The sequence below is a fragment of the Benincasa hispida genome, chromosome 2 (genome assembly GCF_027475165.1).
Source record: "Benincasa hispida cultivar pf3 chromosome 2, pf3_genome.v1.1, whole genome shotgun sequence".
Taxonomy (NCBI): domain Eukaryota; kingdom Viridiplantae; phylum Streptophyta; class Magnoliopsida; order Cucurbitales; family Cucurbitaceae; genus Benincasa; species Benincasa hispida.
This window is the reverse complement of record NC_143479.1, coordinates 52,254,481-52,398,659: the sequence shown is the minus strand read 5'-3', so window position 1 is coordinate 52,398,659 and position 144,179 is coordinate 52,254,481. Positions and strand designations below refer to the sequence as shown.

Below are 144,179 nucleotides of genomic sequence, written 5' to 3'. Positions count from 1 at the left end.
AAAAGGTAGGGAAAATGATCCTTCTTCGTCGTTGCGTTCAATTTTCTATAATCCATACAGATTCTCCACCCTGTAATAGTGCAGATGGGGATAAGTTTGTCGTTTTAGTTAGAGATTACAGTATTGTCGCCCTTCTTTGGAACACATTGTATAAGGCTTACACATTTGCTATCTGAAATGGGAAAAACCACCTATGCGTCCAACCATTTGATGATTTCTTTCTTAACAACCTCTTTCATCACTGATTTGAGCCTGCATTGATGCTCAATGGATCCTTCTTTTCCTTCTTCAAGTCTAATCTTATGCATGCAGTATGAGGGGTTGATTCCCCGGATGTCGACTAGAGTCCATTCAATCCCCATGATGCACTTCTTTAGGACTCTCAAAAGAGCATTCATATTTTCTAAAGGAAGTGTAGTTTAAATGATCACAGGCAGAGTGTCCTTCTTATCAACAAGTGCATATTTCAAATGGGCAGGAAGAGTCTTCAATTCCAAAACAAGTGGTTGTTCCAGTGAGGGTTTGACCTTGCTTTCTTGGTTGTCTGAGCTTAGAGGTTCAAAATTCCTTTGGATTTCCTTCATTGCATAACATGATTTAGGCAACTGTATGCTCAATTCGTCTTCTGTATTTTCCATGACATTCTCAAATTCAAACTCTAGATCACAAGGCCAATATTCTTCTAGATCAATCACAGGACACGTGTTGACTTCATTTGGGTATTCCAACGCTTTGAGGACGTTGAATTTCACTTTCTATCCATTCACTTGCATCGTGATTTCTCCTTTGTATACATGATAACGGGCAGAAATACACATTATCATAGTGCTAAGTTCTTAAACAATGTTGGCTTGCATTGATAAAATATGTTAAATTGCGTCCAAAAAGCATTAAGTTTATTATATTGCGGCCGCATGCGTTCATCGCATAGGAACAGTTGATTTTTGTGTATTTATGTATAATATGCGTTGACGCAAGGCGGAAATTGTGATCATAGGAAATCATTGGTCGAGTGCAGCATTACCGCAAGGCTTTACGGTGATCGTGTTCGCAAATATTCGCCCGAGAAGGATTGTCGCAACTTGCTCAACGCAACATGGTGGGCGCATCTGCATGAAAGGCTAATTAATCGCGATGGGACAGAAACTTATGACAGTCGAATCCGAATTAAGTTGACAGCCGCTAACGATACAAGTACATTCAGCTTTTCGGTGACAAATATTCGACGCATCAGTCAGGGGAATTAAAGTTATCCCATCTGTGCAATCACGAGAGAGAAGCCACCGTTCACTCTGGATGTTCTATAAATACCAAAGGCAACCTTCAGAAAAGGGGTTCACCAGTTCGAAATTTCATACGCTTGGTTCGCACGTCCTTGTTCATAGTTTCCTTTCGTTTTAAGGTAGACGCGAGAGAGGAGGTTGTACCGACAGATCATTCCAGTAAGCTTGGGAGAGCGCCGAAAGCCTCAAGGACAAAGAGAGGGTCGACGCTCGCAGAAGTAGGAACATCTTTGGAACCGAATAAAGATTTACAGTGCAAAAGCCTCGGTTAGCAAGGAATTGCTACCAGGCTCTCTACCTTTAACTTCCATTGTTATTTTGTACTCCACTCATTTATCAAAATGGAATCTACTTCTCTATATATGTTCACTCTTTGTTATTTACGCATGAGTAGCTAAATCAATTGAATGGGTTAAGAAGTATTTAGCTAGCACAACTAGGGAATCTTCATTCTATGCGATTATCTTGTATTATGTATGCTTCATTCATCCATTAGAGATACTCGGGAGGGTAGTCTAAGGACAGGATCTAGGCTTGGGAAGGTCAGGTTAGAATCTAGGCTCGGGAAAGTCAGATTAGAACGCATAATCAAAAGATAGAAGCTTAGGAATAAGCACTATTTTCTATTAACGCATCTCATGCATCCTAGAGATAGGATATGATTGTGTGCGGTCACCTTGCCCTTATGCATTTGCATCATCGCATAGGAAAAGAGTAGAAACTTAGGAATAAGCTCTATGGACACTTTTGAATTCAACATGTGCATCCTAGACTTAGGAGCATCGCATTTGCATTGGAAAATGACTTGTTGTGCATAGTTGTAGCATGATCGCATAGTTTGACACATTCCCAAGTAACGCCAGTTAAGACCTTCTCAACCCGTTCATCCGCTTACTCAGTGCATCTGTCACACAACTGACTTTTCTTAAATCCGCCGCATTTGTTTATTTTTTTCATTAACGCAATTAACAACAAACCAACAATTAATTGAGTTACCAGTTACCGCAAAGTTTTCATAAAAATTACCATCGCAATTTGTTTTCCCAAGTCTCTGAGTTCAACCCTGGACTTACCAGGAAACTCAGTGGAGTTTACACTTGGATTCTGCTGAGGAAACTTGAGTGCTCAACGCAATTTCACCATCGCATATCATCCATAATTTCACTTCACAAAAATAAGCATCAATATGTCAATTTGTGGTATTCTTGTAGATTGGAAAGGCCTGCCTAAGATAATGGGCACATATCTATCAGCCTCATAATCCAATATTATGAAATCATCAAGCAAGATTAAATTGTCAACTTTCACTAACACATCTTCTACTTTTTCTTCCGGATGCGCCAATGAATGATCTGCTAATTGCAAGGTTACTACTATTGGCGTACGCTCTTCTATTCCCAATCTTTTGAAGATTGATAGGGCATTAAAAAAATTTATGCTGGCCCCCAAATCATATAGTGCTTGCCTTATATAAATGCCTCCAATCAAACAAGGAATGGTGAAACTTCCCAAGAATTTCATCTTTGGTGGGATATTTTGATGGCACTACATTCTTGCATTAGTGCCACAGTTAAACATTCTCCTATCATTCTCTTCTTTGAGAGTATGTCTTTCAGGAATTTCACATATGATGACATTTGCTCCAACGCTTCGACTAATGGAATGTTTACGTGTAGCTATCTCAATACATCTAGGTGTTGGGTTTTATGCCCTAAAACTCGTAGATAGTAAATGTAAATAATTGACTGTCATCAATAAAGAGTTATCGATATTATTTCAATAAGTATTATTGATTGTGTTGTATGTGATTTATCTTGATAACCCTAAATCCAATAAACTAGCATCCTAGGTTTTCTTATGATTCTTGAACTGTATGTGGAGACATACATGGATCAATGTTCAAGATACAGCCTAAAGGGTCTACAGTATAAAGATAAGGTTAGGTACCTTATCCTGATGACACTGTGGATACGACCCACTTTGTGTTTGATACTAACATAATGATCCAACACGTTCGTATAGGTGATATATGAGTGGGGGTATCTTATGCAATGTGTTTACATAAGACCGGACCACGAGATAGTAACCACTAGATTTAACTCCGTTGACTAGTTAGGTTTTTATTTAATAGGATGACGAAGGAAACTTAGTCTTAGTTCTAAAATCCTGTTCATGAGGGATTGTCCTTTGATTCGTATAGGTGATAGTGGCTAGTTCAGCGACTCAACAAGCCTACCATTTTGGGGAAAAGACCGAGTGAGAAGCTAGGAACATAATAATATCACCCCCAAACTTAGAATCATGCTTGTCCTCAAGCATACCTTATACTTAAGAAATTCAAAATTCATCCTCTAGCTTTCCCTTTGCGATGACCCACTTTTCAAAATATAATTCACTCATACCTCTAACCTTGGCAGCAACACTCTCCTCAACTTTGGCTACTTCTTCAAAGAGATCTTTTCTAAGTTTAAATCTGGCAAGCCCCTGCTCCAAAAACTTTTTACTCATTTCAAGCGATCTTACTTTTAGCTTTTTACAATGCATTCATTTAAAAAAATTCAAAGCTTTGCGATACATATTAAAGTGGGGCGTTGAACCTGGATATGCTATTCATTTTGGCTTGCCCCTACGGGTGTCACGCGGACATCCAACTTCGGTTGCGTGCCATATTCAACTCAACTCTTGCCTTAGCTTAATTTGGGCTTTCGCCAGACAGAGGAGTTGTTCCTATGCGTTGATCTTGGCCACTTACTTTTGTTTTGGCTTACCTGCACGGGTGTCATGCGAAGTATCCAACTATGGGTAAGTTCCTTTTACAACTTTAACTCTTATCAGTTTGGGTTTCCCCTTTGCGCAGACAGTGGAGTTGTTATGATGATTTTTTTTTTTATTTGAACATCGCAATGTGATGGACGCATTTGCCCAAAGAACTACCAACCCCAAACTTAAAAAGTGGCAGTGCTCTTGCCGAAAAGCTAAAAACAAACTCATCGGGAATGTGGTAACAAATGTTGAGTAGAGGTTTACACATATAGAAACATAGACTGTCAAACCTTGAAGAAGCTATTAAAGTGACGTGAACATTGCGACGTTTAGTTAGCAGATGGAGTGGCTAATAAGTACATCATGGATGCTAATCTTTCGACACAAAGTTAGCAATTGGACAAAAGAGAATTTCAGAAGGATAATACATAAAAGATAACAAGAAAAGAACCTGAGCAGAATAACAATTTCGACCATACTTTAGAATTCATGCGATCATAGCCATGCGTTGAATGTTGGAGAGGATTCTTCTGCTGAAACTGTGCACCAAGAAGAATTACTATCGCATCCACAAGGAGCGAACGCACACCACATCCAAGAAAGCAGCCGCAAATCCAAAATGACTAATCAAATAAACTAAACTAGGAAAGCAAGATAAAGGTAGAGTAGAAGACGTCCCTGGAGAAATTGGAGTGAAGCCACCGCAAGGAGTCTTCCATGCAGGAGATTGATCTCAACTACTTAGGTCAAGAGACTCGTCTTGACCATCGGAACTTCCAGCAATTGTTGGTCACATGTTGATTGACACGCGCCTATAACTGCTTTCAGCTCATGCAACAGATAGCCTTTCTATCTCGGGGTCAATACTGGCTTTTGCCGCATCGCCTACACTTCAAATATTGTTTGCAACTTGGTCACACATGCTACAATACGCCCAAGATAAAAAGGGTGCCTGCGAAAACACAAAACTCAACAAACTATTAGCTCCAAGTCCCCAACAACGGCGCCAAAAACTTGATGCAAGGAAAATGGAGAGTAAATATGCATGCATCTTATGATATGCATTCGTTCTCCATGCGTCGATAGTCATGCATTGGACTAAGAAGTATGCAAAATGCACTTAAGAATATATGTGATGACCATGCGTTCCTGCCACAAGTTTTCTTGCTCTCTCGCCAAGTATAACGAGATCGCAAGTTTCTCGGAGTGATCCAAGGTCAAACTCAGGGACTTGTAACTGAATGTTGTGAAGTAATGTGTTTGCGGCGAAGAATAAAAGAACAATGAAGTTAAATGACTATGTGCTACTCCTACCCCTAACTAAACAGATTAAGCAATGGAAGTATGACTATGAGAGTTGGTAGGGACACGGCAACTATTAATGCGTAATAAGATGCATGAAAAAATAGATAAAATGGTGGAGGGGTTGAATTCATCGCATCATTAAGCTTGATCGCAAGGGTAATCCCAACCAGCACAAGTTATGCGATCATGCTATGCACAAATATACGCATGCGATGCATATGCAAAAATGTCGATAGATCTTATGTCTAAGTCCCTATTCTTGCTTATGCGATCTAACACACATAAGACAAGGTGACCACATACCACCATATCCTATTTCTAGGGCGTATGCGATGTGTAAATAGCAGATAAAACTTATTCCTAAGTTTCTTCTCTTACTTATGCGATCCAATCTGACTCTCTCAAACCTAGATTTGGTCTTTAGACTACTCTCCCAAGTATGTCTAAATGATGAATGATGCCTTTATAAGACAATATGATCACATAAAGCATGGTTGAACATGAGATTATTCCTATCTCTAGGAACACTGCTTACTTTGCTTAGTGAGTTCCACTACTTACCCTCTCAGGCAATTAGTCGCCGCTGATCAGCTCATAGACAAGCGTTGCTACAGTCTCACACTAAACAAAGAGGATTTACTCACTATACTCGTGCAACGCACACCTTTCGGTGGTTTGCTACACACTTCATATGTTTATGCCGCATGATTGAGTATGCGATACTCTTGCAGTCTTACTTAGTTCATTGCAATGAAAGTAAGAGATGATAAAGAAGAAGTTAATGAAGATGGAGTCAAAGGAAATAAAGAGATGCATTGATTACAAAATGTATTAATGTCTTAAGCCAAAATGTAGTACAATACAGAGATATAAGAGAGATGGAGGGCTAGATGTAGGCAATCTCTTGCTTCCATCAAATGTGTGTCAAGATTGCTAGTGGTGCCATGGAAGGGCGGTGGAGTAGTTTATCTCGAGATCTATCTTCGGCAAAGCTCCGATCGTCACTCGGAATGGGTGAAGGAATGAAAAACTCTCAAAGAATGTCTTCTCACGCTCTCATCTGTGATCACAAGGATATGCCTTAAGGCAGAAGCTCGGATACTTTGAATTTGGGCTCTAAGGCTCTATTTATAGAGCTCAATCACCGACAGCATTAGTGGTCCCACTCTGAATCTCTACCACTAACGGCATGATGATCCAGCTCTGAACCTCTGCCACTAACGACACAGTAGGTGAAATGTCAACATCATCTTTTCGGTACTCCCAAGGTATACGTTCATGCTCGTTTTTTTCGAAGTACCATCGCATTCCACCAACCTTGCGATCACCCTTCTATCATGGTTATTACTTTGTAGCCACAACATCCATGCGATTATTTTTGGAAAATCTTGTCTGTTGTATATTTTCATATCTTTTGCCTTTTTTGTGTGCAATTATTTTTGGAAGCTAGGGTTGCTCATCTGAGTATCCATTATGCATATTTAAAGTCTTTTAGTCTCTTGTGTCGGGTTGGCCGTTCTCATGAAAGATTTAGAGTGTCATTGTCTTGTGAAGAACTTCTGTCACAAGTGTTTTTTTGTTAATCTATGAAGGCATTGAAGATTGTATTGCTATAAGGTTGGAGACATACTCCACACCACCTGTGTGCTTCATTAGTAGACTTCTAGAGAAGGGTTTCTTAAGCTTAGCAGAAGCCTAAGTCAAAGGAGCGAAGTGGTCTTTGCTTGAGAGGGAAAGATAAAGTTCAAGTGAGAGGGAGTTTCACTACTTAAGGAGAGCTTAAGTCTAGCTGAGAGGGTGTCTCAATCTGAGGGGGAGTGTCACACCCCGCACCAGATTACCCTCCTAACCTGGACGGAATGGTGACTGCAACAGTTACCAACCTTTTTGCTGGTACTTACTGCCTAACTTACCTTAAAATAATATTCAAACCCTGAATACATACATGATAACATAGAGCTTAACACATTTATATTACAGGTTTCGCAACATTGTTTTTACATAGATAATACAACCTAGTGAGCCCTATCAAGAATACTAGTCACTAGACAGACACATGTGTAATAACTAATACAAGTCTTCGATTACACTTTTTTCAATCTGTTTCTTTGAGTGGTAGAGAAGCAGCAGAAAAGTCTTTTGGGAACTGACCGCTACCTGAAAGAAAACATTTGAAAATGTGAGCTAGAAGCCCAGTGAGTGACTTAATAAAATATAAATCTCATGCTCAAAACCGAAAGCTTGGAATCATAATACTGAAACTAAAGTATACCAAGCAAACGTGTACATAAAACCTTTAAAACCATTGCATTTGAAACCTGAATCTTAGTTGAGAATGAACATTCATTGCTCTAATTCCCAACGCCAAACCATGGCCGTATGAGACCTCTACTTCGACCTATTCACATTAAACTATGGGTAAGAGATATCCCTACGTCAATTTCTTTCAATATATCGATGGGCATCTCAAGCAATTTCCTTAAAACATTAGCATTGATAACCACTCTTAAACACCATTAAAGATCATTATTCTCTAGTTGAGAACGAGCATACATCGCTTTAGCTCCCAACGTCTGTTATCGGCCAAGAGACCCATATTTCAGCCTCCTTTTGCTGGTGTATGGCCTAGGAGATCCATACTTGGCCTCTCCTTCAAAACTACCCACGTGTACGGGGAGGTTTCTATGTACCGTCAACACCTTAGGTACATTTATTCATATACCTTTCTTACCTTTAGTACTCCTCTTCATTTTGTTTAGGAATATCAATACATGTACTTTAGCAATCTTAGGTATATAAACATAGCACACAAGCTTAGTTTTAACCCTAATGCATGCTCCATACTCTATAAAATAAGTTGGCTTAAATCGTGTTGAATTAGTCTGTAAAACTATTAGCATGTGTTAGATATGGAAAACATACTTGGAAAACTCATATATTACTAACATCATGCGTTGATAAACATTCATAAGTATTAGCAATTCCAAACTATCCTTCTAGTCTATGAGAAGATACGACTGCTTTAACCTTAGTTGAGAGTGAACTACTAAATCTAACCCTCAACATCAACCTTAGTCGGGGAGAACTCTTTTGTTCAATCCCTCGACGTCATATTACCTACGTGCACGTGGTTATAACCGAGTACCGTCGTACCTTATGTACTTGACTAGGATACCTTTTCATTGTCCTTCAGTATCCTCAGGTACTTGACTAGGATACCTTCTCATTGTCCTTCAGTATCCTTAGGTACTTGACTAGGATACTTTCTCATTGTCCTTCAGTATCCTTAGGTACTTCTGCTCAGATACCTTCTTAAATGTCCTACTGTATCAAGTTGGTCCGGTACCTTCTCTATTGTCCTTCGGTACCAAGTTGGTCAGATACCTTCTCAAATGTCCTTCGATATCTGGTTGGGCGGATACCTTCTCAAATGTCCTTCGGTATCGCGTTTTAAGTCAAACTAGTCATAAACATTTAGTTGAACACTAAGGCTTAGTGCTCAAATTATCATACTAGTTTATCATAAAAATGGAGTTACTTAAACATGCTGAAAGTATTTGGAAAAGATAACATATTTAAATCATATCAATTCCATGGAAGACATGCTTTACTTAGCATGAGAGACAGTTTCCCAAATACGTTGTTTGACAATTCATTTAAACACTTAGCATGAGAATAGCTTCAAAAAAATCATAGTTTCCAACACTTAGCATGAGAAATAACTTCAAGGAAACCATAGTTTCTAAATCATTAAAACATTAATTCATTGTATAATTCCCAGTTAAACTACTTAGAATTCTTAGCAAAATACCTCAAATAGTTCATTTACTAATGGAATTTTCTTCATCAAAGATTGCCTTACTAGCGAGATCCCCATGGGCGACACCAGCGAGATCCCCTAGAGCGACACCAGCAAGATCTCCATGAGCGACACCAACGATACTCATTACCAGCGATGCCAGCGATACCAGCCCAAATTCTAGTGAGATTTCCTTCATTGGCGAGATCCTCTTCACAAAATTAGCGAGATCTCCTTTATTAGCGAGATCCTTTTCACAAAATCTTGCTATAATCTCCACGGTGAGTTGTTTGCTTATTCTTCCCAAGCAGCTGTCTGCTTATGCACAGGTTCTCTGTTACAACTTTCAAAATTCATAACTCAAAATCCATACCTCTTTTGAAGAAACTTCCTTCTACAAACATGTTTAGAATTGAGTTAACTTTCTTACCTTAATTTCAGCCACAAATTCCCTATAGTTTGGCCGAGAGCTCCCAATCTTCACCTCAGGCCCTAATTAACCCGAGATTCTGTCTCTTCTTTAATTTCATCACTTTCCATTCTTCTTCTCTTGCCATCTTTCTCCGGCAAGACAACTTTGAAAACTAGATTTTCCCAGCTTTCAAATGGCACTGATTTCACTAAATTTGTTCATGTAAATTGCCAAACCAAACTTTTGAAGTTCCTTTTCCCTTTTAATCTTCCTACCGCCCCCAAAATTCAAGGATTAATCGCCACGTGTCAAACCAATAAGTGAGCTTCCTTATTTTGTGTTTTCCTTTTCCTTTCTCTACCACTTATTTAAATAGCATGGATTTTCACTTATATGATATTTAATATATATTCCTTTAGCCAAACATGCTTGTTTAGGATACTTTGAATTCGGGGTTTACACTTAGCTACACAAGAGCTTATTTCTCCTTGCTTCCAGCCTCTAACCCTTCTAAAACATGGCTTCATTTAACTCATTAGGAGACATCTCATTACTTACTCTTACTTAAAGTAATTAGGGTTCGGGCTTTACAGAGAGCCTAAGTCGTTCTTCACTTATTAATACTTAAGGAGGGGCCGAAGTCACCAAGACAGGGAATCTTACATATAGGGGGAGCCTAGTGAATGGTTGAGTGATTAAGCTTTACGAAGGTCATTGTAATCATGTTATAGTTATAGATAAGTACTACGTTGTAATTACTTATCGTATATTAGTGAAGTTATCTTTCTTAGGCACACTACTCGCAGATGTAAGTGGTATTCATCGAACTACGTTATCAATCTTTGGTGTTCCTTTTATTTTTTATTTATGTTTGTCTAATGTTTTATGTGAAGGAATTGAGTTCCTTAGCGGAAGCATGTGAACACATGTGTCATTGTTATTCATGTTAAGAACTCGAAAACCAGATAAAACAAAGAGATACATGGTAAACATATCTAACTTCGCATGCTTTAGGGACAAGGAAACTTACCTTCAAAGACCATCTTCAATGAAATTATTCTCTTTGTGTTGATCTCACCAACAGTTATGAACTCCTCGTACTACAAAGCTTCCTCCAAGAATACGAACGAGAAACTTCTTTAGACACCACAGCTTGAGCTTCCTTGTTATTTTCAGGCAAAAAATACAAGATTGTGGGATCCTTTTGGATGGGAAAGAGTTCTTGAAAGAGAGGAGATTTTGCTTGAAAGAGTTTTCTTTTTGCAGAGAGTTCTCTAGTGTGTTTATTAACAACACTTTCGCTCCTTTTTTTTTTTTTCCAAAAACTCTCTGCAAAAATTCTTATGTGAGAGTGGTGGAGGGAGAGGGAGTTAAAACTCCCCTCCTTTCAACCGTGGAGTTATTCTAAATTTAATTTATTTAATATATATTAAATCAAATTTAATATATTATTAAATGAATATTAATTAATTAATAAATTTAAATATCATATATTTGAACTTCATTTTAGTCATATTCAAATAATATCCTCTCACATAACCTATAGTTTTAATATGAATCACATTCATATTAATTTAAACTATAGTAATTATATGAATCTCATCCATACAATTAATATTTGAATCTCATTCAAATATGTTAATCTCATATAATAAAGTATAATTTTCAAACACATTCAAAATTAACTTTATATTATAATGCATCTATATATTTTATTTTAATTTGAATCTTATTCAAATATTTATCTCTCTTTTATATAGTAAATCATATTTATAATTAACTATCTATTAAAATGTACTAATATACGTTATATTTTATATTAATCACATTAATATAAATCACACCTCTATATCCCCTAAATAATTTGAACAACTTAAATTATTCCAAAAATATTTATTCCTTATTTTATCTTTAATGATCTAGCAAGTGGACCTAATGGACCTACAGATTTGAAGCTCTAATAATACGAGATTAATTAATTAAACTTTTTAATTAAATTAATCGACATTCATTAACTATAGGCCACTCCACTAAAGACTCATAGCTGCACTCTTTGAACTGTAGATATATTTCTGTCTTCATGGATATAACCAATCAACAGTCAGTCGACCCAGCTCGTATTGACAACTAGGTCAAATTATTGTTGTACCCCTATATTACATCTAACTCATTAAGTATCACTGATCTCTCTAATGAATAGATAGTTTATAGTCCAACTAGAAACTAATCCCTCTCGGGCTAATGAGAGGGTGAGACCTCATTGTTTAAAACTCGGAATCAGCCTTTAAGGGAGCAATTCATCTATTTACCCTAAAAATGGGAAGAAGTGAATTTCATATTATATAGCTATATTTTCAGCTCCCTATTCGAACAAATCCCCAAAATGGAAGGCTTAATGAGTGGGCAAATCTGGCCATTTTCACCTATACGGATCAAAGGATTGCCATCATAGGTAGGAGTTCATAACCCACTCAAGATTAAAGTCGAGTCATGTATGATCATCCTATGAAATGTTGATCTCTTCAATCAACGATATTATAAAGAGAGACTAATCATTTCGTGGTCTGATCTTATACAAACTCTTTGTATAGGATACCATCACTCGCATGTCTCCACACGAACGATTAGGATCACATCATTTGTAATACTTTACAACTCTTGTAGCAATTACAAAGTGAGTCGTATACGTAATGTCACCAAGATAAGGCACCCAATGTTATTCATATACTACAGACCATTTAGGTTATAACTTAAACATGAGCAACCTATATGTCAACCATATACAAGTTTAAGTTACATAAGATAACATCGGATCTTAGTTTATTGGATTGAGTTAATGCACAAATAAAATAACTATTTATTTTGTTAATAACAATTTATATAGAGTTTACAAATTATGAAAACCACAAGATTTAGAGTACTAATCCCAACAATCTCCCACTTGTCTTAAAGCTAGTTAGATGTACAATACAAAATACAATGCAAGCTAGTTTGGAGTTTGGTTGTGTATTTCTCTGGCTCTGGTTTTTGTTTCATTTTTTTAAGCATGTCTAAAAGGGGAGAAGTTATGGCTTGGTTTGGTTGGTGGTGCTTATGGTGGTGGTGGTGGTGGTTGTTTTTTTTTTTTTTTTTTCTTTTTTGGTTTGGTTGATAGTTATATCCCTTTTTTTTTATTATTTATTACTGATATTGTACATTCGTATGAATATATTTAAGTTGAATCCTGAAAGTTTCAACTATTCTTGTATTTGTTTCTTTATGCTTTTTGCCTATTTGTCATAACTTAAAAAAATATTGAAAGGGGGAGTTTGTTAGAAGTTGTGTGTTGGCAATATTTGTTTTAAGTCGACGGATGCCTCTTGGGTTGTCTCTGCATTCAACTTATCTGACAAAGAGATGTTTTCTAGAAATACTGTTTATGCAAATATTTCTTTATGTGGAAAATCTTGATATGAAATTATATCTATAGAAATACAAGCTTTTATATCTTTTTATTTACGAATAGTTAAGAAAAATTACAGGTAAAGACATTAACTTGATATGAAATTCATGCAGATAATCACACCTTAAGTTCATATGTTACAAAACTAATCAATCTTGGATATTATTAAATCTAACACCTTTGAACGCAGGATTTGAATGAAATGAAACAAAAATAAAGCAAAGAAACAAAAGTTGCAGTCATGGGTGCATGGAAAGTGATCAGATCAACATCGAATCTTGCACACAAAGGACTACACATTGAGCAAACAACATGACAGAAAACAACAAAATGTGTGGCCGAATGAAGTCAAATCAAGGTGCAAGTTGGTAGCTTATTCGAGACATTTAAGATAGAACCAATGAATTTGTGACGTGAATAATCAATGCAGCATCACTTGGAATCAAATGCAAAGGTGTCAGTGCATCAGTAGAAAGAGGCAAAAAAGCTTCCCACTTGATGTCTATAATAGCCCATTGAAATTGAAGTTAAAGGGTGTGATTTTCTTTCAAGAAATTGGCCGAAACTCTACCAAAAAATCTCCACATTTCCACCATCTTCAACCTCTTGAGCTTATCTTTGAAGTACCTTGCATGACAACTCAGTTTTCTTCTTTGAAAAGAGAGATAGCACCGTCATCCTCCATTGCAACTATCGTGAAGCAACCACCACACAAGCCAAAGGAAGCAAGAGATTGCGACCACCTGCTTGACATTTCCATTCTCTGTTATCTACTATATTTTTCTTTACATCTACGTTTTGTATTAAGTAATTGAGATTGGAAAACTCATACTCTTAATATAAATATGATGTCTTTCACATTTTATCCATTCATGTCTTCTATCTTTAATCATGTCCAACTAAATTTTACATGGGTTGAGAAAGATAAACTGACATTTTCCTTAAGTCTTGCATAAGCCAAAGTTCATCTTGTTTGATGTATGTGTACTACATTGCTTGAATCCAATTGAGAGATTGATTTAAATAGACATACTCAACTGCTAGAGATAGTAAGTGAACTAGATCTCATTAAACAAGGAAAAAAGTAGCTTTAGAAACAAAGTTAATCTTTTATCAGTATATAACTCAAACATGCATTCTAGAGATAGGGAGTTATGGCTTAAAATCACTCAGGGAGAAAAAACCGCGATAAATAAATTCTTATTAATTTGTTACATTTACAAAGCACCACAAACTCAGAATTAAATAGACTCAGAACAACCTTAAAATAGCAGAGAGAAGTAAAAGACTAAAATGCCCTTAGGGCAAATACACCATATTTCAACACCCCCTAAAGTTGGGGCGTAGATATCAATAAGACCCAACTTGCTCACACAAGCATCGAAGCTCTGCCTTGGCAATCCTTTAGTGAGGACATCAGCAACATGTTAGCTTGAAGGAATGTAAGGAATACAAATACTACCATTGTCTAGTTTTTCTTTAATAAAGTGTCTGTCAATCTCCACATGTTTTGTTCTATCATGTTGAAGGAAATCGGATTTGAGATTTCCATGAGTAGCGGAAAAAGAATATTCCAAATCACAATCATTAATGAACAATATATTTACAGTCGACTTCAAACAAGCGGTTATACAAATAATTACAGAAATTACAGCATGAAAAACTACGAATGCACAAAGGGAAAAACTGTACGAACATTTGCAGATGCGTCTCCACGCTCCTTTGCGCACAACCACTCGAACAACAACAACTTCGAACGCTCGATCTACACGACCGCAACACAGTACGAACTCTTCGCACTCGTCCTCAATGATTGCCTCGGTCACGAACTCCTCAGCAACACGAACGGCCTCCACAAAACCTTGACGGTGTTGAGTTGAGTATGACACCACCAATGAGGCTACCTTGGTATTCTCGGTGTGAGAATCCAGAGGGTGGGCTCGGTTTGGACTTAGTATGAGGTAGACAATGAAGGAAACACCGTCACATACACGACTGGGCAAATGGGAGACGACAGAGACCTATCGTATAAGTCGATGCCCAATCATTTAGATAAAGCTATGTGATCGTCTAGCAAAATCTATGCGATCGTTTAGTTCATCGTTTAGCTCGGTCTGTCGCCTACAGACACTATACGATCGTTTACTTTGGACAAGCAATCGTCTAGCAAAACTATGCAATCATTTGGTAAATACTGTATGATCGTTTAGCTCGCCACTGCACGATCGTTTAGCTTGCCCTAGCCGTCGTTTAGTAAATTCGTATTTACTTGATGACTATGTGAATTTCTTTTGCGCAAGAGAGAAACTCAAAAAATACTTTTTACAAAAACTTTTCAATAGTTTGTAAAATCATTCTAAAATTAGGAAAACCATTTTTCTTTTAAACTCACAGTTACCATGAATCCAATAACCACTCACTCATTTGATTATTAAAGAAAAATAATTAATTATCCAATAATTAATATTATTATAAAAATAAATGATAACCAACTTATCATACTATATTTATAACCTATAGTTTTAATATTTTATCTCATAAAACATATAAACCATAGTTCTTTTTCTATTCTATGGTACTTAATATAAATCTCATTTACATCAATCCTCCACTAGATATACCTTATCCATCATACCGATTATATCATATATAATCAAAATACCTCTTATCAATTTGAACATTTCAAAACAACACCAAGAACTAATTCTCAACTGAATCCATTGAGCTACCAAGGGGACGTTATGGACCTGTAGCTTGAAGCTATAACGATACGTGAATAACTGACTAAACTCTTTAGTCACGGGATCCACCATCCGTTAACTGCCAAATACTCCACTAAAGATTGATAGCTGAACTCTCCTTACCGCAGATATATTATGTGTCCATCTTAACCAATCAGCAGTATGACAACCCTACACAGCCCCGTTGTTATCACAATAAAGAGTGATAGGCAAATCCATATTTGGAACAACTTCCAAATCTGAAAGTAACTTTCTCAGCCAAACAGCCTCTTTAGTTGCTTCACAAGACGCTATGTATTTGGCTTCCATAGTGGAGTCTGCGATGCATCTTTTCTTGATGCTTCGCTAGACTACAGCTCCTCCATTTAGAGTAAACACTGACCCCAATGTCGATTTGCGAGAATCTCTATTGGTCTGAAATTTAGAATCCATGTATCCCGTAAGGATCAGATCCTTATCTCTATACACAAGCATGTAGTCCCTCGTTCTCGAAGATTCTTGAGGATCATCTTGACCGCTGTCCACTGATCAAATCCTAGATTTGACTGATACCGACTGACAATCCCTACTGCATAACAAATGTCAGGTCTGGTACACAACATTACATACATCAAGCTTCCTACAACAGAAGCATAGGGAATCCGTCTCATCTCCTCAACTTCTTGAGGTGTCTTAGGACATTGATCCTTAGACAGAACGATTCCATGCCTGAAAGGTAACAAACCCCTCTTGGAATCTTGCATCCCGTACCTTATTAACATTTGATCAATGTACGATGCCTGAGATAGGGCTAACCGTTTGTTCTTGAGTTCCCAAATAATCTGGATCCCGAGAACATACTATGCCTCACCAAATCTTTCATTTGGAACTGGGTAGCTAGCCAACTCTTAATGTCAGTCAGATACCCTACATCATTCCCAATGAGTAGGATATCATCCACATACAGTACCAGGAAAGCTACTGAGCTGTTGATGATCTTCTTGTAAACACAAGGCTCATCAACGTTCTGATCAAAGCCAAACGACTTGAAAACAATGTCAAATCTGATGTTCCAAGATCTAGATGTTTTTTTCAGTCCATATATGAACCTATTAAGCTTGCAAACTCTTTGCTTTTGATCTGCAACTACAGACCCCTCTGGTTGAGTCATATAGATGGTCTCTTCAAGATTACCATTAATAAAGGCAGTCTTGACGTCCATTTGCCATAGTTCATAATCATAAAATGTGGCTATGGACAGAAGAATTCTGATAGACTTAAGCATGACAACATGAGAGAAAGTTTCCTCATAGTCAACTCCCTCAACCTAGGTATAACCCTTTGCAATGAGTTTAGCCTTAAAGGTTTGCACCTTTCCATCTACACCTCTCTTTCGCTTATAGATCCACTTACACCCAATAGGTCTTACCCCATCAGGTGGATCAACAAGCTCCCAGACATTATTGAAGTACATAGACTCCATTTCCTAGTTCATGGCCTTAACCTATTCATCTTTGTCAGCATCCTTCATTGCTTTCTTAAAATACAACAGATCCTCGACTCCATCATTCGTAATGACGTTTTGGGCTTCAGTCAAACCCATGTAGCGATTCGGTGGGTTCATAACCCTCCCACTACGTCGAAGCAGTCTCAACTCTTGAGCTCGTTGACTAAACGTTCCGACCTCAACAACTCTTGTTGATCTGTCGGCTTGTTCAACAACTCTTGTTGAACCCTCAACAGTCTCAGTCTCACATGAGAACTCACGTAAAACGAGATTACTTTGTGGCTTATGATCCCTCATGTGATCTTCTTCCAAGAAGATAGCATTTGTGGAAACAAACATTTTGTTCTCACTCGGATCATAGAAGTATCCTCCTCTCATTTCCTTGGGGTAGCCTACAAAGAGACAAACCTTCGAACGCAGTTCCAACTTCTTTGGTTTAATCGCTAGCACATGTGCCGAATAGCCCCAAATCCTCAAGTGGCATAAAATACCTTTACGACCTCTCCATAACTCAAAAGGTGTTTCAGAAACACTTTTCGAGGGAACATTGTTCAAGATATAACATGAAATCTACACTGCAAAACTCCAAAACGAGTCTGGAAGATGAGCATAACTCATCATAGACTGAACCATATCCAACAAGGTTCTGTTTCTCCGTTCTGATACACCATTCTTCTGAGGTGTACCAGGGACCGAGAGTTGGGACACAATCTCATGTTCTATCATATAGTTCTAGAATTGGAGGTCTATATACTCTCCACCACGATCAGATCATAGTGTTTTTATCTTCTTACCTAACAAGTTTTCAACTTCAGCCTTATACTCATTGAACTTGTCAAAAGCTTCAAACTTATGTTGCATTAGGAAGAGATACCCAAACCTTGAATAATGATCTATGAAAAAGATGAAATATTCATACCCACCACGAGCTCTAACATTCATCAGACCACAGAGGTCTAAATGTACAAGCTCCAAGGCTTCCCTGGCTCTGTAACCTTTTCCAGTAAAAGGTCGTTTAGTCATCTTGCCTTCGAGGCATGATTCACATACCGACAAGGAGTTTTCTTCTAAACTCTTTAGAAGTCCACTTTTCACAAACTTCTCAATCCTATTGAGGATGATGTGACCTAACCTAAGATGCAAAAGATGGGCATTTTCCTTAGGGGAAACCTTTGGTCTTTTAGCTGTTGTTGCCGTACTGAACATTTCAGTGTTAAACAAGGCTTTTATACTAACAGCCTTAGTACATATAAGTTATTTTCCATTGAACCATAACAATCTCCATTCCATTCTTAAAAATAAACACTTTATTCTAAAAAAAAGAGACGGTGTAGCCTTGTTCAATGAGACAAGAAACCGAGATCAAGTTCCTCTTAACATGAGAAACTACAAAAACATTATCCAGTAACAGATAATGTTTCTTGTCAACAAATAACTTCAGCCTGCCTACAGCAATAGCCTAAACAACCTCACCAGTACCGACTCAAAGAGTCATCTCTCCCAGTGACAACATTTGCCAGGAACTAAATCCTTGGTAAGAGGAACTAACATGATGGATAGCACATGAATCGAGGATCCAGGCAGAATCATCATTCTCTACCAGACATGTCTCCAAAACCAATAAACCATATTTACTGTCTTATCTCCTCTTTTGGAGAGTAGTGGGATCGAGGACGTTTGCCACGAAATTCGTTTTACACGATTCTTTCCACTGTAATTAATCGGTCATTTTTAAAAGCTTTAGACAAAAATACTAACAAGTTGCTGAAAAGAAAAACACATTGACCTACGTTAGGTTTTAAGCAAATATTCATTGTAAAACAAAACGACATCCAATAAGGTTTTAGCAAAACTAACATGAACCTCGTGTGACATTTACTTTCGCAATGACACTTCAAAGGTTTAGGACAAAAGCCGCTAAAGGGAGGTCAGTTATCCCTCCTCTGAATTGAGAAGTTTTCAACCAGTCATTAATACCATAACAACTCTTGCTCCTATAATGACTAGCCATCATTGATTTGGCTAAGAGATCATTAACTTACTTATCTCTCGTAAGTGTGACCCGCCATTTTAAGCCCTAAAGGTCCATCCCAAAAGGCCAATCTGAAGGGAAAAAATCCGTTTTGGACAAAACCTAAAGCGACCCTATTCATTTATGGAGTTTACCTTGATATTGACCAACTGCACAAAACCCATCCGAAGGGGGACGCACCAAAGGAGACACGAGGGAGTACAGAATGATCTCACGGTGTAAACCAATGACAAAAACCATAGGGCGTGTTGACACACACCCTTCACCCACCTTGATATTGACTCATGCAAACACCATCCGAAGGGGGATGCATCCTGGGCACCACGAGGCCAAGCATGAATCTCACGACGTGAACATATAAGGAGAAACGTGAGTGAAATCATAGACATATCAGATACATCTCTTCCTCCCACTGAGTATTTTATAACCTAGGGTTTAGCTTACTTAGAAAAAATATGGCTAAGAATTTTAACTAAGTAACTTTTAGGTTTTCCTAAGAGTAACTTCTACCTTGGATAGTGAAACAACTTTTGATCATCATCCATTAAACTCTTAAACGGAATCTTTGACCAAATCGTCGCATGCTTGTTGAAAATCTATCTACTTCACCTTTCCAAGTAGGTTCCCAGGTAGGAGTGTTACATTTCCGTCAACTTAAGAATCCCAGCTTAGCCAGAACCCGCCTTAGACAAAAGGTCCCTTATAAATAGGTTTACAACAAATTTAATCATTTATTCAACCAATTTAATCCTATTAAACCGATTTTAAAAGATTAATCTAGGTTACTAAACTCTTTAGAACCATTTGAACTTAGGTCTATCTCAATCCAATTTTAAAACCCTTTTAAAAACTTGAGTTCACCCTAAGTCCACATGAAACTCTAAATTATTGATCTTAGGTCTAATTTTCTTTATAACACTTATAAACGGAACACAACCACAATGCTAAACTAACACATGCAAGACATTCATAATGCTGGTAAACAGCCTAAGTCTCATACTCAATGCATTATCCATTCATTGCTACTTCTTTTATATAACACTTATACAAAACAGCAATGAAACAAGCAAAACATGCTTCCATTCACCCTTAGACTATAACACTTATAATAAAAGGATGATGCATGATAATGCTCACTGCATGCAAAATATAACTCTTATAATTCATGATGCATGCGCATGCTTTCAAGTAATTTCTTCATGCAATATTATAACATTTATAATACATGATGCATGAATAATTGCACAACATAAGGTGGGTTTTTAACTATATGACAAACACTTTGGCATATAAGTACCATACATCACATGTATAAACAACCTATGCTAATGAACCGAGTAAAATTACCTTAAAAACACACAAAAAAGGCAACTATTACAAAGACAAGGAGTCTCTGGTTCAAACAGGTGAACCGGGTCTTGAACCGCTTGGGCAAAGCATCGCTTCTCCAACCATCGTGAACTAAGTACCCTGCGATTGTCTACACGGTAAAATAAACACTTTGCTCTATTGCTTACCAACACTCCCAGAGCTAAATGATCGTTTAACATTTACTATACGATCGACTAGAAAAATCTAAATGATCGTTTAGCTGTTATTACACGATTGTGTACCTTTATTAAGCGATGAAGCCTGAAGTACACGATCGCTTAGCGCGCTACGCTCAGTGCTCACCTTTCGCGATCGTCTAAACGACTACGATACCATGAAGTACCATCGCCTAAGCGATCACTTAACTAATGCCTCCGCATCGCATACGTGCGATCACATAGATAGTAACTAAGTGATGAAGCTTGCTAGCACATGATCATCTAACGTGCGCCTTCTACTAAACGACGAGCATCGCATGCTCCTTCTACGATCATCTACCTCTATCGCCTACGCGATCGCGCAACCAACGCCACGCGATATGGTAAATGATTTACCTCATCGCTTAGCAGTAGCTAAACAATCGATTAGAAAATACTACACGGTCGTTTAGAAAAATCTAAGTGATCGCTTAGTTAAATCCCAACGATCGTTTACCTAAAGGCTACACGATCCAACCAACGCTTGATCTTCTTCTTCGTTGAGAACCGCATCGTCATGCACCGAAGCTTCATCACGAACGACTCGACGAACTCAAACTTTTTGAATTAGAGATTCGATTTTGATGTTAATTTCGCCCAAAAACACAGGGGCCTTTACAATTAACACTTTGTAATACTGAAACCTTTAACAAAAAGGTAATTTAAACCTGAAACATTCATCGACGCAACCATAGATGCAGAAAACAGTTAACTACAAATGCAGAAACCCACCGTGACTGAAAAATGCGTTCAACTCAGATCTGTAATTTGGAATATCAGAGAACCTGGCTTTGATACCAATTGAAGGAAATCAGATTCGAGATTTTCATGAGCAGCGGAAAAAGATTATTCCAAATCACAATCATGAATGAACAATATATTTACAGTTGCAGATATAGAAATTACAGCATGAAAAACTACAAATATACAAAGGGAAAAACTGTACGAACATTTGCAGATGCGTCTCCACGCTCCTTTACGCACGGCCACTCGAACAACAGCAACTTCAAACGCTCGATCTACACGAACTCTTAACACTCGTCCTCAACGATCGCCTCAGTCACGAACTTCCAGCAACACGAACGGCCTCCCCAGCAACACGAACGACCTCCACAGAACTCGTCGGTGTTGAGTTGAGTATGACACCACCAATAAGGCTATCTTAGTATTCTCAGTGTGAGAATCCAGAGGGTGGACTTGGTTCGGACTTGGTATGAGGTAGACGAAGGAGGAAACACCGATCGCGTACACGACTGGGAAAGTGGGAAATGGTGGAGACCTATCGTATAGGTCGATGCCCAATCGTTTAGATAAAGCTATGCAATCGTCTAGTAAAAACTATGCGATCATTTAGCTCATCGTTTAGCTCGCTCTGTCGCCTATAGAAACTACACGATCGTTTACTTTAGGTAAGCAATCGTCTAGCAAAATTATACAGTCGTTTGATAAATACTGTACGATCGTTAAGCTCGAAACTACACGATAGTTTAGCTTGCCCTAGCCGTCATTTAGTAAATCCATATTTACTTGACAACTACGTGAGTTTCTTTTGGGCGAGAGAGAAAACTCAAAAAAAACTTTTTACGAAAACTTTTCAGCAGTTTGTAAAATCATTCTAAAATTAGGAAAACCATTTTCTTTTCAAACTCACGGTTACCATGAATCTAATAACCACCCACTCATTTGGTTATTAAAGAAAAATAATTAATTGTACAATAATTAATATTATTATAAATATAAATGATAACCAACTTATCATACTATATTTAAACCTATAGATTTAATATTTCATCTCATGAAATATATAAACCATAGTTCTTGTTCTATTCCATGGTACTTAATGTAAATCTCATTTACATCAATCCTCCACTAGATGTATCTTATACATCATATCGATTATATCATATATAATCAAAATACCTCTTGTCAATTTGAACATTTCAAATCAACACCAAGAACTGATCCTCAATTGAATCCATTGAGCTACCAAGGGGAACTTATGGACCTGTAGCTCGAAGCTCCAACAGTATGTGAATAACTAACTAAACTCTTCAGTCACGGGATCCACCATCCGTTAACTACCAAGCACTCCACTAAAGACCAACAGTTAAGCTCTCCTTACCACAGATATATTATGTGTCAATCTTAACCAATCAGCAGTGCGACAACCTTTCACAGATTGCTTGTAAGTACAATTGGGCCAATAACTATTATGCCCCTATAGTTACATCTGTCTCCTCAAGTACCACTGATCCCTCTAATGAACATAAGTCATAGTCCCACTATGACTGAGTCTTCTCTTCCAAAGAGAAGTTGTGGCCACTATGTTCAAGCCCCGAAATCAGCCCTTAAGGGAGCAATCTCTCTACTTATCCCTGCTTTCGAAAAGAAGTGAATTCCATCTTATGGATTGCGTTCCCAGCTCCCAGATCAAACAAGTCCCCAAAAAGGTAGGCATGTTGAGTTGGCAATCTGGCCACTCTCACCCATACTAATTAAAGGACCGCCCTCAAAGGCAAGAGTTCCCAAAACACTCAGGATTGAGGTCGTGTCACCTATGGTCGTTTAGGTGAGATGCAAGTCTCTAGTATCAACAACGTTATATATAGAATCTAGTAATCTCGTGGTCCAGGTCTTATACAAACTCTTTGTATAGGACACTCCTGCTCGCATGTCTCTACATGAATGGTCAGGATCTACCACCTGTAGTAGTTTACAACACTTGCAAACCTCTACAAAGCGGGTCGTATCTATAGTGTCTCCAGGATCATGTATACCACCTTAATCCTTATACTATAGACCTATTTAGGTTATCACTTAAGGCATGATCCACTTGTATATCACATATACATGCTTAAGTTCACATAAGATAACCAAGGAGCTTTGTTTATTGGATATGAATAAATACCAGAATTAAATAACACTTATTTTATTCATTAAACAATGTGTATCTTTACAAAACAACGAGACTCCAAGAGAATTAGGACACCAATCCCAATACATGTTATACTGGATTGTTGGCAATATTGATAGTTCCCTTGTTATCACAATAAAATTTCATAGGCTCATGACTGCCCTGGTAAAGATCAGACAAAACTTTCTTCAATCATATCTCTTCACATATTCCCAAACTCATAGCCCTGTATTCTACCTTAACACTACTGTTGGTAACTAACCCTTATTTCTTACTTTGCGAGGTAACAAGATTGTCCCACACAAAGGTACATTATCCAGAGGTTAACTTTCGATCTGTAACAGATCCTGCCCAATCTGAGTCAGTATAAGCCTCGATGGTTCTTTTGTCATGTTTTTTTAACATTGAGCCTTTCCCCGGAGCAGATTTCAGATACCTCAGAATTCGAGTACCAACCTCTATATGCTTCTCGTAGGGAGCTTGCATAAACTGACTGACCATACTGACAGCATAAGATCTATCTAATCTGGTATGAGACAAGTAAATCAATTTCCCTAAGAGACGCTGATACCTTTCTTTATTAATAGGAACTCCTTCAACAGAATCTCCTAGGCTGGTATGGACTTCAATAGGAGTATTAATGGGTTTACATCCAGTCATTTCTGTTTCCCTCAACAAATCTAGAGGAAATATCTTAGACTGCCAAGATCTTTGATTTCAAACTCATCTACTATTCTCCATTTTAATTTGACAATCTTTGTTGTATCGTCACTTAACAGAACAATGTCATCAACGTACACAATTAACAACGCAATCTTCCTGGATGCTAATTTCTTTGTGAACAAGGTATGATCAGAATGCACTTGAACAAAATCTTGGAACTTAACAAATGTGGTGAATCTGTCAAACCATGCTCTCGGAGACTGTTTTAAGCCATATAAGGATTTTCTGAGTTTACAAACCCGATTATCAAATTGTGCTTTAAACCTAAGAGGAGGGCTCATATATACCTCTTCTGCTAACTCACCATTTAGGAATGCATTCTTTATATCAAATTGATGGATATGCCACTTTTTGTTAATAGAAACTGAGAAAAAGTTTCTGAGTAATCGATCTCATATGTCTGAGTAAATCATTTAGCAACCAGTCTGGCCTTGTACCTATCAAGGGTCCCATCAGACTTATACTTAATTGTGAACACCCACTTGCACCCAATTTTTTTATGGCCCTTAGGGAGAGCAACCAAATCCTATGTTCCATTTGTTTTGAGAGCTTTCATCTCTTCTATAACAGCAACCCTCCACTCGAGAATTTCCATGGCTATATGCACGTTAGTAGGTATTGTCACAGTATCCAGGTTGGTAGCGAAGTCTCTAAACCCAGATGGCAAGTTACTATAAGACATGAAACTACATATAGAGCACATGGTACATGACCTAGTCTCTTTCCATAGTGCAATTGGTATATCAAGCGTGACATCGTAATCTCTTGGTTCATTTGACTTCTCATCAGTATAAGAATGGGAACCACACTTGCCCATTTATGGCAAGTCCTCACTCCTTTGAGTATCTCTTGGTACCTCATTACTACCTGCAGTTTTGACATTGTCTGGAACAATCTTATTAGTCTCACCATTCTCACTGACATCACCTCCAATGAAATCATTCTCACCCATGTCACCTCCAATGCAATCATTTTCACGTTTAGAACCATCATCAGAAACAGAAGTACCTTGAACTTGAGTTGATACCGATTCTGACTCTTGGGCAGTTTCCGTTGGAGCAATAGGAGGCACAATTTCCTTTCTAAGATTCTTCCTGTAGTATGTTACCTAGGGTACTTGTTTGGTAGGAAGGATAGGGTCATTCGAATCGAGAATAGGCACTGGAATGAAGTCCATAGGAATAGAATATGTAGATGGGTTAGTCTCTTTGCTAGTAGTCTTCCCCTGAAGAGGACTGACGCGAAAGAAGGGTTTATCCTCAAAGAACGTGACATCCTTAGTGACAAAGTACTTCCTTGAGATGAAATCACTTATAACCTCGCTGGTGAAGCGAATACCTGACAAAGACACACTTCTGAGCATGAGAAGCAAATTTACTTTGGTGAGGACCGTGGCTATGAACAAAGGTAATACAACCAAACACCTGAAGGGGAACATCTGGAATGAGATGCGTAGATGAGAAAGACTCTTTGAAACACTCAAGAGGTGTGTGGAATTTAAGAACATGGGAAGCATTCGATTAATAAGGTGTGCAACCGTTAAACCAACATCCTCCCATAAATATGAGGGAAGAGACGCAAGAAGCATGAGAGAACGGGAAACCTCGATAAGGTGGCGGTTTTTCCATTCGGCCATTCCATTTTGTTGTGGAGTATAAGCACACAAATTTTGATGAACGATGTCATTCAAAATTAAAAACTCACACAAGGTGTTATTAACAACTCCCGTCCATTGTCACTTCGAAGAATATAAATCTTCATATTAAACTGTGTTCTAACCGTAGAATAGAACGGTTGAAAAACAGACATAATTTCCGACTTATCAGTAAGAAAAAAGACCCGTGTAAGATAGATGTGATCATCGATAAAGTGACAAACCAACGCTAACTGGATAAGATAGTGATGTTTGAAGGACCCCAAACATCATTATGAACCAAACAGAAAGGTTGGGAAAGTTTGTAAGGTTGAGAGGATAAGGAAACTCTGGGTTGTTTTGAACGTAGACAGACATCATAAGATAATGAAGAAATATCCACACTACAAAACAAATGGAGAAACAAATACTTCATATATTGAAAATTTAGATGACCAAGGCAGAAATGGCACAACAAATAATTTTTTTTAGAAATTGTAAATGAAGATGATAAGCTAGTCTAAGACAAACTTCTAGAGGTAGCATCATTGGAAAGGAAATAGAGACCCCTATCATGTCGGGCAGTGCCAATTTTCGTCTTAGAGATCAAGTCCTGAAAGGAAACAACATCAAGTGAGAAAATAGCAAAGGACCCATCTGCAATCTGAATCCTCTCATTTCCAACACTTGAAGAATATAAAAGGAATCGATTAGATGAACCTATTAAGTGATCGGTTGCTTTTGAATCTAGTATCCATGATTCATGTCCCTCAATAAGTAGACTAAAAGATTGAGGGGTACCTGACTGGACAATCGCACTGACTCCAACAATACTTGGGTCATTTGGGTTGGTCACTTGAGACTGTGCAACAACATAAGTAGACTCACTCACGAATCCCTACCAGATTTTGATTTGTCATTCGGAGGGCGATGTTTGCCATTTGGGGGTCGACCATGTAGTTTCCAGCACTGATCCTTCGTGTGCCATAGTTTCTTGCAATGCTCATATACTGGAGGAGGTTTCCCATTCTGCTTGTCACTATCAGATCCAGATGATTTCACCTCGAATGATGGAACCTTTCATAGCACTTAACCTATCCTCCTCTAATTGGACCTCAGAGCAGACCTTCATAAGAGACGATATCAACCTTTGTCCCAGTATTCGATTTCGAACAGTATCAAATATTGAGTTCAAAACAACAAGGAAATCATAAACACGGTCAATTTCTTCACTCTTCGAATACTAAGCCCTGCCACATGAGTAATTCCAGATAATTTCGCGACACAAATCCATCCCCCACCACAGTAGAGATAATTTATTGAAGTAGAAGGTCAAATCCTAGTCCCTTGCTTGCATTCATGGACTTGTTTCCACAATGTATACAGACGTGAAGCGTTCTGCCTATTTGAATACAACATCTGGACCGCCTCCCAAATGTCCCGAGCAGTAGCAGAATAGAACATGAGTTTTCCTATCTGTGGTTCTATGCTGTTAATCAGTATCGAGCAGAGTAGAAAGTCCTCTCCCTTCCAAACACGCTCCTGAGGGTCCCCAAGGTTTGGTATCGGTATCTTATGGGTAAGATATCCGAACTTATGTCACCTCTCGAGGACCATTTTAATGGATTGAGACTATGAGAAATAATTCTGGCCATTCAGTTTCTTTCATATGGCTATCCTTGCAGGATTCCTCACAGAACCAGACAAAATATTTGCAATAGGTAAACTAGGGAAAGTTGTTACCGAATTTTTTTAGTACAACGGCAGGCCAAACGACAAGTCTAGTTTGGAGTTTATCTAAAAATTTACCATGGTGCCAAAAACCACCCCAAGCGCTGCAATCTAGTGTTGAAGACTTGCTAACTGTTGAATTCCAACGGAGCCGCCATAACCAATCGACCCATGCTGAAGGGAAATATATGTGGGATGTTTTTGCCCACATGAACCCGAAAACAAAATCTCAGTTGTGGGAAGGCTAGATTGTGCAGAATAGGGTTGCGACTGGGTTGATGGGGTTTACTGGACAGAATAAGGCTGGTGCTGTTGGGTTGGCTGCGGCCCAACTTAGAAGGATGTCCACGGTGCCGCAACAGGGAGCTCATTGGAAGATGCAACAGGATTTGCTACTCCCATGGCGATTGGTGCAGGATCGACTGGCGATGCACCCAGCACGACTGGGATGCTTTGAGCAGGGAGGCATCCAAATGGGTGAACGGCACTAAAGATGGCTGGATGCTGCACCCGATCGACTGCAGGAATGGCGCGATCGAAGCAGCTCTCAATTGGGTGGCAAGGTCTGGGTGAGATCCGACCAGCTCGACGTTTGGGTGAGATCCGACTGGCTAGCTCGTGCAATGAAGCTTGACTAGTTCCGATCAGCTGTTGTTTCTACACCAGGCTGAGGATAAACCAGAGGTATTGATCGACAGTAGCCTGAATCACAGCGACGGTTGTTACTTCTGTTGTAGTCCCATCACCTATTGGGGTTGACGATTGAATTTCTTCTATCCCAGCTAGAGTTTCATAACCTTATCTGTTACCATATTGAAAAATAAGGGAAGAAAAGATGAAGACAAGGTTTACGTAGAAAACCCTAGGTCAGGGAGAAAAAACCACGATAGATAAATTCTTATTAATTTGTTACATTTACAAAACACCATAAACTCGAATTAAATAGACTCAAAACCTTAAAATAACAAAGAGAAGTAGAAGACTAAAACACCCTTAGGGCAAATACACCATATTTCAACATAAACATTTTCCATGCATAATCGAAAAGCTCGTGTTAAAGATTGATCATTAATTTCAATGAATCTTAGTCCATAATCCCTATGTTCAACCAATGACTCACCAGAACTCTTCAAGCATACTCTTGGGTCTACATATATGAAACATTGTGTTTATATTTCCTTATTCATTCCATTAGATATTAATGTAGGACATAAGGCTATAATTCATTCATCACTTCCAAACAAAACGAATACGACATTGTTTTAAGATCATAAACAGAACTTAGTTTTAAGATCTCCTATTAAAGTTGGAAATCAATTAAATGCAATTTTGAAAGTATATAAACAGAACTTAGTTTTAAGATCTCCTATACTCCAATACATTTCGTTTAGGCATTTAAAAGCATGAAACTCTACTCAAGGTATTTTTTACCTAATGAAATAAAATTAAATGTCAATTTTCATTACAAAGCTTAGTTGTTTTAATTTATAGATTGTTACTTCAATAAAAATATAAAGACCAAAATGATATCTATTCCGAATCGTATTACAAATGAGTACATACACATCTTAAATGAAATGTAACTGAGTGATGTAGGATATTATTGCAAGTTATGAACTTCGGCAATCATTATGTGATTCACCATTGGTGCACATATTGACTATTGGTAACAATCAGAACTGTTAAATACAAGTCCACCGTGAATATTTCTACTATTAACAACCTTTTTTAGTTTGTTATTCTTAATCAATTCCCCATTCGGATGACAAACGAAAGTTCTGCTAAATCCTCAATTTGATTGCTCAATTATATGCAGTACAATACCTGCTACAAGCTACACAAAGGTTCGTACAAGAATGTCAATTTAATTGATAATAATACACAGGAAATTAACAATCCAAACCAGAACAAAAATGCTGAGTGAAAAAACAAATTAAATCAAGGAGGGCAACAACTGAAATTTAAAGGTGGCCGGTTAAGCAATCCAAACATCTGAAATGGGAAAGTACAACAGATTGGATCACCTATGCTACTTATCATGAAATTCAAAGGCACCCCTTTTGGTTGGAGAAAAAACCGACGAAGATAAGTTGCATCTAATTTACAAGGATACAAACTGGCAGACTTGCCACTCGTGAAATCATAGGGCAGTGTTGGGATTGTTTCCAGCAAGAATTAGCGAGATCTCGAGCCCTCGACTGAAAGCCTGGTTGAACATAAGACGAGTTTGGAATGTCGATACAAATGGAAACCATGAAAGGAATGCAATGGGGATAAAGACGAGCATCCCCATCCCGGCATCGTACAGCCGAGCAATTGAGCGAATAGATTTCCAGAGTCCTAGTTTCTTTATTAAAGGTTTCCAAGCTGCTGCAATCTGAAATAGTGAATATTCCAATGTCAGGAGAGTTAAAATTTTACAAAGCTGGAGGAAAAGTCGGTATCTTTTGATTCCATCCTAACCACCAGAATGAACATAGTAGTGTACATATATATATTTTCAAAAGAGTGCATGAAGCAGAAACACCACCAAGGGAATTGAGATCCGAGAAACTTGTGAGATGTAGGTTGTGTTTGAAATATTTTTAACAGGGTAAAAGGTACTTCCCTCAAAATCAACGTGTTTGGGAAATAACATAAAAGTGCTTATCACAAAAAAAAAAAAGTACTTTCAAAAGCTTCATTTAGAAATAATTTAGGGTGTGCGGCCATAGAATTTGACCCGCAATCACCAACAGAAATTTGAGATTACAGAGCCAAACATTAAGGGGGCATTCGGTAACTATTTCGTTTTTTGTTTTTGACAATTAAGCCTATTTCCTCCCCACTACTTACAATGATTTGCATATTTCTTGAGTACAATTGTTTAATTCTTAGCCAAATTCCAAATTCCAAATATATATATATATTAGTATTTATAGGCTTAATCTTCAAAATTAAAAGAAAAAAGAAAACCAAATGGTTACTAAATGGGGCCTAAGTGATTTGTTACCTAGTACTTTTTCCTAAAATGCTTAGGTACTTTTGTTAAAAGCATTCCCAAACACACCTCATAAGATCATTTTGTTTACTGACACACCTCGGATCATTTTGTTTACTGACAGCAAACAAAACTAAAAGAGTCTTGACCAAGGACGTGACCATTGAATGGCATTCACTATTTCAATTTTCGGAACCCAGATATACTCTCAAATCGACCAAGATAAATGGGTAGTAAAACAACAGGATAATTAGACTCGGGAACTCACAGAAAGAATGCCCCATCCCGTAGGGACAAATGCCAAGATGCAAGCAAATACATCAGGCAGTGACAAATCTGTAATAGCAACTGCAACTGCCAGGCCAGCCAGCGTCAAAAGGAAAGAAAGACCTTGGATAAACCGCAACAAAAGCTGAAAATTGACAGTCATCTTCTGGCTGAAGGTAAACACCTGCCGAACAGAGAGATGTGGATGATCAATGACTATCATACATATCGGTAAACATAGGGAAAACTAGAGGTGACTCTGATGTTGAAGTGGACATACCTTGAAAAGAACTATAAGCCCAGCTAACACAATCCAGGAGAACCCATAGACCTAAAGAGTTGCACATTTTGGAGTTGATAAGAAAGTATGGAAAGGCGATAAAAGAAACTGAAACTTGCCATTCTAAAAACTACTGGATGGCTAAAAATTATAATAACATCAAACTGCTGCTCATAAAAAATATTTAAATAAAGCTTCCATATTTTGAACTTTCTCATCCAACATTGGTTAATGTACGTGAAAAACAAAAAATAAAAAAGGACAGATAGACCATACCGACAATGATGTGTTTGATCCTTGCACATGGAGCTTATAAACAATTCCATATTGAAAGATAAAAAATCTTAGATTTAAAATAGTCTCTGCTATCCGCCCTTCGAGGGTTTTTATATGTGCCTGCAGATTGTAAAAGCAGTTTACATTTAGACTAGAAAAAAACGTGCATGTCTAATATATAGAGGTTTATCTAAGTCTAATTATCTAATGACCTAAGTTTAAGATTCTTTACACAGGAAACTTCTAATGGCAGCTATGAAGAAGTCTATTGCTAGAATGAGGTAAAAAAAAAAATCCATATCGGTAATTTTGTTTAGCCTTTTTACTGTATAGAGGTTTGAAAATAGAAACATGGGAGCTTACTGGGTGAACAATTATGCTACTGAATGATGATCATGTGGGAATCACCTCAAACAAAAAGTTGCATGCTAGTTTCCTGGCTGAAAAAACAATTTCAGCAATGTGCTTCTTGCCAGGCTTTATTGATTTTTTTTTTTCTCATTTTGTGTGTCATAATATTTTACAATATTTCCCAGTTGATTGACTTTTTCTGATCTAAACATTACAAAGGTATAAATCACAGAAATAAGCAATGTATAACAAATATATTACTCAATGGTCATACACTAGTATGGGTATATGGTTAGAGCTAGATTGATATTTAGGGCAGTTAATTTCAATAACAGAAGGATTTCATTTCTCATCCGGTATGAGGATTACACGTGCTCATTTATTTAAATAAAAAATTTACAACTTTTCCATGACTGAGTACAAAAATTAAAAAGAACTAGGACCGAAATTACTGCCTCCATACAACTAAATATATCTACTTATAACCACAGCAACGTTTCATTGTAGGAGAACTGATATTACTATTAAATACAGATTTAACGAGCCCTGCATTTAAAATTTATATAAGAGGAAAAAACAAAGAAAAGTAAGGAAAAAAGTGCACAGAAATTTGAATTACCAGTTCTGAGTCCCACCACGCTTCCCAACTTTCTTCACCCTTAACACCTATTCCACCACGGTAAAAAAGCCAATTGGTCCATTCCCTGAAATCCTCCACGGTCCTGAAAGGAAATATAACAAACTAAAAGTTATGATTTCGATTATCTAGTAGATCCAGGATAGAGCTTTTGTGACATCTTTCTATGCTAATAGGAAAATATCTTTAAGGAGCCAATTTTTTTGTTTTGTTGTAAATTATATTCACAATCATCAAAGAAAAAGATGTCATGGCAAAGATGACTTACTTCTGCCACTCAAACCCAGATGGATTGAACAGATAGGGAGCAAAAAGCCAAGATATTGCCATGAACCAACTGCTAAGGGTTACAAGGATGTATGCTAATGAACCACCTGAACTATATCCATAGGCCATGTATACAACCAACAGAAGCACAACTTCCAATCTGAAAACACAATAATGTAGATAAATTAACTATTTGTAATTAAGGATACTATAATGATATTTAAAACTGTATAATTTAGATTTTTTATTTAGTACTTATGGTTTTAGAACTATGATTTGAACATAATTTCAAATTGGTATTTAGGGTTATAAAAGTTCAATTTAGTCCCCTATGGTTGGTCAGATCTCATAGATTGTCCTTCCATTACCATATGAATACATGCCGCATTTTCTATTTGTGTGGCCACGAGAAAATAGTTTCTATTTGCCTAACTGTGTTCCTATATTATACCAGGGTTTCATACCGAGTAGAAAATAGGATAAAATAATTGAGTTTTTGGGTGAGGATTTGTGATGTTCAATTAAATCATAGGAATCGAATTGGAAAATTTTAGTTATTTAAACCAATGAAGCCAGATGGAAACACTTAAAAATCATAGGATCCAAACTGTAGTAAACCCAAAACCATAAGACATTTTAAGACAACAAGAACCAAGATCACATTGGTTTAAGAACGGTTTAAAGGGGAGACGCTGATGAGGTGTAGTTATGGTGTTTTGTAAACCAAATAAACTTGTATTTTACATGCTTTCTAAAACAATGAAGGTCCAAGCTAGTTTACACATGCCTCAACTCTATGGGACAAATTTCTCACCTTACAACATCTGAAAACTAGTAAAATACCCAACCCAATATCCCCAATAAACTATCATGATGTTAAACCCCATGATCTTTCTCAAACACATTTTGTTCGTAGCTAGTTGCATCCACAAATTAAATAAATTAAGAGTTCTTCTAGATCTTAATTTTGACCCTACATGAATGGAAAGTAAGTAAAGATGGTGCCAGTAGCACTGCCCATAAGCTTAAAAAGAAGTAATTTACGTAAACAGTAGAGTTCAAATAATACGTAAGAAAATTTTCATGTGAAATGGGAAGGAATGGCACAAACCCTTTAACAAAATGGCTGCGTGAGTACAATCTGTAGTTTTCAGAAAATTTGATATGGCGAACCACAAATCCCCTTCCAGTTGCATGATACTGTATAGAAGTAGAGCTGTTAAGATACTATAGGGTACTCATGGAGATCGACAAAGGAGCAACAAAGATAGCAGAACAAACCTTCGCACCACCATGAAGAATTGTTCGGCCAAAATAGTGAGTTTTTGTACCAAGGGAAAATGTGAAGAAGACAGAACAAAGCTGAAGCTGCATGGTTATGAAGCTGACAATGGCCTGCAACCAGGATTCAGAGTAATAACTTAGACGAACAAAAAGATACCCACAAAGAAGATAACTAAATACTCGTCCCATTGACAAGACTGGTTGCACTTGCTCTTGGATAATGACACCAAAAGGCATTTGCCGTTAATTTTGAAGCTAATCTTCAGATGTGTGTGTGTGTGAGAGAGAGAGAGAGAGGAACAATGATAACTGTCATGTTCAAGTTGTACAAGAGCAGTCAACTTTTTTTCATACAACAAACGATGTATTTGAATAGCATTTACCCTGAAGAAACCTTGCTCCAATATGAATCCCAAGATCATAGGCACAGCAGTGAAAATACCAATTTGAATGAGGAACTGTGTATTCAAAGCAGCTGACAATGCCGTATTATCGGTAATATTAGCTCTATCTTCAATGGTCTCACCAACTCCAGATAGTGCCTGGAACACAGCCACACATCAGTTCTAAAGAGGAAACATGTTCATAGAAATCTGTGCAAACTAGTAGTAGATAGGAGCGCAAGTTGAAACCCAAAACACCCACAAAACCTAATCCAATTTTCAAAAAATTGGTCCCAGCATTAGTTTGACCATAACTCAATCCCATCTCACCCACAGCCTTACTCAGAATTATGTCCAGCGTCAGAGAAAAAGAATACATCAGATAGGAAATAAACGAAAAATTATTAATTAAAGAAAATTAACCCGGTACACATTGCAGGCTGCTTGACTAACTCCACTCACCTTAACTATATCAATTGATTTCAGTGCCAACGAGAGCTCAAAAAAACTTAAAAACTTTTGATTCAAGAGCTACAGCTTATTTCCAAACAGCTTGCGAAGCTCAATGGGAGATGGGCCATCAAAATGATTTTAAATTTTCATCATACTACAAAGCAGGTAACTTCTAAAGGAGAAAACAACTTCATATCTTATATAAACATATTCACATAAGATAAAACTTACCAAATATGCTTTTCCATAGAGAAAAATGTACACAGTCAGCACCGTTAACTGCAGAAGATTATAAATAAAAAAATAGATGAAAATTTTCATAAATTATGAAAACAGAATTATGAGGCTGTACTTCAATTACTCATTAAAGTGACTAAAAATTAATACGAATTAGAAACAGTTGGTATCTAAACTGTAAGCAGGAATAATCAAGATATTTTGTACATCATTATTGGCCAAAGGTATTCAAGTTTAAAAATAAAAAGGAGAAAGAAAAACAAGGTTAAAACACATAATGGGCATTGGCTTTCCAGGGAAAGGCAAACAGTAACACTATTTAGCAAACATTAGTGCTTTTCTCTTACCAAATACACCAATCATAGATATCCCAAACTGACTGGGCAATGGACTCAAACTATTTCTCTCTTGTTAAACTGGTTCTAGTTACAAGTTCTCGAAAATGAGTAATCATTGCTTAATAATCTACATGTTTTACTGGCATACCATAGTACAAAAGTAGTAGCCAACGGTGGTGAAATAGAATGACATCATCCGGAAAAAATCAAACAGTTGGCCAAGCCTATATACATCACGGCTAAGAACTTGTTCTCCATTACCACCAGCAACCTTTCCTTCGAAAAGAGCAATCTGGTTAAGACCAACATCTCGTCCTTTACCGACCTGAAATAACTCAAAACAGTTTTGATAAGTTCACCATCAACTGGTACCACATTACTAGAAAATTAAATGATGACAAATTTCACCTGAATATACTCATGGTGAGTAACGTTCCCTTGCCTCAATGTTGTATTAAATCCTTCAATGATCAAGTACTCAGGTATATGAAATCTTATACCTCATAAAGCAGCAATGAAAAATTCACACCAGCAATGATCAAGAAAATGAAATATGCAAACGATAGTGAAACCGTGTTTATTTTTCTTTGTTATTAAGGAAGTTGATACAAGTGGAACACAGAAGTCAAGAAATAAACCGTGGTTGTTAAGGTCTTTAATTGGTGTTTCTTTGCATGACATCTTCATCTTATTGGGTCAATTAAGGTTGGCCATTTGTTTAGAGAGAAATCAACGGATTTTCAACAACAAGAATCATCTTTAGTAAGATCACTTTGTTTTGGCTTGTTTGAAGGCCTCTTCTTTGTATGCTATCTCCACCCTCTTTGCTGGACATTCCATTAAAGATTTTCACTCATTTGGCATGCTTGTGCTTTATTTTTTCCATTGTGATTTTTTGAGCATTAGTTTCTTTTCATTTCATCAATGAAAAGTTTTGTTTCTTATTCAAAAACTTTTTGAACATTTTGCCATGTTGCATGGAGTTAACAAAACCATTGAATGTTAGGGACTTGACTGTTCAATTTTGATACCAAAGGACTAATTTGACACAAATTCCAAATCTTAAGGACCAAAAATGTAATTTACCCAAGAAATTATAACATATAACAAAATAAATGTAGAAATTACATTAATGACATTTTGAAACTTAGAATTGAACCTCATTAGAAAAATAATACATAACATTAGAGTTCCATAAACTATATATATACCATTAAGCCGACATTTCTTTTTGAAGAAAAAAGACTAATGGAAGCAACTAGTGCCAATCAATTACAATTATCAGATTTAATTTCTTGTTCTTACTAGGGAAACAAATAGTATGTTTGACTTGTGAAAAAAATATAATTTAAAGTGCTTAGTAGCTTCTTCAATGATTTTAGATGATCAAAAATGTTTTTTTGTTGTGTAAGATCTTAATAAATAAAAAAGCACTTCAAGAAACTTGAATTAGCCATTATCGAAGAGACTCTAGAAAAATAGATTAACAAAAAAAAAAAGAACTTGAATTAATAAAATTTTATAAAAAATGCTTTATATTTATTAGGGAAAATAACTTTTAGGTCCTTAGGTTTTGGGTTTAGCTTTCACTTGGTCCCTAAGTTTCAAAAATGTTACACTTTTAGCCCTTAAGTTTTGAGTTTGATTTTAATCTAATACAACTTTTACCCTTGAGGATTAGTTTTGTTTCAATTTGGTCCCTAGGTTTCAAGATGTACACTTTTAACCTCAATTTTCACTACTCACTTTCAGCCTTTGAAGTCCATGTTTACTAATTAATTAAAAATAAGTATGAAGTGAAAATTTCAATAAAATTTTAATAGTGATGAAAAATAGTGAAATTTAATCCATTATAATTCTTTTAAGTTAATTAATAGACATTCATGCTAAAGACTGAAAGTGAATATTTAGTGAAAAATCAAGGTTAAAAACATAAACCCTGAAACCTAGGGACCAAGTTGAAACAAAACTCAAATCTGAAGAGTAAAATTGTAACATTTTGAAACTTAGAGAAAATTGAATTCAAGCTCAAAACTTAAGGACTAAAAATCTAATATTTTGAAACCCAAAGACTAAAGAAACTAGACCTAAAATCTAGGGACCAAAAATGTATTTTTTTTCCTATTTATTAAGGGTTTTTTAAAAAATTTTATTTTCTAAATCCCCTAAAGCCATTTAATGGAACACATTTTTAACTTACTTTTTCCTAGGATACTTGAACAAAAATTGATTTTGTTTAAAAAACATCTTTTTCCACAACAAACAAAAAATCTGATGTAGATGTTTTATTTAATATTTCGTAATGGCATTTGTCTTAATTTTTATGCTGGAAACTGTTATCCAATTTTATCGGATGTCCCCGAAGGGACATGCTGGAAACTGTTTTAAATAACAACTTTTCCTTTTACCGGCTGTTTAGGTTTCCATTTTAGTTATGAAGTCCAGCAGGTTAGTCTTTGTATAAAAAGGCTTCCAGCCTTTGATATTTCATTATTAATACAGATTTTTTCTTTGTGTTCTTGGAGCTTTATATCAATTCATATCAGAGCGTTCGATCCAAACGTGAATTCTTCTTTTAGATTATTAAGAAAATGGAAACCTATGCAGCCGGTAAAAGGTAAAAGGAAAAGCTGTTAATTAAAACAGTTTCCGGCCTAGAATTTAAGACAAATGCCTCTACAAAATTTTGAATAAAACATCTACATCAAAATCTCTTTGCAAATGATATATCAATCAAATCCTACTGGTACCAACCATTCAGCTAGCTCGTCGCTTCTCTATCTGCTTTTCTTCCTCTCAATTGTGAATGTTTTGTTTGACCGACAGATGCTTTGGTTTGGGTGATGTTTGTACTTTCCTTTTTAATTAGTTTACTTAGTTGAAATTTCTCTTGTATTATAATTACCCATTATTGGGTCCTTTTGAATAATAAGAAAAACCAATATTTTCCAAAAATTTCAGTTTCGCTTAGGGGATTTGCTTTGGTTTGATGTTCCTTGGATTATAGTTTTATTTGGTCTCTCCATATTTGTGGGTTTCTCGCATTGACAATCTATTTTACATTTTTGTCTTTATCATCGTTTTGTCATCCCCCTCCCCAACGGTCTGTATTTCTTCTTTTGATGGGGTCACTATTTGGTTCATCTTGTACTTGGGTATTTGTTGTAATCTTTGAATATTTCATTTATCAATGAAATGGTTTCTCATATCTTTTTTAAAAAATAGAGAAATAATAAATAATAAATAATAAATAATAAAAAAATCCTAGCAAGTGAGAGGATACCTGCAAAGATATCTTCACTAATGTTGATAACACGAGAGGCCTTGCTGATACCACCTCGTGTTAGATGAAAAACCCTATCAAAAACATCTGGATGGCCATAATGCATACGCACTCTGACCAAATTTATAAAAGAGTTAATCTCAAGAAGAAATTAGAAAGAAAAATCTGAAAATACTAATATATTTATTGAATGCTGGTAAGCACATACTTCAAAGGATTTGCCAGAACACGCTGACCGAGAGTCACAAAACTAGCTTCTTGATTCGACATGAACGAGGCAAGAGATGAAACACTGCACAGATGAATCAATTATTACGTCATTTAAAAGATAGTGGAGGAGAAAGGACTGGAATTATTAGCTACAAATGGAAAGTACCTCCCCGTAAATACATGCTCTCTGACACCCAGTATGGTAGGAGGACGAATACCATGATCACAACCAAATTCCTCAAGAAGATTTCTCATCTTCAATGCTTCTTCAAAGTAATTATCCTAGAATTGCGGAATCTCACATGTTAGCAATGGAGAAAAATTTAGATCTGACATAACGATACTATGTTTATGAGCTACAAACCTTATAATTATATATGGAAGAGTGTGGATCATTTATCATTCTGGTATCTTTACTTATATGTCCTAACATTAGCTTCACTAAAAATTATGCTACAAAACTACCACGAGTTACAATAGACAAGTGTTATCGTTTTTCTTTTCAATAAATTGTTATGAAGAACTATTAGCCACTATCTTTGTACCTGTATACAAATCACTTTTAAAAGATCAATCCTTAGATTATAGCAATATAGGTCTATCTTTTAAGAATTTACACTGCAAGATGTTTTTGGGTAGGAACTGTCATAAATGTGAAATTGTGACCCGATTGCTGACCCTCCATGGAATCCTCCCCATACACTCCATCTTCCTTATACCCTTGTCAACATAGTCACAAACAACAGCATGACCCACTGTTCTTCCTCTCCGCTTCCATCCTTCACCATTGATAGCAAGACTTCCTCTATTGATTTTGAGCATTGTTTGCGCATCACTGGTCTTCCCAAAATTGGTTGTTCACTCTTTCTTTGAAGAAAAAGTCCCGTCCATGGCTGACCACAAGCTTTGGTGCATTAGTTGACACCCCCCTCAACCAAAAACTCTTCTAGAAAAACTGTATTAATGAATACGACTTATGGGTTGAAAAGATCACCAGCTGAAGAGGGAATTGTGCAGAAGTAGTGATGTTTGGCGTTAATGGAAGCTTAAATAAAATCCTCCCTGTGGGAAAAGATAAGAAGGGATGGATAAATTTCGTCTCTCTTATTAGGGAAACCTACCAACCACCACCACCCGCTGTTAATACCAAGATTTCATACAAGGAAGCTCTAGAAATCTCTCTTTTGGCTCCAAACCTTCATCACACCATTCCAACAGGCCCAACAGAAGGATCCTCACACTATTCTAGAAGAATTCAACTCTGACAAAGCTGTTATTGATTGCAGAGAAAATTACAAGATGATTGGCTTGACATCCTCATTGCTATTTGAGGAGAGATCTAGTTTAGATTGATTAGTTCTTTGCAACCAAACCAAGTCATCCTTGTTGGGGATGTTTGGCTTACGAACATGAATTGAATTGAGTTGGTAAAATAAACCAACTCAATGTTTGGCCCACCAACTTTAAATGTTGGAGGAGTTAAGTTGATATATTTTATCAACTCACCCCAACTCACTTCAACTTTCCCTTCTTCCAATACTTTCAATGGCTCTACCCGTCGCCACGGTCGGCAACTACTGCTGCCACACTCCGGGCACTGGCAACCACCTTCAATGGCAACTCTGATGACCAACTCCAACGACCAATTTTGGACTCCAACAATCGCCTCTTACAACAAACTCCAATGACCAACTCCGACAACTACCTTCATGCGACAAATTCTTAGTTCTGACAACCACCTCCGACTACAAATTTCGATGAAAATCACATTTGATGATCAACTTCAACGACCACCTTCGGCCAAGCAACTCCGACGACAAACTCTAATGACCAACTCCAATACCACCGTCATGCGACCAACTTTGGCCTTCAACAACCGCTCCGACTACAAACTCCGATGAAATTCATCTTCGATGATCAACTTTGACGACCACCTTTGCGCGACCAATTTCGGGCTTTGACAACCATCTCCAACGACAAACTCCGACAACTAACTCCAGTACCAACTTTGCCTTTAGATGCCGATACAGAACATTATTTATCCAGCCCAATACTTACTCCACCCAATTCTCCTCACCCTTGAAGCACAATGGTATGATTTCATTCCTCCGCTGATAGTTGAACCATTCGATCCTGGTCTCACTTGATTGCTTTGGCTCCATGGTTCAAAGACAACGGGCTTTCTATAATGGCCATCCCCGTTAAGAAGAACAAGTATACAGTGAAACAAAGGAAATGCATTAGAGAAATCCGGAACCTAGAATGCTCTCTCTTGTGAGAAAAAGCTAAATCTATGCTTAGAGAGGGCTCATTGTCGAGTTGATATGGTTTGCTAAAGATTTGGTCATTTCCTTGCGTGTTGGTGGATCATCTGCTCTCTACCAACTCGACATTTTCTGTTCATCAAGAAGGTTGTTGTCCCAAATGTGATTGTTGTTATGATTGTTTTTTATATCACTTGTGGAGCAAATGTATCGGATTTTTACTTTATTGTTATGGGGTGCATCTGATTGATGATCTTTGGATTGTAGTTCTGTTTATGTCAGCCCCTACGTACAGTGTTGGGAGGCTTCTTGCATCATCAATCCAGCTTTCATCTTTCTGTTTCACTCACCTTTTTGTGTTCTCCTTTTTACAGTTCTGTTTATCCTTATTTTTAACCCCGTGTTTCTTCTATTACCGAATTTTAGTGCTCAAGGAAAATTAAAAGAAACAAGAAGAAGTAATTCTCACCTGATTCATATCAATAGTCTGAACAGCATTTCCACGAGTAAAAACAATAGCATGATTTTGATTCTCAGGCTTTCCTTCACCCAACTTCGGATCTCCAGGCAATTTGATTGAATATATCTCCTATACAGCGGGCAAAATAAAAAAAGACAAAACAATCAAGAGGTGGGAGGTAGAATAAAGAAAACAAAATATATTCTTTTCCATGCAATATAGAAAGCTAAAAGGAAAGAAATAAGACCTTATCCTTTCCATTGATATCAGCCTTTACAAGCTTCGAGTAAAATTCTTTGTGCACCTTACCATCCTTCAGGGTTTCAATATCATCGATGTAGGCAACACGAAGAGCTTCATTTCTATTTAGAAGTATATCAAAGTATAACACATTAAAACAAAAGAATAGGATTTCAAACACAAAAAAAAATGCTACTTAGCACAAAGACTGCTCCAGGATAGTTAAATAGTCATATTTCTTTAATGTGGGGGATTCAGTGGGGCAAAAATACCAAGCAACCCACCTTTGCATAAGCAATGCAATGTCAGAAGCCTCAGGTTTTTGTTGTTCTCTTTGTCTTCCATATATTTGACACGTCACCACATATGTAAATTTAAGATCTGCCTGTGCACGTGCCTCAGGAGATAAATCAAAACCTCGAGTATCAGTACTGTCAGTACTAGGAATGGCAGCTTCCAAATCTGCAATTCCTCGTATGGTTAGATAATGCAATTTCAGGAGAAGGAACTAGACAAAATTAAATGGTTGTTCTGACCTCCAAAAGTTCCTCTCTCTAAATACGTCTGCAGCATAAGAGCTTTCCTATAGTACATCATTCCACGAACTGCAAAAAAATGCATGCAGCTTTATTCATACATTTATATCTACCAGACAAACTAGAAGAATGGGCAATGGATAATGGATAAACTATCTTTTGACAACAATACCCTCATACTTCTTGCAGATTTCTAGACTGTATAGATTACTAGAGTTAAAAAAAAAAATCAAAGTCAAACTACAGGAAGTCAACATACGGGAAGGTTGACTTTCTCGTAAGTTGATTTCCCTTAATGTTGACTTTGACTTTGACTTTTTTTTCAAGGAAAGTTTTAAGGAATCTTGATTGCCAACCCAATTTCTTAAAACTTAAACTCAAGCTAACCGAAATTTCTTTTTATGAGATATTTTCCAGTAAACTTCTTACCAGCAAATTATCTTAATAGAAACTTTTTCATACTTTTTTCCCCTTATCAATTCTGTTTTTTATCCTTCAACTTAAGTTAATTTATTTTTTTACCCAATTCCAACTCCAACTTTTTTCTTATAAGTTAGTTAAGTTTAATTTATCATGAGAATGGAAATTTATTGAATTTCCCCCAATTTTCAATTTTAAGGAAACTTTTACGTAGGAACCTTTTTTTTTTTTACAAAAAAAAATTCCATCCATACAAGAAATTCCAACAAAATTTTGTATTCTAATTTTTTTCTTTTAAAAATAACAACAAATTTACCACAAATATTGGTTGAAACTTGTCAAGAACATGAGGGTTTGAAACTGAAATTGGGTTTGAAAAATTGTATTAGAACAAGATAAAATTGTAGACATTTGAATGTGGGACAAAATGGTCTTTTCACAATGTTGGACCCTCCACTTAAAATCTCAAAAAGTAAGATGTTAGAAAAAAGTATTTTTTAAAGAATAGGTTAGTTTAGTAAGGTGGAAACTTTTCTAGGTTAAAAATAACAATTCCCCATCCAAGTTCAACCCACATGTAACAGACAAATGATTTTTCAAATGATATCTATATTTCATCAATAGCCACGCAATCTTCAGAATTTTAGGCAGGTCAATGAACAATTTGATGGACAAGTATTAATCTCAAGATAGCATAAAAACTCACCAGTTCTTGCTAACGTCTGTCCCCGATAAGAGGCCCAAAATCGCAGTGCGAGGATGTCATTGGGATTATCAAACGATTCTGGGTCAACTTCATTCTCATCTCGGCCAATTCGAGCAAGAAAGTTTTTCCACTCATCTATAATGATTTTTTTTAGTTAGCATGAAAAGCAGGACGAAAAAGTAGAAATGAGGTCAAGAGAGAAGGGCCAGCAGGAACATATAAAAATAAAGAGAAATCACTGTCAGTGAATGTCCATAACTCATGTTAATGAGTCATGTTGAGATTACACAAAAAAGATAAAACATTAAATTACAAATTTAATTCATATCTATTAAGTATTTAAACTGACAAAACTTCAATTACAATTATGAACCAAACAAATATTATGAACCAAACAAATATAATCAAGTCTCTAACGTACATCAATTAAAACAAGAAGCCCGAGTGGTGACTATTGCGACCATTTGGTGTTTGGGGATATCTCATCTCTCCTTCCCTTTGTAAATCTCTTTTCATAATGAAAAGGTTGATTCTTATTAAAAGATTTGGTATGGTGCGGCCATTGGAAGTACAAAAGAATTGCTAACTGGCACAACATGCCAAAAGTTTAATTTTTGAACAAGAAACAACTTTTCATTGATATATGAAAAGGAATAAAAATGTTCAAGGATACAAGTTCCCAATGGAACAAAAATAGACAATATAATCTGAAAGAAACCTAAAAAAATACAGTAGTATAAAACAATGAATGAGAACAAGCGAAGCAAAAAAAAATAAAAAAAAAATAATAATAATAATAAGATACACTACAGCGAAGCCAAAAATCTGAAGTAAAGAGCACACTCCAGCTAAAACTTCAGAATCTGCTCAAGAAATAAAGTATGACAAGGGCTTGAATCTTAGATTTACAGCTTCTGACCCAAAACAATGAAGCCAAGAAAAGATATTCTGGATGTAACACTGCTAGCATTTGAAAGAGGTGTTTCCGACAGACCGAAATCTTTATGAAGCTATTGCATGCCTTTCAATGCCTTCCAACCATGGGACCCTTAAGAAACCAACGAGAGAAAATAAAAATTCCTCCAATACACCGTGGTCAACCTAATAAGACACCTGAGAACAAAATTCATTCCAAAGACTTGTACTCAACCATATTCATTTGTTACTCAACAAAATCGCTTATGTTGAAAAGCAAATCGGACAAAAAGAATATCTTTAATATTTAACGCTTCAAAGCTTCCCAAGTCTTCCACAATGCCATGAAAGGATATTCATTGTGGGACAAGTCAGAAAGAGCAATCGAACACTTCTCTGAGGTGAAAAGGGTGAAATTTCACGCATTTGAAAGACCACAAATCTCAATCAGAGATGAAAATTTTTTAGGAATCAATGCAGTATCTTCTTTGACCTAATCCACAAACTTTAATCAAAAGCGTTTGAGTAATTTGGTTTAAGTAGAACTAAGCACTTAAAAGAGCACTTTGACTGGTTGGAACACTCAAAGAAGAAAATAAAGAAGTTGAAGCTGATAATGAGCTAGTTTTTTATGATGACAACCTCACATGTGCAATAGCTAAAGAACTTCGGATATTGGCTATTTTGGAAGTATTATTTTGCTTGTATTCTCAATATTGAATATGATGAGGGTGCTAAGGGGGTGATGCCAGAGTCCACCTCCTAATCTACTAGATTTGTACTTTGTACCTAGAGACTTTCTTTTTTTCATTAATTCAATGAAAAATGCATGTCCTTTTCAAGAGAGAAAAAAAAAAAAAAAAAAGAAAAAAAGAAAAGAAGACAACCTCACATGTGGAGATGTAGCTCGTGCTAGTGGCGTTGGAGAACCCATCGAGTATACTAGATCAAGAGGAAAGTCAACTACAAATGCCACCACTTATAGAGTTCGAACACCAACTATACAAGTAGTTAGTGATGAAAACGACGACGATGAAAGGGAATTGAATATTAAGGAGCATGGCCAAGGAGGAGAAATGGACAAGGACATAGATGGGGAGGATGATGAATTTGACATTTGATGATGTTTTAAACATTTATTTTCAGGGGCCGTTTGGTTGGGAAAAAGGATAGGGTTTAGGATTTTTGTTTGGTCCTGCATGGGAATGCTAACAGGGTTTGAAGGTAACAATTTATATTTGTATATATTTTATGAAATTAATTATGGTAACCTCATATAGTTTTTAATAGATTAACTAATGAATAATAAATGTTATTTTAATTGGATATTTAATTACAAATACAATCAAAAAATGAACGTGTAACTAAGTTAAAATAACTAATCAAAAAATTAATTTATTAATACTATGTTAAAATAACTATTACTAAAACTAATTAATTAGTATTTTCAAATAAATATCCTTAATTAGATTAATTTAGCATTTTTTTATCAATAAAAATTAATTAAATAATTACATGGTTATTTATTTATTACAATCAATTATTTAATTATAGTTAAGTAGAATTCATTATTATTAATTAGAAATTTTATTTCTATCAATTAATTTTAAATGTATTTTAATAAAAAAAAATATGTACAAAAAATAATGTAAGGAAAAGAGAACAAAATATGATGTGTTAATAATGAAAGTTAATAATAAATATTAGAAAAAAGTTTTAAAATAATAATGATATGTTAATAATGACGGATCAAATTAAAATTAATCCCGATAAATAATCTTTTTATTATAAAAAGAACAATAAGTAATCAATTATGATTATTGAAATATGATTATGTGTACAAACTTAATTTAACTAATCCTAGTATACTAATTAAATATATTTAAGATATTTTGACCTAATTAATTAAAAATTCATATAAATAAGTAATTGCTTTCACTTAATAAATTTTTATTTGTAAAAATAAATTAAGCAAATATTTTGGTAGATTATTATAAATTTATTAAAATAAATAATTATACTAATTTTGTTAATAATAATTAATTAACTAATACTAATTTTGTTGATAATAATTAATTAACTAACTATATTCAAAACGAAATTATATATAAAATGAAAACATAAGAAGAGGTGGGAAAAGAGAGAACCCATAGTTTTGGAATGGAAAAGAAAATTCTTGTGAAGATGCTTGGGAATAACTTATTCTCAGGAAAGGTGTTGAATATTGTTTAACAAACAGAGTTTTGCATGTTCGTGTCAATTCCCATCCAAACAATCCTCTAACCAAATGATCCTTTGGCTTTTGTTCATTCTTATTGATTAACTACTTGATGTTTTTAACATTTGGATTCTTGTACCCCTGCAGTTGAGAAGAGGGCAATCAAAGAGAAACCAGATATGAGGCTTCTTTCCAATAGAGTTAATCGGGAGAGCTCGAACCCAGGTGATCATATGTACTTTTGGAGAACCACTTATATCTATGCCCATCATGGCATCTATGTTGGAGATTATAGAGTTATTCATTTCACCAGAAGAGGTCAAGTAGGAACTGGGACCGTGCTTGATGTCTTACTGGTAAGTTCATGACCGGCTCGATCTTCCGTGCCATGCTCTACTTGCATTCCTCTAGAAGAAGGGAACGAGGTTGTCTCCTCATGCTTGAACTGTTTTCTTGCTGGTGGGGTGTTGCATTCCACTTATATCTAATCCTGCTCTTTTTCTAGCCAAAGCTCGAGGTGGAACTTGGACCCTTGCTTGCTCTAATTCAGATGATCTCGTGGTTCATTGAGCAAAAGACCTACTCGACAATGGCTACGGATGCTATAATGTATTCAAGAACTGTGAAGACTTCGGAATATACTGCAAAACTAGACTACTTGTGGTTGATCAGAGGACCATTAGACGAAGTGCACAAGCAGTTTCGATCATTGGAGGATCTCTGGCAGCGGTTCTTTTGACGCCACTGCATCTTGTGATGACCAATGTCTATGGAATGGCAGCAACAACCATTGGGGTGTACTGTGCCAGTAGATATGCTGCTAATATTGGGATGAGAAAGGATGTGATGAAGATACCTGTGGAGGATTTGTCACAAAGGCTGGCCACCAGCCTTATCCAGATGGTCGTACCCACAATGGTACCGGAATCTCAACTGCTTATGAGCAGATAATTAAGCTACCATCTGTTATTGTTGTCTAGTTAAAATAATAATAATAATTTTAAAAAAAAACTGTTGTGAAATGTAACTCTTACAAACATTTGGATTCTTTTACAATTTATTGTTATTAATCTTTAGAGCTTTGACATATGTATATAAACTTATGTTCTGCATATATTATTTATTTATTTATTCAGTGTGCCTCGCTTTACTCAGGCATCGCCTCTCGCCTTGAAACGGTCAAGGGTTTTGTCGCCTTAAGATGCACCTTGTGATTTGAAAACACTGCTTTAATGAAGGTACAATATCTTCCGAAAAAAGGAGGGCCAAGGATCCGCACAATAGATAACCTGATTGATTTACAATTCCTCACTGCTTATACTAATTATTGATTCTTCGCCATGGTCAATAAATGCTAACGAAGATAGAGCATAAAAATTTTTAGAAGAAAGCAGTAAACCTTGTTTCAGAATTAAATCTGATCCAGGAATGGAGAACGACAATTCACAAAACTTGAGAAGAAACATTTTCTTTGAAGACTCCTTTTCATGAAGGTCCATTGACTCAATCGAAGGAAACATAAGTTGTAGGCAAGCTTCTTTCATAATTTCAAAGTTAGCCGCTAAGATTCTATACTTGTTTTAATAAGACCCTTTTTTCTAAATGGAAACCAATTTAAGCTAATATCTAGAATAGAGCAATCAACAAATAATTTAGAAAGAGAGCACCATGAAAGAGAACTATATAAATCCATCAATACGGATGCCTAAAGGGACGCATTAAATATAAGGCAAGACCATTGTAAATTTTATTATTTATCTCAAACCATTCTAATAAGTGGCAAAAAAAAAAAAAAAAAAAAAAAAAAACAGAGCACCAAAGAACATATAGATCATTTATCGTGGACATATGGATCGTAATTTGACAATTTTGAGATGATTTTGGGATTGAAGATCAACTGAGGCTAATGTTTGATACTGATGTCAAATGTGACCATGGGAAGTTGCCTAGATCAGCTTCTTTTGTGCGATATGAGGTGAGTGCTGTTGCTTCTTGATATCTGGGACCTCCTTTCGGGCATAACCTAGGTCTATCAGTTTTGGACCCCTGTCTTCAAGAACATGAAGAAAAACTACAAAAGCTATCTCCTAGAAACGAGCCTTCTTCTCAAACGACGAAAGCTAATCCTTATCCAATTGGTTTTGAGCAAGATTCCAACCTATTTCCTTTAGAGAGGCTGATGAGACACTTCCTGATGTAGTGTGCCTTTGTAATGTTTGCTTTATTTTTTAATTCAAGTTACTGTGTTACTGTGCACTAATTGTGGTTAAAATATTTTTCCATAAGTAGGGTTGTTTTCATAGGTTGGTTTGTCGCTCTTATTTATAGGGGACCCTGGGATGTAATTGAGATATTATTCAAGAAAACTCCAAGACTCCAATCTACATTATTTCCTTTGAAAGGGGTTGGTAAGGGCATGGTTGTTAAAATCGTACACGAGTTGTATCATACGATTCAACTCGAAACAGAGAAATCGATACAGATCGTGAGTGTGAATAGAAAATAATACAAATCGTACGATTTCAAAGATGAATCATGTGAATCGTTTCAAGAATCGGATCGTCCGATTCAAGAAATACCAAAAGGTGAAGAAAGGAAACGACGAGGGAAAAAATACCTCGTGGACGTTGGATGTTGCGTTACTAGCCGGAGAAGACAATGTATAGTTATCGGTGATTAAAAGAAAAATGGAAGGAAAGAAAAAATAGAGACTTGCATTGGTGCAAAGCAGTCACAAAGAACAACGCAAAAAGAAGAAAGAAGAATGTGAAGTAGTTGAAAAGACAAATGAAAAAGTTTGAGAGGAGGCGTGAGAAAGAGTGAAAGGAAGTGAAAAGACAAGTGTTGGAATAAGTGATTAATATCATAATTCAATATTATTAACCAATTTCAATTTCAAAGTCTCAACTCTTTTCTTTATAATTAATAGTTTACTAAATTTTTCTTTTTCTATCATGTATACAAGTGTCACATGTGTGACTCTTCATTTCTTTCCATCCTAACCATTAGTTAAAATTTTATTCTTTCAAAGAAGTTATATTGTTTTTAAACTTCAAAGTTTCATACTTATTTTGAAGTTGATTGATGTTTTTTTTATTGGGTGTTTACAACTTTGGAGTTAGATATGCTTTCAAATTTATTTTAGGGTTAGTTAAATGTTTGGCTGATTATTTCTCTTTGTTGGACTTTGTTATTTATATTTATATTCAAACGTTGTTCATTAAATTAAAACTTACAATACATGATACTTTTCGGTATACGATACCTTAAAATTCCATTTTGATACTTGTTCCGTTTCACGATTTAACAACCTTGGGTAAGGGGGGAGAATCTCATCTAGTGAGTTGGGATGCGGTCTGTAGACCTTTGGATATCGGAGGCTTAAGAGTGGATAACTTCAGATAGTGGAATGAAACCCTAGTAGCCAAGTGGTTGTGGATTTCCCCTTGAAGACCAACTCCTTGTGGCATCCAGTTGGTGGATCATGTCCTTTGGGATTGTTGGTGGGCTCTTTATATCTAGGAGTGATTTTTCAAATTGTTTGGGGTAGGTGTTGGGCTTGGGATTGATTTTTCCCATTGTTTCCTGAAGGTGTTGGGATTGAATTTGCGGCAGATGATCTTCTATGCTATCCTTCAGAGTTTTTGGGTTGAAAGGAATGATAGGATGTTTAGATGATCTTTGCTATCCTTTGGAGTTTTTAGCTTGAAAAGAATGATTGTTAGGAATAATGGAAAGGTCTTGAGAAGAAGTTTGGTTACTAGCGAGGTTTAATGCCTCTATTTGGGCATCGTTTCTATATGTTCTGTAATTATATGCCAAGTTGAATTACTAGGAGAGAGACCTTTCTTGTATAGTCAGTACTCGGTAGCTAGGCTCCTTTGGGGTGCGCTGTTGTTTTTTTTGTATGCATGTGGTCATTTTGTTTTATATCCCTCAATTCCTTCTCCATGAAAGCTTGATTTCTATTTGATAATAAAAACTGTCAAACGTAAAATTTATGAAATACCTGGATAAATTTTTTGCAAGTAAAACAAGGTTGTTATCCCATCTTCATTTTTCTTCAGTAGTTCCCCCATACTATAGAGTACTGTCTCAGAATAATACGGAGTGAAGACACTACATTAAAAGATACAGAAGGATTAAGATAGCAGGAAGAGACAAATGATGAAACTTCAAATAAAGGGTACACAAATGAATAAAAGACAGGAGCAAAAGATAAAGTTGAAAGAAGCACTACCTGAAGGAAAGCATCTGACGAACAGGTTTTGAAGTTGGCATCACCATGAAAAGAGAATTTGTAAAGAATTGCAGTCTTCGTCTGGCCTCAAGATTAACTGGAATATTTGAAGCTGAATCTTTAATGGTTAACAGGGAATGCAATCTTTTGACTTGTGACTTCTGTCGAATCATAGCAACAATTCAATCCCATAAAAGAATAAACACATCGTGAATGAAAATGAAGCCCGAAGGATTAAAAGAATAATACCAACTCTGGATCTTTGGGCCAATTTAACTTTGTAAACAGGCGACCTTCATTTCTGGCTTTTACCAATATGTTCCATGTTTCATAGTGCCCCCTACAAAAATGCAACATCATATGTCAAAATATAAATCAAAATATGAGTACTTCAAGTAACTAACTATAAGTTTCAGACCTCTTGTCACCGAAAAGGATATCATGGTGCACCACATCATACAAATCTTGAACAGCCTTAACAGCCCCTTTTTCCAGGTCCGAAGTTTCTGGCTCTTTCTATACAGCCATAATCAAAGTGAAATACAAAAAATACATAAGTCAAAAGTGCAATGACTTAGATCAATTATCAGCTTAACGCTACCCCTCTCATAAAGACCACAGATGACAGATGTATCCAATTATTTATAAAATAATTGCTTACCGATACTCTTTTCATAAAGACTACAGATGACAGATTTATCCTTCAAATCACGACTCACTGAGATATATAAGATAATCTCCAAAACATATTCTAATTAGTTATTGTCCAGACAAAATCTAGGATAGTCGAAGGAGTTACTTAGCATCAGTCCACAGATTAAAATACATAGAAATAATTGAAAATAAAACCCTTCTACTAAAATTTTCGGTTATTTTTTAAAATTACAAGCTACATGAGCCACTTGTAATAACTCTGTTAAAAGTAAATAGCTTTCAAATTTAAAGAACGGTATGACTTGACGTTTTGCAAACTACACTAATGTTGAAACTACTTTTAAGATTTAAATTATGCAATTTGAGAATTTAAATTTTCTGAACTACAAAGGTTTTGTTTTGAAACTATCCTACCAAGGTTGTTAACTCGTAAAACGGAACAAGTATCAAAATTAACATTTTCTTCTTAGATTGACACAATAGCGACACCAAGAACCACAGCATCTACAGTTATTTCATCATTCATATTTTCAATTTCAGTGATATTCTTGAATCGGATCATAACAATTCAACCCAACTTGCACTATTCAATATTCTGGGACTAATAATTCCTCTCAAATCTTATTCAAAGCACAATTTAACTCGTTTTACCTCCATTTCAAGTTGAATCGTACGATACAACTTGTATATCGTAAGATTAACATTGATCCTAACAAATAAATCACAGAGTATTTTTGATGAATGACACCAAACAACAAAGAAGTGTTTTTACTGTTTTATTATAATTTTGTAAAAGATGATTTTCTTAAACTTACTCCTCAGAAAAGAAATTGGTGTTAAAGCTCACACCTGATGTTTCCCAACAAGGTATAACATTTAACTTCTTTTTTTCTCTTTCTTTTCTTTTTCTTCCTCTTCTTGTTAATATGAAGAAGTTACCCACAATGAAAATATAAATAGAATTACATAATACACCTCAAATTCTGTAGTTCAATAAACTCTAAACCATATATACGAACCAGAATACCCGTCAGAGCAGTTATTCTTGTAATCACAAGTGGCAGCTTATTTAGCTGGAAGTCATTTGGAATGGAATTGTTTGCTATACTGGCTTGAATGTCTTCAAATACCCTTTCAACCCTGAAAAAGCACAAGAAATTAGAAAAAGGTCTTTTTTTGCAACAATTTAATTTTTATGCATCATACCCTTTTTTTTTGACAAAAATATATATGAAAGAGGAGAGCTGCTGGATCTAACATGTTCGTTTTTGGCATGCCAGCACCATAAATTTCTCCTATTCTAGTCAATTGCAGAGTTTACCCGCTTTTTCCTTTTTAATTTTAATGCTCTCCTCAACTCATGCTCTAGGCAGATATATAGTTTTCATCATATACCTCTTTCTGGTCAGTAAAGGTGAGGTTTGCATGTATGATATATTGCATTACTAAGCTTATAAAGAAAAAAGAACCATATGGAGACTGCAAGGTAAATACCACATCCTTCCTTCCCCAACTAGTAATTCCGTTAAGATAAGCTTAATGGCATGGTAACATTCCTGTACTGCATATTTCATATAGTCATCTCTTGAAATACGCTCCCACAACTCATCCTGCGAATCTCGTCTCTCAACAGCAATATCCTTAGCTAGAAATATCTACAGTTTCATAACCACAATCATGTAGTAAACAATTGGAACTCAAAGCATCAAGTATTAAAAGCATGAAGTCCCCTTTTTTCAAGTGATAACTGACCTTGCTGGCAAGAAGAAAAAGGGGCCACTGAACCATGGGAAGATTACCCTTGTTTTTAGGCATTTGAAGTAATTCCATTTCCCTATAAAACCATAAGAGTTTGAAAAAAAAAAAAAAAAAAAAAAAAAAAAGAATCTCAGGCAAAAGAAACAATCGAAAAACATCAGATAGCAAGATTCTCTAGACAATATACTCACAGGGTTGTAATATAATCTTCTTCCCGTAAACTTGCTATGATTTCATTCCAGAAGGGAGAAAATCGAGCAGCATCAAACTTGTCTTTCTCAACAACCTTGACAAAAAGCTTAACATGATTGCATGAACACTTTCCATAAACGATAAGCAAAAATAATGCTTGTTAACACTCGAGACAAGATGCAGACAAGCAAAAATAGTGCCTAAATAAAGGCATTTGAGGAAGCAAAGTAACATGAGCATCAAAACCTATCATCGATTCAATCCTGTTCCACATGCCTAACAACTTTTTTTTCTCTTTTACTGTTTATGTACACAGCTCATCAAGAGTCCACCAAGTTGCCTTTCCCTTTTCAATCTTTCGATTCTCTACTCCCAATCTCCAAAGTACTTCATTATCCACCCTAACCCCACCAGGAAACATAATGTTAAATTACAATAGCATTTCATACCTACAATGCATGCATACACTAATTTTCTAGTAGCCCGTTCTAGGCTGACATAAGAAAAACTTGGCACTTCAGACACTTAACAGACTATCAAACTAAAGTGTCAGATCTTACAACTACTTTCTGGGGAGGAACAGCTGTTCCATTGAGGAGGAATGTCGTAAGCAACCGCTTTCAGAAAGTAACGCAAAACAGAAAGAGCAGAGTTTCTGAAGAAGGCTTAAAGGTGCAAAGCTAAGAAGCAACAGACATAAAGACACACCAATTGCTAAAAATATAGGACACAAGCACTTTGGGTATACGTTACTTTTGTTTCTAATTCTTTTAAAGATTTAGGTGGACACATATAAGCCCATTTAAAGGAATCCAATAATAATTGCCCAGGGCCCTAATAAAGAAACTTGATAAAGTACTGAAGAAAAGAAGAGAAACCTAATAATGAACAAATGCCCGACCTTCAAAGCCAATTTTCCTCGAGAACTTCAATGACATAAAATGAATTCAGACTAAGACTGTAACAATAATTAGAGGTAGTCTACATCAGTGTTTTTAAAGCTAAAGGTGCAATAGATTGCAATAGCCTTCTGGACTTAAGCGCAAGGCGCAAAAAAAAAAAAAAAGTGCACTTTTTTTTTTGTGAGACACACTATATATAGAAGTACTATATAAACAAGAGAAAGCATAGCTGAAGTTGAAATACAAAAAAAAGACCCCTTAAACACAAGAAATTTTACATTTTGGATATGTATGAAAAAGCTCCAAAGTTTAGGGCTTTGAGTCTTGGGGCTTCACAAAAGGCACATGCCTCAGGCACGCCTTACTTTGTGAGAAAAGGCGGGACTTTTTAAAAACATTGGTCTACATGGGAACGAAATGTTGCTCACGCCTATAATATGATGCCCCAACTACCGCCAACTCTTTTCATAAATCAAAGGAGAACTTACCAAATGTAGGACCCATATCTAAGGTTGCAATTGAAGAGTTTTCTTTGGGAGTTTAGTCTTGGAGCTATAACACACTTGATATACTACAGACACCTATGCCTAATTTTTCACTCTCCCCTTTTTGGTGTATTATGTACTCGCCTCATTATGAAGATCCAAGTCACCTTCTTAATTGTGTTCCTTTGCTTTCTGTTACTGGGCCATTATTCTTGACGCTCTTGGTTGGTCTTTGGCTTCTCTGAACTCAACCTATGATATTCTTGATTACATCTTCGATGACCATCCTTTCCATTGTGAAAAGAACTCTTTGGCTTGCTTTTAATTGAGTGCTGTTTTCATTCCTCTAGCTAGAAAGGAATCGTTGACATTTTTTGAGATTCTTCTTCTTCCTTTAATAGTTTTATGGATTTAATTTTGTCTCATGCTATTGGACTTTTAATTTCCCACTGGAAAAAATTTATGTATATGGAGTTTTTACTCTGGATTTCCATCATCAATGAAATTGTTTCAGTTAGGAATGCGATCAATGTCTCACATCGATTTAAATAAGGAGATGATCATGACCTCATGGGTTTATGACTGAGGACAACTATATGCAATGGTATAAGGCCTTTTAGGTGAAACCAAAAGAAAAGTCATGAGGGTTTATGCCCAAAGTGGAAAATATCATACCATTTCGGAGATGTCTGAAGTTTTGTCGTCCCTAACAAATTGGAATCAAAGAAGGCCCTGTCGTAGTCATGTTGATAAAAATCCTCTAGTGTCGAACACGATATAGTCATGGTCAGAATATCCATTCATGGTTGAGCCTTCAGACAAAGAGTGTGCTCAAGTGTAATTCGAATGGATGACTACTCTGTGGTTGAGTTTGCGGTGCGCTTAATTGTAATTCAGAGATCATATGACTATTTGAAGGAAGGCTCAGTGGTCCTTTATTCGAGGGAAGGATTGTTAGGAATGCAATCAAAGTCCTACATCGATTAACTAAATGGATGATCATGGGTTTATAAGGGAGGACAACTATCTCAATGGCATGAGGCCTTTTGGGTGAAACTAAAAGCAAAGTCATAAGGGGTTTATGCCCAAAGTGGACAATATCATACCATTGTGGAGATATCTAAAGTCCCATCGTCTCTAACTTTCTTTTCTAAAAAGAAAATGTATAACTCATCGACATCAATTTCCATTTGGTATGAAAATTATATATATCTTTAAAAAATGTATATTTCAATTGTGTTCCTGCAGTGTCCTCAATTTTAAAAATATGGTGTGTCGTCATGTCCCTACCATATGTTTATCTCGTATTCCTGCTTCTTAGGTTGATCATTTATTAGATTTAATTGGAAGATGAAATGTTATTTTTTAATAGTTATGCCCAAATTTCATGGGTTGTGATTATAGAAAGTCTTCTTGGATTAATGGTTGGGTTTGAAGCTTTCATCCATTTATTTCCATTTGCTAGCACAACTTGCTACTTTCAATCCTTCTATGGTCAAGATTCTTCTCTTTTTATTATGGAGTCCAAAGATGAGGATATTGTCTTGGTTCTGTCCTTTGGCTTGGATTGATCTGCTTGATGAGGAATTGTCTTCGATTCGAGAGGAAATGGTTCTTTGTAGTTGTAAGGAGTACTATGTCCATAAGCTTCTTGATATCCGTTGTCAGTACCCAACTTCTCGAAGTTCATGTAGCTATTAAAAAAATCAAAAAATCCCAAAAACTTATTGGAGAGGATCTGAAAGTTTCTTCTGTCTCTCATTTAGTTTTTTGTTTTTTGTGTTGATTTAGATCTCAACGTTGTCATTGATAATTCACAACATCCAATCTTTTTTTTTCCTCACTCCCTCATGAAATTTGTAGCTTTGAGCATTAGTCTGCAAATGAGAAGCATAATTGAGAGAATTTCTTCAATCATGTTATATTGTTGCTATATATTGTGTAAATTGACTCCTTATTTTAGTCCCTATAGCTTGGCTTCTCTTCTTGAAATTGGGAGAGCTTTTTCTAGTCGTCTTTGGGTTTTTTCTTTTTGTAAAATTTCATACATCACTGAAATTATCTCACATAAAAGAAACACTAGTATATCTCAAACATTTAATCAATGTAGTTTGAAGAGGTCAATAGATCTTTCTTAAGATCAATCAAAACCCTCGAAAAAGAATGCTTCAAACTTACATTACAAAAAACAGGAAAAAACAGGGGAAAAAAAAAAAAGACTCATGCCAAAGGCCAACTGTAGTAAATCAAGCATATTTCTGAAGCAAGGAGGCAATAAGGGGAGCTCACCTGACTTGAAGGCCGATTCGAAAACCTGCAAAAGATACATTTAGATACAAGATAGAGGGGAAATGTTTTCTAAAAAAGATGAAATGTAGTTTAGATTGCCATCTTATTAAAAATACCCAAGCCTCTCTTGGAGAGGAACATGTAGTGTGTTCATAAAAGCTCCAGGAAACTGCTCAAACAGTTTATGTAGGGCTTCCAATGATCTAATCTGAAGGCAACAAAATGAAGGGAAAAAAAACAGAAAACTAGGTAAAAATGAGAAAGGGGAGAAGTTTGACTTCAACTACCGTACAAAAAGCAAGAATTTCATGCATTTCAAGCAAGTACAGATGTTGACATGTTAGATTTCAGACCAAACCGCTGCATAACTTCATGACATCAACAAAGTTAATTTATAAGAAATGATCGTTTTACAACCTTTGAATTTGGTTGAGTGAGCCAATTTTTCATCTTAGCCTATTAATGGTACTTACTAGAAATGACATGTTACAATTAGCAGAAGGTATTCCATACTCTTAATAAATTAGATACTACGGTGAAAGACGCTCTTATATCATTAATGGACCCAAAAGCTTACGCTAATGGGTGAAGGTAAATTTAATTATATATATCATCTAACACTCCCTCTCACTTGTAGGCTTAGGAAACAACGTTGCAGAGACTTGAACACAAGACCTCCGTGGACCACCTACTCCGATACCATCTTAAATCACGAATTAACCCAAATGCTTAAGCCAATAGATGAAGGTAAATTTAATTATATACCATCTAATAGATGTAAATAAGATTCTACATGGAACAACATTACTTGTGATGAATATCAATTAATGTAATTTAGCTTTAATAAGATAACTAATAAAGATTGCCTTAGTAATTTATCTGATATTAAATTAATTAAGAAAACTTTAACAGTTGAAAAAATAAGAAGCCAACCTTACTTGTACATACGTGTCCTTCAATTCTAGGTTGTACATCTATGCTTTAAGTTCTAATTAACAGTGCATAATACTTCATTATAAAACCACACCAATATCAACAATATCGTTTGTTTAGAAAATGATACAAAACTTTTCATTAATACTCCAAGATACAAAGTAAACAAAGGCAACAAAAGTGAAAAAAGTAACAACAATAACTAACAATTATTAACAATTCAACAATATTATCGTAATTACAACTCATATCAACAATATCATATTAACAATAAACCACACTAATATAAAAGTTATCTTAAAAAGAATAATTCTTGATTCATAATATTATTCAATTGATTCTTAGGTTATTTAATAATATGACCGGTTGGAAATAGGGGTTTTAACCTAGGAGCATTTATGTAATTGTATAAGACCCCTAGGGCTTCCTACTGTCTATTTATACAGTGATTCCCTGTGTATTTAGTGTATCAATTTTAATAAGAAAAGTCTTTATGTCGTGGTTTTTCTCCCTGTACTAGGGTTTCCACGTAATCCTGTTGTTTTCTCTCCCTCTTCTCTTTTTTAACATGGTATCAGAGCGCGGTGACGAAAACCTAGTTGTTATGGAAGAGAATCAACCTCAATCCTCCTCTGTTGATGGGTCTTCAAGTTTCGACATGAGAACGGCAATCCGAGCAGTGGTAAAGGAATGTTTTCAGGACGCCCTAACGGAATTAATATCTGTCGTTCAGATACAATCCTTGGAAAATCGTCCTCAGCCAACCGGGTATCACTATTCCGGAACAAGTCAGAATCCGATCGGAGCTGGAGCCGGCCGCGAGGAACCTTCGATTCACGATTGGAGCTATTACGATCAGGGCAGAGTCGGTGGCAGTCACGGCAGATTCAGCGGTCTCGGACGTGAGGAACAAGCTCAATCCTCCTCTGTTGATGGATCTTCAAGTTTCGGCATGAGAACGGCAATCCGAGCAGCGGTAAAGGAATGTTTTCAGGACGCCCTACCGGAATTAATATCTGTCGTTCAGGTACAATCTTTGGAAAATCATCCTCAGGCAACCAGGTATCACTATTCCGAAACAAGTCAGAATCCGATCGGAGCTAGAGCCGACCGCGAGGAACCTTCGATTCACGATCGGAGCTATCACGATCAGGGCAGAGTCGGCGGCGATCACGGCAGATTCAGCGATCTCGGACGTGAGGAACAAGCTGGCCGCGAGGAGGTGTTGACCGTCGATCGGAATTATCAGGGCAGAGGAAGTAGTATCGGGGGCGAGGAGCAGAGGGGGGAGGATCAAATTAGGGTTAGTACTGGTCTGGAGCAAACCGGACCGGTTCGGGTTGAACCAGGGCAGACCAGCCACCGATATTTTGATTTTAATTCCGACCCAAACCGATCCAACCCGAGGCAAAACATTGTGTTTCAGTCCAACCCGAATCCCTTCATTTTAACCCGCGATCCGACCCACGACCCGAAAGCTCTTCTACCCAGTTTTTTGCACCAGCCGATCCACTTTCAGCCCATCCAGCCCGACCCAGTGATCCAGTTTCCTTCAATAGCCGAACCGACGGTTTTTTCACATCCAACAACCGAGGTCTCAAGCAACCAATACCTGTTCCGATAAATTGTGGTTCAGCTCGTTACCCAGACGATGTAAGACAACGGTTGGCTTACCTGCAATAGCAGATTTCTGATCTGGATACGATGTTCGGTGCAAATCCTCAACCAGTTTATTCAGAAAATCCAGTAAACTCATTACCTATAGTGCCTAACGTTTCCTACTTATCTGGTTCGATGGGTAATTCTGCAGGATTTATCATCGGAGAAAAATTAAATGGCCAGAACTATTTTTCTTGGTCTCAATCGATCCGAATGGCCTTGGAAGGGTGCCACAAGTTTGGATATTTGACAGGTGAAATTCCAAAGTCGGCCCCAAGTGATCCACAAGAACGAATTTGGAAAGGAGAAGATTTGTTGCTACGTTATGTCTTGGTGAACAGTATGGAACCGCAGATAGGAAGACCGTTACTGTATGCCGCCACAACCAAGGATATCTGGGAGGTAGCGCAAGATCTATATTCTAAACGACAAAATGCCTCTCGGCTATATACACTCCATAAACAGGTTCATGAATCCAAACAAGGGTCTATGGATGTTACCTCTTATTTTAACAAACTGTTGATCCTGTGGCAGGAAATGGACTTGTGTAGAGAAATTGTCTGGACTTGTCCACAGGATGGGTCCCAATATTTGAAGATTGAAGAAGCAGATCGTGTTTATATGTTTTTGGCTGGATTAAATCCAAAGTTTGATGGGGTTCGTAGTCGAATCTTGGGCCAGCGTCCGATTCCTTCACTTCGAGAAGTCTCTTCTGAAATACGGCTGGAAGAAGATCGGTCGTGTGCCATGAATAATACCACCTCAACTACTGATACAGCTGCTTTTGTTGCCAAGTCGTCTGGTACTGATAGTGATAAGAAACCTCCTTCCGTTTGTGAACATTGTAAAAAGCTTTGACATACAAAGGATCAATGTTGGAAATTACACGGGAAGCCCCCAAATAGCAGACGACGACAGTCTCACGAAAAATCTAATACTAGTTGTACCCTGGCAAGTGATTCAGTAGATGACCAAACTCAGAAGAAATCTCCTGGTGACGGTAAACACAGTTCAAGTACCGTTGGGGTTAGTGCAATTGCACAGTCAGGTAATTTTCCTTCTTTTAGCCTAATTAATGTGAATGGTAAGAAACCATGGATTGTGGATTCAGGGGCTATTGATCATCTTACGAGTTCCTCAGAGTTATTTATGTCATATAATCCGTGTGCTGGTAATGAGAAGATTCGAATGGCAGACGGGTCTTTTTCCACTGTTGCAGGAAAGGGCAATATTCTACGTGATACCTTACACATGCCTAAAATATCATATAATCTATTATCTGTCAGTAAACTAACAAGAGATTTGAGGTGTAAGACGATTTTCTCACCTAATTCAGTTTTATTTCAGGACCTGAAATCGGGGATGACGATTGGCACTGCCCGGCACGATAGGGGACTCTACTTCCCTTCTGACGAGGCTTCCTCTAGGAATGATCACCAATCGGGGTTTATGTCTTTAAATTTCTCTGTTTCTGAAAATGATGTTATGTTATGGCATTTTCGCTTAGGACATCCGAATTTTCAATGTATGAAATACTTATTTCCTCATTTATTTCGTAATGCTAGTACTTCTTCTTTTAATTGTGATGTTTGTATTCGTGCCAAGCAACATCGTGTTTCTTTTCATTCTCAGCCTTATAAACCCTCGAGTCTTTTTTCTCTTGTTCATAGTGATGTATGGGGTCCCTCACCGGTTACTACTTCCATGAGAAAACGGTGGTTTGTCACGTTTATAGATGATCACACCCATCTCATCTGGGTTTTCCTGCTCACTGATAAATCTGAAGTGTCTTCTATTTTCCAACAGTTTTACACAACTGTCGAAACTCAATTTAAAACAAAGATTGGGATTTTAAGAAGTGATAATGGGCAAGAGTTCTTTAATGCCTCTTTCAGAGAATTTCTCGACTCTAAATGTATTATTCACCAGAGTTCGTGTGCTTACAATCCACAACAAAATGGAGTAGAGCGTAAAAATCGGCATCTGGTTGAAATAGCCCGATCTCTTATGTTATCCGCCACCCTTCCGTCATACCTTTAGGGAGATGCAGTTCTTACTGCTGCTCATCTCATTAATCGGATGCTCTCGTATTCCTAATCTTCATACCCCTTTAGAATTGCTTAAAGAGTCTTTTCCTACTACTCAGTTGATCTCTGATGTTTCTCTTCGGGTTTTTGGTTGTGTTGCGTTTGTTCACTCCCATGGTCCAAACCGCACGAAATTTTCTCCTCGTGCTCAGAAGTGTATCTTTCTTGGATATCTACTCCATCAACGTGGATATTAAGTGCTATCATCGGTCATCTCAAAAGTATTATGTCTCCGTGGATGTCACCTTTCTTGAGGATCAGTCGTTCTTTCCCGTTAGTCATCTTCAGGGGGAGAACATAAATGAAGAAGAGACTAACTGGTCCTCTTATGCTATTCCTTTAGAGTCAGCGCCTATTCAAACCTTTTCTAAACCTAACCCTGATCATGATAGTCAGGTTCTTCCTACCAATCAAGTTCCTTGGAAAACGTACTACAGGAAGAATCTCAAGAAGGAAGTAGTGTCACCTATTGAACCAGAACTGTCGACTCAAGTGCAGGAGTCAGACCTGTCATCAGGTCTAGGTACGTGTATTCCTAATGATGTTGATTTATGTATGGAGGATGATGAAGGCAGGCATGACAAGGGAGGAGGAAGCAGTGATACTAAGAGAGTAATAGAAAGGGAAACTGTAGAGGATGGAATGATCGAAGTTACGGAGGATGAAATAGTCCGTGCTAATGATGATGTGGAAGTTACTACTGAAGTTTCTGATACACAGATAGTAAATCATGGTGAGAAGCCTGAAGAGGTGAAAGAACGTGATGCGTCACTTGATCTTCCTATAGCCCTGAGGAAAGGTACCCATTCATGTACTAAATATCCTATGCATAGTTACATGACGTATAGTAATCTGACATCCGAGTTCAAGGCTTTTACTACTAGCTTGGACACTGAAGTGGTTCTAGATAACATGAGTGTTGCAATAAAAAAAACAGAATGGCGGTCTGCTGTTATAGAAGAAATAAGAGCTCTGTAAAAGAATAAAACCTGGGAACCGGTGACTTTGCCTGAAGGGCACGAAACAGTTGGATGTAAATGGGTGTTTACTATAAAGTACAAGTCAAATGGGACGATTGACCGATACAAGGTTAGACTTGTTGCAAGAGGTTTCACCCAAACATATGGAGTGGATTATTCTTAGACGTTTTCACCTGTGGCTAAACTTAACATGATCCGAGTGCTTCTGTCAATAGTTGTGAATAAAGATTGGCCCCTACACCAACTTGATGTTAAAAATGCTTTTTTGAACGGGGAACTTGAGGAGGAAGTCTATATAGTCCCCCTCCCAGGTTCGAGAGTCAATTTAAAAATAAAATGTGTAGATTGAGGAAATCACTATACGAACTGAAACAGTCTCCAAGGGCCTGGTTTGATAGGTTCACGACGTTTGTGAAAGCACAGGGATATGTTCGAGGACATTCCGATCACACTCTTTTTGTAAGAAGATCAACATCAGGGAAAATTGTTGTTCTTATTGTCTATGTTGATGATCTTGTTTTATCTGGGGATGATGATGTAGAAGTCACAAGACTAAAAACAGAGATGGCTAAAGAATTTGAAATTAAAGACCTCGGGAAGCTAAGATACTTTCTGGGAATGGAAGTGGCTAGCTCAAAAGAGGGTATATCAATTTCTCAACGAAAATATATACTGAACTTGCTAAAGGAAACAGGTATGACTGGGTGTAAACCTGTTGACATGCCAGTAGAATACAATGCAAAAATCGGTGATAAGAATGATGGAATTCCTGTTAATAAAGAAAGGTATCAGCGGTTAGTTGGGAAGTTGATATACTTGTCTCACACAAGACCAGATATTTCTTATGCAGTAAGTATTGTGGAGTCAGTTCATGCAAGCTCCTTGTGAAGATCATATGATAGCAGTTGAACGTATTCTTCGGTATCTGAAAGGAACTCCTAGTAAAGTTCTAATGTTCAAAAAAACTGATAAACGATCTGTTGAAGCTTACACTGATTCTGATTGGGCAGGGTCTGTTGTTGACAAAAGATCTATGTCTGGATATTGTACGTTTGTCTGGGGAAATCTAGTCACCTGGAGAAGTAAAAAACAAGGATTTGTTGCTAGAAGTAGTGCTGAGGCAGAGTATCGGGCCATGAGTCTAGGAATTTGTGAAGAAATCTGGTTGAAGAAAGTATTATCAGATCTCCAGCAAGATAATGAGCTTCCAATGAAATTATTTTGTGATAATAAAGCTGTCATCAGTATTGCAAATAACCCAAATCAACACGACAGAACTAAACACGTAGAGATAGACAGACACTACATTAAGGAGAGGTTGGACAGTGGAAACATATGCATCCCTTATATTCCTTCGAATCAACAAGTTGCTGATGTTCTTACAAAAGGGTTATTGAGACAAAATTTTAATTATTGTGTAAGCAAGTTGGGGCTTGTTGATATTTATGCACCAACTTAAGAGGGAGTGTTGGAAATAGGGTTTTTAACCTAGGGGCATTTATGTAATTGTGTAAGACCCTTAGGGCTTCCTATTGTCTATTCATACAGTGAGTCCCTGTGTATTTAGTGTATCAGTTTTAATAAGAAGACTTTATATCGTGGTTTTTCTCCCTGCACTAGGGTTTCCACGTAATCCTGTTGTTTTCTCTTCCCTCTTCTCTTTTTTAACATGACCATCTTAACAATTTATCTGATATTTAGAAATAATAACTCGTTGAAACTAAACAGCTTAATAAACAGATAGAAGTTCCAACAAAAACAAAATAATTAACAAATTAGTTAGAAGTAGTAATGTTCATAAAATGATAATAAAAAGAAACACTGTAGGCTAAAAAGATTAGTATATCATTTATTAGAAATTTAGAATAACAATATTAACAAAACAGTTCTTCCTTACACTCGTCATGTTTCTTCTCTTCTTATGCAAAAACTCTCAAACAGTTCCTCGACAACAAGTTGACGAATGAACCCATTAAGTAAAAAGAAATTTATTCAGTTTTAATGTTATATTATTTAATCAAATATATATATATACACACATCAAAACCTTGGTCAACAAGGCCGTCCACAGGGACTTAACCATAATGAATTTAATGCTAATGGCCTATTAAATAATAACAAATAATAATTATTTAAAACTAAATAATTGACAAATTAAATAGAAATCTTAAATATTTCATAAGAAACTGGAACTAAGTAATTTTTCTTTTACCAAGGAGGGTGTTAGAAGTTGCAAAATAATTAAAAAACACAATATGGGTCTGGGGTGAGGAAATGTTATAAACGGGGTTTTTCAAAGGGTGAGTTTCCCCAAATTTTTGGAGAATAATTTCCGATGTTAAGGCAAGCCTCTCATTCTAATATCATACTTTCTGATCCCTTCATTCCCATTCTCCCTAAGAAACATGGCCCTGGAATTTTAATTTTATCAAATTGAATCCCAAACTTGAATAAAGGATGAAATTAAGAACCTTAGTTAAATAAACGTAGGTTTGAATTTGAAACTACATCGTGAGCATTCTTGTGGCTGATTTAGACTAATTGTGCAGGGTGTGTTTTTATTTTTTTAGGTTTGCACATTCATTTGAATATTTTTATGCTGCTCAATTATGATTTGATTTGGATTCAATTGAGACTATTGTGCAGGGTGTGCTTTTATTTTTTTAGCTTTGCACATTCATTTGAGTATTTTTATGCTGCTCAATTATGATTCGATTTGGATTCATTTGTGATCGCTAATAGTTGCATTTGGATTCTTTAAGATTAAGTTTGGTATTAAAGCTAGATTTGAGAAGTTTTGTTTGTAAGCATTTACGTCAGTATTAATTTAACAATTTACAATCAATTTTACGGTCAGAAATAAAACTCTGAAATTAAAATTGTTCCACTTATTTGTTTCATATAAATGGGATGATGCATAAAATCAATAAGAATCCATCAGTACCTCTCCAAGACGATCTCTTGCACCAATTAAGAAACTCCAAATAGCCGATACAACAGTATAGAACACATGAACGTCTAAGATGTAAATCTACAACCATAAATTAAATAAGATAAGTAGACTGTACATCCATATAGACACAGAAATATATACAAATCGGAATCATCCCAACAAAACGATAGCTTTATACTGCTGATTTTATACGTATGATATTCAGGAAAAGCAACGCAACAAGGTGACTTCTATCTATTTATCATAACTGATTTACATTTGCTCATTGACAACTATGTAACAAAATGACTTCTATCAGCTCAATGACTAGTGACATCAAATATTCAACATTTTCTTTTAAAAATTTTCAGGTAATAATCAAAACGTCAAGGGCTCATGACAAGGTGATCCGTATATAGTGTCATGGAACCAAAGATGTCTTTTCAGTGTTCTTTTAGAGGTTTCTTCCAAGAAGTACAGCTTGTTTTCTCTTTCAAATGCTTTGATTTGTTGTTCTAGCATGGATGCCAAAACAAAATTATTCGATTTTTTCATTAAGTTATTTATGGAAGTTTTTTTCCTTTATTTCTAAGTAGGGTCATAGATTAAACTAAATTATTCTTGAGGTTTTATTTTTAAATATCACGACACATGTAGTAATGACCTCAGATTGAGATCTTAGCAAGTTGAGTCGTTACATCCAATGACTCAATCAACCATCTTAATTAAAATGGGTTTATCATTTTTATTTACAAATCATTACCAATTATGCAAATAAGACAACCCATGATGTGGTTCTGAACATTCAACATTTTACAAAAAGTTGATAAATGAAGAATTCGCAGGCTAGTCAAATAAAAAAAGGAAATGACAGTTCAGTCAAGCATATCAGTTCGTGGGCAACATTGAAGTATGCAAATTTAAACTTACAGCAACCACGGGGGCCCATAAGCTAAGAATAGTCAAAGCATTATGATTATCTGCAAATAAAACATAAAATATGAGAAGTCAGACAACAGAAAGAGAATAACCTTCGAAACAGCCTAAAAGCCGAGTGTAATGAATAAATTTTTCGTCCATTTCTAGAAGGTTTATCTTTACAAAGAGAAACCGAGAGATTGAAGGTGTAAATGATATATCAAGCAACTTCTCTTAGGATATCTCGTTATAAATACAAATGACAGAGGGTGAAAGGATAATGGTTCAGAGTTTATATTTATTGATGAGGTCCATGTCAGAAACAAAAAGATTTCTTCTTCATTTTTTATTGAGAAACAAAACTTCCATTAGGATAAAAATGAATACAAAGGAGATTGGCAAACCATCAATATAAAAAATAGACCTACAAACCATCAAAGGTTGGCCTAGTGGTAAATAAGGAAATATCCCCTTGATAAAGGGCTAAGAGGTCATGGATTAAATCCATGGTGGTCACCTACCTAGGATTTAATATCCAACATGTTTTCTTAAACACCCAAAGTTGTAGGGTCGAGCAGTTTGTCCCGTGAGATTAGTCGAGGTGCGTAAGCTGGCCCAAACACTCACGGATATAAAAATAAAATAAGCCTACAAAAAGGCAGATAAAAAAGGACCCAAAACTAACAAAGAATGAGCTATCATATAAAATAATATTAAACCTACCTGGGGACCAAACCTTCTCCTAAGTCAACTCCGCGCCTACAAACTCAATTATTCTTATCAAACCAAATACCACAAACAACTCTGCACACATAAAAAGACCCTCTAGATAGTGCTCCCCTTCACTCAAAGGAAAGACGGAGCAAGACCTTATCTATCTCCCTATTACGTGGTAAACACACCCTAAAAATCTCAAATAGAGTCCCAAAGCCTACTAAAGATGCAAGGTGAGAAGACTAACCTCAAAACCTACTAAAGATGCACAAGCACTCCATTTGGAGGGATCACAATTGATACCAAGGACAACACTCTTAGACTTATTAATCTTAAAACAAAAACTAAGCTCGATGTCACAAAAGAAGGTTAAGATTAACAAAAGTCGTAGTTCGGCCCTAAACAAAAGAAATTTGTGTTATTCGCAAATTAAAAAGATGCAACAGGTCAAGCACACCCCACTCTAAGTCCCTCGAAGGCCCCACCCTCTACACTAATGGGAAGTATCTACTTAGAATATCCATCAATCATAAGAAAAAAAGGAGGAGGAGAATCCCCTACCCTAAGCTCTCTAGAAGCAACAACTTTACCTCTCGTTTTTTTTTTTTTTTTGTTGATAAGAAAGAAGAATCTCACCTTCCTCGTACAACTTGCTTCTCAGTTTAAAGAAGAATCTCACCTTTCTCATACAACTAAACATTCAAGATCTCTTCCAGCCAAAACCTTTCATCCCACTAGGACCCTATTTAAAAATCCCAATCCACATGTCTCCTCTCCTCTTCCTAAGGAGATCTATTCAACTCTCCCAAAATCTAGCAATCCAATAAGAATTTCTATTTTATCATGGATTTTGTTTCATAATAGTCTCAACGCGTACTTCAGAAAAAGCTAGCTTCTGCAGCCCTCAATTTGCTTTGCACGTCAAGCGCACAAGGAAAGTTTCAACCATGTATTCTTTAACTATCCCTTTTCTCAAGATTGTTGGTTGCATGTTTTCAAAATCTTTAGGTTGCATTGGGTTTTTGATGCAAGCGTTAAAGATAATGTTCTTCAGTTACTCCCAATTTTATCGGATGTCCCCAAAGATAATGATCTTCCAATGTTCTTCAATTGATGTTCTTCAGTTACTTGTAAGCCCTATTTCCTCTCTAAAGGCTTATTTATTTTGGGTAAATGCAGGTAAAGCTCTCCTCTCTAGCTTGTGGAAGGGAAGGAACATGAGAATTCTTTAGGATAAATATAGCTCTTGGGTGGACATTTTTTATTCAAGTCGCCTCAATGCCTCACTCACTTTGGTGCTCCTCATCCAAATCTTTTGAGGGATACTCTCTTCAAGATATCAAATTAAATTAGGCTGCCTTTAATGAACCTTAACAGAGTTTGGTTATGTCTTTACAGATTTTTTCTATCTTTTTTGTTCAGTTTTATATTTGTTTTACTTATTTTTTGTCACTACTATTTCACTCCCTTGCGGAGTTTGTATCCCTTGGGCGAACATAGTCATAAGTTCCACAAAATCAATTTTAAAAAGATCCCTTCTACCTTACAAGTGCTATAGTCCGTTGTAGCCTCATTAGCAATAAGCAATAGGTCCACAAGTTTTCTTCCTAAAACCAAAGCGCCAAAACAATAAAAAAAAATGGTACTAGGGAAAGAAAACCTTAACTTCTTAGCATGAACTTTAGCAATGATCTGATGATTAATTACAAAACTAATCGGTCTAAAATCTCTGCCTTGCACTCCACTTCTTGGGGACAGAACATGGACATATAGTTCATCAAAGCGTCAACAACACCCCTATAAAGAAAAATAAAAACTCCCACACCATTTATCCTTGATCAATCATCATGGAGAAAGACCCTCCCTAAATTTTTTATATATATATATATCACTACATAGTAGATTTTCATTTATAGGAGGCCAAAAAAATATTTTAAAAGATTAAGATAATAATACATACAAGAGGGAAAAAAACACAAAGAGAGCACCAAATTAAAAAAGGAAGACTTAAGATCAAACAGCAAATAACACAAACAATACCAGACATGATACTTGCACTAAATAACAAAACGACATGATTTTATAAAATTTTAAAAATAAATAAATAAAACAATAACACCATAAACTTATGGCCTACAACTCAAAATGAAATGAAAAGCGAACTCACTTCTAGACACAAAGTCATGCCACGAATATCTTATATCTCTCATATTTACAATAAGCTTGGTAGGTCCAACAAGAGGCTTGATCTGCAAGATACGAATCAAGTCTTTAGATTACATGGCTAGAGATAGATATCATTGCATAAACAACACAGCTAACCTGAAGAAAATAAGCAAATGCAAATTTTCCACCCAGAATGATAATCCACAAAAGCATGTACCTACAAAATTAGATTGTGAATGTCCTCATGTACACAAACAAAATTCCATTTCTCCATAATATTTACTTGAGTAGTTAAAGGAGGTATTTGATGTAGGGGCATATTTACCTTTGTCTTTATGTCTTAATATTACTTGTTTAAACCATATTAGGTTACAAACTTATCAGTTAGTGATTTTTTTTTTTTTTTTTGGAAATGAAAACTAACACTTTCATCGATGAAATGAAAAGAGTAAGTTGTTTACTCATTATTCCAATGGATTCTTGACTGTTAGATAGTTTGTTGGCTGCAATTCTCTTTTGTATTTGAGCCAGCCATCTTGTACTTGTTAGTACTTTTTTCCATTCTTAACAAAGCCTTCATGTCAAGTGCTATCAGAGCATACATTCCAATGCCTTTCTTGGATCACTCAACTTTTCACCTTTACGGCTTAACTCACAGCAAAGAACTACTTCACCATCAACGAAACAGGGAGAATTTACAACTAATAAACCACAAACTTACCCTCCAGAAATCACACAATTATTGGCTGACTTTCCTGTGGCTTCTAACTCCCCAACTTCTCTCACACCATTAAGAAACATACAACACACAATAAATTTTATCCGAGGAAGCACTCATTCTCACCTCCCACGCAATCGAATGAGCCCCAAAAAATACCAAAACTGATAACAAATAAAATTCAAGAACTACTCCATAAAGAACATATCCAAACTAGCCTCAATCCTTGCGCAGTTCAAGCCTGATTATCACCCAAAAAAGATGATTCTTTATGCCTTTGAGTTGATAGCAAGGCAATCAATAAGACTGCCATTAAATATAGAATCCTTATCCCTGATCTTTTAGATCAACTTTGAGTTTCCTTGGTCCTTTTCAAAGATTGATCTTAAAAACAACTATCACCAGATTTGAATAGGTTTAAATACTATTTTGATGGGTTTTTTTTGTACGGATGGCCCCTTTTTAGGGAGTCAAATGAAAAATGGGTATATTTTTTAAATTGAATGAAAAGTGGTCTTCTGCTTACATCAGCATCTTGTGAATTTACCCATTCAACCCTGAAAACCATTCGCGCGCTATAATTCATAAGTTTTCTCGATACTTGATACTCGATCCTCGATGCTCTATGCTCTATGTTATATACTAGCTATATGATCCTCGATCCTTGATTCTTGATTCTTTACGCTCTATGTTATATGATATATGCTCCATACTATATACTAGCTACATGCTACTCAATCCTCTACACTCTATGCTCGATTCAGAAGTTCACTTGATGTTCAATGCTCTAATGCTCTATACTCTATGTTTGATGCTCGATACAAAGGAATGCAAAAAAAAAAAAAAAGAAGAAGAAGAAGAAACGCAGAAACGCAGAAAAAAACATAAAAAGAAGAAGAAATGCAGAAAAAGAACAAAAGTAAAAGAAAAAAAATGGAAGAAGAAATGCACAAAAATGCAGAAAAAATCGCAGGAAAAAAAGGAAGATGGAAGAAGAAGAAACTCAGAAAAAATGAAAAAAGAAAAAAGAATGCTGCAAAATGAAGAAAAATAGAAGAATGCATTTGGGGTTAAAGGGGTAATTTCACATGGTGATGACATAAGCAAAAGGCCAAAATTCATTGCTTTTCGAAAAGATACCCATTTTTCATTTTTTCCCTTCATTTTGGGCCATCTATGTCATTTTCCCTATTTTGATTACATGTTTATTTTAGTCCATATACTTTCAATTTTGGTTCATTTTGGTCCTGATATTCTTAAAATGTTTATTTTGCTCCTTATACTTTCAACTTCAATTCATTTTGGTCCTTGATAATTTTGGTTCCTTCATTTTCATTTCATTTTTTACGAGATCAAAATGATCACTTTTAGAAAGTTCAAGATCAAAATGAACCATAGTACAAGGACTAAAATGAACATTCTAAAAGCCAAAATGATCAAAGTTGAAAGTATAAGGACTAAAATGAACATTTTGAAAATACATGGACCAAAATGAACCAAAACAAAAAGTATAAGAACCAAAGTAGTATTTAGCTTATGGTAAATCAGGAGGAATGTCAACAATGTGGGACGAAAGCAAACTATTAGTCACTGTAGTTCTTAAAGGCAGTTACTCCTTATCTATTAAATGCAAAACTATTTGCAGGAAGGTTTGGTGGGTGACAAATGTATATGGTCCAACAGATTACAAAGAAAGAAGATCTATTTGGCTCGAACTCTCCTCCCTTTCAGCCTATTGTTCAAAAGCTTGATTGTATGGGTGGAAATTTCAATATCACCAAAACAATTAGAACCAAGCGAAGGTTTCAATATCTCCAAAACAATTCAAGAGCGATTTCCAATGGGAAGGATGACAAGAGGAATGAGAAAGTTCAATTAGTTCATTGCGGAAGTAAATTTGCTAGAAATACCATTATCCAACGGCAGATTTACTTGGTCAAGAGAAGGAAGGGTGGTTTCACGCTCAATGCTTGACAAATTCCTTGTATCAAATGAATGGGATGAAGCATTTGAAAACATTAGAGTGGTAAGGCAAGTTCGGATCTCCTCTGATCATTTTCCCCTTTTGTTAGAAGTTGGCTCCTTTGAGTGCGGCACGTCACCTTTTCGATTTTGCAACAGCTGATTGTTAAACAAATATTGTTGTCGGATTATAGAAAGATCTCTAAACACGGGCAATCATCAAGGATGGGGAGGATTAATCTTCAAAATTACGAAGTTCAAAGACGATATTAAAAGAATGGCATTATGATTTTGAAGGAAAACAAAAAAGGAGGAAGAAAAGTTGTTAAAAGAAATTGGCAATGAAGAGAGCATTGCGGAAATATCTGATTCTTCCTTGTTAGAACTAGAAATGAGAGTGTCTTTGAAGGCTGAATTGTTGTATTTATACTGTACAGAGGAAAGGAATCTAATCCAAAAGAGTAAGCTTAATTGGCTTAAATTGGGAGATGAGAATACGAGGTTCTTTCACTGCTTTCTTGCAGCAAAAAAAGAGGAGAAATCTGATATCGGAATTAACAAATGGTCAACGCATCCCAACAAGTTATTTCCACAAAATTGAAGTTCTAATCATAGACTTTTATAAGTCCCTACACACGAAGACTCCTAATGCAGGCTCTATCCCAATCAATCTGGAATGGTCCATTGTCTCGGAAGCTCAAAACACTTGGCTGGTTTCACGATTCACTTAAGGGAAAATTCGAAAAGGTTTTGGGGAAAAATAAAGCTCTTGGCGTAGACGAATATGCAGCAGAGTTCTTCATCAAATTTTCAGAGCAGATTAAGTATAATTTCAGCAGTCTATTTGATGAATTTTATGAAAATGGAAGGCTGAATTCCTGTGTAAAGGAAAATTTAATTTGTTTGATCAAAAAGAAAGAAGATGCTGTCATGGTAAAAGTCTTTAGGCCCATTAACCTTACCACTTTAGTGTATAAGCAGGTTGCAAAGTACTTGCTGAGAGAATGAAAGGAATTATGCCTAGCATCATCGCCCCCACTCAAAGTGCATTCATTGAAGGCCGTCAAATTCTAGATCCAATTCTTATAGCTAGCTAAGAAGTAGCGGAGGACTATAGATTTAAAAAGAAAAAAGGATGGATCCTCAAATTAGATTTGGAAAACGCCTTTGACAGAGTTGATTGGGTATTCCTAGAGAAGGTATTAAAAGGAAAAAATTTTAACACTCACTAGATTACATGGATAATGGGTTGTATCAAAAACCCAAGATTATCCATTTTCATCAATGGGCGACCAAGAGAAAGAATCTTCGCTTCTAGGGGAATAAGGCAAGGGATCCCCTTTCACCTTTCCTTTTTTCTCTTATAAGTGAAGTGTTGAATGGTCTTATTTTAAGACTTCATAAGAAAGGAAAGTATGAAGGATTTATAGTGGGAAAAGAAAAACTTCATGTTCCATTACTTCAATTCGCCGATGATACTCTAATCTTTTGCAAAATATGAAAGACGAGATGATAGAAAAACTACGGAAAACAATTGAACGTTTTTAATGGTGCTCCAGGAAAAAGGTCAACGGGGAGAAATCAGTCTTATGTGGGGTTAACATAGATGAAAATAAGGTACGTTCTGTTGCATCTTTGCTGACTTGTAAAGTAGAGCAGTTACCTATGATATATCTTGGTTTACCTTTGGGAGGATACCCTAAAAAAGTATCCTTTTGGCAGCTTGTGATTGATAAAGTCCAAGGAAAATTAGACAAATGGAAGAGGTATAACTTATCCCACGGTGGAAGAATCACGTTATGAAAATCAGTTCTGTCCAATCTTTCCACTTATTACATGTCCACCATTTTAGTGCCAGAAAGGTGATTTCAACGTTGGAAAGAACCGTGAGGAAATTTTTTTGGGAAGGACATAAAGGGGGAAAATTGAATCATTTGGTGAAATGGGAGAGTTATTAAAACTGAAAAAGATGGAGGCCTAGGTTTGGGCAGTTTAAAAATGAGAAACTTCGCTTTGCTTTCTAAATGGGGCTGGCGTTTTATGAATGAGACAAATTCTCTCTGGTGTCAGGTTATAAGAAGTATACATGGGAGCAGCCCCCTTCAAATGGCATATGGCTGGTAAGGTGTGCTCTAGTCTTCGTAGCCCGTGGATTAGTATCTCAAGATCTTGAAGAATTGGCCGTTTTCAGAATTGGGAATGAGTGCAGAACAGCCTTTTGGACAGATCCATGGTTAGATAAAACTCCTTTGAGCACATGGTTTCCACGGCCTTTTAAGGTTGCCCTCAATCCTAAAGGTTCAGTTTCAGATCATTGGGATCCCTCCACATCATCATGGTCTATATTCTTTTGTAGGTTGCTGAAAGAGGAAGAAATTAATGATTTTCATAAGACTATGGCAATTATTTCGGACAAAAAAACCTTAAATATCCTGGATAGAAGGATTTGGTTATGGGAAGCAAGTGGAGTCTTCTCGGCCAAATCACTTGTTAATCACCTATCTTTGGCCTCACCCATAGAAAACTAATTGGAGAAAAGCATTGGAAATCCAAAGCCCATGGCGGGTGAACATCACGGTTTGGTTCATGTTAGTTGGGAATTTATATTGTGCCTTAGTCATGCAAAGGAAGCTTCCATTCCATTACCTCTCTCCTCATATTTGTCCACTGTGTTTGGCAGACCATGAAGACTTACAGCATTTATTTTTTGAATGTTATGCTAAAAAGTGTTGGGATCTGTTGGTCTACTTGTTTAACCTATGTTGGGTATTTGGTTGCATTTTTAGTGACAATGTTTCGCAGATTTTGATTGGTCCAGCTCATAAGAAAAGACCAAAATTACTTTGGAGTAACGCAGTTAAAGCTTTGCTCACTGAACTATGGTTTGAACGAAACCAGCGAGTTTTCCATAATAAAGCTTCTCCTTGGTTAGACCGATTTGAATTTGCTCGGCTGAATGTGTCCTCATCGTGTACACTTTGAAGAACTTTTGAAGATTACTTTATTCGAGAACTAAACTTGAATTAGCGGGCATTCATTTCTCCATCCTATTACACTATGATCGTTCTTCAGTTTTCAGAAAGCTTGCTGCCAAAGATTGTTTTTGCAGTGAAATTAGTCATTTTGTTTTGTATTTGTTTCTTCTCGGCTTGGGTGTCATTTTCTCTTGTAATTGTTCTTGTACCTTTGACATTTGGGCTGGAATTTGATTTTGGTTGGAATTCTGATTGTAATCCTATAGTCTTTATTGAATACGATGAGGGTGCTGAGGGGGTGTCAACCTAGTTGAGATGTCCAGGTGCACCCTTCGATCCTTAGGTCTTTCTAATTTAATATCATTATATACTTTGAACATTAATCTTGTTTCATTATCCTAATGAAGAAGTTTCTTATTTCAAAAAAAATAATAATAATAAACTGGAGGATGAAGGTAAGTCATGCCTTTTGAATTGCCCAACACACCAACCATGACATATTAGTCTATAGAAAGAGTAACGAAGATCGCAATAACACTTATACAATATCTCCTTCATTCTTACTTAAAATGAAATTTCTATAAGTTTAAAAATTTGAACTTTCTTGTCTAAAATAATTATTTTTTGGGGTTTGTTAGAAGCGTAAAAGGGGTGGCTGTTCACCCAAGAAAGATGGTAGCAATAAAAGATTGGCCAGTCTCAAAAGTACTCACGGTATCAATGTTTATGGTATTAGCTTCCTTATATCGCAAATTTATAAAATGTTTCAAAACGATTGCAAAACCTTTTAAAAAAAAAAAACTTGCTTAAAAATACACTAGCTCAGGTGCTCTTAGAAAATCACTAATCATGGACCTCTAGGGGTGTTCACAGTTCAGCTTGTTTCTATTTGAGGCCCAAACCAAAACCAAAACCAAACCAAAGTTCGCTTTAGCATTTTACTTTCTTTTTTTTTTTAAACCTCCCCCCAAAAGTATCATCATTCTTCTCTCTCTCTTGTTTATGCATCTTCGTCAACTCCATCTTCATCTCATCTAACCATTGGTTCACCATTTTCACCTCTGGAAGCACTTTGTAATTCAATGACATGACAATAGAGCATAATCATCTTCGTGTTCTCTTTCTAAGCTTTTTATAAAACTTTTCTAACCAAGATATTTGTTTGGATTTGGGAGCATTTATCTTTTCTGTTTATTCATGAATTTTAGGATGGATATTTTATGGTTTTTAGCAGTTTTATGTCTTCTTTTGAATATTTTGTTTCCTCGTATTTTAAGCCGTAGTCTCTCTTTTCATTATATCAATGAAAAGTTATGTTTCCTTTCAAAGACAAATAGAGCATAATCAATATTTTGGAGCTTGCTGACAACAGAAACACAAACAATGGTGATGGCGGCACAATAGTGGTGGAGGCAATGGTGGTGGGGCTACAATTAAATGTAGTAGGAAGTGGGAGATTTAGTGAAGAAAAAAGACGAAAAAGATTGCATTCCCTAACAGCTTTTGATCACATTCCTTAATTACAAGATCATGGCATATCACTTTTAGAAGATTGTTAAAAGATGCTAAAATTCTAGATTTCCATCCATTAATGGGTGTTGCTTAGACTCCAAACAGATTGCTTTTTCTCAAGATAAAAGTTGGGCTTTGAATTCACCCAGAAGCTTTTCTGTTAACTCTTTATCTAAGCATTTAATTGCTACCTCTCCTTTAGATAAGGAAGTGTATCAGGCACTTAGGAAATCCAAAAGTCCTAAGAAAATTAATATTCTTGTTTGGACCACCCTCCAACATAAGCTGCAACATCATTATCAAGATACAATGATACAAAATATTCAAAAGAAAATATAAAAACTGCTAAGTGGTTTTTATTCTCAATTTTCCAGATTCAGTGGGTCTTTGGTAAATCTTTCCACAGCAACATATTAAAGCTTTTGGTTGGCCCTTCTTTGGCTTTTAGCTCTCAGATTTTATGGTCCAATGCAGTTAAAGCTCAATTTTTAGAAATTTGGTTTGGACACGATCAGAAGGTCTTTCACAATAAGTCACTTCATTGGTTAGCTCATTCGGATTCTACTCGTCTTCTTGCATTCACTTGGCGTTCTCTATCCAAAGTTTTCTCCAATTATTCTAATTAGGACATTAATTTGTATTGGAACGCTTTTATTTTCATGGTTTAATCTTATTGTATCTTATTTTTTATTATGATTCTTGTATTTTGAGTCTTAAATCATCGATTGATCCAATAGCTTAAGCTAATAGGAAAGGCAGATTTAATATTAAAACATCTAGCATTCCCCTTACTTATGGGCTTAAAACATGTAAAAGATACAAAAAGTGGAAATCAATATTAATAAAGAAAGAGATAACATTGCAAGGATTTGAACCCTCCTTGACCACCACCTTTGATACCGATAGACCCAAAAGCTTAAGCTAATGGGTAGCTAATGAGTGAAGGCAAATTTAATATTATCTCATATCATCTAGCATTGAGCAATAGACTCTTCCTAAATTAAGGAAAAATCATGTTTCCTTTTCAAAATATATATATATATATTGCACGTAAATAGATTTTAAGGATAACTGGGAAAAATGCACCAATCACCACCCATACACTGACTTTCATAATTTGGATGGCTTCTTCTTCAAAGGTGACATGGTTTGCATTCCTCATACCTCTCTTAGGAAATTCATTATTAAGGGAATGCATTCTGGGAGTTTAGCAAGCCACTTTGACCATGATGAAATCCTCGAAGCTTATATCAAATATCGTCTTGCCCCTCTTTTATAATTTCACTTGATATAGCAACACAATTTTATATTTGTGTTTCGTGTTGTTTTTTTTGTGGTTGGGAACCTAATGAAACATTAGTCGATCCAGATCAAATAAATTCAGATACTTACTTGATAAAATCGGTAGTCCTCTCATACATCCCACGTCCAACGTAGTACCGTTCCTAGTAAAACAAATTCAGAAGCCAAAAAAAAAAAAAAAAGTTATAGATTTAACAAAAGAACCTGTGTCAACTGAAATTGAGAGGACCACATTACGCGAGCAGAAAACAACAAATAAAGCAAGCATAAGAGGGTGAAACCTGACGCATCCACTTGATAAAGCGAACAAGAGGCCACCGATCACATTGATTTGTTAAAAGATGACAAGCAGGTATACGCATGAGGATACTGAGACAAAGCTGCACACCACCATATATTCCAATCACAATTACATATAGTCTGAACATCACTCTTTCTGCATTTGGTTTACTCCCCTCCTGAAGAGCTTTCCTGTAACAGAATAGATAAAAATAAGACTAAACGTCTTGTGGAGAAAACAAGACAGCAAAAAGATTAACGCAAGAATACATACACATAAAGAAAGGTTATCGAAGCTGATGCAATACTGAACCAAAGAAAACGAAGAAAAATTCGAGAAACAGCAAGACGCCTTGAAGTAGAGTATGCACCATACATCATTAGGATATCGAGAACACCTGGGTCAAGTACATGCAGTAGAATAGAAAATTGTTAGAACAACAAAGAAAGTTATTTCAATCTATTGCACACAAGATAATTGAACACATCAGCTTCAAACAATTCCAGTAGAAACAACTAGAACAGCACATACTCTCAATAAACTTCATTACAACAAATGTCGGACCAAGACTCAGAACTTCCAGCAGTGTCTTTATATTAAAGCTTCCATCGTTAAATGCAACTATGGTCAGAGCCTGTAAGAATAACAATGTGATAAATAATAATTAAATGAACTTCCAGCAGGGTCTCTCATTTCTCACTTATCACCAGCTTCCCCTTTAAATGAGCATTTGGAGAAAGCTTTGTGGAAATCTAAGAGTCCTCATTGGGTGAACATAACGGTTTGGATTATGCTATTTGGGTATTTAAACTGCTCTTCTATTATGCAAAAGAAGCTTCCTTCACATTGTTTGTCACCACACATTTGCTCTCTCTGTTTGGCAGCCGGGGAGGATTTACAGCATGTGTTTTTTGTATGCAGCTATGCTGAGAAGTGTTGGCACCGTCTTTTTGCTTGTTTTAACTTAAGATGGCCTTTTGGGAATGATTTTCGTGAGAATGTTTTGCAGATTCTGGTTGGTCCAAAGCTCAAGTCATCCCCAAAACTACTTTGAAATAATGCGGTCAAAACCTTGCTTTGCTGAAATATTGTTTGAAAGGAACCAAAGAGTGTTTCATGAAAAGAACACTCCTTGGTTAGATCGGTTTGAGGCAGCTCGGCTTAATGCTTCCTCTTAGTGCACCATTTCCAAGTCTGCAAGTCTTTTGCAGACTTTTCTATCAAAGATCTAAGTCTAAATTGGAAGGCTTTTATTTTTCCAGCACATTAGCTATAGTTTAGCAATTGTTTCTAACTTGGCATTGTAATGGAGGACATATTTCTAATATTATCATTGTATGTCCGGTTGGTGATTTGTATTGGAGATGATGGCGATGCTAAGGGCGTATCAACCTAGTTGAGATTCCTAGGTGCACCTTCTGATCTCTAGGATTGTTTTGGTTGTTGGTTGTTGTTCTAGTTTTTCTCTTGATGTATGTTTTTTCATTATATCAATAAAAAGCCTTGTTTCCTTTTCAAAAAAATAATGATAATTAAATATATGAAAGTACAGATATCCCAGTCCTAATCCTTTGGATTAGATTTCTAGGATCACCATCTCTTTTGTCATTTAGGCTAGGGGTGAGCAAGCAAATCCAAAAAACCGAGTCAAATGACCAAAACCAGCCGAACCGACGACAGTCGGCCGGTTTATTAGTATGAGCCGTCGATGGTCGGTATGAGCCGTCGATGGTCGGTTTTAATGTGTAAAAAACCAACCAGTCCGCCGGCCGGTCAAGGAAACTTTCAATTTCCGACCGCAACCGGCTGACGCTATTAACAGTATCAAAATAAAACCCTCCCGTGGTGATTGGCTTCCCAATGCATGCAGACCATGGGAAGACGATCTCTTCCCAAGGTGAGTTTCATTTAAAATATATATATATTAATTTTATTTTGTTTTATGTTATTTTATTTGTTTATTTTATTATATGCTTAAAACATTTTTATTTTTCTAAACTTTCCTTTATCACGTTTTTTTCTTCTATGAGTTGAGTTCTTCCTCATTTCTTTCTTTTTTTCAATTGCTTCTCTATTTGTTCTTTCCTTTTTCTCTTCTTCCTTTCCTTTCTTCTCTGTCCTTTTCTGGTTTGATTTTTTCATCTTCTTCCCCATTTGTCTTTTTTCTTTCCTGTTACCTTTTTCTCTGTTTTTTCCTTCTAGTTTCTTACATTCCCTTATCAAAATCGTGAAAAACGACCAAACTCAACCGACCGTTAATGTATTCAAGACCGAGGGGAACCGACCGCCCGAAACCAATTAGTCAGTGGTCGGCACCGGTTTGAGTCCAAAACCGACGTCAACCGACAGATGATCACCCCTAATTTAGGCTACACCACATAAACAAAAACAAAAGAAATTTCCCAAGCATCAAGACACAGGTTAGCAAATTTTAGTTATCAGGACTAAGGATAATAAAAAGCATTTAAAAAGCCCATATACCTGGAACATCATAACCAAAAATATCCATAAACGATGGAAACTATGATAAAGATGAAGAAAAGTCCGATGCTCAACAAATGACGTTTTCCCTTGATGACGACTTCTACCAAGCATATTCTGAAAAAGAAATAATAATGATAAGGAAAGGGAAAATTACTCAACATTCTCGTATGAGCACATCACAAAGAAAAAATTAAAGTACTAAACATGCCATGGCTAATGCACCACACTGAAGGCATGAAACCCAATATCACGTGGTTTTTTCCAATATATAATTTCATCAGGAAACTAAACATTTAAATGCAAAATAACCCTCACAGAAAAATAAATAAAATTAAGAAACTAATTTTCAGTTATAAAAGAACAAAAATAAAAGCACGACCGGTAAAATGTTTGTTAGCCAACAAGTACCTTTTGTTCATCAGAATCACGATAGTTCTATTAATAAAGAATAAGATATATGTACACAAATAGAATTTGGCTGTGATAGACAATGACACCAGTCTCTTGCTCAACCAGAAGCTGCGTTCAACCCGATGCATTTTTTTTTTTCAAGAAACAATTCCTTTAATGGAATTGATGAAATTACAAGAAAGGCCAAGCCCCAAGCCAAAAGAAGTTTAAAAAAACCCTTTAAATTGGCAGCAAGAAACGTAATGCTGTAGTTACAAACAGGAGGTGATAATTTACAACATGGAAGAGCTGGAAAGGTAAGTGATTCAAAAAGACCTATCAAAACAGTCCCATTTTTCGTTGAAAATCCGATGGCTTCTCTCAAGCCACTACGACCAGTAAAAAGGATGACTCATAAAACCAAAGGCTATGGAAGTACATAATTGAACAGAGAGAATTGATCTTCAACAACACTGTGAGCATTATTGGTAACAGAATTTGTTAAAGCTCAAGGTGCAATGGTCTTCTGGAGCTTAAGCGCAAGCTTTTTTTGTGTTTAATTAGGATAACAATAATCTTAATCATCTTCCATTTCTCCTTGATTAATTAGGACAACAGTAACCATAATCATCGACAATTGCATCAATATAGACCAGGCCTAAAAGCAACAAAATTTCAAAATTAGGGCAAAGGGTGAGGGTAACAAGCCTAAAAGTAGCCTACTCAAATGAACCACCAATAGTTTGATATTTCTCTAAGTTGGAGGGTAAAAAATTGTATATGCACACAGGACCACCTAAAAAGTTGCATATCGCAATTCAAGAATTCTTTGGGTTCAAGAAAATAATATAGATTCAAAACCCTGAAAACCACCTGCTAAATCAGACTTTTCACTCCCAAATGTTTATGAGAAAACAACAATCTCACGTAAGGAATTATACAGCACAGAAAAATCTATCTTCGCCAACTCAAACCAATCAGTACAACAAATAGTTTATAAATACCACAGTATAACTGAGTTGAAGGAAAAAAGATAAAATAATAATAATAATAAAAGAAGTACAAGAAGAATGATAGGTTTTGTTAAAATTAAGCAAAGCATGCAAACCACCTTCGACTTTGGTGTTGGCTTTTGGAAAAAAGATTTGCCTTTATGCCATGGCCAACTGAGTTCAAAGCATCTAAGCGACCTGATAAAAAAAATGGACAGCACTCCATAACTTCATCAGTATGAACTGTTCATTACAAATCAAACATACAGCATTTTGCAACTAACCAGAAATACTCGTTAAAATCGTCATAGTTTCTCCATGCAGAATGAGGTGCCCGCCCATTATTATTGTTTGCAGCTTCCTGAGAATTTAATAATTAGGCCTTATCAATTGGCAGCTCAAGAAAGCAGACTAGATATTCAAGGAACATACTTCAAATATAAAATTCAATTGTCTTTTCTGTGATTTTGTGAAATCCCACTAAAGCGCGTTACTTCAACAATAAACAGGGAGAGTACACCTCCATGAAATTGGAAACCAGTTCTTTAACTTCTGTAAACTTAGCACCTTGAAACTAACCTTTCCATTCCTTTTTCCTTGTTTGAAGAAAACAGAAACTTCTTAAAATGAAAGACTACAATAATAGATGCAACAACTCGCAAAAAAAAAGAGAAAAAAAAAAAAACCCCGAAAACAAAATGGGATTAAAAAGAACCCCAAAGACCCCTCCATACATAAAGATCACCCACGGAAGAAAAATAAAACCAAGAGAAAACACCAAAGAATTAAACTGTAGCTGAACCACGCCTATCAGAAAATTTTCACCTTTTGAACTCCATTTCTCAAATTTTAGCAGAAGATTTCCAGATGCCACTCGAGGTCAACTACTCATATGGACACATTCACTCCTAATCTTTTGAGAAAAGAAAGAAAAAAAATCCTACTGTTCCATTAGAAATTTTAGGAGACAAGAAATAGAAAAGAACATACCGCAGCCAGAACCTCATAAAGAGGACAGATAACTTGATCAAGGAAAGAAACACCATCTTTAGACTCGCAGCTCTTAGCTGGCTGCGCAATCTGATGCCTCAATATCTCATCCATTTCCCGAACCATCTGGATACAAATTTAAGGGTAAAACAATGAAGCTCATGGGAGAAGATAAAAATTACATAACTACAAAATATAAAAAATCATCTAGGGAACAGGTGTGGAAATGGAGACATCCAAATACATGTGCAGCACACGAAAAATGGTATTCGTTTTTAAATTTTCAAATATGTTCAGAACAGGTCAAAATGGGGAGGCACGTGGACACATCAACCTGAAACAAATTTGATGAAAGAGAAACAAGCACATCTTTTAGAAAATCAAGCTAGTCCATTACTTACCTTACTACTCTCCCCTCTCATACAAGAACATTTTGTGGAAAATCAGGCTGTAATTTAGAGATCTTATTCAGCGATTATTTCCTTGTATATGCTTATAGTTCTCTTCCGGTATATATTTTTTGAAACAGAAACAACCCTCTTCATTGATATAATGAATGAGACTAATGCTCAAAATAGAAGGTAAGGAATCACGGAAACAAAAAGGGACTAAAATCAATGCTCAAAGTACAAAGTAAAGAACCAAGGAAACAAAAAGGCCCTAGAACCAAAATCAAAACACTAGGGATCAGTACGTGCACCCAGGCATCTCAACTATGTCGACACTCCAATAGCATCCTCCATCATATCCTAATTTTTTTTAAAACGGAAACAAGCCTCATTCATTGAATTAATGAAAAGAGACTAATGCTCAAAGTAAAATAAAGAGATACAACGAAACAAAAAGAACCCAAGGATCAGGAAGTGCATCCGAGAAACTCAACTAGGTTGACACCCCTAAACACCCTCATCATGACCAAGCAAACTATTCAACAGACAAAGCATTCCAAAAAGAGCAAATACAACTCAACAAAATAAAAGGACAATACATCACAACTGTAACCCTAGCTATAAGAAGAAGTTACAATAATCTGGAAAGATAAAAGTACTCCAATTAGGACAAATATCTGACATGAAGAAGACTTCAAAAGATTTGGAAAGAGAGCACCAAGCAGAAGCGTTCAAGCGAGCTATTCCGAGTTGATCTAATCAACCAAATTTACTATCTTGAAATACCCTTTGAATTCTTTCAAACCAAAGCTTCTCAAGCAATTCCTTAGATGCATTAGCCCAAAACAACCAAGGGCTCTTCTTTAAAGCTGGACCAATAAGAATCTGCACAACATTATCACTGAAGCTGCTGCCAAACACCCACACAATATTGAAAACAGAGAACAACCAACGCCAACAACCTTGCAAACATGCTTGAACAAAAACCAAAAATGCCGTGATAATCCAGCAGAAGCAACCAAGACAATGAGAGGGGGGGGAAAGGAAAAAGCTCTGCTGAATTATTGCAACTTCCCTCAACGACCCCATCATATCCTAATACAAACTAACTATCAATGTAGTACATGAGGCGATCCAAAAAGAGACAGGACAAGTCAATAAAGACAACATTATGATGAAAAAATGAAAGCTATCCGATTTGGACATAGATCTTGAATGGAAAATTTTGCAGGAAATGCAGGACATGCTTCAACAGTTGAGGCTCGATAAGAAGAAGATTGGGAAGCTTTTGAAAGCCAAAGATGAGATGCTTAAACAGAAGGATGAAGAGCTTAAAACGAGAGATAAAGAACAGGAAAAGCCTCCACATCGAATTGAAGAAGTTGCAGAAGTTGAAGGTGCAGGACATGCTTCAACAGTTGAGGCTTGATAAGGAGAAGATTGGGAAGCTTTTGAAGGCCAAAGATGAGATGCTTAAACAGAAGGATGAAGAGCTTAAAACAAGAGATAAAGAACAGGAAAAGCTCCAGATCGAATTGAAGAAGTTGCAGAAGTTGAAGGAATTCAAACCAACTATGAATTTCCCTATGATTCAAATATTGAAAGACAAGGAACAAGATAAGAAAGAGAAGTAATGCATAGAAAAGAAGAGACCGGCTCCACCTTACACCTTATAGTGCAAAGATCAATGGAACAAGATCAAGAAGAAGAATCCGAAGGTGGAGTTTAAGGAAATTTCAAACATTTTGGGGGCAAAATAGAAGAGTGTTTCAGCAGAAAAGAAGAAGCCAGATGAAGAGAGGTATCAAGCTGAAAAAGAATACTATTTGCTAATCACTTCTAAACAGAAACGTGAGAGTGAGGCGATGAGGTTAGAAGAAGAGCAGAAGCAGAAGACAGCCATGGAACTACTTGAGCAGTACCTTCAATTCAAAGAGGAATCAGAGAAGGAGAAAAAGAAGAAGAAAGAGAAAGATCCATTGAAGCCTAAACAACCCATGTCTGCATTCTTTCTCTTTTCAAATGAGAGGCATGCATCTCTTCTTGCTTAAAACAAGAATGTTCAGGAGGTAGCGAAGATAACAGGGAGTGGGAGAAAATGACAGAGGAGTGGAGAAGTCCTTACAAAGAGATGGCAAAGAAGAACAGGGAAAAGACTTACAGGAAATGGAAATTTCCAAGCAGAAAAAGGAGGAAGAAGCAATCCTGAAGAAGGAAGAGGAAGAGCAAATGAAGGTTCAGAAACATGAGGCTTTACTACTGCTAAAGAAGAAAGAGAAAACTGTAACAATTATAAAGAAAACAAAGGAGGAGCACGGAAGAAGACTGTTAATCATAATAAAAAGCCTCGGAAAACATAAGCACAAGGGAATCAAACATATCAATTGATCGTAAATCTAAAATAACCAATTCAAAGTTTGGAATCAAAGGCCTTGGGATTGAAGGGTTGTGTGTCCAACATAAACTATCAACAAGTGAGTACTTGCAAAAGAATCTCACCGACTCACGCCTATGTAGAATGTAAACCAAAACATCAACCATGCTAGCCATACTAAGAAGAATCCTTCACAAACTTCAAATCAGTAAAGCATAAGGATGACTTTAATCAAGATCAAAGTAAAAAGCGAGACAAAACCAAGCTCGCAACATCTAAATCTCCTCAAACATCAATCAACACCACCACAAACACCAAACATGTTAACACTGTCAGACGAAGCCAAAACAAATCTCCAAAAATGACCGGAACAAAAAAGAACTCAATCCACAAACTTGATCTTATGAATCACCCCAATCTTCAACATTGTCTACATTGGAATATAACAAAAATAAAAGAAGAATAAAGCTTTCTGCCTACTCCTCGGGAAAGATGAAGGTAATCTCTTTAAATTGCATACTATACACCCCTTGATTAAAGAGGAAAACCTTTTTCAGTTGGGAGTTCGTAACAACTAAAGTTCAATCCTCACCTATATCTTCTTCACAAAGACTACTATGATGTTGAAAGTCAATTTCCACGCTACTTACAAAGCTACACTAACATCATATATACAATCCAAGTCCTCAATATAGGGAGAAAAGATCATTGTGGGGTGAGTTTTTTTTATAGAAACAACTACTTTCATTGAGAAAAATGAAAGAATATACGGACATACAAAAAATCAAGCCCACAAAAGAACCCCCTAGAGAAAGGGTTTCCAACTAAGCAACATATTACCTATGGAAGATAATAAAACCTTATCAAAGAGTGAACCATTGAGCCTAATATTACAGTGTTCCCCACTTAGGTTATGTGATGAATCCTGAGGAAGTTCTTGCTTTGAGTTTTCATACAAAGTTGTACAAGCTTCTTCAACGATATCGCCATTAAGTAGGGAGACAGTTGGATCTTGAGTATACTAAGGAACATGGTCTTTTTTACAAATGTAAGATTTAGTGAAGAATTCACAAAAATGATCACTGCTTTCTTTGATCCTCTTTTATTCTTGTAAATGCACTTTGTTGTGCATATTTGCATTAAACATTACAACTTTTGATCCAATAACTTATTCATTCTCGATTATAGAAATTCTGCACCATTGAAAGATCATTTTTAACCTCCAAACATGGTTAAAATAATTAAAAGAAAACAAAAGACGGCGGCAGAAAGCAACTACATCAGATGGCGACAACGACGAAGAAGACGACTGAAGCGACGTGAAGGTCTAGGCGGAAAATCTTTTCCTTTGAATGAAAAGACTTTGGTATATAGCGATTATGAAATTTTCATTAAATTCTGGATGTGTAAAACTGTAACCCAAATTTTTCATGGTCAGGTGGTTAGGTCTATTCTCTAAGGGTTGTTTGGATGGGGCAATTTTTCATTCCAAAAAATTAGATTAGATTAAAAAAGTGTCACAAATCAATCCAACCCATGAACATAATTTATAATTACGAAAGAAGCCTTTGCAAGAAAATAAATACTGAACATAAATTTATTTCAAGTCGTATGTTGGATCAACTTCAAGGTCAAAAATAAAAGAGGTGAACATAATCCAATAAAATAAAAATTGAAGTCCACAGTTACATACATGGTGAAAGATGTAGCATAAGCATTCGGGAAGAAATCTGACGTTGGATGCTTCCCCCCATATCAGAAAGTACAAGGAAATAAATAGTAGCTTTTTTTCCTTGCTAACAGCAGACAAACTGCAAAATAAAAAAAAAAAATAGAATACTTGTAATAATTTTTTTTGGAACTGAAATAAGACTTAAGACTCCATTCAAAAAAAAATTCTTCTACGAGGAATCAAATTCACAAATTCATTGTTGAAAAATAAAAATATGAGATAAACTTAAGACTCCATTCAAAAAATAACAAGAGTAAGTTACAAAGACCAAACCTGCTCCAAACAGGTTGAATGCATAAATATTCACACCATTTAACGTAGTTTTCCAGAGACTTCTTAAAAACACCCTCCACAGCAGCTTCGTCCAATTTCTGAAGCCAGGAAAAATAAAAAATAAAAAATAAAATGAGAGCTCTAGAAAATAGATGTACATTTCATAGTTGAGCATCTGTACATTAATAATTCACATGAACTAAATTTATGGAGGATATTAGTTTGAGCACTAAGCACGGGTGCTTGTGAATCCATTCAGTGAATAGACCTTTTATTTGTTAGAAAGAACATAAAAGCGAGAGCTAAAAGTTCTGTAAACTCAGAATTTTTTTGGTTGTTACTATGCTGTTTGCTCATGACAGCCTAGTAATGGATGAAATAACTCCCCAATGTTTAATATTTTGGAAAATGAAAGCTTTTTAGGTAATTATCATTCGAAAATTCTAATGATGTGGAAAAAAGCATTCTCGTCCAGATTTAAGTGAGGGGTATGGAGGTTGGATCCCTATTAAGAAGTAACCTTTTCACTTGTTGGGAACATAGCACTTTTGAGGCAATACACAAATACCTTGAAGGACTTGTTAGTATCTCTTCGAAAATTAATCTACTGGATTGCACTTAGGCTTGCATAGAAGTCGAGAAAAAAATTTGAACAAGAAACAAAACTTTCCATCGAAATAATGAACAGAGACTAACCCTCAAATGATACTCCTGAACTTCAAAGGTTTCATTAATACCCTTATCCTTTCAAAGGTATTCAGAAGTCAACCCACCATTATCACAATGGAAATAGATAATATTTCAGCAGATAAACTTAATTTGGAGGTATTGTCAATGTTACTCGATGGGCTCCAGAAAATTTTCCAATAGGAAGCCAAACTAAAGGAATGATAAATTTTAACAAATTCATCAATAATTCGGACTTTTGGAGACGCCTCTCTTTATTGGCTGGTTAACTTGGTCTTGGAGTTTTTAGAATTCTTCTCATTCCCTTATTGATAGATTTTCTGTCTCTAAAGAATAATATCCTTGGGTCTCAAAGCAAGCTACAACTTTTTCCGGATCATTTTCCTCTATTTTTGGAAGCTGGTTAAGTACAGTTGGGTCCTTCACTTTTTCACTGTAGTTGGTCGCAACCCTTATGATTGAGAATTCTCTGGTAAAGATCACGTGTTTGGGCCGACCATGTTATGAGTTCTAATCTCAGAAAGATAAAATATGTATTTAATTGCTGGTTTACTGGTTATGAGGTCAATCAAAAAACAAAAAGGAAACGAAAAGAAAAATCTTTTTGCTGAGCGCTTGAGTCTTTTTATGCTAAAGAAAATTCTACTGAGATTTCCAAATCTCATTGGAACGTATTATTGGATAAGCTATTAAAGGGGAATTCGTTGAGTTATTTTCCACAGAAGAAAGGAATCCAATTAAAACATATAAGCTTAATTGGTTGAAGTTAGGAATTGAGATTCCCAACTTTTTTCATAGTTTCTAGGCGGCCAAAAAAAGATGTTTTGGATTACTGGTCTTTTATCCAACAATGGGTTGAGGCACTAAATGTGAAAGTTTGGGCTTTTTCTCATTCCTTATTTCGACTGTCCTCTCTGCATGGCGAATAATAAAGGGCTTCTACATCTTTTTTTTAGTGCTATTATTGGTTGTATCCAATTGTAATGGTTGTAATTATTTTATTTTACTTTATTGTGTTTCATTGCATTTTAAGCACTAGTCTCTTTTTATTTTGCATTTTGCACTGACCTTATACTATGGAACACCAAAGCAAGTCTATTCCTCCAGTTTCATTATTCTTCTGTTCCTTTTTTCCACGGTAGCCTTATATTATTAATGAAATGAGACTAATTCTCAAAAAACAAACTAAGATACAATAGTACAAAGAGCTACAGGATCAGTGGACACATCCATGAATCTCAACGAGGTTGATAATCCCATAGCACTCTCATAATGACCAAATACAAGAACCAAGTTATCACCAATGGTGGACAAAGGAATACAAAAGAAAAGGGAGAAGTCTTTACAAGGCCCAATTCTAGACCATGTGCACTGACCTTACACTATGGAACACCAAAGCAAGTTTATTCCTCCAGTTTCATTTTTCTTTTGTTCCTTTTTTCCATGGTAGCCTTACACTATTAATGAAATGGGACTAATGCTCAAAAAACTAACTAAGATACAATAGTACAAAGAGCTAAAGGATCAGTGGACACATCCGGGGATCTCAACTAGGTTCACAATCTCATAGCACCCTCATAATGACCAAATACAAGAAACGAGCTATCACCAACAATGGACAAAGGAATATAAAAGAAAATACTAATATCCAACAATACAATTCAAAAATATCTTCAATACATCAATAATTCGAAAAAGTAAAATTAAAGCGCTCCAATGTAAGGCACAAGACTTGGATGGAGAGATCAACAAAAGCTTTGGAAAGAGTACACCACGAGGAAACACTAATCCAAGCAACTTCAACACGAACTGTCCAAGTAAGGACATTCCATGAAACACCAAAGTCTTGTGTTTAGTAATTAAAGCAAGTAATTATACTATGGAACACCAAAGCAAGTAATTATTCATTCACTTTCATTATTCTTCTGTTCCTTTTTTCCACTAACTCCGCTCTTTCTAGGCTTCCAGCAGACATACACTTAATTTAGGGTCAACTTTCCTCTAAAGACTCTAAGCCTCTCTCTGATTCTCTCTTACAAAATTAAATCCCCCATTCCCTCTCAATCTCTCGTTCTTAAGCCAAAAATTCTTTTATGCTCTTCTAAATTTTTGTGGTTTTCAAATATTCTCCTGTCAGAGAGCACCAAGAAGAAGCACTAATCCAAGCAATTTAAGAATAAATCTTGGATGGAAAGCTCCACAAAAAAAAAACTTGGAAAGAGAGCACCGAGGAAGAAGCATTAATCCTAGCAATTTCAAAATAATCAATCCATGCCAATGATTTATTTTGGAAGACTCTAATTTCTTTCGAACCAAATTTCAGTAAGGATTGCTTTAATCATGTTGGACCATAACAACTAAGACTTTGGCTTTAAAAAAGGACCAACCAAATCTGAATAACATCATCTTCAAACTCCTCATAAAAACACCCACTAAATATTAAAATGGAGAGCATACGACCCCACAACATCTTGAAAAGCTGCAATCAAAAAAATGGTACAGAAGATCTTCACCATTTTCCATACAAAGAAGACAAATAGAAGGTGATAAACTGTGAGAGGGAAACTTCCTTTGAAGAGTGAAGGAGCAATTCAAAGTTCCAAAGAACGATATCCAGTTAAGAATATTAACTTCACAAAGGCTCTTAGAGTTCCAACGAGCTTTAAAAACCACCAAATCCAAGGGATGAGAAACCTTCAAATGATTAGAAAGAGATTTTACTAAAAAAGTTCCCAAAGGCTTCAAAGACCAACCAAATACGTCGATCAGGTTGAGCAACCACCATTCTATCATCCTGAGTCTTATTTTTTAAAAGGAAACCAATCTTTTTATTAATGCATAAAAAGAAAGTACAAGAGATGTATACTTGAAAGAGAACGATACATGACTCGGGATCCGGAGACGCACCCAGGCATCTCAACTAGGTTGACACCCCCTTAGCGTCCTCATCACATTCATAATAACTCAAACACATCGGAATGAAAAGATCTTACAAAAAGACTGAATACAAAGAAGAGGGTGAATCCTCCTTCTAAAAACGTAATACAAGGCAAAAGAAAAACAGGAACATAAATCTAAGCTACTTGAATCCTCTTGATTGGAGAGGAGTGACCCTTCACTTTAAAAATCAATCAATCTGGGTGGATGAAAGCTTGCCAATTTAGACGGATGTTTTGGAGAGAGTATGCTGCAAAATATTTAGAAAGAGAACACTATTGGGAAGCATTTAGTTTAGCAGCCTCATACGAGTGAACCAAGGATGTTCTTTATCTTGGAAGACTCTTTGATTTCTTTCAAACCATATTTCAACTAGCAAGGCTTTTACTGCATTGATCCAAATCAGATTTGAGGTTTTTTTTTAGGATAGGACCTATAAGAATCTGCTGCACATTGTTTCTAAAAATGTTGTCGAATGACCAGCTCATGTTGAAAGTTGTAAAAAGGGCTCTCCAACAGTTTCTGGCATAAAGACAGTCAAAGAACAAATGTTGAAGCTCTTCTCCTTCTGATTTACATAAGACACACTGATTGGGAGAAAGAAAATGGGAAGGCAGCTTGTGTTGCAAGACTGAAGAGCAGTTTAGAGCTCCAAAAAGCATGATCCATACTGTAATGTTCACTCTTCGAGGGCTATTGGACTTCCATAGAGCTTTTTGTAGGCGAATGTCAAGAGGTGGGTCCAAAGCGAGATGGTTAGTTAATGATTTTACCGTGAAGGATCCACTGGCTTCTAAGGACCAAGTACGAGAGTCAGATCTGTTTGAAGGCTCCTTGTTGGACACCAAGGAGAGCAGATTCTGAAAATCTGAAATTTCATCTTCTTTTAAGAGTCTTCTAAAGAATAAAGACCAAGAATGAGTTTGAGAATCCCAATGATCCAAAACAGAGCCATTTTGGTTGGAAGCAATTCTGAACAAGGAAGAAAAACTGTTTTTGAGGGGAGTATTATCAATCCAAGGGTCATGCCAGAAAGCAATGCTGCTGCCATTTCCTAGATTGAAGACTGCCAATGATTCTACTTTCAACCAAATTTGTGAGATGCTGATCCAAGGGCAACGAAGACGGCAAAGTGTCTTCCCAGAAGTGTGCCAATCACTAATATTTCTGCTGTGAATACTCTTAACTTGTCTCCAAAGAGAGGAGTTATCTTGCATAAAGCACCACCCCCATTTGGCTAGAAGAGCCAAGTTTCTTCTTTTTAAACCTCCTAGAGCCAGACCACCATCTTCCATCTTTTTAGAGACAATTTCCCATTTTACCAAATGATTTAGCTTCCCACCTTTATGTCCTTCCCAAAAGAAGTTTCTCATAATTCTTTCTATATAAGAAATTACCTTTTCTGGCATTAAGAAGGAAGACATAATAAATTGGTAAATTTGAGAGAACTGAATTGCTTAAAGTTGCCTACCACCTCTTGAAAGGTTATACCTTCTCCATTTGTCTAGTGTACACTGAAGTTTATCAATAACCGGCTGTCAAAAGTCCACTCTTTTTGGATATCCACCCAAGGGAAGACCTAGATACAAAAAAGGAAGCTGCAAAGTTTTACAACCTAGCCTTGAGGCTACGGCTTCTTGCTTGGATTCTTCAATGTTGATTCCACAAATGGCCGACTTTTCCCAATTTATTTTCTGTCCGAAGCACCACTCGAATAGTGCAAGAGTTTTTCGAAGAGTCTCTAACATTCCATCATCATATCAACAAAATAAAAGGGTGTCATCTACAAATTGAAGAATGGAGATATGGATGTTATCATTTCCTATCACAAAACCTTCAAACAAGCCTTTTTCATAAATTCTGTTGACCAGAGATGTTAGGACTTCACTAACTAGGAGAAAAAGAAAGGGAGAGAGTGGGTCTCCTTGTCGAATTCCTCTTGTGGCCATAATTCTTCCTCTAGGTCTTCCATGGATGAATATGGAAAATTTAGGATTGGATATGCAGTCCATAATCCAAGAAATCCATTTTCCTCAGTCTGATTGGAATGCAATGGTGATTGTCCAACGTTGGTGATTCAGGTCAGAAATTCGAGAATCCCACCAAGCATCTCTCATCTAGCTGTTCTATTAACCCTCTCTCTAATGATAAAGCCATGTTTTGAGTTTATGGTGCAGAATTATCTCATAACTGTGTACAAACAGGGATTGGATCACCATAGACTAATGGAAACTTATGTTTCTTTCTCCATCCTTGCCCTCACCATTTCAATAGCAAATGGTCACATCAAATGTTGGATGGATTGATGTCTTTCATCTCCCAATTATTCACCGGACAGAAACCATCTTCAGATATATTGGTGCATGTGTGGCGATTATCTTCATCCATCCAATCAAATGGAAACAGGTTTCTACCTCTCCTTTGCACGTTTAAAGTTAAAAGAAAATACTAGAGGCATCATTCCGTGTGAATTGACATGGAGTTGGCCGACGTCGAAATCAACATTAGAATCCAAGTTGTGGTTGTCGAAGCACAAGGCTGACAGAGAGAACCAAAACCGTCACAAGAATTAGCATTAAACAAGACGCTGAGTTTGCCTTGATTCGCCGGTTGAATCAAATCATTTAAATTTGCCCCCTCACTCTCCATATTTAATGCATCAATCAAATATCCTAAAATAACCTAAAATAAAGGAGCATCCAAATCTACAATCTATCCTCTCTCCTTTGCCTAATCCTTCGGTGGACCCACCAAATAATTCATTAATTCCCCCCAATTTAGCTGAAAAGCCGAGCTCTTCCATGCTAATCAAATCCACCCCCACCCTTCAGCTTTCAAAACCAAAACCCTAATTTAGTCAAAAACTCTAGCTCTACCTTACTAATCGAATCAATCCCATCCTTCAGCCTCCAAAACCAAAACCCTAGCCCTAGAAAATCGGCTTCTCCATCGTTTACACAGCCGTCTCTCTCCACTTTCACTTTTGGAGAGGGACCAAAGATAGGGCCAAATCAAAACCCTAGCCTTAACAATTCGGCCTTCAGTGACCATTGCAATTAAATCCTTAAATTTTCAATTTTAATATCGAACCTTTAAAATTATATGAGTGTTAAAACTAACTAATATAATTGTATAAACTATAACGTTTGCATAAGTATGAGGATTCAAGTTTTATTATTTATGGAACACTTCCTTGTCACAACCCTCTCTTTCCACTATTACCTTCCGGGAAGGCCCACCACCCTCCCAGCTAGCAACAAATTTTCCACCTCAGCCAATAAAACTAATATTCCATTTGCTAGTTCCAATACAGAAGGATATCTATCTAGCCCTACCAAAGATCCAGATTTTACCAAACATCCTCTTGATATGACTATCTTTGGAGACGAATCAGATGAATCCAATCAACTGCCATTATACTCTCTTCCTCCCCTCCCAATGGACTTAAGTTCTAGCCACACCATCCCTTCGCCAATAGATGACAACCAAATTGTTGCTTTGCTATTGACTCACCACATTCATTCCCCCATTCTTTTACACAACCACGGATCATGGCCTCACCTTCCTTACCTTTCAGCCTTCGAGATTCAACTTCCTTATTGACTGAACATGGCCTTTGTGTTGCAATTTCAACCAACCTCCGTCCCTCTAAAACCAAGAAATCGCAAACTACTGTTGGCAAAAAGCCAAAGCTTCAGAGAGAATTACAAGGATTATACACATCGATCCACTATGACAAATCAGCCACCTTGGCTGTTCAAGAGGGTGCATCGAATCACCAATGAAGTTCCTTACTTGGAACATAAGGGGCCTCAATTCTTGGAGGAGGAGTACCTTGGTTTTTCAGCACAACTATGGCATTGTTCTCCTGTGTGAAACACAATTTTTTTAAAAAAACATAAACAATCCTTTCATTAATGTAATGAAAAGAGTCTAGTGCTCAAGGTACAATGATATATAAGAGCTAGTTACAACTTAAAGAATAGAGATCAGTAGGCACACCCGGCTATCTCAACTAGGTTGACACACCCATAGCGCCCTCATCACATCCCAATAGAAAGAAGTGCATCAAAGAGAAATACAACTAAAACCATAACAAAAGTCTAAAACAGAAAATATAATTAAGGTGAAACAATAAAAGCATTCCAATTTAAGTAAATATCCTGGATGGAGTAGTTCTCGCAGGCCTTGGAGAGGGAACACCATGTAGAAGCTAAGAGTTGAATAGTTCCATAACGGCCTGACCAATCTGTCGTTTTGTCATGAAAAACCCTTTGATTTCGTTCAAACCATATTTTGGAAATTAATGTCTTTATAGCAGTAGACCATAGCATTTGAGCTTTGAAAGATAATCGAGGTCCCATCAAGAGTTGAAGCATATTATCCTGTACTGTGTTGCTGAAAATCCAATGGAGATTAAAGGATGAAAGTAGTTTTTGCCAGCAGCTACTAGAGAAGGAACAATCAAATAATAGGTGGTGTAAATCCTCACTGTTTGCTAAACAAGGACAAATAGTTGGGGAAAGATGGTTTGACTGTGGTTAAGCAATTGAGAGAACCAAACAATAATATTAATCCTTTTTGGACTTTTTGATTTCCATCGCGCCTGAAATAATTTTTTGTCAAGGTGACATGTGGAATTCAAGTGCCTTGAAAAAAATTTGACAGAGTACTTACCCGAGGCATCCAAAGACCAGCTTCTAAAATCAGGGAAATATGATGGAGATTTACCCAATAGGCTTTTCGATCAATTACGTGAAACACAATTGTCAACAGGGGATTCCTTTTCGATCAATTCAATATGGAGCTCTTCTTGCATTAGACATCTTGGCTCCATTGTTGGTGGGTCATCCTTTTGGTGGTACAAAAAGACGATTTGGTTGGCTCTGACACGTGCTTTCTTTTCGAGTTTACGGGGCAAAAGGATTAGAAGCCTTTTTTTCGTGATTCTTTCTCTTTTCTTTGTTTTATGGAGTTCGTTTTGTCTACTAATATTCATGGTGTAAATCAAACACACTTTCTCTCATGTTACCTTATCTTTTCTAGTCATAAATTGGTACTCTCCTTTGTGATCACCTTTAGGTGTTTGGGGTTCTCCCCTAATTTCATTCATCAGTGAAATGTTTCTATTACAAGAAAAAAAAAAAAAAAAAAAAAAAAAAAAAAACTACTCTAAACCACCTTACACCAAAGAGAAATTTCTACATTGTAATATCTCCATCCCCATTTAATAAGTAGTGCCACATATCTTGCACCACCAAAATCGAGACCACCATCCAGAATAGAATTGGAGACTAACTTCCATCCACATTAACTTTGTTCCCTTCCCAAAAGAAATTTTTCATAATTCGCTCAAAGAAGGAAATAACCTTAGAAGCCATTAGAAAAGGAGACATAAAATCTCTTCCATCTATCAAACTTCTTTAGGATCCTATTCATAGCCGGCTGCCAAAAAGAGACCTTTTTTTTTATACCCTCCAAGTGGAAGATCAGGGTATGAAAAAGGTAGATGCTCAACCATGAAATGCGGATGAGCTGCGATGGATAACTACTTATCTGGATGAACTCCACATAAAGCTGATTTCTCCCAATTTACCCTTTGCCCGGAACACCATTCACACACCTCAATCGTTCTGATAACAGTGTCCAACATTCCATCATCACATTGCAAAATAATAAAGTATCATCGACAAATTGTAGGATTGAACATGAATCTTGTCTTTTCCCAGAATGAAACCCTCAGGCATCTCTTTAAGCTTCACTTACTAAGAGAAATAGAAAATGAGAAAGAGAGTCTCCTTGCCTAATTCCCCCAAAAGCAACAATTCCGCACCATGGTCTGCCATTAAATAAAGATTGAATATTTAGAGTTTCGAACAGAACCCACTGTCCATGTAAACTATTAGGAATTGAAACCTTTCTAAACTAGATTTTCTCAAGGAAGTTCCAATCCACTTGATCAAATGCTTTTTCCAGTCAAACTTTAGAAACCAACCTTTTTTTTTTTTTTAACGACAATCCTCCACGAGTTCATTTACTACCATAATAGGATCCAAGATTTGCCTCCCACCAGTGAAAGTACTCTGAGAAGGTGAAATAATGCTTGACATGACCCAACTTGAACCATTCTGCAAGAACCTTAGCAATAATCTTGTAAATTGAGATAGTGAGGCTAATTGGTCGAAAATCTTTAACAAACATCTTTTTTTTAATCAAACAAATAACATTTTCCTTAATATAAGCATTTAATCGTCCATTGCCTTTTAAGAGCCTAAATGAAACAAATCCCAAACTTTGAGAAAGAATTCCATAGTAAAGCTATCTGGAGTGGGAGCTTTATTCTTGCCAAGGGCTTCCATAGCTTTTCTAATTTCATTAGAAGAAAACATTCTTGCGAGCATAGCATTTTGAGCTTCAGTAACTTGAGACCATCGAACATTCATAGAACTAATCAAAACCCCAGAAATTACAAATATAAACAGGAGAAAACCCCCAAACATTTCCACTTCAATATCACGAAAAGAATTGATAGAAACCCCTTGATTAGTTATTAACTCTGTGATCAAATTCTTTCTTTTCTTTGCTGAGCTCCATCAACGCGACTTTAATCATAGCTCTAATGTCCATCTCTAAATTAGAAAAACCAGTAGTTTCAGCTTAGTATCAAAGAAATTCAATTCAGCCAGAAGAATTTTTTCTTTTCTTAATTTGAATGCCATGATTTAATAGCAGCTTTTATTTTCCTAAGCTTAGCATCCATGATAAAACCCACCCATCCTTGAACACTAACTTCAGCAAAGGCTCGTTCAACAGCAGAACAACAACAATCTTGGTTCAATAACCAGCTATTACAAAAGCGAGAAGGTGAAGGACCCCACTGAACAACCCCAACTAAAAACCAGTATTAAATCAAGAGCCTTTAAGTACCATTCTTCCAATTTCGTCATTGTTGTTAATGATCCTTCTCACAACCACGAGGCATCTGTGCTTCCAAGACGCCTTTTAACATTCCATTTTTGTTCCTCGATTCAACAAGTCCATAAAGTATACAAGAAGTCAAGAATCCATTTATTGAAACTTATTCTCTGTTTTATTCTCGGTAAAAAGGTGTTGACTCTTCGTTTCCCACCATCTTTAAGAACACTACTTCAATTCAAATACAATATAAGAATCACGTTCAAGTGTCCTGGTTCCCCTCACTTAAGCACACACTGAATCGACATACTAAATTAATTGAGCCCCCATTGAAGTTCCTTTTGTTGGTTTGGAGACAATTTTTCAAAGGAGGTTTCCGTCCATACAAAAGACCCCTTTGTCCCTCAATCTTCTTCTCTTCCATGTGCAGATGAATCTGACGTGGACGTCAGCATGAGTAACATGGAGTTAGATTTGCAGCCTATGTGTAATGTTTTAGATGAAGCTCTTGAATTATCTTATACAGAAGCTTGTGGGTTAATCTTTAAGGACTCTGGACAGGAGTCGTCTTCTCCTAAATTAGATCTTCCTAATTCTAATTCGAATGCTCCTACATCAACTTCAAGTAAAACCAAACAAATTTTTATACCTCTTTCGAGAAACTCCTTCCATGTTATCAGAAGAGGCACAGATGGTCTGCTATTCGTGGTGATTACTTTTTTTATAAGAAACAACAACAGAATATATTAAAAAAAAAAAAATACAGCCGTGGTTTAGAAGATGCTAACAAAATGCTTTTGTTGAAGAAATTTCTACAACAGTAGCTTTCAAAGTCATTGGAACGTTTGGCAACCTTTTGCAGCTTTAATGACTGTTGGTGGAGGTTGAGAATTTCTGGCCAAATTTGCATGGGTTGCCATTGGTGGGAGGTGAGGTTTTAATTGGTGAGTTTCATTCTGTGCCATGGGTGAAAGTAGTCTCAGTTGGTGTTTTGCATGAAGAGCAATTGGTGGAAGCTGAACCAATGAATGTGAATTCGTTGGTAAAGGCAGAGAATTTTTTTTCTAGGAACGGAAACGAACTTTTCATTGATATGATAAAAAGAGACTATTGCTCAAGATACAAAGTTCAAAATGCAAGATACAAAATGAACATATAAATCTCGAGATCTGGGGATCAATAGGTACAACTGGAAATCTCAATTAGATTGACATCCCCATAGCACCTCCATCATATCCGTTTACAAGATGGAACTATTAAAGCAATAAACAAGAGACAAACTAGCTTGATTACAATGGTAAAGGCAGAGAAGTTAATAGGTGTTTTGCATGACGAATTCGTCACCAAGCTTTAGCACTGACGAAGGAAAAATAAACTAGAAACTAGATATCAAGTACCCAATAAACATAATATACAATTAGCCAACAACTGATACATCAATTAGTTAAGATAGAAAACAACCTTCAATAGAACGACCTCATAGAAAGATAGTGGCTTGAACCTCCGACCAGAGCCAAATTACAAGAAGCAGAACCAATTGCTAACAATTAAAAGTACACTAAACCATCCATCAATGTTCAGTGATGAGAATATAGCACTTACTGGTTCAGTTTCTTCAGGAATACGAAGGCGCGATTGTTCGTTGGCAAGTAGGTGCACTACATGTTCGCGCTGATTAGACACATTGTCTTTCTAAAAGCCATCAAATTTCAACGTTAGATAAATTAAATTAACTATTAAAAGAAATAACCAAGCCATGCAATTTCAAAGTTAAACATATTAAATTAAACATCCAACAGAAACAACAATGGTTACCAATAAAAACCAATAGACTACATGAGGGTAAATAAACATAACTCCATTCCAATAGCAAAGGTGTAAAAGTAACAAGATTCAGAACCATAGAATTGTCAGAGAGGCAGAAGTTTGGCCCTCCAACTTGAGTTGAGTTGGTTAAAAAAAACCTAGTGTTTGGCTCACCAACTTCAAAACTCAGTGTTAAATAACTCAACACCACCAACTTCAACAGTATTGACTACTGAAGTCGGCACATTTATCTACAAACTTCATTTTCATCTCTTTCTCTCTCACCCTCCCTCCAATATTTCCAATGATCACCCGCCAGCCTCCAGCAACAACCATCGTTGGTGATTACTGTCGCCTCACTCCGACAACAATCATTGTAGATAACGTGCTTTGTCAACCACCTCGACTGGCTAACTCCCACGACGAATACCTTCAGTGAATACCACCTCCAGTGATCAATTTCGATGACCACCTCTAATGCCAAACTCCAGCAGCCACTTTGACGATCACTGTTGACAACCATCTCCAGCAACAACTAACGTCAGCCACTACCGTTGCCTCCCTCTAACAACAATCATCACCAATAACATGCTCCAACGACTAACTTAAGCACCAACTACCTTCAACAAAGGCCACATTTGACGCCAAACTCCTGTAACTATCGTTGCCTCACATTGGCAACAATCATCGCCAACAACATGCTCCAACGACCACCACCAACAATCACCTCCAACACAAAGCACATCCGACAATCGATTTCAGTGACCTCTACTGACACCAAACTCCAACAGCCACCTCCGATGTCCAACTTCGACAAACGCCGTCAACAACCAACTTTGACAACCACCACCGTCAGAGACTACCACCTTCTCACTTCAACAATAAAAATCACCAATGATATGCGCCAACATCTAACTCTAGCGGTCAATTTCCACGATCACCACCAACAACCAACTCCATTAATCATCTCCTACAACTAACTCTAATAACCAACTCAGTCAATCAGATACCCCCCTCCCAAAAAAAAAAATCGATTGGTGGAAGTTTTATAAAATACAAATTTGAAAGTATTGTTTTATAGCATTTAATAGTCTTCTTTTGTAGTAATTTGACATCTATAGATACACTTTGAGTATATATATAGCAAACCAAACAAACTTGTTTTTAACGACACTTTTTGAGAAAATGTACCCAAACACATAAGTGTTTATTTTAAACAATTTTTTTCCCTAAAAAAGGGGTTTAAATGAAAATGACCTTTTAAAAAACATTTTTCCCCCAAAAATCCAAATAGGCCATAATGTAAGTTTCTATCATGTAAAAATAAAAACAAATGGTATATTAAAAAAGAAAATCAACATTCCCTATCTTTTTAACCATAAAGATATTCTATATTTCATAAGAAAATTGAGATGCATTTTTTAAAACATGCATTCTCAATTTGACATAATGTTGTCAAAATTTCCTATGGCATGTTTATGAATAGTGACACATATAATACTCCAAACCAACAAACATACATGCATGCTAAACTTACAATTTGACATAAGATGCCATAAAAACCCTACAACCTTTTGATGACCTACTTCTTTTTTCATTTAGGGTGTGCATATACATACATTCTATGTGAAAATATATTGTAATTTTGTTGTTCGTATGAAACGAAGGTATTTTGTTGCCTCAAGTACAATGTAACCAGAAAATTGTAAAATATAAGCAAAGTTTTTAAATTGATATATCACCCTGAGTGTTGAAAATTTGGAAAAATATGTGTGGAATTGAAGTGATTGAGCAAAAGGTTAATATTAGAATCGAAGTTTCATTTCACACCCACAAAAATTTGCACATTGATTGACATTGAAATATATGTATATAAAGTGTAATGATGTGTACATAAAAGAGTTGGAGAAGAAAAGGAAACTCAAATTCTAAACCTGATCTTCTCCTACATTCCTACACTGTTTTTCTACATCTTTCCTTCCCCCAAATCTCCATTGTTCAGGTTCCCCAGTATTTTTGTTATGCTATTGCCTTCTTGAAGAGCCATAGCATCACACAAACAAAAATAGCCAACAAACTTTTTTAGGTTGCAAAAATTTGCACAAAATGCCCCTAACTTAATGACTCAACTCTACACCCCCAACACAGACTTCCTAACTCCCCTTTGTTCCCTCAGTTCCCTCAAAGATAAACAAAAATAGTTAACAGAATGGAAGTCTAGCTTATATAAAATCAACTTTTAAAGGATGGTTGTCTCGTTAATCAGAAAATAAAATTATACAACAGAAAAGTTCCTTGAGGGTTATTATATCTTTGAACCTCAGTCTATTCAAGTGGGCTTTTAAATAAAATGGATCGTCAGATGGACTTTAAGTGGCTAGGCTTAAATTTGGAAAAAGAAAAATAACACAATGCATCCCCTTCACATATCTAGAAGGATATACGTGTATCTAAAAATTAGAAATAAGAAAAATATACATAAAGAAAATTCAAATACTTCAAATCACGTATCAGCCACGTATTTGGACGTATCTAAATCAAATGTATATCTAATACCGATTCTTTGTACAATTAGAAGTAGTTCAATACAATGCAATATAGTTAGTAGACTGGATTGGGTTCTATACAACCACCCAACATAGAAATTCAAACCTGAAATCCAAAAATGAAGTGTAGAAAGTCAAGTATATCAGGACTCCTGGTCTCCGGAATTGAAAATTCTGCAGGCAACTTTGGAAGGCCACTGAAATACTTTAAAGCTGACACTGCTGCTTGCACCTAACCATAAAGTTCAGTTTCAAGGTGAGAAGAAACGGGCAAAACTTTCACAATCCAAATAAGAAAAATGTAATCTTAAAGACCTCAGCCAAGGACCCAATAGCATTTGTCGTAGAAGGAGCATCTAATGGAATAATATTATATGCAATTAGGTCCTCTGTCATTGCTGCATCCGATTCCATGAGTCTTTTCATCTGCAAGAAAATAAATCATATTAATTATATGAAGAGATGCAAAACGCAGAATTTATCTTTTCAAACAAAGGAGACACATAGATCTTCCTCCCTATTTTTCGATGATGCATCTAAAGATGAACAGCCCACATCAAATGCATTTCACTGAGCCAATCTAAAGCATCAACGTTTTAGTTTTTCCTCATTTTTCCAATCATCATCCATTTCTTTTTTTTTTTAACAAGAAAATAAACTTTTCATTGATAAAAGGAAAAAAGACTAATGCTCAAAAGATACCAACTTTAATCATCCAATATTTCGCTCAGTCAGAACAAAATTCATCATACGAGCGGGAGTTTTCAAACAGAGTCTGCCTTTGTGTCCTTTGTTGACTCTAAGTTCCCAATCCGATGCCCACTCAAAATGATAGGAACCGTACTAACTGCAATGACACTATGACATTAATAGTTGAACTCCAAGGAGAACCACCATAGCCATTTAGCCAAATGGGCCTCATCACATCACCTCAAGTTACTAATGCCTAGGTCCTCAGATCAAACAATCTCCACGACTACCCAACTTAGACAGACCCCTCAGCTTCAATGAAACCCTTCCCACAAAAAATCTCCCATGACCTCCAAAGTTCTTGCTAACCACGATAGGGAGCTGAAACATGGAAAGGAATGTTGAGAAAACTTAGATGCCCCATGTCCACTTTAGCTCAACGTAAGCATAGTTTTCTTTTTGGAATAGGCTAGTGAGAAACAACTGCATCTTTAACTAGATATTCAAGTCTTTTGAATCCTTTAAGTTAGATCGGACTTTACATCGCATTTGTGTAAATGTAATCCTCAATTTTGCAAATGGAGTCTAAAAAAATCTTTTGGCCAAATGATTCTATTTGTAATCCTTTTGCCTTCAGGTATCTCCCCCCCTTCTGTAACTTTGTTTACTAATGAAATGATTATTCATTTCTTACTGTTTTCTTCGTTTAAACAAATATTATAAAAAACAAAAACAAAGGTTCAACTTTATATTTACAAAACAATGGTCCTTAAAATACTTACACCAATCATTTTTATATACGTATAATACCAAAAGATAATTGTAAGGCCAACCTCTTCAGGGATTGCATCACTGAGCTGCTCCAGTACCATGGCTAATACTTTCAGGGTTGCAAAGACTTTTTTTCGCTTCAACGTTTTTCGTTCCAACCTTAAAAATTAATTGAAAACAAAATTATTACCCATCCATCATACAAGATAATTAACTACTCAGAAATATATGTAGGTCACAAGTGACACGTGTTAGCCAAGAACCATGTATGCAAAATAAACTAAGAAAAATTTGGGGAGTTGTCTGGATGTATTTTCAAGACTAGTTTTTCATTGCATATCCGTATTTTTTTTATAAAAAGATGTTGGATAAGAAACAGGTAACTTTATATTAAATATCCAACAGAAAACAGCCTAAGGAGTTTAAGAAAAGCAGAAAATGCTTTCAAATATTAACCAGCCTATAAGAGATATGTTGCTCCCCTGCTTTTTTTTTTTCTAGAGTGCAATTGGGAGTAGGGAGATTTGAACCAAAGATCTTACAGTTAGTAACACATTCATATGTCATTTCAGCTATGCTCACTTTTTTCCCTGCTTTTTTTTAATAAAAATAACGACTTTAAGGAAAAATGAAAGAATACACGGGCATACGAAAAACTCTACCCACAAAAAACACCTCCCCTAGAAAGGACTCCAACTATGCAATATAACACCTATAGAATAGTTACCAAAAGATCTTTGAAACCAACGCCCACAAAGAATCATGAAAGCTAACAAGGGACCAAACCTCACTGGGGTCCTTGACACGGAAAGGTTTTCTAAGTTTGAAAATTAGTGTGAAAGTTTTTCTATTGCAACTTTACACGGAAAAGATTCATTGAAAAATAAAGTTAAATAATAAATAATAAAATGAAATAATTCTAAGGTACGAGAAGCAGAAACCGAAAAGGTGCATCAATAACAAGAGGAAACAAAAAAGTTCTAACCAAAGGAATATTTATCTCATTGAACCTCCAAAATAATAAATGTTCAATCCAAACCATTAAAAACCAGGAATACCAACAAGAGTACATAATGCATGGGGGTTAGGGCCTAGATAACTGAATAACACTAGTTGTGTTGCAAAAGTTTTATAGTGATTTGCCTCCAATCATTCCATCACAAGACAGAAACAACATTTAATGTTATCAAATCTAATAAATTTCTTAAATTGCATGACCCATATAAATATACCGTTGAAAACTATTAACTTTTGTAGAATTTTTAAAAAGACACTGCAATAGAATCAATTATCACGGCAGGATTATAATAAAAAAAGAAATTGAATAGAAACTTCTTGTTAATGTTTGAGAAGTTACAATAAAGAATAGAAGTCGAATGTAAAGTAGTGAGACGTGTTCGAGAAAACAAGAGTAGCTAATAAAAGACAGCATGAAGGATGACAAGAGTTTTGTCAATGAACTTACTCTCCAAGATTACCACTGAAAGCACCAGATTCCCTCAATTTCATTTCATCTTCCCGAAGCTTATCTACATTGTTTTTCTCTCGGTATAGTTTGTAGAACTCCTGTAACCGAGTAATGTCCTGGCTTCTATCTATGGTTCCACCCTCCCTCTTGGCTAGCTTTTGCTGAAAAATATCTCTCAAACAATCAAGAATTAGACAAGATTAAAATAAACGATAACATAAGTCAAAATGGCTACCATATAAAAGTCAAAAATGCAAACAGGTAGATGGCTCAAATTCTCAAACAATAAAAAGTGAAAAGCATAAATTTTATGTGAAAAGAAAATGATAAGAGGTTGACAAGATATCTAACCACCATAGATCAACCTACACTCAAAAAATTTTACAACAAAGAACGTACCTTGATGACAGACATCAAACCAGTTTTGAATTGCAAAACACCTCTTCCTTCACTATTAGGATCCAGATTTTGCGCAAGTGAATATGCATGCTCACATACTACAGGCAAACAAAATATAGAATCTTATATGAAAGGAAACAAACGAAGCTTAAAGAGCTTAGGAATGATATAGATGTATAAAAACAATAAAATATTGTATCAAAGGAAAGGAAACATAAGGAGTTCCAAGTGTTTACAAATTGTACATCGAATCTTATTTTGCAATTGTTCCAAAATGATAAATTATAATTGCCAACAGGAATGTTTGCGTTTGAGCTCCATTTCTACCCTCCTATTGTGAAAGGGTACAAAGTAAACTTAAAACCATCTCACTGGCCACTGCTAATGCCGAAGAAGCAAAATACAAATAAGAAAATTTATGGATTCAATTAATATATTTATAAATCACAATAAATAGTAAACCCGGCCTACTATATAAATTATAATAATAAAATATAATTTTATAATTATATTGATTAAATTAATAGAAGTTTTATTTAAGAAATAAATAAAAAACTTACCTATGGAATGAATGAGACAAACAACAAGTTAAGTGGAGAAATCTTACACCCAGTCACCGACCAAGAGGAAATGATGACCAGGTGAAGAAACCTTACACCCCACTCACCGCTTGGCTAAAATATGAAGGAGAAGCCGAAAAGTTCATGGCAAGGCTTTATGTAGGCCTTCTTCCTGGGCTTAATAGATTTGGTTTATTGGTTAACAAGCATATGGGGGAAAATTGCAGCAGAATGGTTGGGTACACACCTTCGCCAATGGCAAAGGTGCCCAAAGGCACATTGAGGCACTGTCGAGCGAGCGCCTGATTGAAGATGCCCATCCAGGCACTTCAAGAGGATACCAGACCCCAGGTCACCTCAACTCTTGCGTTAGGTGTGCAACTGGGGTCGCCTTAATAACACTGGTTTCAAGAGGAGTAGAGAAGGGTCTTATCATGGCCTTTTAGGTCAGGAAGGAGAATCACACCTCCAGTTGACTGATGACACGATTTTCTTCTATTCAAGGAAGGAGGAGTCCTTTATTAATATTAACCAAATTTTGAAATTCTTTGGCTCAACTTTTGAGGTTTTTTTTTAAAGGAAACACAGCTTTTCATTGATAAAATGGAATAAACAAAACGACGCAAATACAACCAAATAAAGCCCATGACTGCACTTATCCAAAAAAGTAAAGAAAAAGTCAAATACAACCCAAAATGGAACAGGAGGGCTCTTGAACAAAAAGCACTAAATCTAAAACTATTAGAACAAACAACCATGTGATGAGGGCAAAAAATAAGAGGCAGACCAACAGAGACAAAGCCAACAAGAAAACCAGCAACCCATAAAACCAAAACCATATTTGAAGACCAACTCAACAAACAAAACCATTGAATTATAAGCAGCTATAAAAACCAAAAGAGTCCAAAGGAACTTGAAGAGGGAAGAATCCATCCATCAACTTTGACAACTCAATAATAAGGCCACTCTCATCAAGCAAGAGAAATATCGACTACTTGCCCATAGAATTTGGTGTAGATGTCTGAAAGCTCCAATAAGTGTTGCTCGAAATTTTCAATCTTCAGTTTGAGGAACTTTATTTAACACAGAAGCTTCTCCTTCTACATTTGCTCCAATTCTTTGTCAAGATGAGCTATCCATACCGATAAGGTTAGACTAGGATCAATATTAGATTCCATAAGAAATTTTGGACATAATACCGATAAGGTTAGACTAGGATCAATATTAGGCGGATGAAGGAAGAACTCCCCGATCGCCACTCTAATATCCCGCTAACCAGCTATCTTAACGTCAAATTCCTGTAAGCAAATCCACTCAGATCTTGCAAGCTGACAGCCCCAGAGCAGGTGATCCAAGTTTTCCTACACCTTTCGAAAGAGAATACAGCAGAAATGACCCATTGACGAGGTCATCTTCTTAGCAAGCCTATCTAACGTGTTCACGCGGCTAAGCAAGACTTGCCAAGTAAAGAACTTAACTTTTTTTGGTATCATAATCCTCCACATCAAGTCAAAGACCGACTCACAAGCAGGAGAGGGATCCAACAAATGTCTAAAAAAAGATTTACAAAAGAAGCCTTCAAGAGGATTAGGCTTCAAATCTGAATATCCCTTTTCCCCTCCCTAAAATTGCACTTCTCCAACAACGAAAGAAGAGAGGCCACCTCCGTCGTATCCCTATTGACAAATGATGACGAAACCCAAAAGAAAAGGACATTGAGCTCCTCGACTAAACCAAAAAGTCAGAGACTGACGATTTTTAAAGGAGGATAAGTGATAAAGATGAGGGAACACAGAACAAAGGGGGCTCTCCCCAACCCAATGATCTTCCTAAAACTACATATCCTGACCATCCCCCATAATGCAATGAACCAAAAGGGAAAAAGTGGGGAGCTCAATCACGATATCTTTCCGAGGATTCCAGTGTGTGCCTTTAACCCCTTCGCCACCCATTCTAAGGGATGAGTACCGTGCTTACTACCTATGATTTCACGCCACAAGGATTCAAGCTCAAGGGCAAAACACCAAAGCACTTAACCAACAGAGCTTTGTTACGAAATCTTAAACACCTTAAAAATTATAGTCCTGATGATTTGAATAATGTAATGATGATGTGGGTCATGTGACATTCTCGCTTGTGATGTTTAACGAACTTAAAGATCTTAAAATGATGTTTTGAAAATTATAACTCTAATTCATTCGTCTTCAATGATTAAACTAGACAGACTTTTGTTCAAGGTCTTATGACTTGTTGAATCTATGTTTCCCAATATTCATGAAAAAATATTTTTTAAAAAAAACAAACAAACAAATGTTTAAAAAGTAATATAAATAAATATTTAGAACTAAAGGATAGCATACATATTCTCGCGATATTGGGATCTTCATCTTGGATTTCATCTGCAGCTCTCAAGATTTCATCAATATCCCTATTGTTTGCAAGTGATGATGGTACATTCCCAGCAATGCCACTTTCAGGCCGTCCATAAGCATCAATGCCAATTCTATCCCTTCTTAAGGCAGCTCGAACTAAGCGCTCCCACAACTCCTCAACTCGTGTCATTCTCTATTGAAATAAGAGAGAGAACTTTTAAAACAAAAGGTAATAATAATTTACCATATGAAAACACCTTATTGAATCAAATAAAAGATAAAGTAAACAAATACCAAATCAAAACAAATTATGAAAAAAGGCAAAGATTGCAGTTAAGAATTTGATCACACTTCATCTATGCAGAGTATAACAAACTGAAGCAAGAAACCAAAAACCAATTATTGCCAAATTGTCGTCAAAGCAAGCCCCAGTGCTTAAATATTTAATCATGTCCTGGTAAGTTCAATATTGCTACATCGTAACAAATATAATACAGGGTTATCCACCGGATAAATTCACTCTAGCCACCAAGCTCAAGTACGAACTTTGTACTGGGGGAATATGGCATTGGTTCAAGTGCCCCAGTAGAAATATTCCAAGGTATCACTATAGTTTTTTCTCGAATAAAAAAAAAAACAGCATGCATTTAAGTTAGCCACACTCCAAACATCTCCCAATATCACAGCCCCTCCAAATTTTTTCGTTCTCTCTCTAACCACGATGCTAAATTGTAATGAACAGCGTCACTAGCCGAAGAAGATGCTTTCTGTTAAAGCAGGTGAACAAGAACCTTCTCCCTCGTATTTCATAAATCTGCTTGAAGACTAACACTAGAAGTCTTGAGAAATCTACCCAAAGCTTGCATCGAAGTAAAACATGATCCACTATCTTCCACAATGTAGTTTCTAAGTACACAATAGTAAAGATGCTACTTTATCGCACTTTCTCAACTCAATATGGTGTCCCGTACACTAACAAAACACTAGAAGATTACCATCAAACCTCAACCAAAAAGATCCAATAATTACAGAAACTTCCATCCATCCAATAACTAAAAGCCATGCCATACTGATGCCAATCGGCTAAAGCCCAACTTACCAGCATTTAAAAACTAGAAATAACAAAAATCCAAAAAAATGGCGGGTAAACATCACTGCATTTCCTCAATTTTTCAACCTCTACATATCATTCTCAGAAAACCATACATGAGCCCGCAGAAACAAAAACATACATAAGAAGAAAACGCGAAAACAAAAATGATTCAACATACGTGATTCTGATTAGATGGTGCAGAACCCTACAGAGAGAGATAGGAGAAGGAGAAAAAGTCGAAATGGAATCGAGCTCGTAGATTCAGAAATGGGAGTGGGAAAAGGCGGAAGGCGTAAGGAAAAAAATGAAACGACGGAATGTGGTGGGAAGTGGAAAAATGAATCACCGGTTATGACCGGGTGATGGGTTTTGGTCTTTGATTGATGCGGACGCGGAGACGAAAAAGAAAAATCTTAGGGCCACGTCCACCGGAATTTGCAGGTAAATTTCCTGTGTCTCTTTCTCCTTTTTGTCCCCTTTTTTTAAATTCCCCCCACCCCATTAAGCAACCATGTGTCCGGTTTCTTAGGGTGTAGCTAGAATTTTATTTACTTTTTCTTGTTGGGATATTAGTTGATTCTAACCATGTACAGGGGCGTTTTCTTTTCAAATTTGACTGTTATTGTCCACTTAACAGTCGAAGTTTTCATTTATTATATTTAGTACTTAGTTATATACACATTATTTGAAAAATGTAAATAAGAGTGTAGCTCAACTAGCATTGTATTCATACTATCAACAAATAGTCTATATTCAAACAGCTTGATGGGGTTTCTTTATTTTTTTTAGAAAATAATTTTTTGATAAATTTCAATCCACTTTATTTGACTTTTTTTTCAAGGTATCTCTAATCAACTAGCACTATTTTGATGTGAACCTCTTCTTTTTATAGTACAACAACGTGTGACAAGAGAATTTTGAACTTCTAGGTTGCAATTTTTCAAAATATTATTCTTATGCTTTCAACAAAGTTTTTCTCGAGACGACTGGTAAAATAACTATCGCTTACACTAACAGCACACAACTCCTAATATAGTGACGAAACTATGACTGATTTGAAAGGTTAGAGATAAAATTATAAACTAATTTCAGAGTAACATGATTAAACCATTACATAAAGAAAAAATAGCACTAAATGTATGCATGATATTGCATGTATGCATGCATGTACACGTGTATACATGAGTGTGTATGTATGCATGCGTGTATGCATGAGTATGTTTAAAATTTAATTTTTAACGAATATAATAATTTAATATAAACTTATATGATAAGTAACTTATCATATAATATATATATTAAACCATATGTTATATCGTATATAATACATAACCTATAATTTTTATATTGCATCAAATACAATATAACCTATAGTTTCTATTTCTCTTATGCGTGTATATTATTTAATATAAATCACATTTACACTAAATTTAATTATATGAATCCAATCCATATAATTTATATTTGAATCATATTCAAATATTTCATTCCTCTCAAAATAAATTTTATATCATAATCTTCTGTATTAGCATGAAATCAAGGCAGCTTTCGTCACTACCCTTATAACTAAACTTTCCCTGATCACCAATTCCAATACGTTCAATGGCATAGATCAAGTATGGATGGATAGTATGGAAACTACATGTAAAGTGATCTAGATCATGCTCGTTTTCAACTAGTCCAAATTCCTTTGTGAGATCATTCTTAAAAACTTTATGCTAAACTACATTTGCCAAACCGCATGCACGATAAACAATTTCAGGTAATAAAACATAAACCATCAACTTTATTCTATATAGGAAATAAACAAAATAAGGCTAAATAACATCCTCAATGACAAACTTCTACTAAACCATGGAATAAAAAAAGTGACTAACATCCATGTAAGCAACATGCTCATAAAAAACTTTAGGCGGTAAACTTTTAATCAATGGATCTGCCACCATAGAGTTTGTTCCTATGGTTCTATCAAAATTTGACCATTCTGAAACTTTTCTTTAACAACCAGAAACTTCACGTCTACATGTTTTGACTTTGTATTGCTTTTGTTGTTGTTAAAATACATCACTGTCGACTTATTGTCACAAAATAATTTTAGTGGTCTTTCTATGTTAACGACTATCCGCGGTCCAGTGACAAAATTTTGCAACCATATTCCATGATTGGACGCCTCATAACATGCTATAAACTTCACAGCCATGGTAGAAGAAGCCATAAGTGTTTGTTTAGCACTTTTTCAGGATACAACTCCTCAAACCAACATGAAGATATAGCCTGAAATGGATTATAAAGTGTCTTGGCATCTAGCATAATCGGAATCAGAATACCTAATGATCTCCAAAACTTCTGATCTTCGATGAGTGAGCATATAATCTTTTGTTTTCAGTAAATACCTCATAACTTGTTTGGCTGCCTTCCAATGATCCATTCTCGAGTTGCTCAAATATCTGTCTAACACTCTAACTATGAACGCAATACCTAGACACGTACATATTTGAGCATACATTAGACTTCCAACAGCTGATGCATGAGGAACTTTCTACATCTCCTTGGTCTCAAGTACAGTATTAGGGCATTGACCTAAATGAAATTTATCATCTTTAGCGATCGGAATATCTCCTGGTGCACAATATTTGATGCCAAAACTCCTCAAAATCTTTTCAATGTAGTTCTTTTGTGATAATCTCAAAATACCTTGAGAATAATCTCGAAGTATTTCAATTCCTAATACAAAATAAGCGTCGCCAAGATCCTCCATCTCAAAATTCTTTTTGGGAAACCTCTTAGTGTCGTGTAATAAACTTACATCATTACTTGCTATGAGTATGTCATCAACATATAACACCAAAAAGATAGGTTTACTCCCACTGAACTTATGATATACACATTCTTCCACTATATTCACTTCAAAACCAAAGGAGGTAATTACTTCATGGAATTTGTGATACCATTGACGAGAGGCTTACTTGAGACCATAGATGGATTTATTCAATTTGCACACCATAGACTTTGAATTACCGGACACAAAGTTTTCTAGTTGCACCATATAAATAGTCTCATCAATGTTACCATTGAGAAACACAGCTTTTACATCCATCTGGTGTATCTCTAAATCAAAGTGAGCCAGTGTCATGATTATCCTAAAAGAGTCTTTCGATAAAACCTGAAAGAGAGTTTATTTGTAATCAATGTCTTCCTTATAAGTAAAACCCTTTACAACAAAACGACTTATATCCTTCGATATTTTTGTATGACTCCCTTTTGGTTTTAAATATCCATTTACAACCTATGGGTTTCACTCCTAATGGTAATTTGACAAGTTCCCAAACAACATTATCTTTCATGGATTTTATCTCCTCTTCCATAGCATTTACCACTTTTGAGAGTTAGAACTTTGTAGAGCTTGTTGGAAGTTCATTAGATCATCTTCCATTATGCCCGCATCATTCTGATGTTCTTGAATAAATACAATATAATCATCTGGAATTGCACTTGTTCTTTCTCTAGTGGATCTTCTCAGTGGCACTTTTTGAAGTTGTTGAGTTTAAACTTCAGGTTCAACAACGGGGACTTAAATGTTATATTGTTCTATAATTGGTTCAATAGTGAAGTCAAGAATTAAAGCTTGAACATCATTTATAACCACATTAGGAAAAGAAACAAATTCCTCTTCAAAGACAACTTTCCTTATGTTATCTTCATCTGAAACTCAACATCCTTAAGGAATCTAACATTTCCTGTCTCAAACAATGATCTATAAGTGGGATCATAAAACTTGAAGCCCCGAGAGCACTCAGAATAACCAATAAAATAGTAGCTAATAGTTATTGAGTCCAATTTTCTTTCGTTAGGCCTATAAGGCCTAGCCTCAGCTAGACAACCCTAGATGTGAAGATACCTAATACTAGGCTTATTTATTGTCCACAACTCATAAGGGTTTTAGCTATTGCTTTACTAGGTACCCTATTAAGGATATATGTTGAGTCTTTAGTGCCTCACCCCAAAGGGATTCTGGTAAAGAATAATGACTAATCATAATTCTCACCATATCCTCAAGTGTTCTATTCCGCCTTTCCGCCATACCATTCATGATGGGTTTGCCTAGCATAGTGTATTGCGAGACGATTCTACATTCCTCTAGGTATTTGGCAAAAGGCCCTAGACATTGTTCATCTGATCCATCATATCTACCACGGTATTCATTACTACGATTAGATTTGACAGCCTTAATTTTCTTTCCAAGTTGAAGTTCAACTTCAGCTTTGAAAGACTTAAAAACATCCAAAGATTGAGACTTCTCATGAATTAAATATAGATATCCATATCTTGAATAATCGTCTATGAACAATAAAATATTGTTGCCAATTCCAAGAAGTCATAGGGAATAGACCACAAATGTTTGTATGTATTAGTTCTAAGACGTTTGAGCATCTGTTGGCGCCTAATTTTCTTATATTTATCTTTTTTCCTTAATACATTCCACGCGAACGTCAAAGTTACTTAAATCAAGGGAATAAAAAATTCCATCTGACACAAGTCTTTGAATTCACTGTTTAGAGATGTGACCTAAATGCTTGTGCCATAACATAGCAGAATTCTCATTTAATTTATGATTTATACCACATGAATTCAATAATGGGATCTTGTTAAATGAAGCAAAATAATTAAGCTTATACAGATTATCAATTAAAGAATTGGTACCAATAAGCTTGGAATATTGAAAAAGACTAACTTTATTATTTCCAAAAGAACAAGTAAAATCAAATTTGTCCAAACTGAAAATAGAAACTAAATTCCGTCTAAATGACGATAAAACAAAAGTTGTTAGGGTTTGTATCCTAAAGTCTCGTGTCCTGTAGTTTGTAAACAATTTTGTATGAACGCTTGTGATGTATAATATATATGATATTTACTTCACTTCTTGACTTTGCACATTTATATGTTTTTTTATTTTACCACAACCTAATAAACTTAAAATCCTTGGTTGTCTTTATGTAACTTAAGCATGTATGTAGTGACATACAAGTGAATCATGTCTTAAGTGACAACCAAAATAATCTGTAGTATATGGATATAGGAGGGAAACCTTATCCTAGTAACACTACGGACGCAACCCGCTTTGTGCAATAGTTACACGTGTTGAGACTTGTCACAGATGGTCTGATCATGATTATTCGTGTAGGGAACATGCGAGCGGGGGCGTCCTATACAAAGAGTCTGTATAAGACCTGACCACAAAGTGTTAACGTCTCGTCATATAACTCCGTTCATGACAGAGACTTCACTTCACTAAGATGACCATAGGTAACATGACCTCAATCCTGAGTGAGTTGGGAACTCCTGCCATTGAGGGCGATCCTTTAATTTGCATGGATGCGAGTGGCCAATACGCCGACTCAAACCTACCATTTTAGGGATTCGTCTGATTTGGGACCTGGGAACTCATCTTCACGAGATGGAGTTCACTTCTTCTCCCAAACAAGGGTAAGTAGATAAATTACTCCCTTAAGGGCTGATCTCGGGGCTTGAATGATGTGGCGCCACACACCTTCTCATGGCCTGAGAGGTGTTCACACATAGTAGGACTATGTTGTATTGTTCATTAGAGGGATCAGTGGTACTTAAGGAGTAAGATGTAACAATAGGGGTGAAATAGTAAATTGGCCTAGCTGTACTTATGAGTATCTGTGAAGGGTCATCGTACTGATGATTGGTTATATCTAATGGACATAGAAATATACCTATGGTAAGAAGAGTTCAACTGTCGGTCTTTAGTGGAATGCCTGACAGTTAACAGATAGTGGATATCGTGGCTTAGTCAGTTATTCACGTACTGTTGGAGCTTCGAGCTATAGGTTCATAAGGTCCCCTTGGTAGCTTGGATAAAAGTTGAGAATCAGTTTTTGGGTTAGTTTGAAATATTCAAATTGATGAGAGAGAGTTTGATTATATATGATGTAATTGAACAAATTAATTATATATGATATAATTAATTTTATGTTTGAGATACATTAATTTGGAGGAAATTGGATATAAATAGGATTTATATCTAGTGGAGGAAAAATACTATGGTTAATTTGTGATATTAATCCATAGGTTATCAATATAATGTGATTATATTTATTGTCTTTTAATTGGACGGTTAAGGGATAATTGGTCAGTGTCTCTTCTATTTTCATAATGGATGAGTAAGATGAAGAATCACTTTGAGACGCTTAAATAGCTCACGGTGTGTTAAGCATTGGATGTGCGAACATAATGTTGAAGTGTGTTATCGCTTAGTAAAAATCAGAGCCTATACGATAGTGCTGAATGATCACTTACCTATACGATAGTGCTAAGCAATCGCTTAATGCTTATACCCATGCATGCTATTTACTACGTGATCGCTTACCTTTTACTAAGTGATCATTTAGCGCCCGAGCTTTACTAAACGATCGCTTAGCTTTCCCTACATGATCGTTTAGACAATCGCTTACCTTTTCCTACACGATCATATACTTCACCTAAACGATCAAGCATTTTGTCTATACGATAGACGAGCCTTTCTCTCACTTGCTTGATCGTTGTATACGATCTCCCTTCCTCCTTCCCTCTACCAAATCCGAATAAAGCCCACCCTTTGGATTCTCACTCTGAGAATACTAAGGGCTCTGAGTGGTGGTGTCGTCCCCGTTTTCTTCTGTTTGTGTGGAGACTGTTCGAGGTAAATGATTGGGATTTGCTGAACGATAACTTGCCGTTTCAGCAAAAGCGAGATTTGCTGTGAAGAAAAAGTCTTCAACTAGTATGTTCTCTTGGTCTCTAGTTTATTGTTCCTTTAAGCATGCCAGTAATTTAGCATTGTAAATGCATATCTGTTGAATGTATATGTGGAAATTCAGTCACAATGAATTGGAAAGATCCGTTTCCACTCATAGGTACTATTGAATAAGAATTCCTTCAAAAGTCTCATTCAAATCCAAATAACTATGAATAGTCATCGACTCCCAAGAAAGGATAAAAGAATGAGACCTATTATGGGACATATAATGCATTACAGACGTATGATCATTATATTTCATTCGGGTTATTCTATTCCACCTCTTAGATAAAAGGAACTTAAATCAAAATTCTTAATAACATGGCGATACATTTATATAAAACTTCTACCCTAATCATATGCAATAGAGCTGTAGACGGTCAAGTAAAATCCAATCCACGAAATAATTTGATTAATGAGGAACAACGTTGTGGTAAAGGTCATAATGCCAGGGGAATAATTACCGTAGGGCATAGAGGGGGAGGTCATAAGCGTTTATACCGTAAAATCGATTTTCAAAGAAATGAAAAAGATATATATGGTAGAATCGCAACCACATAATACGACCCTAATCGAAATGCATACATTTACTACATTACCATCCATATTATCTATGGAATTCGAACCCAAATTCTATTTATGAGTCATTTTTTCACTTCATTGCTCCTTATTTCTTATTTTATCATATCGATTTAGGTGTAATCTATTAGTTTTTCTTTTATTTTTTTCTACCTATTCCCTTTCTTTTTTTTTCATAGGAATTCCACTTATTTTCACATCTAGGATTTACATATACAACATATGTCACTATCACGAGTGATTTTTTTTTATTTCAATATTTTGACCAAATTTTAAACGTGATCTAAAATTATGAATAGCTTCAATTGGAACTTCTTTGTCATCGCCCACATAGATGAATTTTTCAGCATCACTTGGTCGTCGGTTCCACAGGTAACCCTGCATTGTTATACTTATATGAGTAGTAGCATTAGAATTTACCCACCAAGTATCTGTAGGTACAAAAGCTAAATTAGCTTCAAAACAAACTAAAGTAAGAAGGTTACCCTTCTTTACACGCCACTTGGCGTACTTGGGACAATATTTTCGGAAATGACCTTTCTTTTTGCAGAAAAAACAAGGATTTTCAGTAACTTATTTATTTCTTTTATTCTGCTGAGATGTCCCTTCTACAGTACCCGTAGATTTCATTTTCTTCTTATCATGAGAGTCGGTTGCCAAATGGACACTTCCTATCATTCCTATCTTCTTCTTGCACACATTATGAGATAAACTCATTAATGCTCCATTTATTCTTCTGAGTATAGCTTATCTTAAACTGAGTGAATTGTGCAGTAAGAGAGATAAGTACCAGGTGTATGAGTAAATCTTCATTTATCTAGATATCAAGTGCCTTTAATTTACCTGCAAGATTAGACATTTACATAATGTATTCCCTTATGTTCCCATTGCCCTTATACCTCATGGAAGTTAAATAAGTCAAAAGATTATTTGCATCACCTTTTTCATTTTTAGCAAAATATTTCTCAATTTGAGCAAGGAGATTATTGGCATTTTCATTTTTGTGATAGAGCCCCGAAAAGACTTGGGAATGGAATGCCTAATGATCATCAGACACATGCGATTTAACCATTCCCACTTCTCTATATTAACCGTATTTGGCTGTTCTTCAGTAGAACTAGGTTTGTTGGTCCTTAATGCAAGGTCCAAATCCTTACACCTAAGAAGTATCTCAAGGTTTTCCTTCCAAATTTTGAAGTTTGATCCATTCAACTTGGGGATTGAACTCAAATTTCCAGATATTAGAGTAAGACCAACTGAAACAATAAGTAACAAAACATATACTCATAAATAAAATATATCAAAATAGTTTTACATATGTGGTGGGCCCCTTAACAAGATACCTAGCACACCATTGATGTCCATTTTTTTGACAAAAATACCAACTGTAAATGGTACTCTCAATGTAGTAATCAAAGTACTTACCATAAACTCTGTCAAAAAATAGTCTTTCTTTGGACATACCATTTTTCACCTAAGAAATCCTTATAATTGTCATATACTCATTACCACATGTATATCCACAATTTGACCAAATAATTATCTTCCTTTGAGTCAATAATTATATGCATAAATTCACGAATATGCATATCTTATATTTTATAATTAAATTATTCTAGATAACGGAGACTACTTTGATAGCATATTATTTTGACCAATTCAATCCAAAATGTAAGATACATATTGTACAAAAATAATAGAAGAAGAACACCATATAGTCTTTACCAAAATTTCACCCAATAATTGCATATACAATTATCAATTAAAATTGAGATTTAAATCCACATCATCACCAATTTAAAAAATTAAATCTTAAAAACACAAAAGTATTGATTTAAAACCTTATGTTTTTTTTAAAAAAAACATTAAACTGTCGATCTAAATTTACAACAAAATCAATAAAGCCCATAAAAAATATAATCAACTGAATTCATGAATAATGGCACCGATGGCGTAAAAATGGATTCCAATTGAAAACTAATAGTTCAAGCCAAGAGAGCCGTCTACATCCTTCCAACTCCTTCACGCCGGTGACCTAACTCCCTCATACCAACAAGGCTTGCAATTGAACTTACAGCAATAAACAAATGAAATCCTACTGCTAATCAAATATGTAATGTCGAAAACCTCTGACTGTATGAACGACACACCTACTGTTGTCGATTACTTTCTTGCCTATTACTGACGTGGAGTAAGGGTTTCAGCCTTCCCTCCCTTTTTTTAATCTTCAAATAATCTTTAATCATTTAACCAAAACCAAAATTTAATCAAAATCTCAATAGAAAACAAACCTAAACCAACAATTTACCATGAAATTCATGCTCTTATACCACTTATTAGCAAAAAAAAAAAAAAAAACATTAAATCTATATTTAATAGATCAACTCTAGGATCATTCTGTTGGGGTTGATGCTCTAAATCTCGTAGGGTCCTGTAGTTTGTAAACACCTGTGTGAACAAACATTTTGTGATGTAATAATATGAGATATTTTATTCACTACAGTCTTTCAAATATGAGATATTTTAGTTGCATTAACCACAAACCAATAAACTAAGCTCTCTGGTTATCGTTGTAACTTAAGCATGTATGTGATGACATACAAGTGGATCATGCTTTAAGTGATAACCTAAATGGTTAGTAGTATATAGATAAAGGAGGGAAACCTTATCCTGATGACGCTACGATTGTGGCCCGCTTTGTAGATGTTACAAATATTGTAAAGTGCTACAAATGGGCTGACCCTGACTATTCATGTATTAGACATGCGAGCGGGATGCTCTATACAAAAGAGTTTGTATAAGACTGAACCACGAAATCTTTAGTCTCGTTATATAACGTCGTTTATGATAGAGACTTTCACTTCACTATGATGACTATAGGTAATATGACCTTAATCCTCAGTGAGTTTGGAACTCTTGCCTATGAGGGCGATCCTTTGATTTGTATGGGTGCGAGTGGCCAGATCGCTGACTCAAACCTACCACTTTGGGGATTCGTCTGATTGGGGAGTTGGGAACTCAGCTACACAAGATGAAATTTACTCCTTCCCCGATTCAGGGATAAGTAGATAAATTGCTCCCTTAAGGGCTAATTCCAAGACTTGAATAATGTGGCGCCACACATTTTCTTGGCCCAAGAAGGATTTACTCATAGTAGGACTATGATGCATTGTTCATTAGAGGAATCAGTGGTACTTAAGAAATTAGATGTAATTACAGGGGCAAAACGGTAAATTGATTCGACTGTACTTACGAGTGATTTGTGAAGAGTCATCATATTGTTGATTGGTTATATCCAATGGACATAGAAATATATCTATAGCACGAAGAGTGCAGCTGTCGATTTTTAGTAGAATGTCCGACAGTTAACGGATGGTGGATATCGTGATTAAAGAGTTTAGTCAGTTATTCACGTACCGTTGGAGCTTCAAGCTATAGGTCCATAAGGTCCCCTTGGTAGCTCAATGGATTCATGTTGAGAATCAGTTTTTGGGTTAGTTTGAAGTGTTCAAATTAACAAGAGGAAATTTAATTATATATGATATAATTAAATTGCATCAATTATATGAGATATAATTGACTTAATGTATTAGACACATTAATTGGAGGAATTATTATTAAATGCTATAAAGGAAAAAAAAAAACTATGGTTTATATTGCATGAGATGTGATATTAAAACTATAGGTTATGAATATATTATTTATTTGTAATTAAATCAGTTATGGGATAACTGGTTTCAATTTTTTCTCCCAATAACCAACTTAGTGGAAAGTTGTGATCAGTTATGGTAACTGATGGATAAAATGAAAATCATTTTTATTTTTTCACTATGCGATCATTAAGTGATTGATAGTCTAATGCACAAAATATATAGCTATACGATCGCTTGAGAGCATAAACGATCGTGCAACGAGTTTGCTATACGATAGTCACTTGTTCTCTCTAAACAATCAAGTACTGAGGTATCAGGTTGTTCTGATAATCGAAACCGTGAGTTTTATGTAGTCTGCAATGTGTTTAAACATTAGATGTAGTTGTGGATGCAAGTCGATGGACGTAGTCTACAATGCGTTTAAACATTAAATTCCTACATATTTAACTCAAAATTCATATTACATTTTATTTATACAATTTAAGACATTATTCCATTTTCAACATTTTCTATTTATAGCTTTTTTTTCTTTTTATTTTTGTATTAGAAGTTTTTTTTTTTTCACATGGTAGATGAAATGTTTACTATAAATCAAAACAAACAAAAATTTAGATTTCCAGGAGGTCACCCAACATAGGATTGCTCCAAGCTAGGCATGTTTAACTTTGGAGTTTTTATGATTGAGCCACCGAAAAGGAAGGTACACCTTGTTCATATAGGTAGTAACTTTCAATTCTTTTAAGCCTTTCTTAGCCATACTTTCATGTCCTCATGATCCCTCTCATTCGGATGTGATATCAGTTTGTTCATGTACCCCTCCTGAACTCGGGTCGTTACAATATCGATATTAGTTACCTGAAGTACTACGTGGCTGATAGTTGCACGACGACTCTAAGCATGTACAATAATCAAACTACCCACCAACGAGTTTCTAAAACGTGCATTTGTTTTGGTTTTAACCTCCTCTTTTCTATCTTCTCAACTAACAAAAACTTACATGGATGTCTTAAAATACCTCACAGAGGAATGAGTAAGAAAAAATATGCCTTATGATATTGCAACAAAGGTGATTCGTATCTTTATTAGCTGCCTTATGTAGCATGTGACTGATAGTTACACGTCAACTCTAAGTTGATTGTTGTATCTACTTTGTTTTAACTTCACGTATCCCGTTTTCTCGACTTAATAGAACATCACATGGATGTTTTAAAATATTTTATAGAAGAATGGGAAAGTGAAGATTGCAAGATGGCTTGTTGTAAAACATGCAAGAAAAATGATGTCTTATGGTATTGCAACGCAAGTGAGCTAAATCAATAATGGGTGCTTTAAGCAACATGTGGTTAATAATTGCACGGCGACTCTAAGTAGAGACAACAATTAGAGTATCTACCAACAATATTTTAAATCTTGCATTCTTCTTTGTTTTAACCTCATCTCTACTATTTTTTCAATGTAATGGAGGGTTATATACTGTCGTGACAAAAATAAAATTTGTTTACATGTTTAACTAAATTGTTTCTATTTTATTTTATCTCTGCATTTTAACCCATTGTTCTAGTTGCAACATTTATTTTTATATTACAAGTTCATTTCTTGACAAATGAAATATTTGCTATAAACAAAACAAAATAAAATTTGATGCCTTAAAATACTTCATAGAGGAATCATCAATCGAGAATTGTTAAACAACTTGTTATAAAATAGATAAGAAACTATGTCCAATTGTACTGCAACAAATGTGAGTCATATTCATGTCAACCGCTTTAATCACAATATGACTTGCGGACGAGCAACATCTCTGAGAGGGCGAATGGTCAAATATCTAAAATGCAAGATTCTATTTTTTCATCTATTTTCTCAACTTAATGAAAGATTACATGGCGTTGTGATATGAAATGGAATTGGGCAGCATATTTGACCATATGTTTTTATTTGATTTTATTTCTACATTTTAAGACATAATTTATGTTGCAACATTTTTTGTTTGAACTCTTTTTTCCATTTTTTTTTTATCATGAGTTCATTTCTTATGTGTGGCCAATGAAATATATGCTATAAATCTAAACTTAATAAAATTTGATATCTTAAAATACTTCATAGAGGAATACAAATCTAGACCATGATTGTTTTCCCAATTGTACATCATGCATTCATTGCAACTACGTCCCCCCTATTCCAAGTCAAATCCTTAAATGATAGAACTCTAGCATTCATTGAAGTCACCCATCCTTTAAAAATCCATTCATTCAAGTCTATCACTGTCTATCTCAGATAGACACTGATAGTACTTTATCTCTGTCTATCTTTGTCTATCTCAATTCGAAGTAGACAAGTATGTATTGATATTAAAGTTTTTCTATAGTTGCTACAACTCCTAAGGTAGATAATGATAGTAGTCTATCACCATGTATCAATGATAGACTCAGATAGACAACTATGTACCAACAAGTACATTATTAAATAAACATTGATGCACAACAACACAATGAACAAAACATTGTAATTTTTAAATTCCAAGAGTAGTTGGTTGTCAATAAGTAGAAACAAACTTACGAACTGTATAAAGTAGAAAACCAAGTACAAAGAAATATTCAACTTGAAGCTTTACAAACTGGATAAAGTAATTCTATAATCAAGATTGAGACTGAGATTGAGATTGAGCTTGAGAAATGTTCAAGCTGAAGCTTGGAGTAGTGTTCGTCATCAATTTCACATATTCTTGAGTTGAAGTTCGAGGTTGTACTTCGTTCTTCTTCTCAGGTTTCTTTCTTTCAGGTTTCTTTTTTGAAGAGACATTTTTCTTTTTTTGATTGTCTAATGCTTTTTTGGTTGGTTTTCGCTGTCTCTTTGGTCTTTCCTTTTGAAAGTGTGTCTTTTAGCTCATTTGGTCTAAACTTTTTACGCTTCTTCTGCTCCTGCTGCTTTCCCTTCCGTTTTCTCTTTGTTCCTTTTATTTGAATCTTTTCATCTGCATCCTCTTCACTATCAGTTTCTTCTTTAACAACTTGCTTTTGCTTCTGGTTTCTGTTTGGTCTCTTCTTCTGAAAAAGAATCTCTTCATTATCTTCCTTATCAGTATCTTCCTCCTCATTGTGCTCTTTTGAACCTTTTCCTTCTCATTTTGCTCCTCTTCTACTTGATCTTCATCAACTTTCTCTTAGTCTTCTTCTACTTTCTCATGATCTACTTTCTTTTGCTCTTCATCTTCCTTCTCTTTCTAAATTTGCTCATCTTCATTTATTTTCTACAAGAAAATATTGCAGTTCATAAGAAGAACATTGAATGATAGACTATTATAATTGTCTATCATCATGTATATAGACAATGATATTTACCTTTTTCTCATTTCTATGTTTTGATATTTTTCTTCTTCTTTGATTCTTTTCTTTTTCATCTTTTACTTCTTCTTCTTTATCAATTTCAGCATCTTCTTCCATTTCATCTCCTTCCTTTTCTATTTCAATTTCAGCGTCTTCATCAACTTCATCTACCTGCAATCACGTGATAGAAAGTAAGAATCTTAAAAAACTTAATATTTAGATAGGATGTGATACTATCAGTATCTTTTCGTGGTAGACACCAATAGTAGTCTTTCTCTATCTGTCAACTCTTGTATTTGAACAAAAACTAGCTTAAGAAAGGAATCAAACCTAAAGCAACTCAGATAGACAACTTAATGGAAAAAGCGGAAGGTGACCATTGCCAAATTTGGGGGTGTTTTCTTCTACGTTTTTCTTCTCCTTTGTACTATCACATCACATTATCAATTAAAGTCTAAATTTATTATTCAATTGCCTACTTTTCTTTGCCTTTCCTTTCTGTTTGTATCTTGCCTATACTTTTGATCGCCTAAGTTGTTCAATTTTTTTGTTGCGTTTTAATAATGACATCAATGATGATATCTTGTATCAACACATTAGTACCTCAATTAATGTTAGTATTAAGTTTTAGGATTTTGCCCTAGGAAACATTTTTAGGATTTAGTATGCATGCAAGCTTTACTTCAAACCTCTTTTGCAAAATCTTTCTGACTCCATCGCATAATTCAATTTTCAGCAATGAGGACCTTGCTGCTCTCTAAATTTGGGGGTGGGATGTTTGAGTGAAAAGCATTTAATTCTAGTTCTTAAAAGCCCTAATCTCCTTGATTTCATTCAATTAAAAAAAAAGCGTTGTGATCGGATCTTGCTCATAGTTAGATGTCCGCATGGCACCCATGGGGGAAAAGCCAAGACAAAGGTAGGAACCATGATTAGCGCAAGAAATAATTGATTACAACTCCTTTGCCATATCAAATTACAAGGTATGAGTTAAGACTGAAAAAGCATCTTACTCGTAGTTGGATGTCCGCATGACACCCGTGAGGGCAAGCCAAAACAAAGGTGAGACACTCGGATCAGCGCAAGATCAAACCTAATGAATATATCAAGGAGAATTTTATTCTATTTGAAAAAATCTCAAACCAAAACACATTTCTGAAAAGTGAAATATAAGACAGCTTTGGGAATGAGTAAGGAACTTTTAAAGAATAAAGCTTGTAGCATCTTAAGATTAGAAATATTTTCATAGGGAGAAGTGTAAACTCAAGAAAGCTTTGGTCTAGCAAAATAAGTTGAGCACTTTGACAGGTCTAAGAGATGTAACAAAGTGATCGGATTTGCTAAGAGTCCTAAGTATATGCTTGAGGACAAACATTGTTTTAAATTTGGGGGTGTGATAACTTATAGAAATACAAGTTATTTTACCTCTTTTATCTAAAACTATTAGGAAAAAGCTTTAAAAATGTGACAATTTGATAAAGAAAATTCATAAAAATAATTGCAGCATACAATTGCCACACTGAATGCCTAATCTTTCTATTTTAAAGTTAAATCATTTTGTTTAAGTGCAGAATGACTAATGATGCGATCGAAGGAGAAATCTCAATGCTTGCACATGATCACATAACTATACGAGTTGGTGACTCCAAGCGATGAGACATGGCGCAACACTTGGGCGGTGGAGGTCAAATCAAATATCGTGTTGGTGGCTAATAGAAAAGCTTCACTGTAGAGCCAATGAACTTCTAACGCGCAGCAGACGACACATCAAGGTATGGAATTTAATGTACCTTATCAACACAATCATAAGTAAGAGAAGAAACGCTATCCTCGTCATCTATAAATAGCCATGAAATTTCCATGCAAAGGAGAATCGGCTAAGAGAAGAGTCAAGAGTACAAATTCTGTAAATGGAGCCCTTTCTCTTACATCCATTCAAAAACCTTAATGAGAGCTTTGGTTTCCTGTGGGAGTAGAAGAGGAACTCCATCTTTCAATACTTATAGTGAAGTAGTCATGGAGGAAGCCGAGGGAAACAAGAAATTGTGCAGCATGACTTGAATCCCTTTCCCTATTCTCTATCTAAAGTGTATTTGTATTGTGCACCACGACTTGAACAATCACCGATGTTGGATTTAAAGGCCTCGCCTACTCACCTTAAATACGCATTACTTGGACAAGATGAGATCCTGCCAGTTATTATCTCAGCCTTACTCCCAGAACAGAAAGAAGCAAACTTATTAAAAGTCTTGAAGAAGTATATCAAGGCAATTGGATGGATTTTTCTTGACATCAAATGTAGTCCATCTTATTGCATGCAGGTTAAACCGTCGAACCATAAAGAGGATCCGTAGAACCGTAATGCAGGTTGAACCCTGCGATGAAGGAAATGGTAAAAAAGGAAATTATCAAGTGGTTGGATGCATGTATCATTATCCCAGTTTCAGATAGCACATGGGCCAGCCCAGTGCAGTGCGTCCCGAAAAAGGGCAGAATGACTGTTCTACCCAACAAGAACAACAAGTTGATACCCATGCATACAGTCACTAGATGGGGGATATGCATGGACAATCAGAAGCTTAATGCGACAACAAAAAAAGATCACTTTCCTTATTCGTTCATTGATCAAATGTTAGACAGATTAGCATGGAATGATTACTTTTGCTTCTTGGATGGTTACACAGGGTACAACCAGATAATGATCGCACCAGAAGACCAGAAGAAGATAACCTTCACATACCCTTATGGGACATTCGCCTTTCGGCGCATGCCATTTGGGCTGTGCAATGCTCCCAGCACCTTTCAAAGGTGTATTATAGCCATCTTTTTGAAATATCTCAAAGATCATTGAAATATTTATGGACGATTTCTCGGTATACGGCAGGACATACGAAATATGTTTGGAAAATCGCAAGAAAATTCTAAAAAAATACGAGGACACAAACTTAGTTTTGAACTGGGAAAAGTTCCGCTTCAGGGTAACTGAGGAAATAGTACTTGGGCATCAAGTGTCCAAGTCAGGACTAGAAGTTGACAAAGAGAAGATCGATGCCACCGAAAAGTTACCACTGCCAATCAATGTTAAAACCTTAAGAAGCTTTCTGAGGCACATCGGTTTCTACCAAATATTTGTAAAGGATTTCTAAAAAATTGCTACATGGTTGAATCTATTGTTAGAAATGGATAGACCTTTTGATTTTGACTTGAACTGTCTGAACACATTAAAAAAACTAAAAAATTTGCTAGTCACAGTGCTCATTCTGATCACACCTGACTGGACGAAGCCATTCAAATTAATATGCGATGCTAGTGACTATGCGATGGGAGCAGTCTTAGTTTAGCGCATCGATAAAATTTTGCACCCTATCGCCTATGCAAGCAAAACTCTTAATAACACTCAAGAAAATTACACCACAATTGAAAATGAGTTGCTTGCGGTGGTCTTTGCCATGGTGAAATTCAGACCTTACTTATTAGGGTCAAAAGTCATTATTCACACAGACCATTCAGTAATTAAATATCTGAAGACGAAGAAAGATGCCAAGCCAAGGTTGATAAGATGAGTATTTCTTCTGCAAGAGTTTGATACTGAGATTGTTGATCGAAAAGGATCAGAAAACAAAGTCGCGAATCATCTATCGCGACTTGAAAGTCATGAAGCCGATTGCACCTAGCCTGCTATAAATGCTTTCTTTCCTAATGAACCGATATTGAAATTGACGAATATTTGCCCTGGTTTGCAGACATTGTCAACTTTTTGGTCTGCAAACAATTCCCTGAAGATTATACATCACAACAAAAGAGAGGCTCATACATGATTGCAGTTATATTACTGAGATGAGCCCAATCTGTGTAAAAGAGGCCTTGATCACATTTTTAGACAATGTGTCCTCGAAACGACATTTCATTGTATTCTCTACCAATGCCATGAGTCGCCCTACGGTGGCCACTTTGGGAGCCAACACACGACCGCAAAAGTACTACAAAGTGGGTATTACTGGCCCACCTTGTTCAAGAATGCCCAAGAGTATGTCATGAAGTGCGATAAGTGCCAATGCACAAGAAACATCTCTGAAAGGAATGAAATGTCTCTTAACGTTATTCTGGAGGTCAAGCTATTCGATGTATAGGGAATTGATATTATGGAACCATTTCCACCCTCTAACAGCAACAATTACATCCTGGTGGCTGTCAACTATGTGTCAAAATGGGCGAAGGCAATTTCATGTGCCTCAAATGATGCAACCACTGTTTCAAAGTTCCTACAGAAGAACATATTTACCCGCTTTGGCACTCCTCGTGTTATTATAAGCGATGAAGTTACTCACTTCATCAATTGCATCATCAGTAAACTACTGATCAAATATAATGTTCATCACAAAATCGCCACACATTACCATCCCCAGACAAATGGTCAAGTTAAAGTGCCCCCACAGGGAAATTAAGACAATACTTGAGAAAGTTGTCAACTCGACAAGCATAGATTGGGCACTCAAGTTAGACGAAGCATTATGGGCATACTGTACTACATTTAAAACACCTATAGGAATGTTCTCATATGCGTTGGTCTTTGGGAAAGCATGTCATTTACCATTAGAACTTGAACATAAAGCATTTTAGGCCACAAAGAAACTCAATTTCAATATGAAAGTTGCAAGAGAGGCAAGGAAACTACAGTTGCTGGAATTAGACGAGTGGAGATTGCAGGCGTATGAAAATGCCAAAATTTATAAGGAGTGTACAAAGTGTTGGCACGACCAACGCATCTGTAAGAGAAATTTTGAAATCGGTCAAAATGTATTACTTTTTAACTCAAGATTGTGTTTGTTTCCAGAGAAATTGAAGTCACGTTGGTTAGGACCTTTTATCATTAAGGAAATCTACCCATATGGAGTGATGGAGCTGATAAATGAAGATGGTACCAACGCATTTAAGGTGAATGGCCAAAAGATAAAACCCTACTATGGAAGCGATTTCAACTGTGAAATTACCTTTATTGACTTGGGAAAACCTGAGTGATGAAACACATAGAGTCCTTGTGCCAAGAAGCGATGAAATCTTTTTCAGGGACATCATATCCTTTTTTTTTTTGTATCCTTTCTTTTATGCTCTTGTTATTTAAATCTTTGGTAATTTTATGATTTTCTTCTTTCTTTTGCATTTGTGATCAATGATTGTTGAACAATGGGGACAAAATATGAGGGAGTTTAGGGTTTTTATGCGATGAGTCTGGTGGTGCATAGGGATTATCCCAACGCATCCCAATCAAGCTCATCGCAAGTAAGGGAACCATACGTCAGCCTGTTGTTAGGGTACTGAAGAGACGCACCGCCTGACATTCCATCAGATCTCATTTATTACGTGTGCATCATAATTGCCTTGAATCTTGAGCGTGGCCGTTTGTTTCCTCTCCCACTCATGTGTCTATTTATTTTAGGCGGAATGGGCATTGTAATTCTTTCTATCGCAGAAATCCAAACATTTATCTATCCATCCATGAGGTAGATCAGCCGCGACTCCCCCGTGCATTCAATCTTTGTTTGTCTATTAGTCGTATTTGAGCGGAAATTTGATTTCTAATCACAAGGCTTGGTGGTTAAACTCTACTGCGGTGACGATACTGTAGGGGATTAGAATTAGAGATTGATCGAAAAGCAAGGATATGGGCTCGCTTGGAATTAGTACATAGAGCGGCTATGAGTAGGAGCTTGAAGCATTGAATTCGGAATATGGTAAAGTGGCGGAGAGTTAGCCGCACCCACAAATGATATAAATACTCTCCTACATTACCCGTAATATGTGGAAGTATCGACGAACTAGAGCCAATCCGAATTGATCTTTAAACCTTTCCCCTTTGGCCTCCCAAGGCTTCTTATGCTTCATTTAAACCCTAGCTCTCTGAAATTTTGAATTTTCCTAAGTTTTGTGCTTTCCAGGAACCTAAACCCCTCTGGCCAGCCAATTTCTTCTTAAATCCCGAGCTCACTTCACCCCTATGGTTCATCAAAGCACACATTCCTCTGCCCGTGCCTCCACTCTCTCCACTTCCTACGAAGTGGTTGCTCCCTTTTCAAATGTGTAACCTATTGCCTTCCCGATCGCCTTCGCATCGATTTATGCACCACCACCCACGATGGCATCTCCTCGCTCAGCCTTGTTCTCCTCCAGCCTGCGCCAACGCTATCGTGCTCTTCATCGCCTCACGATCGTCTACAACCAATTGTTTCCAACACCAAAGAAGCAAAGCGACGAGATGAGCGAGAAGTTTACGGAGATATTTTGAAAATTTTGAATCCGCTCGAATCCTTAGACAATGAAATTGTGAACCATATAAGCAAGGAGAAGGTTGGTGCTCAAACGTCTCCACATAGTTCTGGCCATGTGATGAGTGGCTCTGAGACACTGGCATCTAATGTGCCTAGCCCAATTAGTGTCAAGGAAGGGCTTTTGGAAAGAATATTTGCTTCATTCAAAGAGAAAAAGGTGAATAAACAAAACAACAAGACGAAAGCGAGACGAGGGGACGTGATTGATGTAGAAGAGGAGCCCCTGTTGAGGAAGAACGCGAGGGGAGAAAAAAGGAAAAACGATGAAGTGGTTATCCCTGTTTCATCAACAGAAGCATTGGCAGAGAAATTCAAAAGCAAGGCCGAAAAAAGTAAGAGAGGACCTTAGTGAGATAAGGAAGGAAGCAACAGTTCTTATTGTTGCAACGAAACTTCACCATGAATTACGCAATGAAGAGCTTGAATTACACGATAAGTCATTAAACAGTGCAGACCGTGCCACAATTAAGTTTGAGAAAGAATTGCACGAGGAGAGGGATGAGGAGAAGAAGGCTTGGAAGGAGAAGGCTCAGTGCATAAAGCGCCATTTATAGAAAATTCAAGAAGATAATAAATTGTCGAGAGAAGAAGAGGAGAAGGAAAAGAAAACAGAAGCAAGTGGCACTTCAAAGGAGGAAGTTGCGCCAAAACGTGCATCGGGAAAAGAAGACAAGAGCAAGAAGCCAACGACAGAAGAATAGAGAGCTCCTAAGAAGAGGCCTCCAATCCTGATTTAGGAGGGCTTCTACCCTGAGAATGCTCTGTTGCCTCCCTTCATCACTGACACAATCGATGGTTGGGATGGAGAGATTTCTGCAAGGGGCCTGGGATGATCAATCCATCTGTAGTGACCACATTCTATGAAGGGAAGCCTCATAAAAATCACTACCGAGCAGATGTTAGAAAAGTGACAATTGGATTCGATATCAAGAAAATTAACCATTTGTATAATTTGGAAGATATTTATAACGCCAAAGGTAATAGCATCATAGTAGCTCCAACACCTGAAGAGCTGAAGGAAATGCTGAAAGTGGTCGTACTACCTGGCACAAAATGGACCACTTCAGCAAAAGGGGTCAAGATATTGTCGCCTCACAGCTTAACGCTTGAAGCGAATGTGGCTATACTTAATGACAAAGAAGGACGCAAAGAATTTGGTATTGAGATAATTGATCGGAAGGGGATAGAGAATCAAGTTGCGGATCACTTGTCCAGATTGGAAAATCCCCAGGTTGATCGCAATGAATCTGAAGTGAGTGCCATGTTTCCTGACGAGCAACTGTTCAACATAGAAGAATTGCCCTGGTATGCAGAAAATTATTTGGTTTGTGAACAATTCCCTGAAGATTACACCTACCATCAATAGAGAAAGCTCAAGCATGAATGCAAACATTATTATTGGGATGAGCCAAATCTATATAAAAGAGTTGCAGACCAAATCATTCGATTATGCGTACCAAATGCTGCTCAACAGTGTATATTGTCACAGTGCCACGATTCGCCATATGGAGGGCACTTTGGAGGGCAACGCACTATAGCCAAGGTTTTGCAAAGTGGATTCTTTTGGCCTTCATTGTTTAAGGATGCTGCCGACTACGCAATGAAATGTGATCGGTGTCAACGCACCGACAACATTTCATGGAAGAACGCAATGCCAATGAACACTATCTTGGAGCTAGAATTATTCGACGTATGGGGGATTGATTTCATGGAGCCATTCCCTCCTTCGCATGGAAGCACTATATTTTATTGGTCGTCGATTATGTCTCTAAGTGGGTAGAGGCAACAGCATGTGCCGCAAGTGATGTGGCGTTAGTCTCCCAGTTCCTCAAAAGAAATATTTTCACATGTTTTGGCACTCCCCATGCCATCATAAGTGATGAAGGATCATACTTTGTTAATCACAATATACTCCACAAAGTGGCCACCGCATACCATCCGTAAACGAATGGTCAAGCTGAAGTGTCCAATCGAGAAATTAAATTGATACTTGAGTAGGTAGTAAAGCCTTCACAGAAGGACTGGGCAACAAAGCTTGACGATGCGTTGTGGGCATACCGGACCGCATTTAAAACACCTAAAGGTATGTCCCCCTATGCATTGGTATTCGGCAGGGCGTGTCATTTGCCTTTGAAGCTGGAGTATAAAGCATTGTGGGCGGTCAGAAAACTGAATTTTGATTTGAAGAAAGCAGGGGAAGCACGGAAAATGCAACTGGTCGAGCTAGAAAAATGGAGGAACAACGCATATGAAAATGCGAAAATTTATAAAGAGCGCACCAAGAGCTGGCATGAGAAATGCATATGCGGTAAGAACCTCCAAGTCGGGCAGAAAGTCTTGCTTTTCAATTCACGTCTGCGACTCTTCCCGGGAAAGCTAAAGTCACGTTGGTCCGGACCGTTCATAATTCGATAAGTACTTTCGCATGGCGCGGTGGAATTATCAAATGACGATGGAACCAACATATTCAAAGTCAATGGGTAGTGAGTAAAGGCATACCATGGAGAAGATTGGCATCGTCAAGTCGACTCCATGGAACTAAGAAACTTTGAATGAAGAAAGAAGTAGGTGGTCTCTACATTATCAGATGATCGCAACTTATCAGGGACGCATTTTTTGGGAAACCTCAAGTCTTCAACTCTTCTCTCCATTACTCGGAATTTTCACTATCTTTTCAATTTTCACTATCGTTTCTATAAAAAAAATTGCGATAAAGAATTTTTTTATTTTGTTTAAAATAATTTGACCCTCTCTTTGTTTTTCTTACAACGATCGAGGCGCTGGATTGTAGAAATGCTATGCGAAGTAGCAATCATCTTATTCCATCACCGCAACCCAATGAAGAGTGATCGCCACAAAGATGGATGCGTCAATACAATGCGGGCGACAACGCAAAATTTGGGGATGTACTCTTTCTTAGCTTTATTTCCTATTTTGTGTTATCACATTGCATTTTAGTTTTCAAAATTTCATCACCGCATCCTCTTTAATCACCACAATCATTTGCCATAGATAAATTTAGTGAGTTATCGTATTCTGTTTCTTATCCAAGTATGATTTCAATGATGATAAATATACTTCTATTTCTTTCGTATACACTAGAGACAACATAGTCTTAAAATAGTCACCTCATGAAATATTTCTAGAAGTTAGGGGTTTGCTAGCTTTCTTTCAAACTCTCTTTACAAGCATTCTATGACCATTGCATGACCTATTTTAATTTCTTTTGGCAATGAGGACATTGCCGCATTTTAAATTTGGGGGTGAGGTATTTATTTTTGACCTCGCTATTTTCTAAAAAAAAATATTTTTGAGAATAACAACTCCACTGTCAATGCAATGGGAAACACTTGTTGATAAGAGTTAAGTTGTGAAAGGCACTTATCCATAGTTGGATGTCCGCATGACACACGTGGGGGCAAGCCAAAACAAAAGTAAGTCACCAAGATCAATGCATAAAACAATGACCGCGACTCCACTGCCAAATCGGTATGAGTTTAGTCTGAGAAAGAGTGCATTGATCATAGTTGGATGTCTGCATGACACACATAGGGGCAGGCCAAAACGAAGGCAAGGCACTCGGGTCAACGCAAGGTTAGAAAAAAAATAGCAATGAAGAAATTTTTTGTGCAAGGATAAAATCATTTGACACCCTAGAAGAAAATTTTCTTTTAAAATAAATCATGTGATGTTCCAGAATTTAGTAAAGTTCTTTTGAAAGTTAAGCTTGCAATCCCTAATTCTTAGAAATATTTTAAGAAGAGACTTGAATAAGACTTAAGAAAATTCTGGTATATATGATTTGAATGAAGTATCCTTGAGAAATCTAGAGAAGAAAACTTTGCGGTTAACTTGCTAAAGGAATCTTTAGCTTATGCTTAAGGACAAACATTGTTTAAATTTGGGGGTGTGATAACGGGGAGAAATGCACGTTAACATTGTACTAAGTTCTTAAACAATGTTGGATTGTGTTGATGAAATATGTTAAATTGCGTCCATTAAGTATAAATTCTATAACATTGCGGTTGCATGCATCCAACGCATTAGAGCAGTTGATCTTTACATTTTTGTACAGAATATGCGCTAACGCAATGTAGAGAGTGCGATCACAGGAATACATTGGTCGAGTGCACTTCACCATAAGACTTTGCGTTGATCGTGCTCGCAAACATTTGCCCAAGAAGAATCATCGCAACTTGGTCAGCGCAACATGGTGGCGCATCCAAGTGAAAGGATAATTAAGAACGATGGGACAGAAAGCTAATGACAGTCGGATCCAAATTAAGTTGACAACCTATAATGGTCACAAAGTACATTCAGCTTTATCGGTATCAATTATCCAGCGCATCAATCAGGAATTAAAGCTGTCCCATCTGTACAATCGGGAGAGAGAAGCCGCCTTTCACCTTTGATGCCCTATAAATACCAAGTGCAATCTTCAGAAAAGGGGTTGATCAGTTAACGAGTTCACCAGTGCTTCCATTCATAGTTTTCTTTTCCATTTTACGACAGAGCAAGAGAAGAGTGGTGACGTCAGAGATCGCCCAGAGCAGCTCGAGAGAGAACCTTAGGCCGTAAGAGCAGAGAGCGGGCCGACTCTCGCGAGAGCAAGAATATCTTTAGAGCACGAGTAGAAACAGTGAAATAAAGAAAGTGAAATACAATAATGAAAAGAGATAGAACAGATACAAACAAGCCGATTAGGCTGGAGATTTGCTTGCCGGATTGGAAGGATCAGATGGATGGATGAGCTTCCCTCTCGGGCTTGCTCAACTGGTAGCAGGGTTCTCAGCACAGAGCTTCACGGCGGGTATTCGGCAGAATAGAACTGAGACTTACCTTTCGGCCTTGTCTCGTTTTTTTCTGGATTTCTTCAGTTAAGCACCCAGCTCAGCCTTTTCTCTCAACACTTTAGCAGCAATTAGCCCCGTATCCAGTAGCATATGTTTCTCTGAAATCTATGTGGTATTTATAGGTGAGGATCTTTGACTCCGGCCTTGGGGTCCCCACTTGTTGTTATGGAAATTCCGAAGATGGAAGGATATTATTCCTTCTGTTATGCAATCAGACCGTCAATTCTGCACAACCGTTAGTTGTACACGTGTCTCAATCCTCTGCTTTTGTGTTGCTCAGCTGCATCTTTCGATCGAGTGTTCGCATATGGTGTTTGTTTTTACTATCGCAAGCGGTTGAAAGTCAGCTCTGGATCGACTATCGCATTGCGCTGTCATTGCGTTAATCATCTCTTCATTGTTGATTGACGAGTGCAATGTGACAGAGATGCATTGATCAGTTCTTCTTGACCCTTTAGCGCAAGCGGTGACTTGGTTTCCTACAAAACAAAGTAAAATCTCCCTTTCTTCCATCTTAAAGATGTTAGTGGGTGTAATTGCGATAATTCATAATTATTGTATTTCGAAGCTAATTTTCATACAATTGACGCATATTCACTATCTTTTGGCCGCAATATCTAGATAAGGCAGTATAAATAACTTGTATTTCTATAAGTTATCAGAGAGTTTAACTGTCGGTCTTTAGTGGAGTGTCTAGTAGTTAACGAATAGTGGATCCCGTGACTAAAGGGTTTAGTCAGTTATTCATGTACCGTTGGAGCTTCGAGCTACAGGTTCATAAGGTCCCCTTGGTAGCTTAATGAATTCAAATTGAGGATCAGTTCTTGGTGTTTATTTGAAATGTTCAAATTGACAAAGGAAATTCGACTATATATGATATGATCGGTGTGATGTATGAGATACATCCAGTGGAGGATTCATGTAAATAAGATTTACATTAAGTGCCATGGAATAGAAAAAGAGTTATGGTTTATATGTTTCATGAGATAAAATATTAAAACTATAGGTTATAAATATAGTATGGTAAGTGGGTTATCGTATACATTTATAATAATATTAATTATTGGATAATTATCTCTTTTTCTTTAATAATCAATTGAATGGGAGGTTATTGGTAGTTTCATGGTAACCGTGAGATAAAATGAAAAATGTTTTTCCTAAATTTAGTAATGTTGAAATGGGATTTCCATTCTCAGAAATTACTCAAGGAAAGGTTGTCAAGTAAATAAGATTTACTAAACGACAACTTGGAGAGACTAGACGATCGTGGAGTGTTTCTATACAATAGACACTCAGCTGGTTGATTAGCTAAACGATCTTGCAGCATTTGCTCAACGATCGCATAGCTTTTGTTAAACGATTGGGCATCATCTATACGATAGACCTTGTCATCTCCCACTTACTCAATCGTTTACATGATTGTTCTCCTTCGATCTCTGCCTTTAACCAAGTCCACACAAGCCCACACTTCTGGATTCTCACACTGAGAATACCATGGTAGCCATTGTGGTGATATCATACTCAACTCGACATAGTCGAGGTTATTTAGAAGTCGTTCGTGGTGTTCGTGTGGAGTCTGCTGTGTTCGTGATCTTGGAGATCGCAGTGTTGGAGTTCTTTGTTGATCGTGTTGTGTTGCGATCGTGGTGGACGAGCGTTTGTGCGTTACAGTCTTGGAGTCTATTCGAGCGTTCTTGATCAACGGAGATTGGGTATGTGTATTCTTTCCCTTGATCATAGTAAAAAGTATGTTGTAATTTTGTTTTGTGCATGACCGCTTGTTTCCGTTTGTGTACTGTAATTGTGAATGTTCATATACGGTTGAAATTTGGAATGATCATTACGTTGCTAATGGAAATCTTCATGTTCGATTTTCTTCAATTGGTTTCAGTGCCAGGTGGTTCTGATATTCCAAACTTCACTTCTGTTTTGAACTTCTTTTATAGCCGTGGTGGGTTTTCTACATTTCGTTTAATTTTCAAATGCGTTTGTGGATGGCGTTGATGAATGTTTTTGGGTTTATTTGCCTCTGTTTAAATTTTTATTTAAATTACAAAGTGTTAATTTGTAAGGGCCCATGGGTTTTTAGGCATAATTAACATGCAATCGAGTATGTAATTCAAAGTGTTTGAGTTAGTCAAGTTATTCGTAATGAAGTTTATAAGAATGGAGAAGCAGTTCTCAGGGAAGAAGAAGACCAAGAGTTGGTCATGTCGTGTAGCCTCAGGTAAACGATCATTGGGATTTAACTAAACGATCGTGTAGTATTTACTAAACGAGAGTAAATTGTTTACTCTATTGCGTAACGTTGGTTGTTCGATTGCATAGATGTGATAACGGGTAGAAATGCACGTTATTACAGCACAAAGTTATAAAACAATGAAGGATAGTGATGGTAAAAATATATGAAATTGCGTCCAAAAGCGTTAAGTTTATAATATTGCTATCGCATGCGTCCATTGCATTAAAAACAGTTAACTTATGTATTTTGTGCAGAAAATACGTTGGCCAAGGCAGAAATGTGATCCGAAGAAATTAACGTTTGAGCGCATTAAGAGATTGCGACTGCAAGGCTATACGATCATATACGCTCACAAAAATCTACTCAAGAAGGTGGCCGTATAAAGCCGGTGCATCAAGGTGAAAGCTTAATAAATCACGATGGGAAAGAAATCTGATGACGGTCGATTCCGAATTAAGTTGACAAGCCGTAACGTCACATTGTAGCAAGTATACTCAACTTTTCGATGACAAATATTCGGCGGATCAGACAGAGAATTAATGACATCCCATCAGTGCAATCATTCGAGAGAAAAAGTTTTTCACCTTGAAGCTCTTAAATACGAAATGTCACCTTCATTGAAGGAGTTCTCTCAGTTTAGAGAGTTCACCATATAAACGATAGTTAGCCTTGTTCTTAGTTTCTTATACTTAGAAGCAAGAAAAGGGAAAAGACGCCGGGAGATTATCCTAGTCAGTTTGAGAGAGTGCCAGGGAGCGTAGAAAACAAAGAGAGGGCCGACTCTTACGAGAGTAAGAATATCTTTTGAGCAGAGTAGAGAAGAATAGTGTAAAAGCCTTGGGAAGCAAGAAATTGCTACCAGGCTCTTTATCTTTATTTCACATTGTCATTCTGTACTTCGATTTCATATTTAGATGGAACTTTCATTTCTACATTTGTTCACTCTCTTTAAAATACGCATGAGATTTCTAGTGAGACTGAGACTGCTGAGGGTTCAACAAGAGTTGTTGAACAGGTCGATAAATCAACAAGAGTTGTTGTTGTTGATGCATCAAGTCAACCACCTTAAGAGTTGAGACTACCTCGACGTAGTGGAAGGGTTATGAACCCATCGGATCGCTACATGGGTTTGACTGAAGCCTAGAACATCATTTCTAATGATGGGGTCGAGGATCCATTGTATTTTAAGAAAGCAATGGAGGATGTTGATACGGATGAATGGATTAAAGCCATGGACTAAGAGATGGAGTCTATGTATTTCAATAACGTCTGGGAGCTTGTGGATTCGCCTGATGGGGTAAGACCTATAGGGTATAAGTGGATCTATAAGCGAAAGAGAGGTGTAGATGGAAAGGTGCAAACCTTTAAGGCTAGACTCGTGGCAAAGGGTTTTACGCAAGTAGAGGGAGTTGACTATGAGGAAACTTTCTCACCTGTTGTCATGCTCAAGTCATCAAGATACTCCTGTTTATAGCCACATTTTATGATTATGAGATATGGTAAATGGACGTCAAGACTGCCTTTCTTAATGTAATCTTGAGAAGACTATCTACATGACTCAACCAAAGGGGTTCGTAGTTCCAGATCAAGAGCAAAAAGTTTGCAAGCTTAATAGGTCCATTTATGGGCTGAAACAAGGGTCTAGATCATGGAACATTAGATTTGACACTGCGGTTAAGTCGTTTGGCTTTGATCAGAACGTTGATGAGCCTTGTGTTTACAAGAAGATCAACAATAGCTCAGTAGCTTTCCTAGTACTGTATGTGGATGATATCCTACTCATTGGGAATAATGTAAGGTATCTGACTGACTTAAGAAGTGGCTAGTTGCCCAGTTCCAAATGAAAGATTTGGGTAAGGCATAGTACGTTATAGGGATCTAGATCATTCGAGATCGTAAGAACAAGAGGTTAGCCTTATCTTAGACATCGTACATCAATTAAATGTTGATCAGGTACAGGATGTAGGATTCTAAGAGGAGTTTTTTACCCTTCAGGCATTGAATCGTATTGTCTAAGGATCAGTTTCCAAAGACACCTCAAGAGGTTGAAGATATGAGATAGATTCCCTATGCTTCAGCTGTAGGAAGCTTAATGTATGCAATATTGGGTACCAGACTCAACATTTGCTATGCAGTAGGGTTGGTCAGTTGGTATCAGTCCAATCTAGAATTTGATCACTGGACGGCGGTCAAGACGGTCCTCGAGTATCTTCGGAGAACGAGGGACTACATGCACGTGTATGGAGATAAGGATATGATCCTTACAGGATATACAGACTCTGACTTTCAGACGGATAGAGATTCTCATAAATCGACATCGGGGTGAGTTTTCACTCTGAATGGAGGGGTTGTAGTGTAGCGAAGCAACAAGCAAGGATGCATCGCGGACTTCACTATGGAAGCTGAATACATACCTACTTATGAAGCAGTTAAGATGGCTGTTTGGCTGAGGAAATTCCTTACAAATTTGGAAGTTGTTCCAAATATGGATTTACCGATCACTCTTTATTGTGATAACAGTGGGGTTGTGGCAAATTTGAAGGAACTAATACGTTATTTTATGCGATGAAATAATGGTGTAGAATGCGATGGTGGGATATGCGTTGTGCATGCAAGTTTTCTCAGCAAGACCCAAGCATAAATCCTACTGAGTTGCCTGGTAAGCCCAGGGTCGAGCACAGAGACTAAGGAAAATAGTATGCGATGGTAAATTTCGACTACTTTGCGGTAACAAATAAATCAAGGTGTTGGTTGGTTTGTTGTTGAAGGTATAAAAGTGTATGCGACGGATTTAAGAAAAGAGTAATTATGCGACAGATACAATTAGTATGCGGAGGAACGGGTTGAGAAGGTCTTTAGCTAGCGTTTCCTGGGAATGCGTTCAAGGTATGCGAAAATACTACACTCATGCGACAACAATTCATTTTCCAATGCAAATGTGATAGCTCCTAATCTTAGGACGCATGCGATGAATGCGATAATATCTATAGAGCTTATTCCTAAGTCTCTACTTCTTCCCTATGCGATGATGAAAGATGCACACAAGGACAAGATGACCACATACAATCATATCCTATCTATAGGATGCATGTGATGCGTTAATAGCAAACAGAGCTTATTCCTAAGCTTATATCCCTTGATTATGCAGTTCTAATCTGACTCTCCCGAGCCTAGATTCTAATTGACTTTTCCAAGCCTAGATTCTATCCTTATACTACCCTCCCGAATATCTCTAGAGGACGAATGACGCATACATAATACAAGATGATTGCATGAAGTGAAGATCCCAAGTTATGCTAGCTACGTGCTTCTCAACCCATTCGACAGATTTAGCTACTCATGCGTAATGTACAGAGAGTGGACAGATATAAAGATGCAATTTCCATTTTATAAATAGATTCATAGGACAAAATGACAATGAAAAATAAGGGTAGAAAGCCTGGTAGCAATATCTTGCTTCCCAAGGCTTTTACACTGTGTTATCTTTATTCTGCCCAAAAGATGTTCTTGCTTCCGCAAGAGTTGGCCCTCTCTCTATTTTCTACACTTCCCGGCACTCTTTCGAGTTCACCAGGATGATCTCTCAGTGTAATCTCCCTTCACTCGCTTCCACCCTCTAAGTAAAAAAAAAAACTACGAACAAGGTTCTATCTATATGGTGAATTTTGTAAACTGAGCGAACTCCTTCAATGAAGATGGCCTTCGGTATTTATAGAGCTTCAAGGTGAAGAGCTTTTTCTCTCATATGATTGCACTGATGGGATGGCATTAATTCTTTGTCTGATGCGCCGAATATTTGTCATCGAAAAGTTGAGTGTACTTGCTACAGTGGGTCATTAACGGCTTGTCAACTTAATTCGGAATCGACCGTCATCAGCTTTATGTCCCATCGTGATTTATTAAGCTTTCACCCAGATACGCCCACCTTGATGCGCCGGCTCTACGTGGCCACCTTCTTAAGCAGATTTTTGCAAGCGCAAACGATCGTATAGCCTTGCGGTCGCAATCTCTTAATGCACTCGGATGTTAATTTCTTTGGGTCGCATTTCCGCCTTGCGTCAATGCATTTTCCTGCATAAAATACATAAGTTAATTATTTTAATGCGATGGACGCATGCGATCGCAATTTTGTGAACTTAATGCTTTTGGACGCAATATTGTATATTTTTACCATCGCAATCCTATATTTTTACCATCGCAATCCTATATTTCTACCCGTTATCAGGAACCTCGAGTCATCGTCGGGGCAAGCATATAGGGCGAAAACACCAATTGATCAGGGAGATTGTGTATCGCGGTGGTGTGATAGTCACGAAGATCGCATCGGAGCACAACGTTGCTGATCCCTTTATAAAGACTCTCACGGCTAAAGTGTTCGAGGGTCGCTTGGAGATTCTGGGTCTGCAGGACATGTGGCATCTTGTCTAGGGCAAGTGGGAGATGATACTGGGGTATGCCCTAGTTTATTGTATATTGTATATGTTTTTGTCTTGTATTGTACATTAATCTCCCGAGGTATTAGGACAAGTGGGAGATTGTTGGAATTAGTGTCCTAATTCTCCCAGTCTCGTTGTTTGTAATTATACACATTGTTATGAATAAAATAAGAGTTATTTCATTCTGGCATTTACTCATATCTAATAAACAAAGCTTCATGGTTATTGTATGTAAACTTAAGCATGTATATAAGATACACAAGTGGATCATGCCTTAAGTTATAACCTAAAAAGATCTGTAGTATAAGGATCAAGGAGGGATACTAGATCTTGGTGATACTACTGATACGACCCGTTTTGTAGAGGTTTACAATTATTGTGAACTACTACAGATTTTTTATCCTGACCATTCATGTGGAGACATGTGAGTGGAGGTGTCCTATACAAAGAGTTTGTATAAGACCGGACCACGAGATGAATAGTCACTTTATATAACGCCGTTGATACTTGAGACTTACATCTCACCTAAACGACCATAGGTGACATGACCTCAATCCTGAGCTTTTTGGGAACTCCTGCCTTTGAGGACGGTCCTTTGATTAGTGTGGGTAAGAGTGGCCAGATTGCCAACTCAATATGCCTACCTTTTTGGGGACTTGTCTGATTTGGGAGCTAGGAACTCAGTTACACAAGATGGATTTCACTCCTTCCCCGAAGCAAAGGTAAGTAGATAGATTGCTCCCTTAAGAGCTAATTTCGAGGCTTGAACATAGTGGCCACAACTTCTCTTTGGAAGAGAGGATTCAATCATAGTAAGACTATGAAGATTGCTCCCTTAAGGGCTAATTCCGGGGCTTGAACATAGTGGCCACAACTTCTCTTTGGAAGAGAGGATTCAATCATAGTAAGACTATGACTTATGTTCATTAGAGGGATCAGTGGTACTTAAGGAGTTAAATGTAACTACAGGGGCATAACGGTTATTGGCCCAGCCGTACTTACGGGCGATCTGTGAAGGGTTATCACACTGTTGATTGGTTAAGATGGACAAATAATATATCTGTAGTAAAGAGAGTTCAGTTGTCAGTCTTTAGTAGAGTGTCTGGCAGTTAATGGATGGCGGATCCCATGATTAAAGGATCTAGTCAGTTATTCACGTACCGTTAGAGCTTCGAGCTACAGGTCCATAAGGTCCCCTTAGTAGCTCAATGGATTCAAGTTGAGGATCAGTTCTTGGTGTTTATTTGAAATATTCAAATTGACAAGAGGTAATTCGACTATATGTGATATGATCGGTGTGATGTATGAGATACATTTAGTGGATGATTAATGTAAATGAGATTTACATTAAGTGCCATGGAATAGAAAAAGAGTTATGGTTTATATGTTTCATGAGATGAAATATTAAAACTATAGTTTATAAATATAGTATGGTAAGTTGGTTATCATATATATTTATAATAATATTAATTATTGGATAATTATCTCTTTTTCTCTAATAACCAATTGAGTGGGAGGTTATTGGTAGTTTCATGGTAACCGTGAGATAAAAGAAAAAATGTTTTTCCTAAATTTAGTAATGTTGAATTGAGATTTCCATTC

The 144,179-nt window shown here is 36.4% G+C and overlaps 1 protein-coding gene and 2 pseudogenes across 1 annotated transcript; 2 read left to right on the top strand and 1 right to left on the bottom strand.

Annotated features, from left to right (window-relative positions):
* Positions 1–29,608: 29,608 nt before the first annotated feature.
* Positions 29,609–110,858, bottom strand: GSL10 (glucan synthase-like 10). Its single transcript, XM_039022559.2, has 52 exons — positions 110,542–110,858; positions 109,259–109,463; positions 106,339–106,436; positions 105,937–106,100; positions 104,534–104,630; positions 103,326–103,436; positions 103,117–103,242; positions 100,261–100,350; positions 88,120–88,217; positions 87,808–87,925; positions 83,352–83,477; positions 82,646–82,722; positions 82,481–82,559; positions 80,977–81,093; positions 79,027–79,129; positions 78,769–78,892; positions 78,497–78,686; positions 78,306–78,358; positions 69,903–69,963; positions 69,748–69,829; positions 66,879–66,928; positions 65,961–66,047; positions 57,474–57,565; positions 57,358–57,382; positions 53,681–53,775; positions 53,484–53,565; positions 53,226–53,386; positions 52,751–52,871; positions 51,496–51,593; positions 51,327–51,417; positions 51,078–51,238; positions 50,847–50,956; positions 43,705–43,839; positions 42,579–42,647; positions 42,327–42,504; positions 42,050–42,164; positions 41,812–41,931; positions 39,245–39,360; positions 39,077–39,160; positions 38,869–38,981; positions 35,994–36,046; positions 35,734–35,910; positions 35,242–35,289; positions 34,558–34,716; positions 34,172–34,285; positions 34,002–34,090; positions 32,892–33,050; positions 32,606–32,708; positions 31,636–31,755; positions 31,360–31,410; positions 31,081–31,263; positions 29,609–30,209 (listed from the first exon to the last, which is right to left on the bottom strand). Exons 2-52 carry the CDS (start codon positions 109,458–109,460, stop codon positions 29,973–29,975), a joined length of 5,712 nt encoding a protein of 1,903 aa, XP_038878487.1. The 5' UTR covers positions 109,461–109,463; positions 110,542–110,858; the 3' UTR covers positions 29,609–29,972.
* On the top strand, positions 47,017–47,788 carry LOC120071146 (protein LEAD-SENSITIVE 1 pseudogene; annotated as a pseudogene).
* On the top strand, positions 84,894–86,244 carry LOC120070795 (high mobility group B protein 6 pseudogene; annotated as a pseudogene).
* Positions 110,859–144,179: the final 33,321 nt, after the last annotated feature.

Bases quoted from the DNA above. Each gene is read 5' to 3' on its own strand.
- GSL10 (XM_039022559.2), bottom strand. From the start codon at position 109,460: ATGACACGAGTTGAGGAGTTGTGGGAGCGCTTAGTTCGAGCTGCCTTA. The intron at 78,687-78,768 runs GTATGTATTCTT...ATTCTGTTACAG, and splicing joins TCGATAACCTTTCTTTATGT to GAAAGCTCTTCAGGAGGGGA. The intron at 35,290-35,733 runs GTATGCCAGTAA...AATCTTCTGCAG, and splicing joins GCTACTACTTTTGTACTATG to TTAACGGTGCTGACTGTGTA.